This window comes from Loxodonta africana, chromosome 18 (genome assembly GCF_030014295.1).
Source record: "Loxodonta africana isolate mLoxAfr1 chromosome 18, mLoxAfr1.hap2, whole genome shotgun sequence".
Classification (NCBI taxonomy): Eukaryota; Metazoa; Chordata; class Mammalia; order Proboscidea; family Elephantidae; genus Loxodonta; species Loxodonta africana.
Genome location: NC_087359.1, coordinates 38,221,397 through 38,360,271, shown reverse-complemented (window position 1 = coordinate 38,360,271; position 138,875 = coordinate 38,221,397). Strand labels below are relative to the sequence as shown.

The 138,875-nt window shown below is 50.6% G+C and overlaps 8 protein-coding genes across 10 annotated transcripts in view; all 8 read left to right on the top strand.

Moving 5' to 3' along the window:
• Positions 1-247, top strand: part of HOXB13 (homeobox B13) — a 2,300-nt gene extending 2,053 nt beyond the window's left edge. The window contains exon 2 of the mRNA XM_003414411.4: positions 1-247. This exon is cut by the window's left edge and continues 373 nt beyond it. The gene's annotated coding sequence lies outside the window, so the exon portion shown is untranslated.
• A 61,438-nt stretch (positions 248-61,685) lies between these two features.
• HOXB9 (homeobox B9) lies at positions 61,686-65,532 on the top strand. The gene is made up of 2 exons (XM_003414661.4): positions 61,686-62,202; positions 64,802-65,532. The coding sequence occupies exons 1-2, from the start codon at positions 61,686-61,688 to the stop codon at positions 65,035-65,037; spliced, it is 753 nt and encodes a 250-aa protein (XP_003414709.1). The 3' UTR covers positions 65,038-65,532.
• Positions 65,533-73,269: 7,737 nt separating this feature from the next.
• HOXB8 (homeobox B8) lies at positions 73,270-74,780 on the top strand. Its single transcript, XM_064270384.1, has 2 exons — positions 73,270-73,693; positions 74,473-74,780. Exons 1-2 carry the CDS (start codon positions 73,270-73,272, stop codon positions 74,778-74,780), a joined length of 732 nt encoding a protein of 243 aa, XP_064126454.1.
• A 2,192-nt stretch (positions 74,781-76,972) lies between these two features.
• On the top strand, positions 76,973-80,424 carry HOXB7 (homeobox B7). Its single transcript, XM_003414662.4, has 2 exons — positions 76,973-77,453; positions 79,586-80,424. Exons 1-2 carry the CDS (start codon positions 77,054-77,056, stop codon positions 79,837-79,839), a joined length of 654 nt encoding a protein of 217 aa, XP_003414710.1. The 5' UTR covers positions 76,973-77,053; the 3' UTR covers positions 79,840-80,424.
• An 8,557-nt stretch (positions 80,425-88,981) lies between these two features.
• Positions 88,982-91,653, top strand: HOXB6 (homeobox B6). The gene is made up of 2 exons (XM_003414663.4): positions 88,982-89,821; positions 90,842-91,653. The coding sequence occupies exons 1-2, from the start codon at positions 89,407-89,409 to the stop codon at positions 91,099-91,101; spliced, it is 675 nt and encodes a 224-aa protein (XP_003414711.1). The 5' UTR covers positions 88,982-89,406; the 3' UTR covers positions 91,102-91,653.
• A 2,145-nt stretch (positions 91,654-93,798) lies between these two features.
• HOXB5 (homeobox B5) lies at positions 93,799-95,297 on the top strand. The gene is made up of 2 exons (XM_003414664.3): positions 93,799-94,383; positions 95,050-95,297. Exons 1-2 carry the CDS (start codon positions 93,822-93,824, stop codon positions 95,295-95,297), a joined length of 810 nt encoding a protein of 269 aa, XP_003414712.1. The 5' UTR covers positions 93,799-93,821.
• Positions 95,298-109,093: 13,796 nt separating this feature from the next.
• HOXB4 (homeobox B4) lies at positions 109,094-132,089 on the top strand. Of its 3 annotated transcripts, none has more exons than XR_002786856.2 (3): positions 109,094-109,754; positions 110,634-113,737; positions 131,774-132,089. XR_002786856.2 is itself a non-coding variant. In XM_003414665.3 (2 exons), exons 1-2 carry the CDS (start codon positions 109,298-109,300, stop codon positions 110,930-110,932), a joined length of 756 nt encoding a protein of 251 aa, XP_003414713.1. In that variant the 5' UTR covers positions 109,094-109,297; the 3' UTR covers positions 110,933-116,727. The 3 variants fall into 3 exon arrangements, 1 of the variants encoding a protein (XP_003414713.1); XR_010318356.1 differs by lacking the exon at positions 131,774-132,089 and having other exon boundaries at positions 110,634-111,815; positions 113,560-116,727; XM_003414665.3 differs by lacking the exon at positions 131,774-132,089 and having other exon boundaries at positions 110,634-116,727.
• Positions 132,090-132,856: 767 nt separating this feature from the next.
• On the top strand, positions 132,857-138,627 carry HOXB3 (homeobox B3). The gene is made up of 2 exons (XM_023553618.2): positions 132,857-135,360; positions 136,215-138,627. Exons 1-2 carry the CDS (start codon positions 134,913-134,915, stop codon positions 137,057-137,059), a joined length of 1,293 nt encoding a protein of 430 aa, XP_023409386.2. The 5' UTR covers positions 132,857-134,912; the 3' UTR covers positions 137,060-138,627.
• The last annotated feature ends 248 nt before the right edge of the window (positions 138,628-138,875 follow it).

Below are 138,875 nucleotides of genomic sequence, written 5' to 3'. Positions count from 1 at the left end.
GCTCCCTGGGCTATTCCTCAGGTGCAAGCTGGGTACCCTGATATGTCTGCTGAGAGTGAGTTAGGCTGACAGTTATCGCCCTTTCCTCCAGGGTCACGCCACTCCAAGGACCTGTCCCAGTCATAATCATTCATCCTGACATTGGCAATAATCACGATAACCAGGTCTAGTTGCCATGATAATTAGCCTCAAATTTTCTATCTAAACATCTGTGGAGCCCTTTGAAACCGCTTTCATGGATTGAGCTGATCATGAATAAACTTGGAAGGAGACCTGTGGCAGGGCAGCTTCCTCTTAGATACCCTTCTCCGTTCACAAAGCCTTGGCCCCCATTGCTGTGCCAGCAGGAAGGCTTCAGGGAGGAGAAAAGGCAGATTCAACTCCGCAGCTGCATTGCTGTTTAGCATTTTTCTAAGATGACAGCTGCCCAGACAGCACCACGCTTGAGGATCCCTCTTCTTCCTTCCGTATCCACCTCTCAAGTAGTACACACAGGTCTCAGAAGCCCCCAACCCCAAATCTTAGATTTTGGAAGTGCGAAGTCATCAGAGCTGCCTAATCTTTCCTCCTTTCCAGATTAATGGAGTTTGAGAAAGTGCCTGGATAGCTCACCAATCCCAAAAGGGAGGAACTGGAAAGATCTCCAAGGCTTCCCTTAACATTCCTGGTAGTTCTGACCTAAGCAGGTTATGGTTCATTGGGCATTTGGGAGCTGCTTGAAACAGATGTTTTTAGCCTTGTGGATGCGGCCCCTCCCAGGCACTCACAGTGGTGACAGCACAAGGGAGTAGTACCCTACCCTGCCCGCAGGCAGCATACCAAGCGCTGTGACCGGGCAGAAGAAGAAGCCAGGAAGCGGCCCCTTCGCCATCTGTCCCTCCTCTGCTCGCCTCCCCCGACACACACATGAGCAGTTGCAGGCGAGCCTCAGGCCTGGGAAGGAGATATCTCAGGCCCTTCTGCAGGTGAAAGAATCGCGGGCAGCAAAGACAAAGGAACCCAGGCGCCCGAAGGGAAGCTGGCCGCAGGCTTCACTTCTTTTTCACTTCCCATTGGTTCCTTCCTCCTACCCCGAATCCCTGGGTGGGTGGCACCAGCTCTGCTTTCTCGGTCCACGTAGGCAGAGACCCTCAGGGAGCAATTCCAGAAACTTGGGGGCAGACCTGCTGTTGGCAGAGCCGGGAACGCGAGAGGAACACGGGGTCTCCGGCTCTGTAGCGGCTCCCTAGTGGCATGTACCTAGGAGTGGCCCTCCTCGCCTGGGCAGCACAGCAAAGCCACAGGTTTGCGCTGGATTTTCCGCAGCCTGGGCTGGGGGACCCGCAGCCGCGCTCCCGGCGATCCGGCGCACAGGCCAGAAGGCGGGAGGACCCGCCGGACCCGCTTGCCGAACTGCCACCGAGCGGCGGGGGGCTGGAGAGCGGGTGGGCCGCTCGGAGACCGTCGCGGCCTCTCCATCTCCGGGAGCAGGCTCATAGTTCTCCAGGAAACCCACGGGCGGCTGCCGCAGCCTAGGGATTCAGGTGTTTATGCCCCCGGGCGGGTGGGATCCCAGCCTGCTTCTCTCTCGGGATGAAATGAGCTGAGAAGCGGCTCAGACTCTTCTAAATCCAGGACTGAGCGAAAAGACCAAAGGCGGGCTGTCGCCCTCCTTCCCTGAGTCTTCTTAGAGTGCATGTGTCTGCGTCGGAAGTCGATGATTTCCTCGTTTAAAAAATCCTTCCAAGTCCTGTCGTCCTGTTTAAGCTCCCCTGTAACGCGTCCAGCACAGAATAGGCCTCTTTCCGCCTTCCACGTTCTCCTTCAAACGAAGCCTCATGAGGACAGCTTTAATGTCACCGAGTCTTACTCCTCTGTTCCCATAAACTCGAGCCCTACTCAAGATAACTGTTTGCTACACCCCAGTCTCGCTGACTTCAGAAACGGCACGTTTTCAGCGCAGATGGGCATGTCGGGAGGGCCCGAGATAAATGAGGGGAAGCGTTATGATGAGGTGGATCCTCATAGGAGGGGTGAAGGCCACTAGAGGGGCAGCCACCTCCATTAACCGAGGTGGCTCAGGTAGAGCCCTGAGGCGGTCAGAGGCCTCCAGGCTTGGGACTCCCAGGCCTCTGACTCCTCCAGTCCGCTATCAGTGACTTAAAGTTTCGGGACTTCTCTATTTTTCGCTCACAAGAATTTAAAAACAAAAAAAAGTTTCGGGGTCACAGAGATTTAGTTCTCTACAGTAAGTGGGTTCGGACTATTAACAAGACAAGGGCGCCCCCTCCCGGTGGAAGCCGTCCACTTCATGGGACCCACCGGCCGCCTCGGCTTGGATCCCCCATTGAGCCTCGGGGGGTTCTCCGGCCTCTGGGCTTGCAGGCCTCAGGGCTACGTGTGAGAGCACCGGGACCCGGAGTCGCTCGGAATTCAGTCGGGGCGTCGACAGATGTAAGGGTGCAGCCGCTGAGAGGCCCGGGAGGAAGGCAAGGACGAGCGGTCTCGAACGGAGGAAGAACAGAGCGGTCAGGGATCGGGGAGCAAGGCCGCGGCGCCATCTGCCTTCGGTTCCCGTTTTCGTCCCATCGGAGTATTATATTTCTCTTCCTCGCCATAACAATTCGCGGTAGACCTCCACTTTTTTTTTTCTGTCAATGATTTACTTGTACAGAACCTGTGCAAAATATTTCGTTTTGTAGCAAACCCTTTATGGAATCCCTTTCCAAACATCCATTTTACTCCCGAAGCAAATTATACCACCTCCCAGGCCGACCGTTCTTAATTCACTCCAGTGTCTACATTACGGCGAAATCCACGCCTGCATTAACTGCTTGCAACGATTTGCTTTTTAAACAGGGCTGCTTTAAGCTACAGGACAGAGTGTTTTGCTAAAATTCTTCAAATAGAAAAGTGAACCCATCGTTCACGAATAGGTAAACTCAGACATTAAATGGACATTAAATAAATGCAAAGGTGCTCACGGACACTAGGAGAATTTTACCCGGCGCTGCGCTCCACGCCCCCCTTCCTCCCAGCCAGACACCTCTTCCGGTGGAGGGTTTCAACAAGCAACAGAACGGGTCGCATCTACGCCGGTTCCAGGACCGAAATCACTTCTAATTCCAAAGCAGATGGGGTTTATTAGGCCTCCAGAGGCCAAATTAAGGAGTCGTGGTGGAGAAGTGCGTAGACACCACCCCTTGAAGCTCTTTTCGTATCTCTGTTCCCGCAGCGGCCCAAAGGAGAGCAAACCTGAGACTCCAACTCCGGGGTCCTTTACTTCTGCTGGCAAACGCTTCCTGCAGCCCAGGACGCCCGATGCCGCGGCGGACTGAGAATCTGCACGCCCACCCCCAACCCCGTATTCAGAGTCATTTCAGGGTCCGCAGCTGCGGCAGCTGTAGGAAAAGCCCCAGATCGAGCCTCCCCCCCCCGCCCAACCACAGTTCTCCGATTGGCGCCGGTACCCCTCCCCCAACCCGGGGCAAAAGGCCCTCCCAGCCTCCAGCTCCCCTCCACCCCTTCATTAAAGTTTTATTCAACGTCCTAAGTGCTGCACTTTAATTAGGAGTCCTTCAGGGGAAACTCTCCGTGCTCTAGCCCCCGTCCGGTCTAACAGAAACCCCAGAGGTACAACCGAGAATTGAATAAATGAACTCGTTATCTTAAACTTGCAATAAAGCGCAGAGGCGGAGGGGGAGATAGGCGTTTTCTCCGTATTTGAAAGAAATGTATACCATATTTTAATCCATTTCAAAAGGCCCTCTCCTGGAAAGGCGGGAGAAAGAATTGGAGCGGCCCTCGGCCTCTCACTCGAGAGCAGGTCACCCGCCCCTCCCCAGGCGCAGGCCTGGGCCTGGAAAGAGATTTAAAACATCCAATGGGGAACCTTTCTCCCTCTCCCGTCTACCAGTTAGTTTAGTGTAAAAATGGGGGGGGGGGTGGGGAGACGGAGAGGGAAAGAGTTCCGTCACTACCTCTCCCCTCCTCTAAACTGTCCCCCAAATGGGAGGAGGGACACTAAGAGTTCGATCGCCCCCAGAATGATGCGGCCGGAAAGGCAGCGTCTGTTGAAGCCCAATCTGGGGGAAGGGTCAGGGACTTTGCCATTGAACTTGAAGTTCCAGGCTGGTGGTCTCCGCCGCCCCGCCCCCACTCTCCTGGACCTTGTATTGGAAGAGGAATGAAGGTGAAGGGAAGGAGGTAGGAGGCCACGCGGCGGGGGAAGGGAGACGACGACAGTGGTGGGGAGGCGATGAGGCCTCAGGCCGTGCAGAGGAGGAGACAGTTCAACCCTCACCTCACTCGTAGCCATGAAGTAGGAGCCAGGGGCTGTGCGCCCTCTTGCTGAGCCCTGCCCTGGACTCTGCTGGGAGGGGGCACCCGGCGCTGCGCTCCCGCCGTTGCTCCCCTAGCCGAAGGGGCGCGGGCGGAACCCTGCAACACTCCGAGGCTGAAACTTTCAGGCCGCTGCCCGCCGAGCTCAGGGCCTGAGGCAAGCTGGATTCCGGGTCCCCGCCTTGGCCGAGAGAACCAGCGTGCACGGCCGGGCCCCTGTGTTATGTTCCCATTTCTCAAAGTAGTCACCGGCCGGTTTTACTACCTCCAAGAGTGCGTTTCACTCTAATAAGGTAAACCAGCTATCAGTGGGCCAGGGGCGTTACCGTTCTCTCAACGCGGGGCGCGCCTCAGGGACTCCTGATGGAGATTCTCCCAGGAATATGGGGAAGCTCCGCCGGCTTGGCGAGCCAGGGAAGGGCGAGGCGGCAAGCTCTCGCGGAGACCACCTGGCGAAAGCTCTTCCTCGCTGGTGCCTGGGGAAATTAGCTGCCGCCTCGGAGGGAAGGGACAAAGAAAGCCCTTCGCAGCAGGCGGGAGCCCAGCGGCCTGGGGCTGGGGGCGGAGGGGGGTGAAGGCTGGGTGTGTGCGCGGGCGCGCAAGAAACTAACGCAGGAGGCAAGGCCCTCCCATATGACCATAAGTTTGTCTCCAACAGGGTGGAGTCCTGGCACAGACAAAATTAATATTTCTAATGTTATTATTATTATTATTGTTTAAAAGTATAGTATTTCACAGAAATACCTACTTTGAGAACTGAGTGAAAGTTAAGTGATGATAATGGCTTTTTACTTACTCACCTGTAAGGGAGAGGCTCTGCCTCTTAAAAAAAACCAATACACCATATTCTCCAGACTCCTGCTTTCCTTTCCCCATTCCTGCTTCCTCTCCAGACCTGTGTCCACAGGGGCTCAGAGGCCAGCACAGATGCAGACTAAGGCCATGTGCCCAAGCCCACAGCCACTGACACTGTTCGTTCTTTTTGTGAGGGGCAAGGGAACTCACAGGCACACTCAGGACCACCTAATACCCCCCTAAGACAGCTCCTTCCCTGGCCATGCCCCCTCGGAGCTGATGTCCCTACACTGACAAGACCCACAATCCAATGAGCACTTTATAAAGTGGGGACATTGAGGCTAAGAAAGAATAAGTTATTTGATCCATATCACCCCACCCCCTCCACTGCAGCCAGGGCTGGGGCCCAGGGCTTTCGAGGGCCCCAAAGCAGGAGCTCTTAAACTCTAAGCTACACCCACTTTCAGTAATGGAAAAAAATCGGAAGCCCAGCCTCTACTCTCCCAATACACCTCTCCCCACAAGGTCCCTCCAGACACTGACAAAAGGTCTGCTTCTATCTGAACTCACTCTCTGAGGTCACACAGGTGCACCAAAACTCCCTAGACTCTGCCAGTTTGGGCAGGTTTGCATATGCGGATACACAGGAATTGGAATGGAATACGGGTGGAAATTTAGTTCAACTACTCAATTATTGAATGCCTACTGCAAGCAAATTCTTCTTTTTGGGGTGGGAGACTGGAAGACAAGGGAAAGTGTCCCCTTTCACGGAACCCTACCCTTCACTTGCAGCCAGATCTTGGGTTTGCAGCTTCCCCACCTGTGGCCTGACCTCTGGCATGATGGGGGAGACATTTTCACAAATGATTACCAATGGACAAGTGGAAAGGATTCCCCACGGCATCTGGAGAGGCTGTATTGGAGGCGGACCTCGAAAGATGCTCAGAATATCAAGTCCAGGAGGGAAGATGTGAACAAAACTCAAAGAGGAGGTAGGAAAAGGCAGGTAGGGAGAACTGCCTGGATCCAGGTTCAGGATAGGAGAGAGCCGGTGGGGAGGAGGCCAGGGTCCTGGACGCTAGGACGAGCCCTGTGCTGTGATCAGACATCCCATCTTCCATTTATATTCTGATTGCCCCACCCGCACCCAAGCAGGCACGCTGCGGACGCTTGCTGGGCGCCACCGGCCCCTTACCCGCCGCGCACCACAGCCCCCAAGCGCGAAGACCGAGAGGCAGTTCTTCGGGGTCGGGGTTTGTACATCTCCCGTGGACCCTCAGTTCCCAAGCCCAGGAGGGCCCAGCCCGTCAGCCTAGCCCTGGACCTGCGCCCGCCTTTGTCTGGTTGATAGGGGAAGTTCGTCGCCCCTCCTCCTCCAGGCCGGATTTTGCCGTGGAACTTGAGTCCGGCCATAAACATTCTTTCACCCCTCGGGGAGCCGGATGGGGACGTGGCACGGATGGAGGGAATGGGGGTGAAGAAGGGGAGCTGGAAGGGCCCGGAACGTGAGAGTCCGGGTCTCTCCCACCCAGGCCTTGTGCCGCTTTATCAAGGCGCTTCTGCTACTTCCCTTCCGAGGAAAATCTGCTAGGTCTGCATTTTAAAACTCGATTATTGAGGCCGTAGGGCTAGCTGGACCAACTTTTTAATCAGAATCAACGCGATGTAACACCCACCTTTTCACTCATGTGTAATTCATGTTCTCTTACCGTGTTTTAGGCAGTAAAATCCCTTAAATCTTTTTTTAATGGTCAGGATAAACACAAATGCATAAATAACAAACGAATAATAGCTAAGCAGATTATTAGAGAACATTCCAGCAGGTCACTCTGAGGCCTTTGACTTCGTGTTTTAGAAGCACCCCTTCCTCGGTGGGGTAGTCCAGACCCGCTACTGCCGGCCACTCGGGGTTCCGGGCCGCATGGTAGTGGCTACTGAGCCCACGGGGCCCTTAGCAGTTTAAATTTCTTAAATGGGGCTGGAGGGTTCTCATCTCGGTGGCATGAGCAAGTACTGGCCTGGGACGACTCGGAACAGGGAAACTCCGATGCGTCCTTCCCTGCCGCCCGCCGACAGCGTAGGCTGCACAGAGCGGTTTGTTGAGATGGTTGTTTTTTGAGAATCCAGGATCCTGGAGCAAGGGAGGATCAAAGGCTCGATCTCAGGGTCTTTTCCTGACTCAATAAAATCCAGACTAACGGATACTGGCGCGCTGAGCGCTGCCCGGCGGGGAGGCGCGGAGAGTGGGTCTCTCTGCAGTACCTGGCTGGCTTTCCTCGCGGGGGATTCTCTTCCCGCGAGGAGCTCCCGGCTGCTCAGCGACTCCTTAAAAATGCACCAAATGCCGGCGAGCTCACGGGAAGAGCTTCAGGCCCCCTTATTTGGTGCCAGATAAAATGCCCGGAGGCAGATGCACACAGCGACTTGAAAAAGGGGCCCACAGGAATTATTCCGATAATGTCCTGCTGCCCTCCCCCCAATTTGGCTTTTACCGGCTACAGGACTTCTACCAAAGGGGGCTGGTGTCTTACCCGCCTCCCCAGCCTTCGATCCCAAAGCCTTCGGAGCCCTGGAAAGAACCTAGCCAACCTTCTCCCTTTGTCTGATCTTTGGGAAGACAGACGTGGAAGCCTGTGTCAAGTTCACGGCCGGGACCCACGTCTCTTTTAGCGCAAGCGGGGCTACCCAGTCTCATCCCGACAAGCAGGGTCCTAAGCAATCGGGAAATTGGGGGGTGGGGGTGGGGGTGGGGGTGTGGGGGTGGGGGTGGGAGAGTAAAGAGACTGAGAGAAAGGCCTTTTAAATTTAGTCCGTTGCTCCATTTTCACATCCCTGCCTCTTCCCTTCAACTCTGTAGAGAATTAATTCGATCTCAAACGAAGCCCTTTATCTGGAAAACTAAATGCGAAGGGCTCATGGAATGAGCTTCTCAAAAGTTCTTTTAAATCTTTGGTGTTTGTGTAGTTAAGTGTTAGGTCTGTGCCTGCGTTTATGAAAGTAAGGACTTACAGTATTTACTCTGTACAACCGTTTCCGAGGAATCTGAGAGCAAAAGAGACCTCTACACCGCTCCCCAAAAGCTTCAGGCGACACACATTGAAGCACTCACCCCCAACATTCCTACTCCTTAAAAAAATCTCAGAGTTTGGAAAACCTATCCAGACTGTAGAACGTAGAATATGGGGCTTAAATACACACATACTTAAATCTTTAACAAAATAAACTTTAAATTTTTCCTTTTTTTCCAATGTCCATGTTTTATAATTTGCAGCCACTGTTATTTGTTACTTTTGCATCTTCCCTTCAACGTTGTTATATGCATGCTCTCTGAGTTTTTAAGTACAGTGTACGTTTACTATGTCGTAAGCAATTTTCCATGTTTCTGCCATCTTCTAAGTGTCATGTATAAATTGCATAATATTCCATGGAATGAATTGTCACAATTAAAAAAGCCATTTTCCTAATGTTGGTCATTTAGGCTGTCCCCACATTTAAAAGGAGAACAATTATTTTCCTGATTAGCAAAGTAATGCATTCTCATTGTCAACAATTTCAAAAAAATTTTTTTAATTATAAGGAAGAAATGAAAACCACCCAATAACCTATTGCCCAAAGGTTACCAAAGCTTACCTTTTGTTGTATTTTCTTCATGTTACTTCTCCTTGCACATGTATATAGGTTCAAAATTGAGATACAGTATGAACATTTTTGTATTTTGCCTTTTTATTTAATATTAGATCGTGAACATTTCCCAGTATCATTAAATAGTCTTCAAAAACATGATTTTCATGGTTGCATAGTATCCAATCCAACAGATACTTCATCATTTAGAAAAGCGTTTCCCTAATTAGTGAACATTTATGTTGTTTCCATGCTTGCTTTCTAAGATAATTCATAAGAGAGAAAGACAACAGTGTTCTGTCCCCAGATATGCTTGGTGGAGAGCTGAGAGTTAAATCTCCCTAGAATGAAATGCTTTGACATAAATACTAAGTTTAAAAATCTCCCCTCCCCCATATTGATTGGGAGGGAAAAGAAGGCGGCCTTTTTCGGAAGCCGAGAATCTTTCATGTTTCCATCAGGGTAGTGGTTACACAGGTGCACACATATGTAAAAAATTAAGCTGAACATTTAAGATTTCTGCACTTTATTTTTGAAATTAAACCACTCCTTCCTCCCTTCCAGAAGGCTTGTATCTGCTTACACAGAAAAGGAGCAAAGCAGGAAATATGTGGAGGAAGTGAGGAAAGGGGTGGAAATCAGTCTAAACTGGATGGGTTCACCCCTTGCTACAGTGTTATCTTTGGTTCATAGAGACCAGGAGTAAATATTTGACAGTGATGCAGGAATAAATAAATAAATAAATAAGAGAGAGAGCCTGGGAGTCAAGGAGAGGCTCTCCAGTGCTAATCCTTGCTAGGTAGAGATTTTTTTCTGGTTGTGCTCACGTGGCTTTGAATTTCCCTGGTGAGTAAAGCCTGCCTATTGCTGTCCAGTCGATTCCTATAGTACAGAGTAGAACAGCCCCATAGGGTTTCCAAGGAGTGGCTGGTGGATTCCAATTGTTGACCTTTTGGTTAGCAGCCAACCTCTTAACCGCTGTGCCACAGGGCTCCCAAGTGAGTAAAAGAGGACTAAAAATACGGTAGAAGAGGTTTAAAAAGAGAGTTAAAATTAACTGATAAATAACCAACTCATTTAACATTGTTGTGTGAAATATAAGTGAGGTGCTTTATGTATAATATAAAAATAAATAATTTTCAGATATCAATTCATTTTGAATCTATTTTGTCATCTTTTTTAATATCAGGCCGGACTTCGGGGCTACACGGACAACTGCTCTCCCAGATGATGACAATGAGCAAGGGAGAGAGTGGAGTGGAGCCTGATGCCCAAGTCTAGTCTTATTGGCACTGTCCTGCGAGGTCAGTGGTGCTATGTGCTGCCCAGAACACATGCTCAATCCTTGGGATGCTGAAGGAGAGGAATGGGCTTCAGGGTGAATATGACCATAGGGGGGAAAGAAATCATCCTTCGTATTCTAGACTTGCATCTTTAGCTGTTTGGTACCACAGATACTTTGCAGTTGTGCTTCAGATAGAAGACTGCTACAACCACTTCATGATATGAAGTGGTAATTCCTTAATTTTTATTGTAATTTTATTTCTTTTTTATTTAGAATCAGGATAAAGTTAGATTTTAAATATTTCATAAATAAAGTTATCAGGGGCATTTTTCCACGTCAAAAATATACTGCAGGTATTTTACAATGGAAAAAAAAGAAAAAGCAGCTGCCGAGGCTGCTTATGTGTAACCAAACACCTTATGGGATTTGGTTCCTTGGCTTGGAGAATTAGGGTCATGGTTTCACGGGACATCCCAGTTAATTGGCCTGGTAATGTGTTTAGTGCTTCTGTTCTATCTCCTAATTCGTTGCTAGTGCGTGGGGTCTTAAAACTTTGCATGCGCAGGATACCAATGGATACAGACCCCAAATTCTCATAAAAAGACCATACCTAATGGTATGACTGCGACTAGAGGAATCCCAGAGACAATGCTCCCCAGAACTTCTGATGGCACAGGACAGGAACCATCCCCGAAGACAACTCATCAGGCATGAAAAGGACTGGTCAGTGGGGGGGAGAGAGATGCTGATAAAGAGTGAGCTAATTAAACCAGGTGGACACTGGAGAGTGTGTTGGCAACTCTTGACTGGAGGGGGGATGGGAAGATAGAGAGAGAGGGAAGATGGCAAAATTGGTACGAAAGGAGAGACTGAAAGGGCTAACTCAATAGGGGGAGAGCAAGTGGGAGAAGGGAGTAAGATGTATGTAAACCTACATGTGACAGACTGATTGGAATGGTAAATGTTCACTTGAAGCTTAATAAAAATTAATTAAAAAAAAAACTTTGCATGCAAGTGGCCATCTAAGGCACAACAATTGGTCTCCATTCACCTGAGAAACAGAGGAAGAAGAGTCAGGAATAGGAGGAGGATATGGAATGTGTGGCTAATTGCTTCCTCCATGAGACCAGAACTGGATGGTGCCTGACTACCATTGCTGAACATTTCAATCGAAGGTTCTATAGAAAAATACTGATCAAAAGAGGGAAATATAGAACATAATTTCAAATTCTCATGGACTCCAGATTTTCTGGAGCCATGGAGGGTGGATGGACTCCTGAAACTATTGCCCTGAGATAATCTTTAAACCTTAAACCAAAAATATCCCCTAAAGTCTTCTTAAAAACAGACAATAGCTTGAGGAGTAAAAAAAAAAAAAGGTTCTGCCTTGAGCATTATGCTCTTTTAAGAACTATCTGTTTGGGATCAAATTGACAACAGCAACTCAAAAGATTAGATAGGAACTTTAGGGGGTAATGGGTTTATGTTAACAAGGGAAGAATAACTCAGAAAAGCAGGTGAGAATGATTGCACAACTCAAAGAATGTAATCAATATCATTAAATTGTACGTGTAGAAGCTCTTGAAATCATGAATGTTTTGCTGTGTATATTCTCTACAGCAACAACAAAATAAACAAAATTTAGAAAAATAATACACTGAGGGTTTTTTTTTAAGTTCCATCCCCTTTTTAAGGTGTTAGTTTATTTATCTTGATGAGTATACCCATGTAACCACCATCTAGAACAAGATATAGAGCATTTACTATTCCCCTTTAGATTCCTCCTGCCCTATGCTAATCAATATTCTAGAGGTAATTGCTTTTCTGATTTCTATTGACACTGACTAGTTTTCCCTATTCTTGGACTTTATATAATTAAAATACACAATATGTACTTTTTTGGGTCTGGTTTCTTTTATTCAACAAAATGTCCATGAGATTCATTCTTGTAATTGTGTGAACCATTAGTTTATTGATTTTTTATTACTCTATGCTATTCCAGGAAACCTGCGCTCCTTGGAAACTCTATGGGGCAGTTCTACTCTGTCCTATAGGGTCAGTATGAGTCGGAATCGACTCAACAGCAGTGGGTGGGTTTTTTAATGCTATTCCATTGTATGGATATACCACAACTAGTTTGTCCATTCACCTATTAATGGACGTTTGAGTTGTTTCTATTTTCGGCTATTATGAATAAAGCTACCATGAACATTCTTGGATAGATCTTTTGGTGGACAAATGGGTTCATTTCCTTATGTATGTATTCATAAGAGTAGAATTTCTGGGTTACAGAATAGGCACGTGTCTAATGTTAGTAGCTATGTCGTGTGTGTGTGTGTTTTAATCAAATTATTCATATACCGGTCTCAGTTACCAGCAACTGTTTCAAGTGGTCAGACTTAAGAAGAAAAAAAAAAATTAACAGATTAAAAGGATATGGTTATATTTGCTTGAATTTCTATAATCAGCTTATTTTGAAGTCTCAAGGCTCCAGGTCCTTGGGACAGTGATGATTTGAGTTTGCCAACAGCAAGGCATCAAGACTCATGGTTCTGATCTTCCTTGCAGCCTCCCTCCACTGATCCAGTCCTGTGGCACAGTCATTCTGTAGGTTATGCCTATGAGAGTCTCTCCAAACTCCCCCGAATGCGAGTGCAATGAGACAAAGAACTGTGACTGAGGTCAATGGTCAGGGTCAGCAGGGACCAGGGTCCCAGGGTTAGTTCTGGAAGATGGAAGTGATTCCCCTGAGTCCTGATTTGGAAGCTGAGTTATGACTTGGGAAATTTATTGTCCCATGGCCTTTTAACAAGAAGTGATCTATCTTCTTGAGCAAAATATCCATTACTGGTGACAGGTGTCTGGAGCCAGCTTATTAAAAACCATCATTTCAACTCTCAAAGGGAAGGTGCCACGGTGTGTTGGAACAGAAAGCTAATTTCCAGCTCCACATCACAGTCTGGGATATGGAGGGAGCATTATGAGACATTTAATATTCAAGAGGAAGGAATTCTAGTGCTATTTCTGCAGCTATACCCTGAGTCCAGAAAGCACTAGAATCTGTATTTATTTCCCAGGTCATACACACCTCCCCAGGCTCTCACCTGCTGCCCTGGACTGGCCCTACCCTGCCCTACCCCAGCCCTGGCCTAACATGGAGCTTGTTTCATTGTTCAGCGTCTGTGGTGGAGTGGAACAAGCAGTAGTCTTTCAGCCAGAGGATTGGGTTCAAGTTCCAGCTATGCCACTTACTACCTGGCATAGGAAGAAAAGCCTTTTATGTTTGTATTAAAAAAAAAAAAAGTATAAACCAAACCCATTGCTGTTGAGTCAATTCTGACTCATAGTGAGGCTATAGGACAGAGCAGAACTGCCCCATAGGGTTTCCAAGGAGCAGCTGGTCGATTTGAAATGTTGACCTTTTGGTTAGCAGTAATAGCTCTTAACCACTATGCCAACAGGGTTTCCTATGTTTGTATGGGGCTTTTAAATTTTCAAAGTACCTTTGCTTATGCATATCTTTTATCTCAAGTGGTTTAGTGAGGTACAAGGAAAGGGAAAGAATCTGCCCATTTTACAGAGAGGGTAAATGAATACCCAGGAGGCAGCTCCTTGTTTTTTTGTTTGTTTGTTTGTTTTATTTTGGAGGTGAGAGGAGCCTCCAGTCATTGGTTTTTGTCTCTGGCTCTTTACTGTACTGTGTGAGACTAGCCTTGAGAAGTTTGAATTTGGTGTAGGAGGGAAATGCAAGGGAGATATCTCATGGAAATCTTCCAGGGATGAGCCAGTTTTTATGCCCCTACAGAGTTTCTCTACTCCCAGCCAGTCTCGCAGGTGATCCTTCTGGCTGAATTATCCAAATTATCAATGAAGTTTATGAGTCAAGCAAGGCTGGGTGTGCCCAGGCCAAGTAAAAGGGAAAATTAAGGAAACTGTCTGGATGGTCAGGTCAAGAATTAACCACATAATTGAACACAAGTGCATTTTGTAGCTTGAACAGTCCAGCCTGTTGGTAGATGTATCTCATCTAAAATGTTTGGAGTGGCGGCATGGGGACTGGGGAACTAGATTACGTAGACAGGATAATGGCTGGGATCTTCCCTAGAGGTAAAATTGAAGGGTCTTTTCAGCTGCAACATCATAGCAAGACATTTTTGGTTTTCTGAGTTTTGGTTTCTATCTTAACGAACAGTATGAGTTTTGCATAGTTGCCATAGAATGTCATATGTTTCAGGATGTATGTGACTGATTGAATATACTTTGACAGTTGATGTCCATCATATAAAACTGCCCTAGAAAGCTTTATTTCTAGGGAATATGGTAGGTACCTGCTATGTTCTTTCTGTTCCTTTCTACCCGGACACTACACCTGAAGACTCAAGACTTATTTTCTTCAGTCTCCCCTTCCCTTTAAAAAATATTTGGATAAACAACAAAAACTCTTCTAAATTTCCAGTTGTTCTAACACTTCAATGGCCTTAGGAAAATGATGCCTGTGTACCAAACAGAATTTTTCATTTGGATATTTGGTGCCATGTGGTCTGAGGTTTGGGAGGTCTGAAAACTTTGTTCTAGGACCCTTGCAGAGTATGCATGCAGGTGACAATTAAAATCAATGTTGCATCTTTCACATCTTGGCCCAAGGTAGGTATTATTTGGAGCTATAGGCAGAACTATTCCCTGGGACTTGAGCCTAATACGCAGTTGTCTCCCTTCCTGATGCCTCTTGCCTCAACTATAAACCATGGTTCCAAAACAAAAGATTCCCCATTCACATGTAAAGCAAAGTGTTTCCTCCAACCCAGGTGTGAGTAACCAGAGACCGAGTTAGTTGTTGTTTCATTTCAGAGATGATCTCGATGATAGATGCAAGCGCTTTTCCAATAAAAAATATATTCTTTGTCCCTGCAAAGGTTTACCTGGAAGCATCTTAACATACCCCACATACTATTTTTACTCTGAATGTTTCCACGGCCCAGAATAATTTTTGGCACGCTTCTTCGGTGAAAATGTGACTCTGGGCTGAGAAGTCTGCCTCCAAGTTGTCAAGGGGCTTTCTAGTGTCTGGGCTGAGAGACCCATCTCTGCCATCTTGGTTCACTAAAGGGACTGATGAAGTTTGCCCTATAGCTTGCCCTCAATCCATATCCTCTGCCCATTAAAAACAGGAAGCTTCAAAGTTGCAGGAGAATCTGGGGAGAAAAATAAATGGGAATGAGGCATTTTTTCCTGTCTTGAACCTCCAAAGGGAGAAATGAACCAAGTAATGATATACTACAAATTCCCAAATGCTTGTAAGAGGGTTTTATGCCTGGGGGCTTCTCTTGGCTAATCTTTTTTTTTTTTTTTCCTGTTTTAATAATTTATTTTCTTTTTGTTGTTGTTGTTAAGAGTATACACAGCAGAACATAGACCAATTCAACAATTTCCACATGTACAATTCGGTGGCATTGATTGCATTCTTCAAGTTGCACAACCATTCTCACCCTCCATTTCTGAATTGTTCCTCCCCAATTAACTTAAAATCACTGCCTGCTAAGTTTCTTACCTAATCTTTCAAGTTGCCATTGTTAATTTGATCTCATATAGATAGTTCTTTAAAAGAGTACAATGCTCAAGGCAGACATTCATTCTCTTGGTTTATCTTATGATCTACACTATTGATATTGTCAATTCACCCTCTCTACCTGACTCTTCTGTCATCTTCAGCCCTGCTATGGTTGATTCCTCCCAAATGCAGGAAGCTAGAAGGGCATTTTCTTACATTCAATTCCTAGGAAAGGTCTGGAACCTGATAGTTACTTAATAAACACTGTTAATAAAATCATAATTTTATTAGTAAGCAAACAAAAAGTTGCAGAACAGGGCAATAGTAGTCTACTTCTTGTATAAAAAGGAAGGAAATAAGAATTTTTATTATGGCAATTTTCATAAAGGAACCCTGGACAGACATACAAGAAATATGAACGCAATACAACTTCACACCCATTAGGAATTCTAGATGGTCACATCACAATGGTTTCCTTAAAGGAATAGGATGATGGTGAGAACAAGATAGGAGACAAATGTGGGAGGGTGATTTTTCACTTTATACATTTTTATAGCTTTTTAAAACCATATGAATATATTCCTTTCAAAACAAAAAAGATAGCCGAAGTGGTTTAGTCACCAGGGGCCATTCCTGATGCTATTCCTGCCTGCATGTCCCTATGGCAGGTGGCAGGGCCGCCCCTGCAAAGAGTGATAAAACTCTACTTGATATATGGCAGGCCAGGGGGTGGGGAGGGAGGGAAAAAAGGAAGAGGGAGAGAGAGGGGGAGAGGAAAAATGAGAATAGAGTGAAAGATAGGGAAAAATAAAGACCCAAGAAAAAAGATATGGGAAAAAAGAAAGGAAAAAGGAGAAAAATCAGGAGTAAAAAGAAAGGAAAAAGGAGACATGGAAGTCGACAGTGAGAATGAGAGAGAAAAAAACAGAAACAGAGAGAGAGATGGAAGCAGATACAATATGTGCCTGAGAAAGACTTGAAGGATAACTCCAAATTAGGCCACTTCCCAAAGGACCCACACACCAGGCAAGACAAACTCATCCCATCAGGGGCCTCCTAGCCTCTGAAGAGAGAAGGCTCCATATTCCTGGAGCACAGAGTTTCATCAAAGGCTTGGTCCCAGTTGCCCCTCTGGAGTGTGAGCAGGCCCTCACTGATACTACCTCTACAGCATGAAGCAATAGGGAAGGGAGTGGCCCTCTCGGGTTCCTTGGATCTTTTGGGGGCTCGTTACGCATTACCTCCAGGAGCTGAATTCCAAGGACAGGTACTCTAAGCAGCTCGAGTTATGCAGCCCCCTGGGATCATGTAGTCCAGCAGGAACACATCTGTCCTGGCCTTGGTAGTGAGCACATTTGCCATTTGCGGGGACAGCCTAGCTTCCAGCATCAAGTTTCTCCTTAACAACTTTGGGCGGTATGCCTAGTATAGACTTGGCTCTAGGTTCCTTTCTTCTGGGTGAGAAGGGCGTCTGAGAAAGGAGGGAGAGAGCTGCAGTAGGAGTTGAGGTTGGTGTGGAAGAACTTTGGCCATGAGTTTAGCTGTGTCCCCACAAACTCAGAGATGAGGAATTAGGTATCCAATTCCAGGGCAGTATGAGGCTCTCACTTCCCCACTCTGGACTGCTTCCATTCAATTGGTAGAATACCTACAAAAGAGAGAAATTCAACAATATCTTGTAAAAGGGGGGAAAAAAATTTGCATTCTGATTTTCTTCCAGAACATTTTCCCTAATCAAAACCAGCTGAATGTGGAGATTCTATTCTGTCACCTACTACCTAGGTGAACCACTCACTCCTCTTGCACTTAATTTCTATCCTCTTCTTTTGCATACCTCTCTCATTTAAAGTTCTGTCCTCAGGCTCCAGCTCTTCTCTGTTTCCATCCTTGCCTTTGGTGAGATCATGACTTCTGAGATCATCGACACTCTAGACCTCTAGGATGCTGATCGGATGAATGTCTCCTCTGATCTCTCCCTTGACTTCACAGTTCTTCCTGCCCTGACCTTGCTCTCATTTGGGGTCTTCTGGGGAGATACTCTACCCCAATGAAAGCAGGGTTCTGAATGGTTAAGATAAGTTTACCCTGGAGGTATACCTGATCTACTTGTGTAAACCCAACCACTAAGGGCAGCATTGTTTCTGGATATGATCCTTGTTTGCCATGGTGCAGGGTGAAGGAGAGGTGGCAGTAGGGTGGAGAGCAGTGAAAAGGAAGCCGGAATGGAGGAGCAGGGGAGGCTGGGGAAGGGATACCTTGAGTGAAGTTCCTATCTCTGTCCTTGGCCTCTGATCATTTAGACCCAACATCTGGATGTAAATTGAAACAAACAAACAAAAAAAAACAGCTCAAAATCCAGACATTTTGTTTGCATGCCACTGACCATCTGGACACTGGAAAATATCTGATTTGGGAACTATGATTTTTAGTTTCCTTTCAAATTTGGAAGCCTGTGGTCACATTTGATTGCCAGAAGACCTTAAACACATCTTTAACTCTTGCACATCTTTAGTAGATCTTTGTGTATATGACATAATTATCTAGATAATTCAAACTTCTAAAAACTTCATACAGGTAAAGGAAAGAATACATGGAGAGTCCAAGAGATCCAGATAGCTGAGTGTGGTTGGGGAGACCGGTGTAGATGTGGCCTCTATTTGCAGCAGAGGATACAGATAAATCTCTGAAGAGTACTATTCCCATTCTCCTCCACTCCCACCACTCAGGATATGTGCTGATCATCCCCTCCTTTGTCCTTCAGTAAATGAAATCCCAGACTGACTGGTGCTTGGAGACCATGGCAGTGACAAAGCCCAAGCCTATCAATTTTTATAAGCTCTGCTTTATTGGCCATTCGATAACCAGCTAAGGAGCTGGTCCAGGAAATGAGGCAGGATTCAAGCCATGCTGAGCTCAGTCCAGCCTTGTTTTTCCAAGAAACTGCTTGTCTTGGCTTTGGAGTAGCTTTCCTAGCCCATCTCTGAGCTGAAGCAGAACACAATCATGAACTCTCTTGCCAAAATCTCTAGTTCTGCCTTATTACCATGATTCTTTTCTCCCTCTGGGAAGGGGCCACGCTGGAAGGGAGAAAACTATGGCTCTGGGAGATCCAAAGAAGGAACAAATGGAAATTTTAGAACTGAAAAATAGAATAACCAAAAATTTTAAAACTCAGTGAAGGGGCTCAACATCAGAATGGAGGGGACAGATGAAATAATCAATGAACTTGAAGATAGAGTAATAAAAATTACCCACCTGAACGAAGGAGAGAAAATAGGCTGGGGGAAAAAATGAATAAAGGAAGCCTCAGGAACCCATGGAATTACAAGAAAATATCTAACGTTTGTGTCATCGGAGTCCTGGAAGAGAGGAAAAAGAGGACAGGGCTCAAAACCTACTCAAAGAAGTACCGGTAAACATTCCCCAAATTTGGGAAAAGACATAAACAGATTTAAGAAGTTGAGTGAACCCCAAAAAGGAAAAACTCAAAGGAATCCACACCCAGACACATCACAGCCAAACTTCTGACAATTAAAGTCAAAGAACAGACCTTGAAAGCAGCAAGACAGAAATGACACCTTACCTACAGAGGAAAATAATTCAAATTGCAGTGGACTTCTCTTCGGACACCATGAGGGTTAGACAACACTATCTGATGTAGTTCCAAACGTATGTAAAGGAAATATTTAAGACAACCATATTATAAATGAAGGAGAGTGAAGGGGTATAAAGGGATGTAAGGTTTCTATAATTCTCTTGAACTGGCAAAATAACTACACAAGTAGACATATAATGTAATACCTAAAAAAATACTAAAAAAGTTATACAAAGAGATGTTCTCAAAAACACTACAGATAAATCAAAATGAACTCTCAAAAATGTTTAAAGAACCTATGTCGTTGTTGTTGTTAGATGCTGTCATTTTGGTTCCAACTCATAGCAACCCTACGTGCAACAGAACGAAACACACAAGCCCCCATAGTATGACAAACTGACAGACGTGTGGGGGCAAATAACCTATAGGAATGCAGAAAAAAGAAAACAGAGAAGTGAAAAGTGGGGAGAACAGACATAAACCAAAAAAATTAAATGCCAGATTTAAGCCCTAAAGTGTAAATGGCCTAAACGCACTAATTAAAAGACAGATATTGGCAGAATGAACTAAAAAACACAATCCAACTAGATACTGTCTACAAGAAACTCATCTTAAATATAATAATATAGGCAGGTTGATAGTGAAAAGATGAAAAATATATATCATGCAAATATTAATAAAAATAGCAGGTATGGCTATTTTACTACCAGATAGACTTATGAATAAAGAAACTTACAAGAGATAGAGACATTATATGATAAAAGTCCAATCCACTAAGAAGACATAGGTATCCTAAATGTTTATGCACCAAAAAACAGAGCTGTAAAACACGTGATGCAAAAACTGGTAAAACTGAAAGGGGAAATATACAAACCAAAGATTACAGTTGGACACTTTAATACTGCTCTCTTAAAAATTGGTAAAACAGCTAGACAAAATCAACAAGGATATAGAAGAACTCAACACTATTAGCCAACAGGATATAATGGGTATTTACTCCATCCAATAACAGTACGTTATTTTCAAGTGCCCATAAAACATATACTAAGATAGACCATAAAACAATTTTAAATGAATTGAAATCATACAGAGTGTTTACTTCAACCACAATGGAATCAAGTCAGAAATCAATAACGAAAAAATAACAGAAAAATCTCCAAACACTTGGAAACTGGCAGCACGCTCCTAAATAATCCATGGGTGAAAAGGGAAGTCTCAAGAGGAATAATAAAATATATTGAACTAAATGAAAATACATCATATCAAAATTTGTGGGACACAGCTAAAGCAGTGATGAGAGAGAAATTCATAATACTAAATGAGCTATGAGGGCAAGTCTCAAATCAATAGTCTAAGCTCCCACCTCAAGAACCTAGAAGAAGAAAAGCAAAGTAAATTGAAGGCAAGCAGAAGGAAGGAAATAACAAAAATCGGAGATGAAATCCATAAAATTGATAACAGAAAAAAATCATGAAGCAAAGAGCTTTTTCTTTGAGAAGACCAATAAAATTGTCAAACCTCTAGCAAGACTGACAAATCTAAAAAGAGAGAAAAAACAAATTACCAATATTAGGAATGAAACAGGGGAAATCACTACAGACCTGGGAGCATCAAAAGAATAATAAGGTAATACTCCTTTTACTTCTCAAAGGCTGCCATTGATAATAATTTATCATATGCCTTTCTAGATATTTTCTCTGAATTTACAACCACATTCACTGAAAAATTTCTTTAACTCTAGATCATATTGCATCTGCCGTTCTGTAAATTGTTTTTACATTTAGTAACATGTTGAGGATACCTTTCTACAATAGTACATAGAGACCTACCTCTTTCTTTTAGCTGCTACGTAGATTTCTTGGTGTAGATGTGCCATGTTGTTGTTGTTAGGTGCTGACTAGTCAGTTCCCACCCTATGTACAACAGAGCAAAACACCACCGTGTCCTGTACCATCCTCTAAATTGTTGCTATGTTTGAGCCCATTGTTGTAGCCACTATGTCAATCCACCTCTTCAAAGGTCTTCCTCTTTTTTGCCGACCCATTATCTTACCAACCACGATGTCCTTCTCCAGGGACTGGTCCTTCTGATAACATGTCCAAAGTACATGAGATGAAGTTTCTCCATCCTTGCTTCCAAGGAGCATTCTATTTTTTTGTGGTGTCTTTTCCTGGCTTTGGTATCAGGGTTATGCTGGCTTCATAGAATGAGTTCTGGAGTATTTCATCCTTTCTAGGCTCTGGAATACCCTTAGTAGTACTGGTGTTAACTCTTCTCTGAAAGTTTTGTAGAATTCCCAAGGAGCATTCTAGCTGTACTTCTTCCAAGACAGACTTGTTAGTTCTTCTGGCAGTCCGTGGTATATTCCATATTCTTTGCCAACACCGTAATTTAAGGCATCGATTCTTCTTTGGTCTTCTACTTATTTAATTTTTTTTGTCAGTTTTTTTTTCCTCATAGAAGTACTACATATACATAACCAAAAATGATAAGAAGTAAAATTCCTTATTCCTTCCCCCACTGAAAAAAATGGAAGGGTGCAGAGGTGGGCAAAGAGCCCTGGCCTAGACAATCAGAATGCTCCATCTGCCTGAAAGGAAAGATGTTCTTTTTATCTGATATTGGGACCAATAAGGACGATGTGAGCCTGGAGCTGTCTGAGACCAAAGGAAAGCAGAACTGAGAAATGGAGGGAGGGAGCGAGGGAGGGAAGAAGGAAGAGGGAGAGAAAAGAAGGGAAGGAAAGAGAGAAGGAGGAAGGGACATAGAACCATCATGAGCAAGATAATGACATCTTAGAGTCACTAAATCCCATAGCACCTAAAGCTCCCTGGATATTCCAGTTAGGTCAGAAAATAAACTCTATCATTATTTCCCTTAAACTAGCTAGAGTTACAACTCAGAACCCTGCCTGTATATAACAATAAAGAAAAAACAATATACATCACATATTCATGTATACAGTCAAATATATACACATATAGAGGAATATATTCTGTTCCATCTATTTATCTATCTAATCCATCTCTAACAGGGTATTAAAATTAAAATTCTCACTAAGCACCAATATACATTAGTTGTAAAATAACAAGGTGGGAAGCAAAATCACTACAAGGAGATTTTCAGAAGTGGTTAAGAATCTGTTACATGATTCTCAAATTCCCTCACTTTTTTGGGGATCACGAAAGGGTCAAGAACGCGTTGTGGAGGGCCTTTGTGAGAAGGTGTTCTTTGGAAAGAGTTATTCTTGAGGTGTAAGCACCTCCCCCTCTCCAAATTTTTGGGGCGCTATAGACAAGGATCTACCATCGAGTCGATTCTGACTCATAGCGAAGACAAGGATCTAACTCCCAGAAAATCTCAGGCAGAGGCCCCTTTTGTATGTCTGGGAGCAAGTGTGTTGTAGGGTGGGAAGCCAACAGGTCGGTTATAGTGGGATCCCTGATCACATCACAATGACTGTCCCTTTTAACTGTTCTCTTCACCGCAGGTTACTACCTTTGAATAGGTTGTTCAACCCATTTGAACAGCTGGGCCCCGTTCCTCTGGTCTCAGTTGAATTAACTGAGACAGAACTCCTTTCTCTACAATTTATAATAGAGACAAAGACAAAAAAATTCTCTTTGTGTGACTGAATCTGGAAAATCACATTTCTCTGTTCAAACTGAGAAGCAGAAGCTGGTCTGTAGAGACAGAAAAAAATGTATCAGACCTAAATGAAAAAGGAGCAGAGATGAGAAGCAAAGAGAAAATACTACCTGAGTTCCCAATGGGAAGTTGTAACTTTTCCTGCTTGAGGAGGTCTGGATGTGTTTCTCTTCTCTTTTGATCAGTCTCTCCTTTTTGTTTAAGCTATCTTGAGTTGATTTCTGGTATTTCAACAAGATTCCTAACTAATGCAGCTACTAACATTCCTTAATTTTTTTATTGTCAAAAAATTTTTACATCTTCCCTAACTCATCTACTCTAGATCTACTCTTGGATTACCCTGATCCATACTCCACTCCCAAAATGCACTCAGTCTAGCATATTCATTATCATCCATATTTGTTGAGTCTTTCATAATTTATATATTGTATTCTTTGATCTTTGCAAAGAATACGATATATAAATTATGAAACAACCCTGTGAGCTAGTCGTTATCCCTATTTCAGTTCAATAATCCTTTACTGAATAACTGCTAAGTACAAGAATGGAACTGTTGTATCCATTTTCCTTTTTTTCCCATAGTACTGGTCCCCAATCCCTTCTCCAAAACTTTACCGTGGGTTTTGTATAGACTCACCCTGGGGCAAGATTACAAACAAAGGTCCACATACATATGTCTAATATATTTACTTTTATAAATCAAGCTAACAATCTGTTAAACAAAATATGTTCTGCCTACCTTGACAAATACTATCAGGTTCAAGTTTACAATTTTGGACATCTTTGCCTATCCTCTTTCTTTTTGTACTCTCAGCTCTTTCTTTACCTTGAGGGCCTCAGGAGCACATATGTAGCTACCTCAGTCTGCACAATAAATCTCTCTTCCTACCTGTTTCAAACAGCTGCCCTTTGGCCATGTTCTGGGCTTACGAGTACACAGGTCAGTGGCACATAGGCCCATTAACAAGGCCTACACAGACTTTAGTGCCAGGAAAGAGGCCTACATAGGCTTGGAAGCATTTGGGCAATAAATTTTATGCCCCAAGTACCTGGGACATGGTCTACAATCTAAAGTGCTCATGCTCTGGGTGGAACCATTCTTTTGCCTCATAGATCCCTCACCTAGTGGAAAAGGGCCAGCCAGAGGAAGGCCAAACCAGGGCCCTCAAAATGTGGGGCCCCCTTGCTTAGGCCTAATATCAATACTGTAGATGAGTTTTGAAATTCAGAATTGTTCAACTTTCAGAAAGGAGATATGTTGCATACACTGTATATTATTAATTCCCCCAGTAGAACAAAACACATGAATATTTACCCTAAGTGGTTAAAGGCTACAGTGTTTATAGATGCCTCTACACATTCCTCATGTCATTTCCAGTCATGTCATTTCAAGCATTTCAAGTCAGACTTTGCCACCACATGATTTTGTGCCAAATGTTAAAAAAAAAAACAACTTATGGTTTTCAGACCTTTCAAGATTTCAGAAATTGCAAATAAGGGAACTATAATAGAGGTGTTAGAAACCCTGGTGGCATGGTAGTTAAATGCTACAGCCGCTAACCAAAAGGTTGGCTGTTTGAATCCACCAGGCTCTCCTTGGCAACTCTAATCTGCCCTATAGGGTCACTATGAGTCGCAATGGACTCCAAGGCAACAGGTTTGGTTTTTTCCTTTTTTTACAATAAAGGTGTAGCATAGCTCATGGATACTCAACAGGAGGCTACATTTCCCAGCCTCCCTTTTAACAAAGTATGGCCTTCTGACTAAGTTCTCACCAATAGAATGTGAGCAGAAGCGATGAAGCTCACTTGGGTCTTGAGCTTTAAGACGCTGGGCTTATGCTTTTCCACAGTCTCTTCTTTCTTCCTGAAGCTGGAGCCCAGATGTGTCTACAGATTCCATCAAGCAGATAAGGACAAAGCCTTAGCAAATGGTAACGCAACAACATGGAAGGAGCCAGGGTCCTCAGTTGGCCATGTGGGGCAGAATCCAGTACCAACTGGAACTGTTCAGCTCAGGACTGCCATGTAGGAGACAAATAAACTTCTATTTTTATTCGAGACGCTGTATTTTTGAGTCTCCTTTTTACAGCCAGTTAGCCTTCAACTAATTAAAGTAATACAAGAGATAAAGGCTGGGGATATTAAAGATGGCTAAGATACAGTTCCTATCCAAAAGGGGTTTATAGTCTAAGTAAGAGAAACTAACCTATATACAGATAAAATGTGCCATGTGCTAATATCGCTGCTATGGAAGAACACAGGTATACTTAGGGGCTTCAGGGAAAACTTCCTTGAAGAGATGACGCCACAGCTGAAGTATGAAGGTTAAAGAGGGGTTGCTCAGGTGAAGAATATACAAAAAGGTGTTTCAGGTGCAAGCAAAGGCAAAGTGAGAAACAAATAACGTGGTATGTGCAAGGAAATTATAAGCAATTCTATACTCATAGAGCATAATGTTCAAGGTAGGGTGTGACCTGTAATAAATCTGAAGATAAGAAAAAAAAAACACATTTGTAAAAATAAAGAGATAGGAAAAAGAATTGTCACTAAAATGTCAACTCATCGTGGTAAATTTAAAATCTTCCTTATTCTGTTTCTGTATTAATTGATATTTTAAATGATCTCAAGTTTTTAACATGATTAGAAAAATACATACATATTTCATCCAGGAAAACAAAGGCAGGCTACAGTCAGTGGAGAGGAGGATGGATTAGGAGGAATGAGACTAGGAGCAGAGAAAGCAACTAAGAAACTACTGCAGTATTCCAGATGATTGCCAGAGAGGGCCTGAACTCAGAAAACAGTAGTAGGAATTGCTGCTGTTGTTGTTGGGTGCCGTAGAGTAAGTTCCAACTCAGAGCAACCCTGCGTACAACAGAACGAAACACCCAGCACTGCACCGTCCACACAATCATTGTGCTTGAGCCCATTGTTGTAGCCACTGTGTCAATCCATCTCTTCAAGGGTCTTCCTCATTTTCACTGACCCTCTACTGTACCAAAAATGATGTCCTTCTCCAGGGACTAGTCACTCCTGATAACATGTCAAAAGTATATGAGAAAAAGTCTCACCATCCTTGCTTCTAATGAACATTCTGGCTGTACTTCTTCCAAGAGAGATTTGTTCGCTCTCTGGCAGGCCATGGTATATTCCACACTCTTTGCCAAATCTGTAATCCAGAGACATCAATTCTTCTTCAGTCTTCCTTATCCATCGTCCAGCTTTCACATGCATATAAGGCAATTAAAAACACCATGGCTTGGATCAGGCGCACCTTAGTCCTTAAAGTGACATCTTTGCTTGTTAACCCTTTAAAGAGACCTTTTGCAGCAGATTTGCCCAATGCAATGTGTCTTTTTATTTCTAACTACTGCTTCCAGGGGCATTGATTGTGGTCCCAAGTAAAATAAAACCCTTGACAACTTCAATGTTTTCTCCGTTTATCACGACATGATGTTGCTTTTTGGTCCAGTTGTGAGATTTTTTGTTTTCTTTATGTTGAGGTGCTATCGGTACTGAAGGTTGTAGACTTTGATCTTAATCAGTAAGTGCTTCAAGTCCTCTTCACTTTCAGCAAGCAAGGCTCTGTCATCTGCATATTGCAGGTTGTTAATGAGTCTTCCTCCAATCCTGATATAGTGTTCTTCTTCATATATTCCAGCTTCTTGGATTATTTGTTCAGCATACAGACTGAGTAAGCATGGTGAAAGGCTACAACCCTGACACACACCTTTCTTGACTTTAAACTACCCAGTATCCCCTTGTTCTGTTCAAATAACTGCATCTTGGTCTATATACAGGTTCTTCATGAGCACAATTAAGTGTTCTGGAATTCCTATTCTTTGCAATGTTATCCATAATTTGTTATGATCCACACAGTCAAAGGCATAGTTATTGAAACACAGGCAAACATCTTCCTGGTATTCTCTGGTTTCAGCCATGATCCATCTGACATCAGCAATGATATCCCTTGTTCTATATCCTCTTTTGATTTTGGCTTGAATTTCTGGCAGTTTCCTGTTGATATACTGCTGCAGCTGCTTTTCAGTGATCTTCAGCAACGTTTTACTTGTGTGTGATATTAATGATATTTGATAATTTCAGCATTCTGTTGAATCACCTTTTTTTGGAACCGGTACAAATATGGATCTCTTTCTGTTGGTTGGCCAGGGAGCTGTCTTCCAAATTTCTTGGCATAGTTGTATTTTTGTTGTTATTGTTGTTGTTTTATTTTTCATTTAGTGTGAAGAGTAGTAAAGAAGACAGGTCTAGAGATATGAATCTGGGAATCACCCCTATATAGGTGGCAGTGAGAACCACGAATGGGTGAGACTTTCCAGTGAAAGGGTATAAGGGTGAGAAAAATAGAATTCTGAAGATGGAATCTGCCAAGGGTTAAGGAGAGAGTAGAAGAGGAAGAATTCACAATGGGAATAAAAGGAATATTCAGAGAAGAGGAATCCAGGAGAGAATATTGTCTCCAATTAGTAAGGAAACTAGAGCTGAGAGAATAAGCTAAGAAGTTGGCTGATTCAGGACTCCAATCCAGGCCTTTGCCCTTCCCACTGCCAAAAAAAAAAAAACCCACGGATTTTGATTGTTCTTTTTTTTAATGAACCTAGAGGGAGTATTAAAAAAAAAAATTTCTTTTTAATAGGGAGTGAGCCAGAAAAGATGACCTGTTTTTATTTTCCAATTTACTTCTCAGAAACTATGACTGGTTTGAATCGAAAGCTGCCTTTACTCTGTCTGCCTATTGTTGCCATCCTATTGATCAATATTCACACGTCTGTCTAGGATTTAAGGAGCCCTGGTGCACAGTGGTTAAAGTGCTCAGCTGCTAACAGAAGGGTTGGCAGTGTGAACCCACTGGCTGCTCCGTGACAGAAAGATGTGGCAGTTTGCTTCCATAAAGATTACAGCCTTGGAAACCCTATGGAGCAGTTCTACTGTGTCCTATAGGGTCACTATGAGTTGGAATCAACTTGGTGGCAGCAGATTTTGGTTTGATCTAGGATTTTGTCTAGGTCTAGGGGTCTAGAAAGGTGAGAATCCAGGTCACGGCCAGTGAACAAGGCCAGACAGATTGGAAATTTAGGCCTATGAGCCTGATCAACACCAAAAACATCGAGGTCCTCAAAAATGCTTTGGACAAGGGACAAATAGATTATTGAAGCAGAGTGAGGATGGAGATAAGGCTGAGGGTTGCTGAAGCCCCTGGAGCCACATATGAAAACATTCCTGAGACATTTGGACCCAGGCCTACAGGCATCTGCCCACAGCATCTTTTCAGAAACTTCAGCTTATCACATTTGGCATTTCCACACACCTTATTCTCAATGCCACAAGTCACAAGGATGAGTCATTAATCTAGTTTGCTCAATTTATTTATCTTTTAAACATACAGATTAGACTGCTATTGAATCTCCATGATTTAGGTAGTGGAAGGGTGGTAGGAGTTTCAGGGGATTCAATAATCTCTTTTAATTAAACTAGACAATGGCCATTAGAGCTAGTAATTAGTGTCACCTGCCTGCTAATCGAATGGTCAGTATGAAAGATGGCTCTGTGTTAGGATCTGTTTTGGAAGGAAAATAGAAAGTATAAGAATTTATATACACCTTCATACTTATTTATCATCTACTATGCATAAAAAAAAATCGGGTGCTATGTTGAGCAACAAGCTCAGAGCAGTGAGCAAGATAGATGAGGTCTCTGCTCTCCTGGAGCTTATATTCTAATGGGCTGGTTTTACAAGTCCATTGACTAGGGACCTTCTAACAATTGAAAAACTGACCTCTTCTATTTCCTCTCTTAGCCGGAGAGAGCACCAACCAGGATTCAGGCCGAACTGTCAGAATGATAACATAATTTTCACGCTTCAATTCTCACTATATTGTTTCAAGTCAGAGTATCATAGTAGAAAGGGACAGATCCAGGTCCAGATATTGACCCTGATACTCACCTGCTGCTGTTTATTTCTCAGAGAGTTCCCTCATCTGAAGCATTGAGGTGATAATACAGAGTACAAGGCATATAAATACTTGGCACATGGTATAACAGCTATTCTTACTATCATTAAAAAAATTCTTACTATCATTAGCTTATTTTTAAAGATGAGAAACTTGACACAGAGAGATAAAGTGACTTGCCCAAGGTCACACAGCTGGTAATTGGCAGAGCAGGACCTTGGACTCAACTCTCTTGACTCCAAGCCTTGTCCTCTTTCCAATTTGGCAACACTGTCTGGCATGAGGCCAAGAAATAATTATCCATACGTCCAGTTATATATACTTATGGAGGGTTGCAGGCATCATTACTTGGAAGAGGTAAGCTGGGGAGCTAAGAAAGGTATGGGGTCCAGGTAAGCAATAACTCAGCTCATGGCCGGTGAATCCAGTTAGATTGGTATGGGCGAGAACCAGCCGGAGGAACCAGACTGAGCCTCCAAGGGTCCTACAGGAGGGTGAAGCCCCAATGGAATATACACACATACACACACCCCTAGGGCCCTGTGACAGTGACTCTCTACATCCCTTCTTGGAGTCAGAGCATAAGTACTTATTATCCCAGGACTGCTCATGGACTCTGGGCAAAGAAGTATGGCAAGTGAAGTGAAACTTTGGGTCCTCCCTCTTTGGTCACCAGCCCCTCCTCTGGTGCCTCCTCCAGGGGTTAGAGGCTTGTCAATTTGGCTGTCACTTTATGGCAGTTAAGCCTCCCTAAGGTGTTAGTCCTGAATATTGTGCTTGCTTCTTAATTTGGGACATTTTGGACCCTAAATTGTCAAGGTCCAAAGGAATTCATGCATCTTGATTGAGTTTAACTCAACAGACAGCAGAGAAACTCGTCTTAGAATGAATTTTCCCAGTTTCCATCCAGGTCACATGTCAACACATCGCACTGAAAAGCTTGCATTCAGTATTATTAAGTATTAGACTCAATGCATATGGTCGCTAGGAGTCGGAATTGACTCAACAGCAAATGGTTTTGGTTTAAGCTCTATGAGCCATGCTCATACTAGGCACCCAAATGAATAAGACTCAGTTGCCTAAAGAACTTGGGACCTTTTGAGACCGCTCAAGGGGCACCTCCTCCAGGAAGCCTTCCCTCACCCCAGGTAAAGTTAGGCACTTTGGGAGCAGGTTTGGGAATTCCTTTATCAGAAATCATGCATGGGGTGATAATAGTTTGTGCCCAGCACTAGACTATGGGCTTCCTCTCAACAGGGACCATGTAGAATTATTATTATTTTTTTTAATAATTTTTATTGTGCTTTAAGTGAAAGTTTACAAATCAAGTCAGTCTCTCACATATAAACTTATATACACCTTACTACATACTCCCATTTACTCTCCCCCAAATGAGTCAGCCCACTCCCACCTTCCAGTCTCTCCTTTCATGACCATTTTGCCAGTTTCTAACCCCCTCTACCCTCCCTTCTCCCCTCCAGACAGGAGATGCCAACATAGTCTCAGGTGTCCACCTGGTGCAAGTTGCTCACTCCTCATCAGCATCTCTCTCCAACCCATTGTCCAGTCCAATCCATGTCTGATGAGTTGGCTTCAGGAATGGTTCCTGTCCTGGGCCAACAGAAGATTTGGGGACCCTGACTGCCAGGGTCTTTCTAGTCTCAGTCAGACCATTAAGTCTGGTCTTTTCATGAGAATTTGGGGTCTGCATCCCACTGCTCTCCTCCTCCCTCAGGGCTTCTCTGTTGTGTTCTCTGTCAGGGCAGTCATCAGTTGTGGCTGGGCACCATCTAGTTCTTCTGGTCTCAGGATGATGTAGTCTCTAGTTCATGTAGCCCTTTCTGTCCTTTGGGCTTATAATTACCTTGTAAGCTTGGTGTTCTTCATTCTCCTTTGATCCAGGTGGGTTGAGACTCATTGATGCATCTTAGATGGCTACTTGCTAGTGTTTAAGACCCCAAACCCCACACTTCAAAGCAGGATGCAGAATGTTTTCTTAATAGATTTTATTTTGCCAATTGACTTAGATGTCCCCTGAAGCCATAGTCCCCAAACCCCTGCCCCTGCTTTGCTGACCTTTGAAGCATTCAGTTTATTCAGGAAACTTCTTTGCTTTTGGTTTAGTCCAGTTGTGTTGACCTCCCCGGTATTGAGTGTTGTCCTTCCCTTCACCTACAGTAGGTCTTATCTACTATCTAATCAATAAATAAACCCTCTCCCACCCTCCCCTCCCCTCCTCGTAACCACAAAAGAATGTGTTCTCAGTTTAAACTATTTCTCCAGATCTTGTAATAGTGGTCTTATACAATATTTGTTCTTTTGCAACTGACTAATTTCACTCAGCATAATGCCTTCCAGGTGGAATTATTCTTTGTACTCCATAACTTTGCTTCTTAATTTGGGACACTTTAAGCGCTGATTTGACATAATTGTCAAGGTCCAAAGGAATTCATATATTTTGGTTGAGTTTGAACTCAACAGACAGCAAAGAAGCTTTGTGTAACAAGTTTTGAAAGAAGGAGCTCATTGGGTAAATGCAACCAGGAACAATTAGAACTAGGCTAGAAGTCTGACCCAATCCCAGGGAAAAGAGAGGTGGGGCTGTACAAGGTCAAGTTCTGGAGGAAAGCCTTAGCGAGGAGGACATGGTCGCACACAGTGACAGATCGGAGCAGCACACACTGGGTGGCGCTCCAGGTACCCTTGTACGCGCGCCTCCTCGCTTTTACACGGTCCCACGTGTACTCCTCTCCTCACCAAATTTCATCGAGTAGAGGGGCCAGGCAGGCAGTCCCGACCTGCCTGTTCACCTGCGGCCAAACACTGACCCCTGCCGGCCGCCCGAGGAAATATGAAACCCGGAGTGGGACAGTTGTCCACAGCTGAGTCTACCCGCAGGGCGCTCATCGTTCAGACACAATCCCTGAGAAAGGACAGAGAGGACCAGAGAAGTGGCGAGCACCTCGCGTCCTCGTGACCACCTGGGACACCCAGAGTGACGTCACATCGCCCCCCTCCTTCGCTCACCTGAAGTCAGCTTTTGATCACTGGGAGGCCAGAGCTGAGGGTTTTCCCTGCCGTGGGCCACCGCCCCGAGCATCTTCTGCGCCAAGCCTTGCAACGCAGCCCCCACCCTGTCTTGGGGGCCAGAGGCGGCTGGACGGGCCCCTCTAAGGCCGGAACCGAACTTTGTGTGGAGCAGATTAACCAATTCAGCACCAAACACCACTTGCTCTCTGGCTGAGGAAACACTTTGTGGCAGCTGCTACTAAAGGCAGCCGCTTCTTGTTTCCCAGCCTGGCACCGCTCCTCCTCCTCATGCCCCCGCGCTGCTCCGGATACAGTCCTGAGAGGTTAACCCCGGGAGCCAGCGCACTAAGGCCTCTTTAGGGTGCACTGCACCCAGGTGTGAGGAGTGGGCTTCTCACGGCTTCAACCCACCTTTCCACCTGCTCTCTCTCCACTTTCCTTCCATAACTGCTAATAAACGAGTTGAAAGCCAGTATTCACTGCTTTTGCTCCCCTGTGGCTCTGCACCTCCATTTGCTTTCTGCAAAACGAAGTCTTAAAACACTCTGAGAACAGAAGCAAACAGAGCAATGTTTTCTTTCTTTTTTTTTTAATTATGATAAACTATATATAACAAAATTTGCCATTTTAAGTGTACAATTAAGTGGCATTACACTCACAAAGTTGTGCAACCATACCAGCCACTATTTATCCCCAAACCTTTTCATCACCCCAAACAGAAATCTTGCACCCATTAAGCAATAACTCCCAATTTCCCCTCTCCCAGTCCCTGACAACTACCCAGAATCTCAACAGAAAGTTTCTTAATATAACCATAGCATTTCTTAATATAAAAGAAACACAGGAGCAACCTGCAAAAGACCTTGTCTTCAATTCCTCTAAACACCAGACATGGCTTCTTTGGACATCCAGGGAACAAGTTGGAGATATACACGTGGCCCATGATAATGTGAAGTTGGTAAAGCAACAGAGACCAGAGACCAACCAAAAGCAATCCAGAGGAGCACGTGTGTGTGAGAGGGTGTCCAGTGCATCCTTAGATCATCTGAACACCATTCTGACTCTGCGAGGTGGGCTGGGCAGCTATTACCATTCTCATTTTCATAGAAGGAACTTGAAGCTCAAGGAGATGAAGAGGTTCATTGATTGCCATATGAGATCAGAACAACCCTTTCCCGTTCCGAGCGTTGTCTTTTCACACTCTTGGTAGTGTTTTTTGATGTACCAAACTCTTTGCCCTCAAGCTGATTCTTACTCATATCGACCTTATGGGACAGAGTAAGAACTGCCCCCAGAGGGTTTCCAAGGAGTAGCTGGTGGATTTAAACTGCCCACCTTTTGGTTAGCAGTCAAGCTCTTAACCATTGCACTACCAGGGCTCTTCTTTGACGTACACATGTTTTTAATTTGATAAAGTCCGATTTACCTATTTTTTCTTTGATGGGCTGTGCTTTTGGCTTCATATCTAAAAAAACATTGCTTAATTCAAGGTCACAAAAGATTCACACCAGTGTTTTTTTCTAAGAGTTTAATAGTTTTAGCTCTTACATTGACATCTGTGATCCATTTTGAGTTAATTTTTGTATATGATGGGAGGTAGAGGTCCAAATTTACTCTTTTGCATGTGGATATCCAGTTGTCCCAGCGCCATTTGTTGAAAATATTCTTATGCCAGTACCACACTGTTTTGATTACTGTAGCTTTGTAGTAAGTTTTGAAATAGGGAAGTGTGACTCCTCCAACTTTGTTCTTCTTTTCCAAGATTGTTTTGGCTTTACTGTGAATAATTTTTTCACTTTGGGTGATAAGCACATGGTTGTTTGTTGTTATTCTGTTTATTTTTCTGAATTAAAATTTTTTTACTAATAAAAGGGGTGACCCTTAAATGATATAAATGAGTTAATAAATGTAAAACACTTAGCAGAATATCTGGCACCCTCTCTACTGTTCATTGCTGTGGCTTTTATTATTCTAAATGAAACAGAAAATATGTTGTGAAGCTAGACTATTTGGGTTCGAATTCTGGTCCTGCCATTTCCCAAGTGTAGGACTTTGGGCAGTTAACAAATTGGCTGTATCCAAATCTGTAGAATATGGGTAATAAACTCAGCCCCATAGTATTGTTATGAGGATTAAATGAAAATCAAAAGTTAATTAAATGAGATAATGGGAGCTGCTTAAGCCCAGTAGTTACCCATCTCTTATTTGCCTTCCTAAAATTCTGAAGGGAGTGATCAACTTAATGAAAAGCCTGGAAATCATTTCACATGAGAGACATGAAGTGGAGCATGAAGCTGTTTTTAAATACCCGAAAGCCAGATGTGGACAAAAAGACCTTTTCTGTGTATTCCAGAGAGGAACAACCAAAAAACAAACAAAAACCAAATCAGTCGTCCACAAGTCCATTCCTATTCATGGCGACCCCATGCGTTGCAGAGTAGAACTGCACTCCATATGGTTTCCAAGGCTGTGAACTTTCAGCAGCCTTTCGGTTAGTAGAGTGCTCAACCGGTTGCACCACCCAGGAACTCTTCAGAGAGGACCAGGACCCCTGAATTTAGGGAAGCCATTCTAGCCAGCCCTCCCCAGCTCCTATCCCCCGTGAGCTCCCATAATGTTTAATGGTCATCCATGCCAGCACTTGTCAATACGTAATTATGTTTATTTAGGTCTCAGATGCTCCCATTGGATCTATGTGTTAGACCAAGGTAACAACAGTCCAGAGGAAAACCAAATGGTGAAAGTTTGAGAAAGCCAGTTTTTTGCTCTATAAAGCCATTTGCTGCTTCCTCCTAACCGCCCTCTCCCGCTCACCGCCCCCCCCGCCACCAAAGTTCTTCGTTTCGGAAACAACACTGGAGCTACTTCACTGTAAATCACCAGACTGGATAGGAAAGTTCCAGGGCTTTCAGCTCTAACTCTCGCTTGTACAGCTGTTCCTGAGCAAGGAAGCATGCGGCTTTCTGAGCGCGGAGCACCCTCTAGTGTCTGTCCATGGTAAGGCAGGTCCAACACGAAACCTTCCAAAGATCCCCAATTTATTGCCTAGAGTTTTCCTTCCTTAGTTTAACGCTGCTTATGGATAAACCGACTTTTCAGGACTCCCTTTGACCGCTGACCGAATGATCTGTGGTTCGAAACCACCAGAGGCTCCCCAGGAGAAAGATGTGATAGTCTGCTTCCGTAGAGATTTACAGCCTCGGAAACCCTATGAGGTCGCTATGAGTTCGAATCCACTTAACGGCAGTGGTTTTGGGTTTTGGTTTTGGCTGCAAGAAAACAACGTTGACAGTTTTAAAAAATAATAACTAATTTCTAACATTTTTTACACTTAGTATATGCCAGGCCCTGTGTTAATTGCTTTACATGGCTTATCCAGAAGCAGATACTACTATTATTATCGTTTGGGTTTTACAGATGAAGAAACTGAAGTAGGTGAGAGAGCCAGCTAAAGGCAGAATAAGAATTTGAACCCAAATAATCAGCCTGCATAACCATGCTCTTAATTTTTTTGGTTTACTCTCAAAGAGAAGCAACAACCACGGGCAATACCGAGATAATTCTAGCCAAACTTCTGGTTACTTGGGAGAATTGTAATTTATGTAAATCCAGAAGATTTATGCTGACAATATCAAGTATGGAATGAGAATGAGCCTTTCTCAAATTCGTGCTGAAATGAAAGAAAGAATCTACATTAAGGTGTTTCAGACTGGGGTTGTAACTCATTGATAAGTTATGTGAACAATTTAGTGGATTGTGGCAATCACTTTAAAAATTGAAATATAATAGATCAGAAAAGTATTAGAGTGCATAGTGACCCAGTACATGTACTCTCTCACACAGATATTAAGAAAGACACACCCCTTTCTCTCTCTCTTTCCACACATATATTTCTATGAGATTGACCAAAAAAGTCTGAAAACCACTGATCTAGCTATCTTCCTGCCCATACAGGACTATGACCAAGCCATCTCATCCAGATGAAGCTGCCTTCTATGTTCTGAGATCCTAATAAAGTGGCTTTTGCAACCTTCGCGCCCCCCAGTCATTACTTTTCTGTTAAGTTACTTATGCTACAAAAAATATCATCTTGGGTCTAAATTAAATTCTTCATGCCATATACTACAGCCACCCATATTCCTTTTTGGAGAAGAAGAATAGAGGTCTCTTTGTGATAGGACCTCTAGTTAAAAACAAAAACTTTATTTTTTTTTTAGTCTGGTTAGTCTATTCAATACTTTTCTTTCTCTCCAAACTGTAGGGGTTGGAGTTAGCCTTCTCTATGAAGATACATTGAAAGATAGACATTAATTAGTTCCAGTTTGTATTTGAGGCTCAAAGAGGTTAAGTAATTTGTCTCTATTCACACAGCTAGTTAGAGGAAGACTTGGGATTTGAACACAGTACAGCATGACTCTCTCTGACTTCCCCTCTGTTGCATCTCTCTGACTGACTCTTCTGCCTTCCTCTTCTGCTTTCATAGACTGATGGGTATTCTCCTTGGACACACCTGCATAATCCAGGATAATTTCTGTACTTTAAAGTCAACTGATTAGTAACCTTAATTACATCTACAAAATTCCTCCACAGCAGGACCAAATTGCTGGACTGAGGGCTATGGGAACCATGGTCTCGGGGAACATCTAACTCAATTGGCATAAAATAGTATATAAAGAAAATGTCCTACATTCTACTTTGGTGAGTAGCATCTGAGGTCTTAAAAGCCTGTGAGCGGCCATCTAGGATACTCCACTGTTCTCTCCCCTCTGGAAGCAATGAAGAATGAAGAAAACTATAGATACAAGGGAAACATTAGTTCAAAGGACTGATGGACCACATCTACCATGGCCTCCAACACACTGAGTCCAGTACAAACAGATGGTGCCTAGCTATCGCCACTGACTGCTCTGACAGGGATCACAACAGAGGGTCCCAGACAGAGCTGGAGAAAAATGTAGAACAAAATTCTAACTCAAAAACAAAGACCAGGCTTGCTGGCCTGACAGAGACTGGAGAAACACTGAGTATGGCCCCCAGACACCCTTTCAGCTCAGTAATGAAGTCACTCCTGAGGTTCACCCTTCAGCCTAAGATTGCACAGGCCCATAAAACAAAATGAGACTAAAGGGCACACCAGCCCAGGGTCAAGGACTAGAAGGCAGGAGAGGACAGGAAAGCTGGTAATAGGGAACCCAAGGTTGAGAAAGGAGAGTGTTGACATGTCGTGGGGTTGTTAACCAATGTCATAGAACAATATGTGTACTCACTGTTCAATGAGAAACTAGTTTGTCCTGTAAACCTTCATCTAAAGTACAATTTAAAAAAATTCCTTCACAGCAGTACCTCGATTAGTGTTGACTGAATGACCAGAGGACAGGAATCTTGGGGCATGGGATTTTTAGAATTCTGCCTACCACAGGCAGTTTCTTAAGGAGGTAAATACACACCCAGAAATATACCCAGCAATCTCACTGCTAGGTACTCTCTGAGAGAAATGAAAACATCTGTCCACACAAAGACTTGTAATGAATGTTTATGACAGCTTTATTTGTACTAGTTCCAACCTGAAAAAACCCCAAAGCCTACCAATTACCAAATGGATAAATAAATTGTGGTGTGTCCATACAATGAATACTACCCAGTGATAAAAAGCAAATCAACTACTGAAACATACAGCAACATGAATAAACCTCAAATTTATTATGCTCAGTAAGAGAAGCCAGACACAAAATACTACATTCTGAGTGATTCCATTTAAAGCAGCCCTTCCAACAGCTTGATTTTAGCTTGGTGAGACCTTTGTCAGACTTCTAAACCCACAAATCTGTAAGATAATACATTTATGTTGTAAAAGCTACTAAGCTTATGGTAATTTGTAATGGCAGCAGTAGAAAAGTAATACGGGTGTGTATATGAACAACCCATGGGTTGGAGAGAAATTTGTAAATAAAACCAGATGCCCAAATTTTCTAAAAGGAAATGCAAGCATCTTTGCTCTTTCTAAAAGAAAAGATAATCATCTTTGATCTTATTTTTAAAACATATGAAAAAATACTTTAAACAAAATGAATAGTGATCGATTAATCGGTAGAAATATTTGCAACGCAGGTGACCAACAAAGGGTTGGTAACTAGAATTCACAAAGGTATTTTGAGATTTTCTAAGAGAATTGCAAACAAGTCAGTACGAAACAGGGGAGTTTTAGTGATACTGGGGAGGAGGGAACGTCTTGGATCAAGTAAACACATGAGACTATGTGGGCAGCTCCTGTCTGGAGGGGAGATGAGAAGGCAGAGGGGGACAGGAGCTGGCTGAATGGACACGGAAATAGAGGGTGGAGAGAAGGAGTGTGCTGTCTCATTAGGGGGAGAGCAACTAGGAGTACATAGTAAGGTGTTTGTAAGTTTTTGTATGAGAGACTGGCTTGATTTGTAAACTTTCACTTAAAGCACAATAAAAATTTAAAAAGGGGGATTTTGAAAGAAATTACATAATGATCATATGCAAATGGTCAGTAAATATACAGAAACATGCGCAGCTTTCTCAATATTCAAGTAAAAGCAACGGAAATAAACAAAAGAGATAACTTTTCTCTGTCACACTGGTACATATGGTAAAGAATAATAACATTGTTGGTGGAAATGAGAATTACTGCAGCCTTTTAAGAAAGTTACCTGGCAAGAGCTATTTAAGTTTAAAACATACGTACTCTTTGATCAACTCCTAAGAACAACCTGGCTGAAAAGTAAAATACAGATGATATTGCTGTCTCTAAAAAAGCAGAAAAACAAAACTTCTCTGTGTGTGTGTTTTTACTTTTGTAAGAGCAAGGGAGAAAGGTATGAAAAAAAAAAAAAAACACCAGGCTACAAACATTGGTTATCTCCAAGGAGTGGAGAGGATTAGCTTAATTTTTATTCATCTTTTTTTTAATCCTATTTTTACTTGCCACAACATTAATAATGTAATTTGGAGAAAAAAACAAATAATGGACATTTTAAAACACACACAAACTTTAAAATGCACAATAAAAATGTTCACTCCTGTGTGGAAAGAATAAACATATTTTGAATGAATGAAAGATTCCGCTCTTCTGTCGCCAACCCCACCCCCCAGGTAAGGTGCTCCCCAGGGTCTCAGGACCTATTTCCTTGCATTTTCCACAGTGACTTCTGGCTTCCTTCCAGTCTTCCCTCTAAAGTGTGGGCTGTATGATGGTGAGCCCTGCTGAAGTCTTACCACCATACACCCAATGTCTAGCAGTTAATGATTTCTGGATGAATCAATTCCTTAATGAAAAAAGACTCTCACAGAATAGGGTATTTGAACAGCCAATAAATGCATGAAAAGATGCTCAACTAGTCATCAAAAATGCAAATTAAAACTACATTGCAAAATCATTACATACCCACCAGAATGGCTAAAATAAAAAGGCAGGCAACATCAGGGGTTGGAAGAGCTATGGAGCAACTGGATCTCTCATACATTGCTGATGGGAGTGTAAATTGGTCAATCACTTTGGAAATTGTTTGTCTAAAAAAAAAAGAAAAATACATCCCTACCCCACGACCCAGAGTTTCCACACCTAGGTCTGTAAGTGCAGGTATCCACCAAAAGACATGTGCAAGAATGTTCATAGCAGCTTTTTTTGTATGATAGTCCCAAACTGGAAACAACCCAAATGCTCACCAACAGCAGAATATATAAATACATTGTGATACTTTCATACAATGGAATATTGCACAACAATAAAATAGCATATATTATTGCTACACACGACAATGTGGACAAAACCCACACATATAATATTGAGCAGATGAAGCCAAACACGACAGAACACATACTCTGACTTTATTTATATGAAATTCAAGGACAGACAAAACTAATGTAGGGTGATAACTCGTTGCCATTGAGTGGATTCCAACTCATAGCAACCCTATAGGATAGAGTAGAACTGCCCCCCTCATAGGATTTCCGAGGCTGTTAATCTTTATGAAAGCAGACTGCCACAACTTTCTCCCAGGTGATGGGTTCAAACTGCTGACCTTTCAGTTAGCAGCCAAGCGAGTGCTTTAATCACTGCACCACCAGGGCTCTTTTCTAGGGTGATAGAAGACAGAACAATGGTTACTTCTGGGGTGGGGATTGACCAGGGAGGTAATTGATTGGAAGGAATTACAAGGCAGTCTTCTGGTACGCTGGAAATATCTTGATCTAAGAGGTGATTACACCAGTACCAGAGGCTGTCAAGTGGGTTCTAACTCGGGGAGACCCCACGTGTGTCAGAGTAGAACTGTGCTCCCACATGGTTTTCAGTGGCTGGTTTTTCAGAAGTAAATCGCCATGCCTTTCTTCCAAGGTGCCTCTGGGTATATATGAGCCTCCAACCTTTCACTAGCAGCCAAGGGTGTTAACCATTTGCACCAGCCAGAAGGTGGTTATACACATGTGCAAAAATACATTGAGCCACACTTAATATGAGTCCCTTGATTGCAGGTATGTTATATGTCAATAAAAAGTACAGAAAAGAAAAATAGAAAAAAGGACTCATTCATGGAAACAAAATTCAATTTTGTCATATTTCTATATTTGTGGTTGACAGGATGTAGAAGAGAATCGGCATTCGGAGATTTTTTCTCAGCAAAGCAGTGCTGGCTGGCCTAGATCTCTGTCGTTTAAGAGGCCGCAGAGGGGAAATATAAATCACCAAGCCTGTTCCACCCATTTTACAGAGGAAAAAACTGAGATGTGGAGAGAATGGCAGCCTCCAAGTCCCTCAGTAAGTTAGTGGCAGAGCCAGGCCTAGAACTCAGATCTCAGGCACACCCCATCCCTGTTTCAGACAAGGACTTGCAGGAAGGGGTTGGATTAGGAGTCTGGCCGGTCCCCAGACCAGTGTTGGCTGAGATGGAAGGTGTTAGGTGTCAGACCAGGCGGGCAACTCCTGGACACCAGCCCTACCGAAATAAGTTTGAAAATCTATTTGAGTTTCCGCGGGAAAGAGAAGACATTCTACTAACCTGGGGGCCCAAAACGCAAAGGGGTCCTGAGGGCTACGTTAGAAAGCGAAGTTTCCAAGCCCTTCCATTGACCTTGACCAAGGTCATTCTCTCTGGTCTCACTTGTTCTGTTCATTCAATGGGGGAGAATTCCATTTAAGGAGAATAGAAGAAAGGAGGCGGACGGAAGGGCAGCCTTCAGCCTTGGTGCCGTCCCCCAGGAAGGACTGAGCCCCTTCAGTGGGGCAGCAGGAAGGGAGCGGTTCCGCCGTGGGTGGAGGGCGGGTAGGAGCCCAGTTGCTGCTTGGAGCTGGAGAGCTACAGGGCTGGGGGGCGGGGGCAGGGGAGGGTCCCGTGATCTTCTCCTCCCTGGTCTGCGTCCTAAACGCGGGTCGGTCGCTTCCAGCGGAGGGTCTGCGCAACCCCTCCGCTTCTCAACGCCTCCTGGCTCGCCCCTCCCCCTCACATTCCCAACTTCCAAGGACAACTTGTCGCTCGCTTCAGAGGCCCGGGGCTCCTTTCTGCCCCCGGACTCCACTTCCTCCTCCGCTTCTTTTGTCTGTTTCTGCATTGGACGGCTTCTCCGCGAGGGCTCCTCGGACTGTTCTTTCTGTCTCACACACACACACACCCACACGCACGCGCGCGCGCGCACACACGCACACACACCCCTCCTTGTCTCGGCGCCTTTCCTCCGCTGCTCTGCTTTTCAGGGGCGCGAAAGGCCAGTTCTGGGACCCGCTGCGCCCGGATCCGACGGCGCCCCGGGCTGGGGCAGGCGAAGTCGGCGGGAGCTCCTCCCGGTGATGCCGCAGAAGGAGGCCCCCACGCCGATCCGTCCGGGCCTTGTCCTTCTCCCCCACCCGCCAACCGCCAGGAGGACGGAGGACACGTGAGCCCCTTTGCGCCCCCGAGACCGTAGGCGCCTCCGCCCCAGACACAGACGTTGTGCGGAGAGGCCGCAAAGTGAGGAGTGGGTGGCGGCCACCCGGGGCCTCCTCGCCCCTCACTCCCTGAGCCGTCACCGCCGTCCCTAGGCCCTATCGCGGCCGACGCCCCGGGTTCCTGTAGCAGATGAGGACTCGAGGAGGAGAGCGAGGTTCAAAGAGGTAGGTAAGGCCGTTTTTCTTGCTGCTCGTGGCCACGACCATGCAGGAACGAACTGCAGTGTGAAAGACCCCTTCCGGGGCCCGCAGACCCTGGACCTACATTTTCAGGACAGACTGGGCAGTGAAGAGTGTGTGCTACCCGAACCACCGGTTTAACCTTGAGCTCGAACGGATCCAGGTTCCTTAGTGAGGCCCAGGGTGGAGGTGGGGGAGCAACACCTTGGCCTCTCTGTTCGCTCAGGTTGGACCCTCCCAGAAAGGTCGTGTGTATGGGAGCTGGGGCTTGCCTCTCCTCGTTCCACTTGGAACTCTGGCCCAGCTCAGGCCCTCTCTATGCAGTGTGTCCACTCAGAAGCCCGAATTCCAAGTGGATATAGCCAGAGAGACAGGGTTCCGCTGCCCTGAGAGGCCTGGGGGAGGGGGACACTTTGAAAGGGACTAACACCTGTTCTTTCCAATGGAAATTCGAAATTGACTTGGAATTCTGGGTCCAAATGGAATCCCCCAGGTCCCCAAAGTGCAGAATCAGCTCTCTCTAACTGGCCACTGGAGGGGATGAGAAGAGAATGCACGGGGCAGCCTCTTGCATCAGACCCCCTCTCGGTGCAGCAAGGGGACCTAGGTTTCCTTGCCCTCCAGACTGTGCTTGGGCTTGGGACAGCCTCCTTGTTCAGGAGAGCCGGCATCTGAATCTGAAGAGTTGCCAGGCACCGCCATCTTAACTTGAAACTCACACTGGCAAGAACACTGTGTGTGCCTATTTTGAAGAGAGGGTGTTGTTTATGAGATGCGGCAGAAGGCAGGGAGAGGATCTGGATTTGTATGGACTGCCTCATGGGTCAATACAAAAATTACCCATTTTTGAAGTCACATGTAGGAAGAGGCAGGCATAAAGGCACGTGCATCGTGAATGGTGCATATTGTGGAGTCTCCAAGGAATTAGTGAGCTCGAAGGAGCCAGTGAGGAATCATATCTGAGGACAGTGGTGCCTTGCAGAGTATTTAAGCACTGTGTCAAGATTGAGGATTCATACAAACTTGCAAAAGAGACGTAAAATTACGTGCTCCCAGTTGTGCTCTATAATAAAGGTAGCCGTTGGGAAATTCGTATTTGCACATATGTTTTTTCTCTCTCCCCACCAAAGCAGAACAGTGCACAAGGGTATTTCACATATTCCACATATGCTCAGTGTGGCAATGTACTGCACAGGACTGCACTTTCCAGTAGAAAGAGAAGCACAAAGACCCATAATAGAGAAGAAGGTGTGTTACTTGAGTAAAGTTGGAATTTCTCAACACACTTCCCTGAGCCTTGGAGGAAAAGTCAGGGGCTACTCCTGATATTATCTTCCTTCCACATCCCCCTTTGGAACTGCAGCTCACCCCCCCTGCCCCAGAGTCTGGGTCACTGGGCTGCAAGTCCAGAGAGGCTTCCTCAAGCCCCTAGCCCAAAAGGGATAAAGTATCCCTCCACTCCCAACCATCCTTCCACTCCCAACCACATTGCCTTTGGCTCCCCAGGAGGCGAGTTTACCCTCTGCCTTGGTTTACACCCCCTCCCCCAGACAAACAGGAACATACACACACACACACACACACACACACACACACACACACACTGAACCAGCAGAAATGCAAGCAAAATGCTGTGGGGAGACCCTGAGGAAGAGCTCCCACCCTTCATACTGCAATTAGAAAGACAGTTCTACCACTTCACCACCTCCGAAAGGACTGACCTGGTGATGGGAGTGGTTGGTGCTCCATTGGACTGGGACCTTAATCTCCCACCCACCCTGCCTCCAACTTCTCTTCCTGGATGGATTAAAACAAATATCAGGCTTCAAATGCTGTTGGGTTAGAAAGACAGTGCAATTGCTTTAGTCTACTGGAATTCTCTTCTTCATTTTCTCCACTCTCATTGCTCTCTCTCAGGTATTGTGCTCTCTCTTTCTTTCTCTTCCCAAACATAGAAAGACAGAAAATCGGTGATTTTTCTGGGTTTGAAGGGAAAAGATGGAGAGGGAAACGAGGGAAAATTTTGACCCATCCAGTCGACACTCAGAACTGTAACTGGAAACATCTAGTTTTGTAATCTGCTGAGACACCCAGGCCTGTCCTAAAAGCAGTAGAAAATGTCTCCTTCATGGGCTTTCCAGTTCCCACTCCTCCATTTGGCCAAGTGTGGCCCGGTCAGCTTAAGGCTTCACATCTCAGGCTTCAGAGATCAGTGTCTAGGGAGCCAGACAGCAGGGTTTGGGGGATCTTACCTCCTTTCCCTGAATCTCTCTTTGTTTCTTTCCCCTCCCAGGGCTTCTTATAAGCCTTGGGTTTTCTTGTGGAATTGTGAAATACCACAAAAATCCCACAATCGCAGAGAGTTTCAGATCCTTTGAGCCCCAGGTTAAGGGCACCTATTGGGAATGATCAAAGAAGTTTGTATTTGGAAAATGCTGAGACCAAATCGGCCAGTTAATGTGCTTACCAGGCCAACCTTCACCTTTAAAAACACCCAGGCAATAGTGTTCCTCTCCCCACCACTGCCTGAAAGGGCAAATACTACTCTGGCCGCATAAATTGCAAGATGTCCTTTCTTTTGCAAGATGTCCAAGTGGCTACCTTCATGCCACCTTCTGTTCTTAGCCCCGTCCTCTCCCTCCAACTCTAATAATGGGAATAATAGCCTTTACTTTGCAAGGATAATTGGGGCCAAAGTCCCCTGCCCCCACCCCATCGCCCATCTTGGGGCCAATCTGAGGCACCTCCTTCCCAGCTACTGTTCCAGGATGAAACTTTACTGGGGTGGATTTGAGGGCTTAGTCCAAAACAACCTGAATAGTAAGTAATACTAGTGAGAAAAATAACCATGCACTCCCAAGCCTCGACAATGCTCCCTTAAACCATCTCCAGGGCTGCTGCCGGCTGAGACCCCACAATGATTGGCCAGAACGCCAGAAACTCCTTTATGGAGAGAGAAGTCAATGTCTCAGGCCTCACCCTTAAAGACAAACAACAAACAGACAGAACAAAAGAGGACAGGGTCCAAATTTCTGCTCCTTAAACCTTTTCCGGCACTAGGTTTTTGTTTTTTTTTTTTTTAACTTTTCTTACCTCTTTGCGTGTCTGCGTGTTGGCTGGAGACTCAGGCTCCTGGGCTCCAAGGGAAACCAGAGGGAAAGGGGCTCCCCGCAGCAACCTTCTATCTCCAGGGCTCCTTCTGGAGCTTGAGAGGTCCCTGCACGTGTTCCGGGGGAGATCGCGCCAGCACCATGCGACCAGGTCCTGAGGGGCGGGGAAGTGGGATCCGGGAAGACGTGAGGAGGTGTTGGAGCGGCTGTGTCCTTGGAGACTCCGAGAACAGACCTGTTTGGGGCTGCGCAGAACGTACCCAAGTTCTCAGTCTGGGATGCCCTTGCGCTGGCTCCCGACGGCGCGCCCGCAGTGAGCATCTTCGGGTCGGGGCTGGGCGCAAAGTGCAGATCTCCCAACAAGCCTCTGGCCAGGGGTGCCACTGCACCCCCCCCCCCACACTGCGGTTGGAAGGCCGGGGCTGTCAGGGCAGGGCAGCGACCCAGATGGAGCCGCAGAGTCGGCCACTGGAGGGTCAGGGGCATCTTCGTGCTCAGCGTGCCTGCATGTCCAGCCGCGACGGCCCAGCACCAGTTGGCGTCGAAGGGTGGAATTTGGAAGCCTGAGCCCTAGCTCGGAGCCCCGGCAGACTGGAGGCGGGAGACTGACAGAGGGATTAGAAAAAAGACCTTCAAATCCGGCCTCCGCATCCGGAAGCGGTAATTAAGAGGCAAAAGGAGGTCGCTGTTACACTCGCAAGTGCTTCCTCAGACGCTGCAACGCCAAGGCCCTCTGGCCTCACACGTCCGCCGTCACCTCTGACTAGCCACCCGCTCAGGGAACGGGTGTAAAGTGCACCCAGTGCCTCGCCCCCTCGGAATCTCGGCGCGAGCAGAGAGGGAGCCCAGCAGTCTCTGGGATCTATGGAGCCCAAGGCGGGCGCCACGCGGGCCCTCCCGCCCTTTCCGAGTGAGCATCTTCTTCTCCCTTTCCAGATCAAAGTGGGCCTTAGTGTCTGGGTCTCAGCTTCCCCGACTCCCTTAGCTGCTCCTAAGAACAGTTCATTTACCCCCCACCCCAATCTGGGCCGCCGGCGCCAGCACAGCTCACCCCATTCCCGGGCCCCGGATCTCCTCCCCGATGCAACCCTCCTCCTCCCAATTAGCAAAAAAAAATTAGCAAAAGGTCTAGAGAAACCCCGCCAGGTCCCCGGCAGAGGGGCACCTCCAAATGCCCCGAGCCGGCGAATTAATCAGAGAGCATTAAGGAGCCCGAGGAGTTGTAATGGGGCGGTTTAAAACGAAGAAGTCCTTAACCTCCGTGTAAAGATGGGAAAGAGAAGCGTTCCCCACCTACCCACCCCCGCCTCCGCGGCCCCTCTGGGCCCTTCTCAGCACAGGGGTTTTGACCGCTCCACCTGCCCCCGGTGCCCCACGTCTTGCCTCCCCTCTGGCTCTTTCGTTGTTCTCTTTGTCTTCCTCTACCTTCTCTCTGGCCACCGTCAAATACCCGTTTCTCTGTGTCTGCCTTTACCTGTCCAGCTGTCTCTCACGCCCTTTTCCGCAACCACAGGGGCCAAGAGAGTTTTAAGGTCATAGTGCAATGCCGGGCTGGAGGCCTGGGCTGCCAGGTCTTTTCTCAGACTCAGTTTCCACAGGCCTGGCTGGAGCTGAGGGAGCTGGAAACCCTGAAACACTCTGCCCTCCTCCCCCCGCCCCCAACACACACGCAAGTGAAGTGGTGGGGCATTTGCCTGGGGAAAACGGTTCTCAAAACTTGGTTCTCCTTGGATATAGACAACTCAGGGCCAGGTGGCAAACTGCAGAAGGTCCAGGCCTCGGTGGAGCAAAGCCCTATATCATTTTGATTAGAGGAACCGAGGCCTTGCACACTTGCCCTCCTCATGGGTAGTGTGCAGAGGTGGGGACTGGGCTCCTGGGCTCCCTTGTCTTAGCCCTGGAGTCCTCAGTACCTCTGATCTCCTATGCTGTTGGGGGAAGACGAGGTGATTATATCCACCCATTCTTGTGATACATACAATTGCTTGTAATCCCTTTGAATTTGTCTTGTGGGATACTAAGCCCACTTCACTGCTTCCCTCAGTGTCATATTTGAGGTGTTTGGATGTGAATGGTGAATAAGGGGTTGTTAACATTTTGGGGATCACTCACTGATGCTTTAAAATCTGGTGAAAGCTATTGATTGCCCCCTCCCAGAAAAAAATGCACTTGTAGTACTCACCAAATCCCACAATTTTGGAGAGTCTCAGACCCCTTGAACCTCAGGTTAAAAACTCCTTTTGGGATTGATAGAGAAGTTTGTCTGGAAAAATGCTGAGACCAAATGTGGCTGGTTAGTATAGGTCTTTTTTCCTGGGGCTAATATCTCTGTGCATGCCAGTCCAAGCTTCGCTTTTAAAAACCCAGGCGACAGTGTTCCTCTCTTCCACCACTACCTGTGGACTCTGAGCGCCCAGTGGGAGATAGGCCTTCCTTCCCAGGACCAGGGTGCTGGAGAAAGCGGGAAAAGCTTTGCTGGGGAAAGTTGATCTTGGACTGACAGGAGGTGGGACCAGCCGCAGGAAGGAGGTCAGGCTTCGGCAGCCTTCTGGGGAATTAAAACCCTTACTGGAAACTCCTGGGAAGGGAGAGCTATGGGGAACAACTCCCAGCTAATGCCATCTGTGAGCCAAGCAAACCTGGATCCGGAAATCAAATGCTCCTTTGTGCCTCGCTGGCTCTTACAGAGTCACCTATTTGGTTTCTTTGGAACGCTAACACTGCACGGGACCGAGGGCTCAGCCAAGATTGCAGGCTGGGGGATACTGAATTCTGAGCTAAAAGGGGGAGGATTACTCCCAAACATTTTTGTAATTTTGTTTGTAGGAGTCAAACAGCAGGTAGCCCCTGACAACCTGAGGGCCTCCTAGTTTTACCCAGCCTCTGTGTTCTGGCTTGTTTAGACACAAAGTTAAGAAGGACTTGATCTCAGGATGTAACTCCCCCTCCTCCACCCAGTAAAACTTTCCTAGCCTTCTCCCTAGCTGGTCTGGCGACCTTGGTCTTCCAGAAGAAAATTCAGGCTTTTTAGGGTCTTTCCTTTTTCTAGGACTATGTTCAGATGGCAGTGGGTTATGCGTTTATGTTCAGACAAGTTAGGGGAACTGGAAATTATCTGACTTAATTGTGCCCCCATCACACCTCATTTATGTAGGAAACACTCCGAACTCAACCCCTACTGTCTGTTCCTCAACTGCCTACACATTTCAAGCGAATGTGATGGGACAGCAAAAATCCCAACTCCTTCTTGTTTGCCCCTCTATGAGCTGGCACAGCTACCATCTACCAGCCCCAGCAGTTCTGGACTGTGACAAGAAGCCAATGGTGGGCTAATAGGATTCAGACCCCTGCCTGAAAATAAAAAGAAAAAAAATAAACATTTTTCTGCTTGGGACAGCTTAAACAGAATAATTCTGGCTGTGAACACCTGACCTAAATGTCTTTAATCAGAGCAGAAGAAATATATGCCCATTTGCTCCTTACTATACTAATTAAGGAGAGCTAATTGGTGTTCTCAGGAACTTCCGACTGAGGGTCATAAGCCTCCAGTCATCTCTTTGCCCCTCCTCTCTCCCTCACACACTCCCCTTCCCTCCCCAGGGCCATCCCCACCGTGGAGTTGGCCTCTTTCTGATAGACAATGGGGGAGGGGTGCCTGCACACCCTCTGGCTCCACCTCTACACTGGGACTTTGGCCCTGGAAAGGCAACGCTGTGATTGGCCAGAAGTTCTTGCCCAGCAGGATTGTCCCCCATCCCGGGTGCCTGGACTTGTTTCTGTGAGCAGAGACCTCTCACTGGCTGCCAAGTCAGAGCTGACAACCTGTGGGGTACATCTCCCGCTGGAGCCCCAGAGCTCAGCCCAGTGCGTAGGTGCCTACAAAATGTTTGTGGAATAAAAGCCTCCACCAAGCAAAGGCCTGTGACTTGTTTGGGGAGCTTTCTGGGACGAGCATGCAGAGAGCACCAAGGCCTTCTCTCTGCCCAAGGAAACAGGCAAGACCTGGTTTTTCTCAAGCGTTTCTCAAATGTTCTGGAATCCCAGTGTTCTGGCTTCCACTTCCTTTCTACCTATTCTCTAAGGCAGGACCTTGCTCAGGGTAGCAAAGAGAAAGGGCTCATTGAGAAGCCAAGTAAGAATGTGGCACCACTCTCCAGACCTTTCCCCCTCAAGATTCAGAGACTTCAGGCTTAAGGGAGTTTGAACCTGAAATGAGCCAGATAATTGCCCCAATTCTCTGTGTCTTATTGAAGAGGTAATTACAGGCCAAGGGGTTCAAGAGGCCTCATTTTTATGGACATTGGTCTGAGTCAAAAGAATACATTATACATATACCGGCTGAGACACACACGCCCATCTAGACTAGTTCTGTGAGAACAAAGCGGGCCTCCTCCTCCTCCCCCCCCCTTCTCTTCCTCCTCCTCTTATTTCTCCTCCTTCTGCTTGTTATTAACAGCTGTTACTATTTACTAAATGCTCCGTATGCCCCAGGCATTGTGCCGAATTCTGGCCACATAGTATGTCAATTAAAACTTACAACAACCCTAAGAGTTAAGACCTACCCAGATTTTGTAAAGGCGAAACCTAAGAGTTACTTTCTGAGCATGAAGCCTGTATGTGTGTGTGTGTTCAATACGATTGCTGTTATGTGATACTGGGGGAGCTGAATGCTCAAATAGTATAACTGGTGTAGAAATAAAGAGAATTGATAATGAAAAGATCTTGAACTTTTAAAATATAGAATGTTCTAATAGAACGCAGATAGTTTCTCCTGCCCTAAACTGAACAAAGAAGTGATGCAATTAACAGGCTAATTTGAAGCCCCAAATGCTTTCCCTTGAAATGCGGGCATAATGAGGCCGACAGTATGTTCGCAGTTGAATTTGCCTGATGCTGCTCCCCTCCCCCCCAACTTTCGCGAATCCATTGGGCAATCACAGAGAGACGCACAGACGCCCTTCCTCCAGGACGCGCGCGCGCGCGCACGCACGCACGCATGCACGCACACACACACACACGCACACAGGAATGCTGACACACACAGACCCGGCTTTCCACTGCTTCCAGAGTCCTTTTTGACTCAGCCTCGGGAATGAAGATAGGGTTTGCAGCGGAATGATTCTCCCGAGGCCGGGTAGGGGCAGCTGCTCCAGATGTGCGCTTGGTAATTAGGCGTCCTCGAGAGCCGGTGCCCGGCTGGGAAACGCGTGTCTCGCGGGGCTCTGACCCGGGCAAGCGCCGCGCCGGGTTCCGCCCCATCGTAGGCTCGGGCCCTTTGCTGCCCCTATCCCAGCCGCTCCTCTGCCCCTCTTAGTCCGTTTCTCCCCGCAGGGGATTCTCTGGAACCTCGGTCCTAGGAGTAACTTTGGAGAAACGTCTCGCAGAGGGTTCCACAGTATAAAATGGGTTCTCTCCCATGGGGGAAAAAGAAGAGGAACCCCAGTTTCTTGTATCTGGCGCCTCCCAGGTCCTAGACGTCTCTGCGCTCAGACTCCGAGCGGCTAGGTCCCAAACAAGGAGTCTTTTTCTTTGCCCCACCTCCATTCAGGCCAAGAAGGACTGCTGAGCCCTAACTGCCCCTCCCTTTTGCGTTTATGAAACAGTCGTATATGCGATACTTTCTCTTAGTCATTGGGACATCTTTCACAAAATGTCCAAAGCTCACGTATCGCAGTCCAGCGGGTCTTTTTCATCCCGGCCTTTGAGGGCCTAGCGAACTTGCCCACCATCAGACAGCTAGGAAGGTGATAAGCAATAGCTTGCGATGTACAGAAAGGGAGGGGGGTATACTCGTCTTGGCTCCCAATCCTGGCTGAGCTTCCCCTATACCTTGGTCTGGTAATCGACCTAACAGGCTACATATATATATATATATATATATATATATATATATATATATATATATATATATATATATATATATATGTAGCCTGTTAGGTCGATTAGAACTGCCCCATAGGGTTTCCAAGGAGCATCTGGTGGATTCCAACTGCTGACCTTTTTGTTCGCAGCTGTAGCACTTAACTATACTACCAGGGTTTCTGGTCTAGGAATATGTTCCCCCAAATCCTGAATCCAGAAAGCCCTAAACTTCCAATAGACAAAACTCCCAAAGCCTACCTTTCCGGAAATAAATCTGGCTAACAAGAAAGACACTTTCGCTGGGGGGCGGGGGGGGGGGGAATGGTCATAATGATTTGGGGTAAGAGCGTTCAATCGGAGTAGAAGACTCATCTTCCAGTCCTGCTCTACCCCCTTTAATAGCTGCTCTGGTCTTGGGCTAATTTCTTCTGGCCTCTTGTCTTTTGCCAGTTGCGGGAGGGGGCTTAGGATGCTGGCGCTGCCCTCAAGCCGGCCGCTGTGGAGATCAAAGGAAATTTGGACTGTGGAAGGCTCTCTTCACTCAGGATGGGGAGGAGGTGGGGCGGAGGGGGGCGATGGTTAGCTGCTGATTCCTTTCCCAGCCCGCACTCGTTTAACCGTGTTCTTTTGCTTGGCAGAGGGCGCCAAAGGCGACGCGCCGGCGGCCAGCTCCTTGCCAAGCCCAGTGTGTCAGCAAGAACCGGCCCATTCACCCGGCGCGGGGCCCAGAGCTGTGCAGGGATCTTTTTGGTCAGCGCGGACTCAACTCCAGGGCGCCGCCTAGAGGTCCGCCGCTGCCTCATCCTCCCCCGCCAGAGATCACCGAGCCTCTCCCCCAACCCAAGCCAGAAATTGCAAAAAATCCGGCTTGGGTCTCAGGGATGCCGCTCCTGGCACCTCTGACTTCTCCCCCAACCCGTAATGAATCCCTGGAAGGGAGAGGGACCAGGAGGACACCAGAAATATTTGTTCTTGTGACTCTCCCGAAATGGAAGGCAGTCTCAATTTCGGTTTTTTTGAGAATTTTGTCTTTTGCGTCTGTGCCTATCCTACCTCCTCACCATCCAATTATCCGGCCCCCTCTGATGATGCGAGAATGCTGCTTTATCTTCAAGGAGAAAAAGGAGTAGGGAGAAGTTGCCCCCAAGTCTTACAGCTTGGTCATCCACATGGTCCCATTTTCTGAATAATTGGAGATCAACGTTCTTTGGAAAAGCATTTGAAAAACGTTTGTGGTTGAAGAGAAACATCGCCTGCATGGTCATTAACTCACTGAGGGACCATAGGCTTAACTAGTGTACGGTTTGGAAGGGGTGCTTACTGCACCAGCGTCTCTGTTGGTGGGTGTCTGCTGAGCATTTGAAAGTTGACTTCTTTAGGGCCAGGTGATTTGGAAATGAGGGAACCGGTTTGAGGGCCAGGACTGAGGTATCATTCAGCCCTTTGCTTTGTGCCCAAAGAGAGTTTTATTTTTTAAGCTAGGATCCATGGCCTGGGTTGAGGGGGGCACAAACCTCCCAAACGTGTCTTCAAAGCGTATGTGTGCACTGGTGTGTTGTTCTAAGGCTGTGTGTGGCCTCTTCAGTTTTTCCAAGGAGCCTAAGATGCTCCAAATGATTCGAGCCCCTTTCCTCAGCTGAGGGAATCACAAGACACAGACAGCAGTAGGCTAGGAGCCAGCACCTGGATCTGCTCCCTAATACCAGCCTGGAGCAGACCCCCAAGGGTGGGTGGGGGTGAGGAATAACAGTCTGCAATGGTCTGGAAACTGTTGGCCCTTCAGTCCTGCCCTCCACCCAACGTCAACAGCTCCCAAAGGCAAGTCCTGATAGAAGGGGTGAGTGCCAGAAGGGATGCCATCCCAGATTTTTAATAAAAATATAACATGATAAAGAGGAAAATGACAGAGTTCCAGGACCACAAAGAAGAGGGGAGCTGGAATGGCCTCCCCAGGCATATTCTGCAAGAGGAATGTTGGGGAGGAACAAAGCCTTCCTGTTCTCCAGCTGTTAATGAGCCCTCCCTTCTTCCCTCTTGGAACCAAGGAAGGGGCCACAGGGCTCCCCCCAGGAGCTGGGATAGGGTGGGACTGCCTGGAGCATCCGTAGCTCCTCTGAAATCTCCCGAACTGCAGAGCACAGCTTAGTGTTTCCCTGCCTGTTCAGTTGTTTATCCCCAGCAGTGTTTGGGCGCCTTTTCCTGGAAGGAGGGGTGGAGTTGGACGGGTCAGAGCTGCACCTGTGTATGTCTAGAGTGGGGTGCCATCAGTGCCCCAAACCCCTTCCGGGGCTTGCAGCTGGGACTCAATACTTTATGGAGTCCTGCCTCCGCCTGAGCTAAGCCTAGTCCTCCAGGCCAGTGCCGGTATTTTTTTGTGAATTGTGAGGCAGGATGGAATACTCTCCTACCCAGGCCCCTGGAGCGGACAAAGAGAACAGGAAACCAATCATTTTGCTCCCCGTTATCCGGAACTTAAGGGGAAAAAAGTTCTTTTTCCCCTAGTTTTGGTTCACATTGGTCTAAATTCCAAATCCGGTTTTCACAAAGTTTTTAAAAAAGGAAACAGTCCAGGGTATAAAGAACTATGGAAAGGAAAGTGGAGGCCTAGGACGCGGATGGTTTTGATTTTGAAATTTTTAAGGAGACCGTGGCGGAGCTCAGCAGAGGCGGATTTGGCCACCCCTCAGCGCTGGTCGGCATTACATGCCGGCGAAGGCGGGCTCCTCTGCTCTCCGGTTTCTTCTCTGGTAGCCCCGGCGCTTTACCCCCATTCGGGCCTTGGGCGTTTTCCTGAGTCTGACCCCCTCTCGCCTTCTGGAAAGTACCTGGCAATAAACGGGTGGGGTAAGGCAAAGGTCTGGCCGCTTGATTGGTGAAAAAAACAAAGAACCCGCTTTCTGCGGAAAAGTTTGGAGAATGGAGGCCACAGGGCGCGGTTGGCAGAGCCGGGGTGTCAGCCAGGAAGGACTAGGGCGCCCGGCTCTGCCTTCGCGAGGAGCTGGGAGCCTGGGCCCGGCCGGCCGAGCGCGCCCGCGGGTGTCGCCGGGGTTTGTGAGGTTGCGGTGTGGCCGGCGGCTCCTCTCCTGCCATCAGGGCACCTGGCTGCGGCGCGGCCGGGTCGGCGAGGGTCCTCCGAGCGGAGAGGGCGCCTGGCGGCCGGGGGACAGGCGAGGTCGCTTCTCTCCACGCGGACAAAGTCTGTCTTCGCAAAAGAAAAGGACCGAGGCGGGGGCTTCTGTGGCTCGTAAATTTGTTTCCCCTTCCTTTTAACCCGCCCCCGGCCATCTTTCTTTTCAGGACGTGAGGGGATGTAAACCGTTTAAAGTTCATCAACACGGTGAAGTTTTATTGTATTTCCGGTCCCCAAGATTTATACGTCGGTCCCACCCGGGAGGGGGAGAGACGGCGGCCGACTCCCTGGCTACCTCCGACTTCCCCGCCGCACACGTGGCCACTGGGACGCTTGTCCCCCGGCCAGGGACGGAGGGAACCGGGCCTACCGGCCTGGAACGCTGGCTCCGCACCTTCCGACGGCCAGCACCGCCGCCCGCCAGGTGAGTCCGAGCCCGCGTGCGGGGACAGGTGTAGAAACCTGGGTGTCTGGAGGGATGGGGTGGAATGGGAGGGGGTGGGATAGGGCCGGGGCAAAGGGCCTAGACCGAAGGTCTGGAAGGAAGAAGCAAATTTGTTCTTGGAACTTCGTCTCCATTCAAGTCATCACCCTCCAGGTTCCAGATGTGAATTCGGAATGGATTGTCTCACCTGGGGCAGATCAACCTTTTGCGGATCCAACGTCCCCCGGACATTTGGGACAGGGTGGCTTCACAGCGACTCTTCAGGCCAGCGCCACTTTCCCCTCAGAACCTTCCTGAGTTGGCTGCTCTAATCTGCCTGACACTTCTGACCCTCTGCTTTTCTGTCTTGTCTCTCTCTGTGGCTTTCTTCTCCTCTCCCTGCACTCCTCCCACTCTCCTGTCTACACCCTAGCCTCAAAGCTGGCTTGGTGGAGGGCTTAAAGATTTGGCCTTACAGAGCTATATGGGAGGCTTAAGATTTGGCCTTACAGAGCTATATGGGAGGCTTAAGATTTGGCCTTACAGAGCTATATGGGAGGCTTAAGATTTGGCCTTACAGAGCTATATGGGAGGCTGGGTGACCCTGAATATAGATGGTGAATGTAGACGCACCTTGATAACAGAAGTGAAAACTCCTTTTACCTGTGGAGACCCTCAGCTGTGGGGACAGAGGCTGAGGAGGTGGTGATCAAGCAGGAACATCAAGGAAGCCCTGACCAGGCCTGAGGCTGGGCCTCAATATTCTCTGCCAAGGCTTCTGAAAGGGATCCGAAGTTCTTGGGATCCGAGCTGCCGAGGCCAGTTTCAGAATGGTTTTGCTTGGGAGTTCCAGCTGCAATTCTTCAGATAATGTTTTCTAGCAACTGAGTTCTGTTGCGGAAGAGGTGGAGAAAATGAAGTTAGCTGGCCCTTTGAGCCCACAAATAGCCGCAGGGGCCTGCCCCCATGAGTCCTTGACCTGGAGTATGAACTGGAACTGCTGAGTGAATTAGGTAGTTTCATGTTGTTGGGCCTGGGTTTCTGAACACAACGACATCAAACCACCCGATTCACGGCAGTTACTGCTCCTCACTTAGCTGGAGGAGTGGGGGAGGGGTGTGAATAGGAGTCAGGATTGGTGTCTTAACCTTGCAAAACTGTGGAAAGAAGTTTGAGGTCTCTCGCCCAGGAGCTGCAAGGATGAAAAAGAGATCTGGGAAGGTCTGGGGTGTTCTTCCACTTCTATTTTTTTTTTTAGTGTGTATGTTTGCGGGGGCGGGGGGCAGAGCATTCGGCTCTCCAAAGGTATCTTCCTGGGCAGCTGTTGAGCTGCTTTGCAGAACCCAAGGATGGCAGCTGAGGCTTCAAGCTTCCTACCTTAGGGCCTTGGGCTCCTGTCTACATTGCTGAGAAAGTCTTCTCAACTTTGCAAATTCTTGGTTCCAACAGGGATAGGGAGGTCTTTGTAACCCTTTGGGGAATGGAGCTCCAGCTCAGCAGGAAGCTCCAGGTCCATGGAGAGAGCTCAATAGACCCCATTCTGAGAGGCAAACATCAAGGTCCTTTGCAGTCTCAGCCTACAGGCCACCAGGGACCATTCCAGGGCCCTCTAGTGGGGCAGGACCTTCTGAGGGAGATCATAGAGTCCTCCCCTTTTCCAGTTCCCTAGTTGATTCCTTCCCCCACTGAATGACCGAGGGCTTCCCCCATAGACCCCTGAACCAGGCTTCAGGCTCCTCCTCAAATGGGTTCTTAGACTTAGTGGGGAGCCCAGGCTGTTGAGCATTTCAGCCTGGGCTGATAGAGTAGCAGGTGATGGAGCAGGGGGCTGAGGCAGGAACAAAGCCCATGATACCCTCTCTGACCACAGTCCTCTTGAGGCTTCTGGCTTTCTGCCCAGGAAAGGAATAACTAGAAACATTAGTAAAAATAAGGGGAAGTTCAGAAGCATAAGCTAACTTTTGTTCCCAAACTCCCTGCTAGCTTAAGGCAGAGGAAATGTGGAAAGGGGCCTGAGCAGATGGGGATCCGGGCCAGGCTGACTTGGAGAGCAAGAGAGGTCTCTCAACAAGGAACTCTGCTAGAGCAGAGAGGCACTCAGGAGACCCACCCCCAGCCCGGGGAAAATGCAATCTTCAACCCAATGTCCTGATGAGCAAAAGCCAACAGTGCAGTCCTTTGAGTTCTCTTGCCCTGGGTCTGGGTGAAGATGGCCTGGAGTAGCCCTGCTGCCTTACCTTGCTTCTCCCTGGGCCTCTCACAAACCTGCCCAGCCACTCAGAAAAGCCTGACTGTCTTCCATACTTGGCATCCCATGACCACCACCCCCTCCCAGGAAAAGTGCTGTAAAAAGAAAAAAGGGGGATGTGAGAGAGAAAAGAGGAAATAAAGTCTTTGGAAAGCAGAGAGTTTTACAACATCCACAGGTTTTATGGAAGCAATTCTGTAATAACCTTCTACCTGCTTGGCTCCTTTCTGCCCCGCCTGCCACCCACCCCGTTTGGCCTCCTGGATACCCTCTCCAAAGGAGTCAGTCACCACCACTGCCTTCAAAATCCCTGATGGCTGCGAGTTGGTAAGAAGATCCCAAGGTCTGCTTGGGCCACCGACCTCTCCACCCTTCCTTTCACCTCTGACATCCTGGGAGGGTGGTTTGGCAGAAAATTTCGTTACTTTACAATTAAGATCCCTACTCAGGGGGCGTGGAAGCACCAAGGGTTGAACCCATGTGTGCAAATTCGATGTGATTCCTGTTTTGGGGGCCATTTTGGGTAACGGGAGAGAGTTCTGGGGACCTTGGTTTCCTCCTCCTGGAACAAGTGTTGCCATACCTCACTTTTTTCTCAGAGTAGGTCTGCACTCTGATTCTGGGTCAGAAGAAATACCTCTAGGTGCTTGGGGATTTAGATTTGGGGACTTTCTAATTTCATCATACACAGCGGTACTTTTACATGACCTCCACAGTTAGCGGAGGGCTTTCACACTCAGCTTTTCTCTGTCCACTTCCGCTCCACAATTGTGCAGGACACACACATGGACAGGTAATGCCCCCCCTTCCTCCTGTGCCTGTCACCACCATGAAATAAGCATCATATGCCACACACTGTCCCTGCAGTTTAGGTAAAGGTCTGCAATAATGGAATTCATTGTTGGACAAAAAAGTCACAAAATTTCATAACCTCTCCTGAGCCAGTTGAAAACATTTGCTTCACCTTCCAGAGAAAGATTTTGGAAGGAAGTTGTAATCAAATCCGGATTTAAGACATGCATTTGTTTGAGGATACAGTATATATTCCACTTGATTATCGAGAGGCGGATTTTCAAGTGAGGCTCCCAAATCAGCTAATATTTTGTAGCCACAATTCAAGTACACAAGTTTTTGTCCTCTCCATAAGTGTATGATGGTTATAAAAACGTACACTCAAGCCTCTGGGTTTTAGATCTTCTTATAGGAGCAGAACCGTAAACCCATATCACACAAGAGTTATACACACATCCACATCCGCATGATTAGATCTTATATATGAACACTCAAACACATCCAGTATTATTGTTGGGCAGGTTTATTTATTACATATCCTATACATAGTATAGATTACATCACCTTTGCACACGGGATTCTCCATAAAGAAATATTGATTTAAAATATACACACAGGATACACACATCTATTCAAATTTATTTGTTAGTTTATTAATTAAAAAAAAACAAATACTCCCTTTTCCCATTTATTGTTTTTCTTTCTTTTTATCTTTTTTATTTCTTTCCCTCCCTTCTAGATTTTCTCTCTTCTTCCTGAGTATTGACAAGAACCTTTCCAAAAGCCACCCCCAAGGCACAAGCACTCACCGGCTGGTTTCGGTCAGAGTCAGCCTCTGCTCTCCCCACCTCGGCCTTGCTTGTGGCTGCTCAGGGCTCCAGTGTGGCCAGGGGCTGCCGCTTTTCCCTACTGCCTGCCCTTTTCCGTGCTACCGTCCCCAGCTGTGCTCAGAAGCCGCTCCTGCTCAGGAAATGGCAAGAGGCTGTGAGGGACGGCAGGGTTTTCCTTCTCTCCTCTTTAGTATTGGGGGTGGGGTGGGGAGCAGTTTTGCTCTCTCAGGACAAAGTGACCCCCACTGAAGTGGCCCCTCCATTACGCATCTTTAGAAACTGGGCTCCAGGAGCCACAACCCTGTTTGCTCCCCTCCTCAATGATGGGTACCATTGTCTGGGAAGAAAACAAGGTCTTTGGGGGGGGGCCCACAGGCCCTCAGAGCACACAAGCAAGCAGCCCCCTCTTAGCTGACCCTTTAATTATTTGAGCTGGAGCTGAGCCTCAATTTGGGGCAGCAACACTTTCTAGAAAGCCTGGCTGGGCTGAGACTCATTGCCTGGTGTATCCGTATCCCCACCTGAGGGAGATTAGCTGAGGTGCAGACTCCAGGGCTTGGGAGCTAGTCAATTTCCTTCCCTTCAGAATCACCTCTTCCCAGAAGACAGACTTCCAAACCTATCATTTTGACATAGTTCCCACTCTCTAGCATCTCTGTGAGCAAAGTCTAAACTCTAATCTCAGAAAAGAGGCCTGAGTCCCTCACCCAGCACCCAGAGGCCACCAGGGGCTAGGAGCAACTCCCCAGAGAGTCAACAGCCCACAACCCTGAACTCTGACTGCTGTGACATTTCACCCTGGTAGGGCACAAGCTATGATCCCAAATATTCCTCCTGTAACCTTTTCCCTAAATGAAGTGGCCCTCTTGACTTGCCTGTTGCAGAGAGAGGAGCAGCCAGGGAAGCCAAGAGCAGGGGATAGGAACCAGGAGGTGGCTGTCAGAGTCCATTGCCTGCACAGCCCTGGCCTTCAAAGCCCAGTGCTGTGACTTTTTCATGAATAAAAATAGCCCCAGCCCACAGTCCACACATCCTTTTGGGCCCTAATTTATATACTACACAAAATCATATTCTCAGCCCACCAAGCTTCATAACGCCATTATTTATGGCACGGGTGGAGATTTTTTTTTCCTAAAGAATATATTTATTACAGGTAAAGCCGACAGCAGACTCCATACGTCTGGCAAATCGAGAACAGGTGCTTTGCCTAACTGTGATTCCTTTGCTCTGCGCCCTGCTTTTTCGCTGGTGAGGCCGGGGAGCTCTCCCGACTTTCCCAAGCGTCCAACTGCTACTTAGAAGAATTGCATCGGATTCTTGTTTCCCCACTTGGGTCCCATGGAAAAAGCAGCTCTTCACGCTGTTTGGTTCCGGATCTGCCGGGCTGTCGCCCTTGGAGAGCGGGGGCGGAGAAGGAGGGGGCCGGCTGGGCGCCGGCATTGATCTTTAAAAAATCATTTTGAAATCGCCATAATGTGAAGAAATATGGCGCTTCACCCTCGTATTTCACACGTAATGACACGAGATGGCTTCATTTGGAAAGAAAAGTGGGCGGGAGTGTGTGCGTGTGCAGAGGTGATCCGCAGTCTTCCACATGGCCGAGGGGTATGGCCCAAAAGATGAAACCCCAAGTTACAATGGCCCCTCCTTTGTTAAAAGGACTGAACTGGGGGCGATGTTGGGACTCTGAGGGCAGTCTGCTTTGTACCGGCCCAGCATTTGAGAACCACGAGAAAATCAGCCCCAATCCACCCCTAAACCCAGCTGAACCCAGGCGGAACCGAGTCTCTCCAGGGACGTGCCTCACCCTGTGCCCCACACCAGGGATGTGGCTGCACTCAGGAAAGGGGCTGGAGGAGCAACACTGGGAGAGGAGCCAGGAAACCAGCATTGGCCCCGGGAGAGTCTCAGCGCAGGGCCGCATAGTACACACCAGTAAAGCAGGCTATTTGGAAGCTCTAGTGATGGGGTCCTTGGGAGAGAAGACAGAGGAAGGTCGAGAGACTGTGACCCGGCTGTGCTCCTCGTCCACAGCCCCTATTCTTGTATTTGGAAGTCAGTTCTTGGAAATTGGTTTGGAAAGCAGCAATCCCCAATGAGAGGAGAGGACAGGTGAGATGAAGACTCGGCCTTAAGCTGGGGGGGGGCGGTGCGGAGGTGGAGATAACTCCGGACCCCTTCCCATGCCTCTGCTCTGCAGACATCTCAGAGAGGCTCTTTTAAGCCTTTCTTATGGTCAGCTTCACCATCTGGGCAATTTTAGGGGCCAGGCAGTTACTCAATTGAGGAAGGAAGAAATGGTTTTGCCCCCACCCCAATCCCTCTGACCAAGGCCAGAGAGAGGCCCAAGAAATTGAAAGGAGCCCTTGGTTAGTTGTCTTAAACTCTTTTAGAGGCTCAGGTTTCCAGGACCTGATGAATCCCCTTAACCTCAAACAGGTTCCAATTTCAGGACAGAGGTGGATTCTCAGACCCCCATTCCCTGCCGGGGGCTCAGGGGACCCGCTGAGAGCCTAGGCCTGTAAAATTCCCAAAATAGTGCGCAGAGAGCCCTTGCAAAGCTGATAACATTCCATAAAATCCCAACTTGTCCCTATCCCCTTTACTTCCTCTCCAGTGGATTGTTGCTGGTGTGGTTGTTTAATAAACATCTTCTGTCAAGGGGACAGAGGAGAGGAAACGAGGGCCTGTGGGGTGGGGGGGCAGGACCACCTCCTCCTTAATTATCCTGTCGGGCCTCTCGGGCTGTCCCCGGGCTGGGGCTCCCTCCCTCCCTCTCGCCCTTGCTCTCCCTCCCTCTCTCCCTTCCTCCCTCCCTCCCCACCCGCCTGGGGAGAGGGCTCCACAGCCTGCGTCCCTCCAGAGGCAGCCCGCTGCTTTCCCTCCGCCTCCCCTCCGCCCCCGCCGCCCCATGTCGAGAACCCCCCCTTACTGCAAAGGGGGGGGCCGGGCGGCCGGCAGCTCGGGCTGAGGTTACGTGTCTGCCGGAGCCCTGACGTGATAGCACATTGCATCAGCATAAAACAATCCATCCTCGATATGGAATGCGGTGAGGACGGATGACAGCGAGAGCGCAGCCCCCTCGCCCGATTGATTTATGTCGGAGCTGACGCTTTATCAGGCAGTCGGAAAAACTTTGACCAATCATTTTGCAAGGAGCGCTGAGCCGGGCTGCTCCACTGTACTTTGTTGGCTGAGAAGTTGAGCAGGGGGTGGGGGTGGGAGGGTGGGGGGCCGGGGGGGTCGCGTCCGAAAGCCCTCACCCTGGTCCGGGTGCCACCTCTCCCTGCTTGGGCGCCGCCGCGCGAGCGCTTCCCTTCCCCCTGCGAGCGCCCGGATAATGTCTGAGAATGTCCATTTCTGGGACGCTTAGCAGCTATTATGTCGACTCCATCATAAGTCACGAGAGTGAGGACGCGCCTCCAGCCAAGTTTCCTTCCGGCCAGTACGCGAGCCCCAGGCAGCCGGGCCACGCGGAGCACCTGGAGTTCCCCTCGTGCAGCTTCCAGCCCAAAGCGCCAGTGTTCGGCGCCTCCTGGGCGCCGCTGAGCCCGCACGCGTCCGGAAGCCTGCCGTCGGTCTACCACCCCTACATCCAGCCCCAGGGCGTCCCGCCGGCTGAAAGCAGGTACCTCCGCACCTGGCTGGAGCCGGCGCCGCGCGGCGAGGCTGCCCCGGGGCAGGGCCAGGCGGCGGTGAAGGCGGAGCCGCTGCTGGGCGCGCCTGGGGAGCTGCTCAAACAGGGCACACCCGAGTACAGTTTGGAAACTTCGGCTGGCAGGGAGGCCGTCCTGTCTAATCAAAGACCCGGCTTCGGGGACAATAAAATTTGCGAAGGAAGCGAGGACAAAGAGAGGCCGGATCAAAGTAAGTTATAAAAAGTGAGGAAATACCCAGGCCGAAGGCCAGGCAGGGGGAGGGGAGGGGAGAGGCAATAAACCGCGGACAATGTGAAGGGAAACCGCGGCGGTCACCGGAGAGCGAGTAGGGGAGGAGGGACGAGGAAGGAAGGAAGGAAGCTAGCTAGCTAGCTGGGACCCCCGGAGGGGAGATCGAGGCCGCATGAGGAGGGCCGCCCTCAGGACTCCAAATCCCGGAGGCAACTGGGGCACAGGGACCAACTCGGTACTCTCGCCCTCCCGTCCCTCTCTCTCCGAGGCCCGGGCTGAAAGCCCGGGAAGAGGCCAGCGAGGGCCAGCGGGGAGAGGAGCTGGCGGGGCCTGAGGCCGTCTGCCGGCGAGGTCGAGAGCCCGCGCGGGCCAGGGATGGAGCGCGCGGGGCTGCCCGGGACTGCGCGCCTGGCAGCTCTCCCCGCGCCACGCGCAGACCGTAAAAGCCGGCCAAGGGGGAGGGGGCTCATTAGGATTTTATTTGCGAGGCAACAGCTCGGCGGAGAATCGTTCTGAGCAGATCTCTCGCAGTAGCCGCGCGGGGTCCGGAGCGGGCGCCGGCAGGGGCGGGGGAAACCCAGGACACAGTGGCTGAGCCCGCTCCCAGATGCGCCGGCCCCTCCCCGGGAGTCTTCCCCTCCGGTGGTCCCCTCCCCTCCCGCCCTGGGTTGACGCTGCCTTTTCTGCGGCCTCTGCTCCTCTCTGCGGCGCTCCCTAGCCCCAGCCGGAGCTGTCCGCCACGCGGAGACTCGGGAATCGCTTCTGAACTTCGGGGCGGACCGCCTGAATGGAGAAGACGAGATCCCGAAGGGACCCTGGGGAGAGGAGTGGTGGGGGAAAGCAAGGCTTTGCGGAGAGGCGGAGAACTTTACCCTCAGTCGGTAGTTTCTCCTCACTTCGCATTCCGGCAAAAGCACCCCTGGCTAGGACCCCCGGTTTGGCTAATGTCCAGGAGGTGGTACTCCTTGGGGGGGGGGTGCGGTTCCTCAGAGTTTTTTTTTTTTTTTAAAGTTGACAAGGGCAAATCGGTGAGGGGGCTCTTAGCCCCAAATAATAACCCACAGGCTGTCGGGGACAAGTCCTCCCTCCTTTCTCTTCTTGGGGAGTGGGAGTCAGATATTTTAGCCTCTGCTTACCCTGACAGATTTTTCACCAACACAGTGGCCCATGGGCCCTTTGGGCTGTCCTTGCCTGCTAGAGGGTGCGAGAACTGACCCTCTCCCCTGAGGCCCCTGAGGGTTGCGCTACCTCCAAACTGCCAGGTTGAATCACAAGGGTTGGTGTTTGGGGAACAGGGCTCTTCCAAATCCTTCTCAGACACACTGGAACAGACTCGCACCCCAAACCCCAAACTCTGCCTGGAAAGCCCATTATTGCAAGGCAACCATTTGGCCAGGATCAATTATTAACAGTTTTTTCCCTCTTTCATAATTAATGCGGCCCCAGGTCCTATCCCAAGCAATCACATTAAGGAAATAGCTCTGCAAATTGGTAAGACATGGTACTTAGGGTAGGATGAGCCAGATTATTGTTTTTTTACTATTCAATGCTTTTCATTTGGGAAGAAGGAAGCTAGCAGAGGGTGGATGTTGTTATAAATTGGCTTGGCTTTTAATTGAAGAATTTTCTGAGTTCCAGGGAGGGGGAGAAGGTAAGGAGAAGAGACGCTGATATAGATTTCTGCTTCCTCTTTTTTTTTTTTTTTCCATTCCTCTACTCGGTTATCCCCTTCTCTGCTCTCCCACTTGGGGCCAGTTTTCCCCACATCATCTGTGGCACCTCACCTTGGGACTGGAGCACTCTCGGTCCCCAATTTCCCTGAACTGGCGTTAACCAAACTGCGAGCTGGGCAGGAGCGGAAAAGAAAGACTATTGCAACCATAAGTTATCTGTGAGCCCCCCGGAGCTCCCCTGTCCATGGGCTGGAGTTGATAAATGGTTGCAATTGGCTTGCATGTGAATTGGAGTGTGCTGGATGTTTGCGTCTCTAAGTGTAGGCCCATATATGCAGGGTGTGTGTGGTGGTGGGGAGGGTATCTACACGGACACACATGCCTGCTGCCATGTGGCCAAGGGAAGCAAGTTTGTGCTCAAGACAGGGTTGTATTCAGACTGGAGGGTTGAGAGGTCTCTTGGTTGTGGCTTAACAGAAGCACCCCCCAGCCCCTCCTCTCGCCTCCCAGACCTGGAGGCAGGACTCTTTAGGTCAGCCATCCCTGGCCAGTTCGGTGGTGCTGATTGTGGGGCTTCATGCTGGCTCTGATCTGAGTCCTAATCAGCTTGAATCCAAGCAAAGAGAATGATCGATCGAGAGGCAAGCAAGACTTTGACAGTGCCCAGGAATACTGGACACACATTTGGCTCCATCCTCTCCAAAGGGCCTCTCACCTGAAGATGTCTATGGCAACTGCTGCCCCATGTCTGGGACAGTTTCTGGGAGCCTGAAGGCCCAGGCACCCATTTCTCCAATGTGTGATGGGGAGTGTAGACCAGAGGTGCACCCTCCTGGAAATACAGCACTGGGGACCCTTCATACCCCCTGCCTTTCTTTGATTCTATCGCTGCTTCTCTTTCAGCCAACCCCTCTGCCAACTGGCTGCACGCTCGCTCTTCCCGGAAAAAGCGCTGCCCCTACACCAAATACCAGACGCTGGAGCTAGAGAAGGAGTTTCTGTTCAATATGTACCTCACCAGGGACCGTAGGCATGAAGTGGCCAGACTCCTCAATCTGAGTGAGAGACAAGTCAAAATCTGGTTTCAGAACCGACGGATGAAAATGAAGAAAATGAATAAGGAACAGGGCAAAGAGTAAAGATTACCACCAGCCCTCCCACCCCTTCCCCATCTCACTCTTATTTATAAGTGATAGCTGCAAAGCCAGTGCTGTCTGGGATGTATTCCAGTGAACGGGGAAGAGGGTCTTTCTTGTCAAAGTCCTCTTCTGCACCCAGGGTCTCTCTTGTTTCCTTTGCCCTCACCTGTTTCTCTCTTCTCCCCTGGCCTCAGGAGGAAGTTTTGTTGAGTTAGAAAGTAGAAGTAGTTGGTTACTAAGAAGGTGGTGGGCCACAAGGAAAGAGAAGCCCTAGTCAAGCCCTTAGCACGTCCTTAATTTTTCTAGAGAGCCCCAGCCCCTCACTTCCTGCCTGCCTGTTCCCTCCCTGGACCTATCCAAAAGTCACCCAGGGATGCTCTGACTGCACCCAGCCTAACAGACACCTGCATACACAAAGCTTGGACTCCACAGTAATAACAGGGAATGCACACAGGCAACACTTCACTCAAATGAAGTAACACCCCAAATGTAGACCATCACACCCCCCAAGCCTGGTGCATCCCAAGCCTGACAGAACAGCGCACAGACCATGGGGCAAGCCAGGGTGTTACCCCTGGTGCTAATGTACCCCAGGGAGATGACTACAGATGCCCTTCTGAATGGGGTGGTGCAGCCCAAAGGGCTCAGCATTGCAAAACCACCTCCACAGAACTCCCAACTACCCCCAGGGGCACAGGCCCACAGGCAGGTGGGGCAAACCCAGCTCTCAAGCCAGGTAGACAAGGAAGGGCAAGGAAAGGGTGGGGGCTTTACCCCCAACACACATTGTTGCAGGAAATGTTTAATTCTGCATGATGCTTCCCTCTCCTTCCAACAAAAAGAACTCACACAGTGGGTCCTAGACCCTTGGTGGTGTTGTCTTCTCCCTCATCCATGCCCTAGTTGACAGAGACTGTAGCTTCTCCTGCTATCCACCGGCCCTGCTTCCTTCAACATCCTCCCCAGCTCCAAATTCACTCCGTGCGGCCAAACCCACCTAGCACCAGCCAGTCAAGCCACCCCTTGTAGAAAAACCTCTTCACCCTTTACCCCCGCTAGCTCGATCCAGCTGTAGGTAGGAAGGCCAAGCCAGGAGAGTCCAATTGAGAATTTATTGTGAATAGATTCAAGTGCTTTATTCCTGGGGAAGTTGTTGGGAAGAGGCAGGAGCAGCGGCGCTAGCGTGTGGAGCACGGCGCATTCCTCCCCATCGCGCCCGCATCCTGACCCACGCAGAGGACCCCCGGGCCCGGCAGCCGCCAGCACCAGCGCAGAACGGGACCGGCCTCAGTGCTGGACTTTGCCCCCGGTGACTCCGGCTTGGATGGCGATTTGCGAGACTAGCGCGCGCGCTCCCTTTCGGGAACAGTCCCGCGTGCAAAGTAAAGAGACATAATGGAACCTAAGCCTCAGGCTGAAACTTACTCCGCTTCCCTTTCTCCCCCGGCTACCCCACCTCGTCAGTCCCCTCCAATTCCATGGACTCTTGCTCCCGCTCCTCCAGGCATTTCAGTAGAAGTTTTTGCTTTGTCGGTGGCTGTCGTGAAATTGTGCTTGTGTTTTGTGGTTTCCTTGGGGGTGATTGTCTCGCCTGTTTTCAGTTGTCGCTTATTTGGGAGGGTTGTGGGTGGGGGTGGGTAGGGTGAGGGACTTAGAGCTCTGATTGTTCGTTTTGGAAGAAAAAACCAAGAAAAATAACAAAAAATATATATCACTCTAGAAAAAAAAAATCTCTCCTCGTGTCTTATTCTGTGTTGGCTCTCCCCACCTGCCCTAGGTTGAGATCTTGGTTGCCAGGAGAATAGCTTGGAAAAAAGGGAAATGCCTGTGCCCAAGAGGTTCCTCCTTAGATCTGGCAGAGCAGACTTCCCTGTGGAACAGACTGCTGATTCTGAGACCCTCTGTCCCAGACCCAAGGTCCCGAGATTATTGCTTACACTACCAGTCTTCCAAAAGGACAACTGGGAGACTGGAAGGGCAAGGACAGGAAACTATGCAGTTTGGAAAGGGTTTGGGTCTCTGGGTGAACAATGGCGTTTTCCCCCAAGGTTGTGCTGGCAGCTTCCCCACCAGCTCCTGGAAGCAATTTCTCTCTCAGCCGCCTGAGAACATCACCCTGGCTTGGCCACTTGAAATGCCAGGCAAGCCAGGAAGGCAGAGACTTTCTTCTGCTCTTCCAGGCAGTGGGGAGGCTGTCTGTAGAAGGAGGCCTGGGGAGGGCAGGGCTCTCTCTTCTGCTCAGAGGGAGTGAGCTCCTAGGGTTTTCAGCCCCCATTTGGGGCTGGAGGCTCCAATTTGAGCCTTGGTCTGAGGTGGGTTGGTTTAGCGGGGGCTGAGGCCTGGGGAGGCAGTTGGCAAAGGCCGGGAGAGGGGATTGGGTGAGGAACAGAAGTGTTCCAGGGGAAAAAGTCCCTTTGCAGTCGGACCCCAGAGGCACTTTTCTGTCCCTTCAAGCCTGCGTGTCCCCGGCAGAGCCCCTTAGGAGGACTGCGGCTTCTCGGCAGCCCTGCTTTTCTCCCCCAGGCGTTGGGATTCCGCCTCTGCCGGGCTGGCTCTCCTGAGCTGCCCCCGCCCCCAGCCGTCTACCCGACCCACCTCAGCGACGCGGCAGCAGGCCGAGACCCTGCGGGTTGGTTAGAGGTGAGGACAAAGCCTGACTCCAGAGACAGAACCTTAGAAATGAAAAACCAAGGCCTACCCCCCTCGAACGAAAGGACGCACCGATCAGAGAGGTGCCAGGAGAAAGCGCAGCTCGCGGGCAAGACCGAACCTCGGACTCGCAGGCTCCAGGAGAGTTCCGTAAGGGACATCAAATGAATCCGCATTAGCGGTTGTGTAGCCTAGTCTCTCCCCATCCTGGGCTCCTGGGGCCCAGCCGGTGCTGAGAGTGTGTGGAGAAGGCCGGATTCCGCCAAAGGGAAACGCAAAAAGCAAGGCTGCAGCCGGACGCAGCGCTGCGGGGTAGCGGGTGAGGGCGCCCGCAGGGGCCTCTGGCGGCGGCGGCGTCTGGGTCCCGAGCCCGGGATGGCTTCTTTAAAGACAAACAAAGGCGAAGTTGCGGAGGCTCGGAAGCCGGAGATGGGGAAATCAGTTGTCATAAAGGAGAGATTCACAGAGAGACCGCAAGAGTGCGAGGCAGAGAAACCGGGAGAGGAATTCAATGCCGTGTGCGCAGCAATAAAAGAATATGACCGCTATAAAACTTTATCGCGTATAAATTTCTGAAGGTTAAGAAACTAAACAGCAGCAAAGCAAACTGAGAGGGGAAACTTTCCGGATCTGAGAGCTACAGCTGGGCCTGTGCTCCGCTGGGCCTGGCTGGGACTGGGTGGACCCGGCAGCCCCCACCCTCACCCGCCCAGGATGCGGGGCTTGGGGCTTCCGGGAGCCCCAGGAGGCAAAGAATGGAGAAGAGGGAAGGAGGAAGGAAGACACTTTTTTTGTCGCAAATCCTTTGGAGACCGCAACTGGGACTCCTGTCTTTGTTCTTCACACCCCCTCCAGAACCGAGCGTCATAAACGAGACGCCCCCCCTCTTCCCGGGGCTTACACACACACACACACACACACACACACACACACACGTCTGGCGGAGCCAGACGTCTGGGCAAGGGCAGCCCCTTCACCCTTTTACAGACCCTTCCCACCCTCTCAGGCCTCCTCTCCCCCCTACAAAAAGCCCAATTGTTTCTCTTCGAAATTTGAAACAATTGTGTAAGGCTTGCAAAGTGCTCGTTTCCCCTTTTTATGGGCCATAAAAGGCGCACTGCTTGGCGGTCTCAGCCAGAAATTAGGGGATTGGGAGGTGGGGGAGTTAAGTACCAAAGAAAAAAGCTTATGGCTTCTTTTTTCTCCCCACCCCCTTTTGCTTATTTTAGCTTATCTTCAAAATTTCATGAACGGTTTCTTGATTTCGATGCCTTTTCTCTCGCCCGCTTTGGTTTCCCTCCCCTCTTTTCTGCCAATAATGAAAGTTTCTCTCGCTTGTGGCCTCGGCCGATCGCTCTCGGAGAACCTGGCCGAGCCGTTGGCGGTGGCGCCTTTTCGCAGAGCGGCCGCTAGATGGCACTCTTGCTCCACGTGAAAATCCCCAGTGCGGCGGCTGCCTGCGCCTGCGGCTCCGCGCAGCACTTGGGTCAGCCGGGAATCTATGAACTATCGCTACCAAAACTGATGAGTAATTTGTCCGTAATAAAAATATAGGGTTCATTATGGCCGCTTCCCCCGTTTTATAGGTTTCAGATATAGCAGTGTTTCCCTCCTCTCCTCAAACCGTCAATTTTCTGAAATTTCCCCACGAGGAGGGCTCAGCGCTCATCCAGTTGCTGTGTTCGGTGGGCCAATAAATGCAGGAAAAAAGGAGAATTATAATAATAATGGGAATAATAGGCCCAAATAAAAAGAATTGGGTCATAAAGAATAAGATTTTCCTGGGAGGGGACAAGAGGAAAGCCTCCGGCTGCCGGCTTGCGGGTCAGGTGAGCCGGGCGAGCAGCCAGAGGGTCAGAGGGAGAGGAAGCTCCCGGACCTGGCTGCCCGGACCTGCCGGAGAAGGCAACCGGGAGAGCCAGCCCCGCTTTCCCCCCACCCCACGCCACCCCACCCCCCCACCCACTCCACCCCCCACCCCCCAGTTTTAGGGCTTTTTTGCAGATTCAGAGTTGCCCAAAACTGGCGGGGCGCTCCGCGCGGGCGGAGGATGCAGAGGCTTTGTACGTGTCGGGGAGCTAGGCTGGGCGCGCGCCTGGCAAACCCTGCGCCGGACAGGGCGTCCCAGAGCGGCGAGGTGCGGAAAGGCTCAGACGTCGCCTCCTCGGGATGCTCTGGGCGCCCTAAGCCGGGCCGCCAAAAAAAAAAAAAAACGTTTTCCGGCTGAGTGCGGGAGCAGGCACCGCAGCAGGAAGCGGGAACTTGGTTCTCCTCTCCCCGCGTCCCGCGGCTTCCAGGTGAGAGCTCCAGCTCCGCGCGTCCCGGGGCCCGATTCTGGGCCCCAGGCAGACCTGGGCGGGGGGCGCGGGTCGTTTGGTAACTTGGCAGTGGAGGTCTGGACTGGGGCATGCTTGGCTGTGAGACTCACGCGCTGCCTGCCCACCTTCTTCGCGATTCTAAGTCCCCCATTTCTTCCTGGTCCGGCCCGATTCGTGCCCTCCATCCGGACAAACCTGTGCGAAAAATAGATACCCACCTACACACACACACACACACTGTCAAGACCACCCCAGCGGCAGCCTCTTTCTTCCCCCAAGACCGAATGCAAACAGGCAAGCGGGGTTCCTCCTCAACTTGAGTTTCTCTAATAAATCTGCACTCCGTTGGGTGTTTATAAATTATCTCCTCGTTCTTTCTTGTTTTTTCTTATAATAGAAACATTTTCCTTCCATCAGGAATTTCTGGCACGGTGTAGGGATGATTTAGAACAAACCATTGAATTTCTACTTCGCCGCTGAGTCCTCAAATCATGACCATAAAATCCCCCGCACTTGATAAAAAGGTTCGCTTCGCCAACAACTTAACTCTGCCTTCTGACGCCGCACCGCTCCCTCAGCCACGCGCTGAAAATTCAAGCCCCTGCCTTCTCTCCTCCTTTTTGCCTTTCTCTTGCTCACTTTCAGCCCCTCTCCCATTCTCCAGATTCACTTTTGAAGGACCAGGTGGCCCCACTGGTGCGGGTGAGGGCTTCCCTTTGGAGAAGGTGATAGTTTTATTTTTATAAAGGTTAGGGTGCAGTGGGATCCCCAAAAGTCACCCCTCCAAAAGCAAACCACCCTCCCTTGTATAAACACTGGGTTGAATGTATTTGTAAAGCCTCCACTTTTGTTACCAGAAAATTTTCTTTCATTTCTTCCTTCCTTCCCTTGGTTGATCAATTGCTGTAGGAGGCCTTTGCTTCTGGCGGTCAGATGGGCCTTCCATAGCCTAGCCACCACAGTGGCTAGGCCCACTAGACAGATAGGGCAGCAGACCCAAGAGCGTGGCACCCAGCCAGCTTGCTCCCACCTTCAGTCTTTCAGGTCCCAGGTCCCCAGGCCTGGAGGGAGAGCCGGGTTTAACTAGCTGCTGCCCAAGGGAAAAGGAGAGAAAAAGGGAGTTCATCGACTTGCTCCGTCTGAATTCTCTCCACCCCAAGGTCAGCTTAGGCAGTGCCAACGGCTCAAAAGGGTCTTGAGGACGCTGAGGACTAAAAGACAACCCTCAATACACACCTTGCAGCCACACAAGGGAGGGCACAGGTCATGGGCACCTAAGCCAGGTGCCTGGGCTGAGGTGCCCAGCTGGGCCTGGACTGCCCTTCCCTTGCTTTGATATGCTGATGGAGTTGGCTGCCTCCTCTTGCCGGAGGGCAGTGTGGAGGACTGGCCAGGGAAGGTTGGGAGCCAGTTGGACCTGGTTACTGGGCCCCAAGGCCTGGGCTCTGAAGTGGGGCAGCCCAGCTGGATGTCATCCCACTGATGGCATCAGTCCCCTCTTCCCCCACACAAAGTCGGGTCCCCAAAGCACCGACTGGGCTCCAGCACCTTCTGGAGACCCCCTCCCCCTTTCCTGCTCCCCCCTCAGTGAACGAAGATTGTGCAAAACTGCAAAATTTGGCAGTTGTGAGGGGAACTTTGAGCCAAGCTTCACCACTGCCCATTAAACAAAAAAGTTTCTTCTCCCCCACCTGGCCCCCTCCGCAGGCCCTTCCAACCCCTTTTCAACAGAAAATCCTCAAATATTTGTTTAATAAGAGAAAGTTGAGTAGCTTGGGTGGGGCAGAGAGGGCTGGTTTGGGGGCTCCAGAGAGGAAGGTGGGGGCAGGTGCTTGCCACAGCCAAAGGAGGTGAAAATCTCTAAAAAGTCACCTTTTTGTGCCGGAAAAAAACCCATAATCATTGTCATTTCGGCTTCGTCACCCCCACGGTGCTGCAGTCGGGCGGCGGGGGCGATGGAAGCTGCAGTTTTATAGCTGTAGAGGAAAGAACTCGTAAAATGCTAACAGCTTTTATGCGCTGCGGCATAAACAACAACAGACTCCGGCTTTATTGCGTTTTATAGTTTGTTAAAGAGTTTACAGCCGTTTTTGGGGGCCGGTTACCCAGTCAATTCCCTCTGCACGATAGTTAAACCTTTATCAATAATAAGGAAATTGATCATTAAAGCTTTAAATACGACTACCTCGTTTGTTTGAAAATATGTTTAGGAGAGGAAGCTGTATGATTTGATAACTTGTATTAAAATACCAATTACATTTATAGGACCTTTTAAAACTCTGTGCAATTAAACCGTGTTCTTTTACATTTTTCCGAAGCGACCCTGACATTTAGAAAGACTCCAACTGCCTCGTTAAAATCGCGAAATTAACAGCGTGCCTACGCCTGGCGCGTTGTGTATGTGTGTGCGCGCGCCTGTTTTTTTCCATGACTCCCCCACATCAGTCTTTGGGGGTGGTCTGCGAAGGTATTTGATTTGTTGTGAGGCGAGAGATCTCATTAATGTAGGTAGTTAAACAGATTTAATCCGTATTCATTCTCGCTCACCCCCTCTTCCTCTCCCCCTTTTTCTCCCCCTCTCCCCCGCTCTCTCTCCCTGGGTGTTTTTTTCTTCCCCTCCTTTTTTTTTTTTTTCCGCTCTCTCCTCATTCCCTGGCGCTCTCTCGCTCTAGCTCTCTCTCTCGCTCGCTCTCTCAGCTCTCTCTCGCTCTAGCTCTCTCTCTCGCTCGCCCTCGCCTGCTCTGCGTTCTGTCCGGGAGGAGTACGAAGAAGCCAATAGGATGCTGGGTCTCTAATGGATGGAAATGATCATGAAAAGACAGTGCGAAATATGAAACAACTCATTTGCAGGGAAGTAAATCACCGAAAACTGTTTATGAACTGGCATCCCTTCTTCGAAATGTAAAGCGAAGACCTCTTTAAGTGGCGGTATATTTTTGTTTGGGGGGTGGGGGGTGGGGGGAGGGCAAGCGAGCCTCGGCTGCCATGCAAGCCTAGTCTTTTGGAGGCTTCTCTGTCCTTTTCTATTCCTGGAAATCACAAAAAGTGTGGTGGCTTCGAGATCTTCTTCGCCTTTTCTTTCTTTCGTCCTTTTTTTTTTTTTTTTTCCTCCTCCCTTTCCCTCTCCTTTCCTGGCGAGGGTGACTAGGAGCCGGCGAATCCGCGTTTTTTTTCTCTCGCTCCCTCCCTTTCCCCCTCCCCACCCCCTCCCCAATAGCCCCCAACTACAGCCGCCGCCGCCGCCGCCGCCTCAAAATTCAATAAAATGAGCTCTTATTTCGTCAACTCACTGTTCTCCAAATACAAAACCGGGGAGTCCCTGCGCCCCAATTATTATGACTGCGGCTTCGCCCAGGATCTGGGCGGCCGACCCACCGTGGTGTACGGTCCCAGCAGCGGCGGCAGCTTCCAGCACCCATCGCAAATCCAGGAGTTCTACCACGGGCCGTCGTCGCTGTCCACGGCTCCCTACCAGCAGAACCCGTGCGCCGTGGCGTGTCACGGGGACCCGGGCAACTTCTACGGCTACGACCCGCTGCAGCGCCAGAGCCTGTTCGGTGCGCAGGACCCAGACCTGGTGCAGTACGCAGACTGCAAGCTCGCCGCCGCAAGCGGCCTGGGAGAGGAGGCCGAGGGCTCAGAGCAGAGCCCATCGCCCACACAGCTCTTCCCCTGGATGCGTCCGCAAGGTGAGCTCGCGGCGGGGTCGGCCGAGGAGGGAGGGCCCGAGGTCGGGCAGGGGGCCCAGGCAGGCCAGGGCGCATTTCCTCCAGCTACCCGGAGACCGACTGTCTCCAGGACCGATCGCCTCCTGCTTCCTCCTTTTCTTTCTTTCGTTCTTTCTCTTTCTTTTTTTGTTTCACTTGAAGGGGAGTCGCTAAGCGACATTTCCTGAATCCATAAACCCCTCACCCTGCCTTACTTTTCTTCTCCTTCCCCTCCTTTTTTCCCCTTTTACTGTTTTATGGGGGCTTGTGGAGATAGGGTGGTGAGAGTGGGGGCGCTCAACTTTTGCACTTCTCAATTGCTTTATAGTTTAATTACCCTGAAGAAACTTTTCTTCTGGGGCAGAGGCTCTGGGGGCTTTTCAAGGTGGGTCCATCCCTCCCCACCCGTCTTTTTTACTCCTCCTCCCCCCCCCCACCTCCTTCACATCCTTCCTTCTAAAGTTTATGGCACTTTTAATAGATTTGAACCACCACCCCTAACTCTCTGGTGTTGGTTAGCAGGGGAGGGGTCTCCCCCTTTTCAGTCTACCTTAGATTCGGTGGTGTATGATCCCCCCACCCCCCCCTCCGCTAACCGCGGCCTCCCCGAGCCCCCGCCCCCGCGCTAGGTAGAAGGTCCCCTGCCCTTATTACACTGGTCTCCTAGACTGGTTCACGAATCTTCCAACCTTCTCCGTCTCTGCTCCCTCCCCCACCTTCCCCTCCCCTCCCCTCTGTCTCGCCCTTTCCCCCATTCCCAGCAGCCGCCGGACGCAGGCGAGGCCGGCAGACCTACAGCCGCTACCAGACCCTGGAGCTGGAGAAGGAGTTTCTATTTAATCCCTATCTGACTCGCAAGAGGAGGATCGAGGTATCGCATGCGCTGGGACTGACAGAGAGACAGGTCAAAATCTGGTTTCAGAACCGGAGGATGAAGTGGAAAAAAGAGAACAACAAAGACAAGTTCCCCAGCAGCAAATGTGAGCAGGAGGAGCTGGAGAAACAGAAGCTGGAGCGGGCCCCGGAGGCAGCGGACGAGGGCGACGCGCAGAAGGGCGACAAGAAGTAGGCTCCAGCCTGGGACTGCCAGGGCCGCGGCCGCCCGCCGGTTGGCGGGTCCCCGCGCCGCGCCGCCGCCGCCCGCCCCCCGCCCCCCGCCCCAGAGCGCTCTGGCCCTGCGAGCGGGGCCGGGAGCCGGGCCTCCCACCGCAGCGTCCCCCGCCGCGCCAGTCCCCGCTAGTGGTAGTATCTCGTAATAGCTTCTGTGTGTGAGCTACCGTGGATCTCCTTCCCTTCTTTTGGGGGCCGGGGGAAAAGAAAAGGATTTGAAGCAAGGACTCCCTCGCCCAGCGAGGATGAGCGGCCGCGGCCCGGCTGACTCCCCTCCCCCCAGGCCCCCGCCCGTGTAAAAAGCCTTCCTAGTGCAATGGTCTTTTTTTCCTTTGAACGTGCTTCTTTGTAATGACCGAGGTACCGATTTCTGCTAAGTTCTCCCAACAACATGAAACTGCCTATTCACGCCATAATTCTTTCTGTCTCCCTCTCCCTCTCTTTCTCTGTCTTTCTCTTTCTCGCTGCATCTTCATTTCCCCTCCCAACCCTTCTCCCCGCGCTGCACTCCCCGGCTCGCTGGCTTTCTCTCTGGCTTCTCTCTCTTCCTCCCCGCTCCCCCCCCCCTTTGGTTTGACAATTTCGTCTTAAGTGTTTCTCAAAAGAGGTTACTTTAGTTAGCATGCGCGCTGTGGGCAATTGTTAAAAGTGTTTAGGTTTACTGTGAAGAGAATGTATCTTGTATCCGTGAATTGCTTTATGGGGGGGAGGGGGGCTAATTATATATTTTGTTGTTCCTCTATACTTTGTTCTGTTGTCTGCGCCTGAAAAGGGCGGAAGAGTTACAATAAAGTTTACAAGCAAGAACCCGAGACTGGCCCGGCCTGCGCTGCCTCATTTGCTCCCGGGCGCCTTGCAGAGCTGGGGGGAGCCGGTTCCCGGGCTCCCTGCACCCGCCGCCGGCCGAGGCCAGGCCGCAGAGAGGAGGAGGCGGGGGCTGGAGGCAGGTGGTGCGAGTCCCTCGGCCCAGGGGCTCGGAGGGTGAGGGAGGCGGCTGCACGTGATTGGAGGAGAGGGGAACGAGGGAGGGGAGCTAAGAGAAACCCCCTCCCCTCGTGTTCCGAGGCCTCCTAGCCCTGGAGACCTCAGCGCCCAGGCAGCGCTGGAGAGATGGGCCTGGGTTAGTGGCTATACCGCGCCACCTCCCCCTTTGTTTCTGTGTATGTCCTCTCGTGTGTGCTTGGGGTGGGGGCTAAAGGTGGAGCGCAGGGCCGTTGAACACGCTTATGTTTTTATTTTTCTCGGACTCTGGTGGGGGGAACAGGAGGAGGGGGTGATGCTGTTCGCCTCTCCCCTGGGACTTGGCCTTCTTCGCCCAGCTCCGAAGCCAACCAGGACTCGCCGCCTTCCTTCCTTTGCTGCTTTTGCTTCTCAGGCAGCCCTGCTTGGCAGAGGCATCCGCCTCCCGGAACCAGGAGAGCAGCGTGCCCTGAGCCGCCTTCCTCCCTTCCTTTCTCTCCCCACCCACCCCACCCCACCCCCTTCCTTTTTTATTTTCAAACCTCTTTTTTTTTTTTTTTTTTAGCCAGCAGATACTGCAGCGTTGCCGCCGGTGGGCTGGATCCCAGGCCTCTAGGAGTACCGAAGTCAGCGTGGATCACGAAGCCTCGGTCCATTCCCGCCTGTGTGTCTGGGGCATCAAGACACTGAGAGGCGAGGCTCACTTGTCCCTCACCTTGGGGGAACCGGACCAAGTTTTCCCAAAGGCCCAGCCGGGATGATTTGGCCCGGACTAATAAAGACCCACCTTGCCCTCCCCCCAGTTGCGCGCATTCAATTCCTGCGTTTGTATTTCGCTCAGTAACAGGCTGGGGAGGATGGCTGGGGCGGGGGGTGGGGGGCAGTGATAACACCAATCGCTCTGAGGTTTATTTTCCCTTCCACTCGATTCTTTCCTTCCCAAATCTCTCCTGCAAGCTGCCTCCAGCCCGCAGGGGTCGACAGCGACCCTTGAGCCCCCAGCCCCAATCCACAGAGCTCGGCTTCGCCATTCATTATTGATCATATTTTATAAATCCAACGCCACACAATTTTTTCCACGTTACCGGGAGCCGCGGGGAGGCTGCCCGGTCATTGGCGGAGGGGAGGTCACGTGGGCGGAGGTCACGTGGTCCGGAGAGGAAAAAGGGGGTCCTTTTTGGTGTAAATCTGGACTCTAATTCTGTAATATATCAAGGAATCTCGTAAAACCGACACTAAAACGTCCCTGCCTACAAATCATCCGGCCAAATTATGAGTTCATTGTATTATGCGAATGCTTTATTTTCTAAATATCCAGCCGCAAGTTCGGTTTTCGCTACTGGAGCCTTCCCCGAACAAACTTCTTGTGCGTTTGCTTCCAACCCCCAGCGCCCGGGCTATGGAGCGGCTTCGGGCGCTTCCTTCGCCGCCTCGATGCAGGGCTTGTACCCTGGCGGGGGGGGCATGGCGGGCCAGAGCGCGGCCGGCGTCTACGCGGCCGGCTACGGGCTCGAACCGAGTTCCTTCAACATGCACTGCGCGCCTTTTGAGCAGAACCTCTCCGGGGTGTGTCCCGGAGACTCCGCCAAGGCGGCGGGCGCCAAGGAGCAGAGGGACTCGGACTTGGCGGCCGAGAGTAACTTCCGGATCTACCCCTGGATGCGAAGCTCAGGTAACGCCGCGCGCCGAGCCGTCTCGAGCCGCAGCGGCCGGGAACATTTCCCGGAAGGCTGCCCCTGGCCCGCCGGACGCCCCTTTCCGCGTCCAGAGTGCTCCGGACCGGAGACGGGCCCTGGGGACGCGGCACTCCTCGGCCGGCGGCCGGGCGCGCCGCCCCCACCCCGGTTTTGCTCGGCGCTCTCAGGCTCGCTCTGCTCCCCGGCGATCTCTCTCCGCCGACGCCGCGGCTCTCTTAGCCCCCGGCCCGCCCCCCACCCTTCCTCCCGGCCTTTTAGCTTTAAATATTTATCAGCCGCGCGGGCACGGGCTGGAGACGAGGCCGTTTGTCTTTCGGAGGAAGGCTCGGGTTTGCAGAGAATAGCCATTAGGGTCTCCCCCTCCCTCCCCACGTCCCCGCCAGGGATCTCAGCTCTGGGTGTGTCCCCCAGCCCCAGCTTGGAGAAGGTCTGGGGGAGGGGGCCGCAGCGCTGAGCAACACTCCCCTCCCCCTTCCTTGCCAACCAACCCCACTCCCCCATTATTCCCATCAGGACAATTAGAGGTGCGTCCTAGAGGCCCAGTGAGAGGGGGTGTGAGAGATGAGGACCCAGCCGGGGACACTGAGCACAGAGAGGCAGGTAGAGGGAGGGGGGCTGAGGATGAAAAAGACTAGTCCTCTAACCCCCCCAGTGAACTTGGGGTGCTGGCAGGAGAACTAGAGAAAGGGTCAGAGGCCTGTGGGAGTACAGCTGGCTTCCTCAGGTGCTGGTCCTGCCAGGACTCCTAGGTGTGCCCCTGGAGTTCTGGCCAACAAGTTTGAAGGTGCCGTTCTAGAAGTGTGAAGCTCCTGCTTGGGGGGATGGGCCAGGAATCCATGGAGCCAAATCAGGAGTTAGAGGGTCCAGCTGCTGCAGGAACCCTAAGAGTCTAGGGGCTCCACGGGGGTTTCCTGCCAAGCCTGGCCCAGACATCCTTCTTAGCACTGCCTTAGCTGGACTCGGGGGCCAGTCTCAGGGTCCAGAAGGCCCAAGACCAGTGGCCAGGGGCTCCCACCCAGCCAGCCAGAGTTGGGGGCCTGGAGGAGCCAGCTCCTGCACCATCGGTATTGGTGATCACAGTCCCCATTACCCGCTCTGTAATTCAACTACCTTTCCGGTTGATTTATCAAAGTGCAAATTTTTCTGCTCCTAAACATTTCAGCCTGGCTTTTATCTGACTTGAAATTAGGGCCCCTTGCCTAATTTCTCCTCTCCCCTGTCTCCTTCCCAGGAGGGCTGGCACCAGCACCTCCCCCAGCACAACCCTCCCCCTAGCCTCCTCAGGGTCTGGTCCTAACCTGGGCAGCTCCCCTCTGCCCTTCAGTTCCTGCTACCCAGATTCTTCAAGTGTCACCAGACCCAGGCTGCTGTTTCTCTTCTCACCCTGTCCTTCCTGGAGGACCAAAGATTGCTTTGGAAAGCTGGGCTGTCTGGTAGGCGAACTGGCAGGACAGCCTGGCTCTGTCTGAGCCTCATCCACTTACTGGAAAAGAATCATCAGAGGGCAGCTGCTCCCAGAACAACTCCAAGCTCCAAGGAAATCTGCAAACTCTGACCTCCTCCTCTTTCCACAACAGGCTGAGGTGGGGAGTGTGTGAGGCTGGGCCTGTGATGTTCCTTTGTCTTCTTTTCTTCTTTGGAAATGTACCTAGGAAAAGCCTGGAGCCCCACTTCAGGGTCGCTTGCATGGTGCTCATTGCCCACTACCCCAAGGATCATGACAGCCAGCATCCAAAGGGGGGAGGCTTGGGATCCCTGGTTCCAGAGAGTGACAAGAGGATTACCCTTCCCTCATCCCACATACATCCTTTCAGATAAGAATCTTCAAGAACCAGCAGGTTCCATTTTCCTGGGTTCAGAAGCCCAGGCTGGAAGAGACTTCTGGATGGAAAATGGGAATGTTTATCTTGGGAAACCTGTAGAAAAGCCTGCAGCATTAAGGGAAAAGGTCTATATAGGCTGGAGTATGGAAAGCAAGAATTTGGTTTCAGTGGGAGAATGGGCTTCTTCCACTCCAGAAAATCGCACACAAGGTTTAAGGTGGAGATGGGCACCCTCTTGGCATTTCCGTACTCATTTATTTTTCTCCTCTAACTACCGTGCGCAGGGACCGACCGCAAGAGAGGCCGCCAGACCTACACCCGCTATCAGACCCTGGAGCTGGAGAAGGAGTTCCACTACAACCGCTACCTGACGCGACGGCGGCGCATCGAGATCGCGCACGCGCTCTGCCTCACCGAAAGACAGATCAAGATTTGGTTCCAGAACCGGCGAATGAAGTGGAAAAAGGAGAACAAGGCCGCCAGTCCCGGAGCCACCGGCCAAGACAAGGCTGAGGCGGAGGAGGAAGAGGAAGAGTGAGGGACAGAGAAAGGGCAGGTGAAGGGAGAAAGTCGAGAGAGGGAGAAACCCAGCTCTGGGAACTGAACCAGGAAACTCTAATGAGAGGGGAAAACCCTATTTAAGAGGAAAGCAGTTAAAAAAAAAAAAAAAACAGAGGACAGGGAAAGAGGAAATTTTGGTTTCTTAACACTGAAAAAAAAATACTACCTATAGGAAAGTCCCGTTGGGTTTGTTTTTGTACAACATGCAAAGGACATTATCTACCTGTTCTGTAGCTTTTTGGAATTTGCCTCCCTTTTCTATGTGTCTATTGTAAGGTCTTTGTAAAATCTTGCTGTTTTTGTAAGCCCCCTTTGACACTGTATTTGTGGATTGTGGCTCTGGACTAACGTGTGTGGTTCTTTGCCTTCCCAGTAGCAGCCGAAGGGCCTTAGCGAGCCCCAAGGACAGAACGAGTAGCTCGCACGTCCCCGCTGTGTGCCTGCCCAGTGTTCCTGCTCTTGGCAGCCCCTGTGCTCCTCTTTATGTTCTCTGTGTATCTGAAGGATAGAAAAATAAAACATAATTAAAAATAAACAGGCGCCTTATTTTGTGTCTCTCTAAGGCTGGGGAGGGTTGTCAGGGTTAGCGATGGGTGGTGCAGTTCCAGTACCCCTCTGCTCCCACTTCAGGCACAAGGCATTTCTTTTTGTGCTGAGGTCTGGTCTCTTTTCCCGATGCTCTTTGCCCTGGGAGCTGCTAACTAGCGAACCTCACTATCACACGCATTCCATTTACACATTTTTACACACCTTGACAATACAAATGCATACAATCATACATATTTATTTAGAGCCTGACATCACATACGAATAAATATTCACAGGGTCACATAAGATCCCGAATAAATACCAATATTCATATGTTCAAAATAAACACACAGGCATTCACACAATCCCACCTCCACTCCCAGGAACACATACATTCACATTCACACACACAAGTAAACACACATTCACACTCACTCACAAACAGGCACGTTTATACATACTCACAAATGTACATTCACACATTGGCTTCTAAACACACAGATTCACATCTGCCCCCAAGTAAACACATCCATGAGCCCACATGCTCAGTCACGCACACTCGCAAAACAAAACAAAACAAAAAGCCCCACACTTCCACAAATCATCTCCCCCACCCAGGCCTTCAAACCGGGCTGCGGGCCCTTGAGAAGTCTGGGCCCCTGCAGCCACCACCGGTGGCACAAATAAGAGCTGAAATCCGAAATGCTAGGCTCCATGCGAAGGAAGGGTGTAAGAAAGATAAGGCGAAGACCCAAATCCATTTCCCCTTCCTGGCAGCGTATGGCAGAGGCAGGCCCATGAGCAGAGACCAAGCGGCCTCCAAAACCAGGGCGCTCTCAGCTTCCCGCTTGCTTGGCAAACATTTTCCGCAATCGCTATGTTCCGTTATTTTATTTCAATTTTTCTCATTCTAAATCAACACAACTGACTAAGATAACATTTTTATATGAGTAAAATAAAATAAATAACCCCAAAACCTACTCCCAGGTGTGAGAGGCTGAACAGTGCAAGTTTACCAGGGTGATGTGGCCGGATTCTGGCCGCTCTGAGCTCGGGCTCTGCCGGCTTCCTCTGTATCTTTCTGCCGGCTCTTCATGCCGCCAGGAACCTGGAACCTTCTCCGGAGCATAGAGAGAGAGAGAGAGAAAGAAAAACTTTTTTTTGGATTTATTTCGTTTTCTATAATCGGGCCGTGGCTGGTCAACTCAAAATATGGGGTATTTCAGGGAACCTCGGAAACAAAGGGTGAATTTTTTACTTCCAAACACCCCCTAATTGCGGGACAAAAAAACCTGGAAAACAGCGTGAACACAGTTAAACCTACAGAGCTGATTTTTAGTATTTATTCGATTATAAACCCTGGATTATTTAAACTTGAAGAACAGGCATCGGGACAGAAAGGGGGAGGAGAGTTGGGAGGGAAGTGCGTTTTACGAGAATCTGTCTGATTAGAATTTGCAAGTAAAAGGCAGTAAAACCTGCAGTTTCCCCTATTCAGGACTGCTCTTCTCCAGGAGAGCTCGCCAAGTTGTCTTGGGGAACCTGGACAGGTTTGGGCAGAGAGGCCGGGATCTGGCTTTACCCTCCTCCAATCTTGGGTGTGGAGGCGGGAATAGGGTTGCTGTACTGTCCACTTTGGCCTCGGCCCAGGCAACCTTCCCTCCTGGGACAATGGCTAGGCCTAAGAGGATGTGGGGCGCTCACACCTCCAATGCTGCAAGCCTTACAGGTGGGGGTTCCACCAGCTATAGGGCTGAGAAGGAGGGGGCCGTTCAGAGGGGGAGAGGAAACACTGAAGCTTTCATTTTGCTTTGGTGCAAATGGCAACTCTGAATCTGGACTGCTGCTTCTGCCTCACCCACAAATTGCCTGAGAACAGTCCCTATGTGGAGCAATTGGGGGTGAAATTTTACTAGCAGAGGTAGACAGAGCTCCTGCGGGAAATAGGAGGCTTCAAAAAGAACCCCCTTCCCAGCTGGCCCCTGGTGGCTCCTTCGGCCTGATTCCCAGCGCCCCAAATCTCACCCCTTCTCAGCTCGGGGTTTCCTCAAAAAGCCAGAAGGAGAAGAAAAGAAGATGGCGACTGAGAAAAGGGCTGCTGGTGGAGCAGCCATGAAGAAATGCAATAAATTCCTTGTTGTTTTATGAAAATTTACAACTTTGTGATAGAAGTTTATGAGTGGTTGAATCCAGCGATTGGCCGGCGCCGGTCATGTGGCCGGGCGATCGTGAACATGAACTTTTTATCATTTCCCTGGTGGTTATAATGCAGCATTCTTTTGGACACCACACCTAGGTCGGAGCACTGTCGTCCTTCAGGGCTCCAGCCTCTTGATATTTTTATACTTCAGTATCAGCTCGACAGAGTGAAAGAAAGAGAGAGGAAGCGAGAGGGGGGAGAGGAGAAGAGAAAGAGAGAGGGAAGGAAGGGTGGGAATTACACAAAAGAGAGAACCAAAAATAATTTTAATTCCTAAATTAATTTGCTTGCTGATGGGGGATTTTAGTCATCATGGAGGGTAGATGGAAGAGCTGCCCAGGACAGCAGACCAATACCATTTTTCAAAGCCAGAACTTACTCCATTTTCTATGCAAATGTCAGAAAAGCGAAAACACCCTCTCTCTCAAGTCAGAGAAGGGGAAGCAACGGCTCTCAGGTTGGGACAATATTATCTGGAAGCTGAAGAAGAAACCGAACGCTCTTTTTTCTCCTTCCCCACCCCTTTCAATCCGGAGGGGGGGAAAAAAATCCCAAGGTCTGCAAAGGTAAGGGAGCTTCTACAATTCTCCTCTTGTTCTTTTACATCGATTTTGTAGGGGGTGGGGCTTGGGCTTGACTCCTTCCTCCCCCCAAGACAGCGCTGAACCCCCACCTCTGGGCGCTGCAGGGAGAGGCTTCCCAGGAAATTCGGTGGCAGAGAGAGGGGTGGCTGCTTCCTGGAGGGGGAGCCAAGGCAGGGAAGACAGGAGGAGGAACAGAAAGGGGCCACGGAGGCAAGTTCTAAATCGCCTTTTTAAGCTGCGAGAAGAGGTTCAGGCTAGGGGGCTGCGATACAGCGGATGGGGGTGTCTGGGCTTCAGCAGAAGACGGTGGCTATGGCCTCCCTGAGTTTGCGGCCCCCTCCCCCTCCCCCTCCCACCATCCCTTCCTTGTCCTGGCCTTTCCCAATTACCCCCGCGCAGTTCTCTTGCCCCGTGCGGGTCCCGGCGGTTTCCCCTGCATCATGGGCATGAGGGGCGGTGGCGCTCAGGGGCGTCCTGGTCTCTGGAGGGCCCGGAATCTCCGCAGAGGCTGGCGACAGGAGGCAGCGGCTAGAGAAACACAGAAAGGACAATTCACAGAAAAATGCTCACCATCTCCCTTCCAAGACATTTCTGAAATTGAAGGGCTGTGGGTGGAGGCACCCAAAGCTAGGGCGACCCTCCAGGAAGGCTGCCAGAGAATGCCCAGGTCCCTCGCCACTCCCGGAGGAGGGAGCCTCGCTCTGCAGGGAGACAATTTTGTGGTTTTAAGGCGGTAGGTTACAGCGTGTTGGTTTCGGTGCGATATTGCTTCTATTACTTCTGTTTTCTTGATACGGTGGTGTGTTGATTTCAGTGGAGGAGAAAAATGCTATGTGTGTGTATGTCTGATGTAGAAACATTGTTCTTTTGCAAACTTTCCTGGATCCAAACGTGGTCATCGTGAAGAAGCTGTTTAACATGTTGTTATTTTGGGCTTGTAAACATAAAAAGAAAACCCAGTTCAGGGTCCTGAGGGCGTCCGGGCTGGAAAGCCGCCTATGCTGGGCTCAGGCAACTTAGTCCTGTCCCTCAGGCGCCTGATTTCATCCCCCAGCTAGGCCTCCTGGGAGGCGGGGAGGAGAGGAAGCGTTGGGCGGGGGACAGAGGTAGCTGGTGGGGTGGTGATGGGATGGAAGGAGGTGGAAGCCTGAGCTGTGGACTAAAAACTGGGGTGAAAGGGCTCCTGCGGAAGCTGCTAGCGGAGAGATAAGCGACGTTGGGCGCTGAGGGCAGGAGAGACTGCGGTTTAGTTCGGTTTGCACAAATAGGTGATTGCTTTTTTTCTTTCTTAAAACCAGGTACAGGGCATTCAGTCTCGGGATTCCGGTTTCGCCAGGATTGCGGGGTGCCGGGTGTGTGTACAGGGTTATTGGTCTTTCATTGCAGAGGTGGGCGGAGAGGGACGCAGCCACTTGTAGCGCGGGAGGGGGACCTGGGGGCCCAGGTGGATGCCTTCCTCGCTGGCTGGGACTGGGCGCCTCGAGGGATCCCTTGGCTGCGTAGCGAGAGAAGTTCTCGGCTAGCACCCACGGCTCTCAGGCCTATTCTCAAAGGACAAATTTCCCAAACCCACCCAGACTAAAGGTCTTTTTCTCCTGTAGTCTTGGTGGGTTATAAATCGTCTCTTAGACAGTTTGCTCTCTGACCCAAATTATGCGGTTTGCTGCCATCTACTGTCCGTGCCGAGACACGCGGCTTCGGCGCTGCAAACCCGCGACGCTGCGCGAGTGGCGCCCGCCGCCTGGAGCCGGTGCCGGGCAGGTTTGGCGGATTACGGGGATTTCGGGGCCAGAGCGATGCTTTCCGCTGCATCTTGCTTCCTGGCCGACTGGGTGCGCATTGGAGTACAGGCACCCCCACCTCCATCCCAGCTCCAAACCTGGCAGGGGAAGCGGCTTTTTCTGGGACACATTTAAAAAGGTCTAATACAACATCCAGCGGGCGCGGGGTCCTGAACCAAAGCGTTGGGGATAAGAGTGGCAAGTCCCCCCACCTCCACTCCCATGGGCGCGAGAGGGGGTCAGGCCGCTGGGGAGATCCGAGGCCAAGGCTGTTCAAGGTTTATTTGGTTTTCTTCTCGGCCAAGGGAAGGGGCCGGCAGGGGAGGCGCCGGCCCGGCAGTTCCACTTGGTTGTCAAAAGACAAACCAGGTCTGTGTTCTCCCTGTTGGCTGGCGGGTCTTGCCAGTTACTTGGCTGGTGGGTCCTTGGTGAAGGAATTGAACCGAGTGTTCTGGAAACTGTTGGTATCTGCGAGTGAGTGTCCGGCCCCTCCCCCATTCTAGATCGTTTCCAGCGAAATCGACACAAATACACTTATGGGAAAAAATTGGGAGTGAGAGTGAGGAGAAATTATTCAGGAACCAAACCATTGTAATTTCCGTTCCTGCCGGACCCCTCACACTCACTTAACCTGACTGCTTTCGCAGAGGGGGTGGTGAGCGCGGGAATACCCGCCTGTGTGCCGCGTTTGAATATTGGCCCCTGTCTCACGGGTTACTGATTAGCTCGGGCTTTCAAGCCGCAAGACCAAGCTCTGGCTGCTCCTTTCAAGGTGCAGTGGCCCAGGTCCCGGGCGGGGGCTTCAGGAGATTGCCTGCGGTGCCAGGCAGGCTAAGGTGTTACAAGGGTCTGGCCGGAGCTAGAGATACTCCCAAGACCCAGGAGCTGACAGTGCTGGGGGCAAGAGCAGCGGCTTCGGCCCTCCGCCCGCGGCCGCTCCTTGAGTCTGGGCCGCAGGAGCAGCCCTTTCAGCTTTTCCGTGGTGGGAATGACTTTATAGCAGTTAGAAGACCGGCCCAGGGAGGCGCCCTGCGGGTGGCCCCGAGGGAGCCTGCCAGAAAGGACTTGGGCCCCTCTGAGGTGATTTCTTGTGGACAATCAGCAGGACGGTGGGGAGGGGTAACCCAGCTGGTACAGAGGTTTGAAACACTTCAGGGCTTTTAAGGTGCCCATGGACCTAGGGGGAGAGGACAGGGTGAGTGGGCCTACAGCCACCGCCAGCTCCTCCCTGAAGATCTGAGATGCTGCCGCCTATTTGCATAATGGAAATAGGATCTTTGTACAGCTCTTTCCATGGGCCTTTTTTAAGGCGAAGTATCCCATCCAAAGAGCATCCTAACCTTTAAGAGAGGCACACTGTTCCCCCCTGGGAACATTTATGTTCCCCAAACCAGAGAATCAGAATTCGGGGAGGATTGGGTTGATGGGTTTTAATCTCCCCACCCCAGCCGGAGTTGGGGTGGGGTGGAGAAGGGACCACAACCCAAAGAGCTTGGGGGGGGGGGGCTTTGTAGGCCAGAGAAAATGGGAAGGCTGGAAATGTCTCTACCCACCCCCCCCCAACTACTTACAGGCAAATATACCTCCCTGTGGTTACCCGGACAGGAGAATTTTACTCCTGAGCCGAACACAACTAAAGAGACATTTCCCTGGGAGCTGGAATGTGTATGGGCCACACAGGACTTGCAGCACAGAAAATTACAATTATAAATCCTGCCTGTGGGCTATCTATACAATCCTTCTGTTGTGTACTCAAGAATTGGTATGCATTTATATTCACTTCTCCATTCACACACTTCCTAGTCAAGGCAGGGAGAGGCTTCCCAGCGGGGCAGACGGCAGTGGCCACTGTGTATTTACATATTCCTCTGCGGAGACAGACTGACTGCGGTGGACCGAACCACAGGCAGATTCGTAGAGATCTGGCTCCAGAAGCCAGGCGGCCTCTGGCTGGGCCCTGCCCGCCTGCTCTTTCTCCCAAACAAACGGATCAGACGAATAAACGCTCATAAATACCTCTGGGCTTAGATAAGAGCGATGAGGCGCTATTTCCTTTCATGCCCGACTCCAGGCGCCTTAGCCCTGCCTACGCGGCTCCATCTCGCGACAGGCAACCTGCAGAGGTGAGGTTAATTTGGGGGCTGCGACTCTTAGGATAAGGCTATTATTTTTGTGCTTATACCACAAGGGAAGGCCCCCTCCCGCAAATATATATTATATTACTTTGCCCAGAGCCCACAGGGAAGCCCATAACTTCTAGTCCTAGGATGGGGGCATTGTGGCCAGGGAGGAGGCAGGCAGGACTGAGGCTCAGAGCCCAGTTTCAGTGGCAGAGAGGGGTGGGGGGCCGTGGGGGAGGGGGGACATACACCGAGGCACTTGCTCCCCCGGCCCAAATGGCCCCTATTCCTCCCTAGGAGTGGGCCCAAGCACAGCTAGATTGGAGCAGTTATGCTTCTCCATCGTTAGAGGGTTTGGGTTTCTTTTCTTAAATCCTCATCAAAACCCCAAAAGCCAGTATTAAGGAGTGGTGGAGGGCCACCCAGGGATGGCCACTTGGCCATGAAGTTGCAGCCTAGAAGTTGCCCTGAGTTCAGGGAGCCCTGGAAACCGCTTTGCAGTCAACCGAGTCCCCATTCTTGGTCTCCCCAACCTCAGTCCTCTACCACCTTCCCTAGTGTCTTGTGCCATCTTTGGCGGGCAGAGTTGGCCCACAAAAAGGAGCCCAAAGAACTAGGCAGCGGAGGGGCAGTCTAGCCCAGCAGTGGACTTTGCCCCACACCTTGCCACTTTCCTGTCCCCAGGTCATAAGCCTGTCACCCTTCACTGCCAGGTTTCTGCATTCATATTAGAATGTTGAGAGTGCATCATGGCCCAGACCCCCCACCTGGCCTCAATGCCCATTTTCCTTGGGTGAGAGAGAGAGCCAGGGACACACACTCTCTCTCACCTCTAAGCTTGTAGAGCAGCAAATCTGGTGATACAAACTTGGTGATACAAACAGGGTGTGGGAGGGAATTGTAGAGATGCTGAGAGGCAGACAGAAGGATTGTAAATGTCTGGAGAGGGGATTCAGGCTGATAGTTGGTGGCTGCCTGCCGAGTCCCCCGGGAGAAATATGACTCCTCCCTCCTTATAAAACTAAACCAAAACTAAGTCTTAGGAAAGAATTGATTTTAAAAAGAACTTCCAGCTTCTAGAGAGACCTGGAAAAGGGGTGAGGGCTACTTTCCTCCCAGTGGTGTCTGATTGCCTGAGATATTGGGAGGATTTGAAGACCTGGAATTGAAGGAGCAGCAATTTCTTTCCTGTACCCAGACTTGTGGGGACAGTCTTGATTCCTAAGACTCTGTAGCCCAGAATATTCCCATGTCATTTGGGGTAAGGAGTGAGGGGTGGAGTGAGGGTAGAAGGCAGGATAGAGATCAAATAAATAAAGGCATCTCACTCCTCCTCTCCATAGCCCCAAGTGGGGAGAATGCCTAGTCCCTTTCCCCAGTACCCTTGCCCCTGATGACAGCAGCGGGATGTCTTGGGCAGCGACAGCCCCATTTGAAGGCATCCAAAAGGCTCCTAGTCTTGCAGCAGACCCAGAGAGGGCAGCTTGGGCTCAGACCCTCCTTCCATTTCCCAGTCTTCTGGGCAGGGGGCTCTGGCCTGTCTCCCTCAAATCATAAGAGTTATGGAAGCAGGAATGATAATAAATCTGGGCTTGGAGAAGAGAGAGCAGATCTGATAAACAAGGCGGGGGGGGGGGGGAGGGGACAAGATTTCCAAAACCTGAAACGGAGCGTATTTCTTCTTCTCTCTCTTTCCGAAAGCGATGCTAATTAGACAGCGGAGAACTCTTCTGCCTTTTACCAACACTAAACCCTAGAAACAAACCTGTATCTCGCTCTGGAGGAGACTGGGGACATTTACCCAATCCTACTTGGAGGGAACGGCCCCAAGCAACGCAGGGGTTAACTTTTCTGAAAACACAATGAACTTTTTCCTATCCTGCGTGTGTGTGTGTGTGGGGGGGCATATATTTATTTAATCACTGGGGGATGGGGTGGTCTCGATCCAAATGCTTCCTCCTCCCTCAAACGCACAGACGCCTCTTTCGCACATCCTACGTAGGTGGAACAGGACGCGTTGTGTTGTTGAGGGAGAGAGAGAGAAAAGAGAAGGAGAAGAAGGAAGAAAAAAAGGTTGATAGGTTTGTGCGCGGGTCCCTCGTGCTGGCTGCGCTCCTCCTGGGTGCTATTTGACAATTCCTGCCTCTGCCATTGGTCAGTGTTGGATCAGATGGTTGTATTTCCTTCTGGCCCTCACTGGCACCTCGCCATCCCCCCTCAGCTAAAACCCAATCTCGGATATACTACTAATAGGCGCGGCGCTCGGACTATAAAACACAACAAATCATAAACCCGGCGGAGCAGCAGCGGCCGCGCGCGCCTCCCCTCCCAATGAGTTCCTATTTCGTGAACTCCACCTTCCCAGTCACTCTGGCCAGCGGGCAGGAGTCCTTCCTGGGCCAGCTACCGCTCTACTCGTCTGGCTATGCAGATCCGCTGAGGCACTACCCCACGCCCTATGGGCCGGGGCCGGGCCAGGACAAGGGCTTTGCGGCTTCCTCCTACTACCCGCCGGCCGGAGGCGGCTATGGCCGCGCGGCGCCCTGCGACTACGGGCCGGCGCCGGCCTTCTACCGCGAGAAGGAGTCGGCCTGCGCGCTCTCGGGCGCCGACGAGCAGCCCCCGTTCCACCCTGAGCCGCGGAAGTCGGACTGCGCGCAGGACAAGAGCGTGTTCGGCGAGACAGAGGAGCAGAAGTGCTCCGCTCCGGTCTACCCCTGGATGCAGCGGATGAATTCGTGCAATAGTGAGTGAGACTGCCCGCCGCCGCCCGGACCCGCGGGCCCTCACCCCCGGGACAGTACTAGCCAGGTCCCTTTCACTTCCCCACAGGCTGCCGGTGGGCATCTCAGTTAGGATAGGGGAAGGTGGGCGCCTGCACTGGGTTTTGCACTCTGTCTTCTCGCCCCTCAGGAGTTAAAAAGTTTGCAAAGTCCCAGCTGGACTCAGAGCCAGGAGGAGCAGTGGGCTCTCCCAGAGCGCCAGGCCAGAACGGGGATGCCGGGTCAGCAAAGGGGGCCCGGGCCACAGCCATTGGATTTGCTTTCCTTTGCGCCCCCAGACCCTAGTCGAGTCCCCCACCCAAGGACCGCTCCATTAGAAACGGAGTGCGTCATGGGAGGGGGGGCGGCGTGACGCCGGCAAGGGAGAGTGGAGTCTGTCCCAGACTGTTTCCCTGGGGGTGGGAGGCTGGGGAAAGATGAGGCACCAGGAGAGGGGGGTAACTAGAGGAAGGAGGGAGAAGAGGAGGAAGGACGAGAGCGGGCGGTGGGGGAGAGAGGGGGAAACAGGCGCCTGGGTTTCAGGTTGGATTATTTGTTCGCCTTAAGTCCCAAATTGATGTCCATTAGCGCGACACCAAAGTGAGGAGCCGTTAATGCTGCCTATGGATCGATCCACGTCATTACGGATTAAGGGCCGGAATCTATCACAGCGCGGGCGGGGGAGAGCTAGACAGATGGAAAGGGAAGGAAAGGAAAGATGGGGCTAGGAAGACACACACCTGGCCAGCGTCTTCCCAGCCCCTCCCCCTAGGCTCAGGTGGGAGTTCAAACCGCTCCTCCACCGAAAGTCTAGACAGGGAGGGCGTAGGCCTGGGACACCCCCAGGGAACCTGGAGGAGGCGCTGGAGGATTGGGGGAGGGGGCAGGGACCAGGAGCGTGGAGGGCATGCCGGGACAGGCTGGAGTCCACGTTTGAGGGTCCATGCGGGAGGGGGTTCCGGCCCGGTGATCCCAGGCCTCAGCATCTCCTCTTTGCGTAACAGGTTCCTCCTTTGGGCCCAGCGGCCGGCGAGGCCGCCAGACCTACACGCGGTACCAGACGCTGGAGCTGGAGAAGGAATTTCACTACAATCGCTACCTGACGCGGCGGCGGCGCATCGAGATCGCGCACGCCCTGTGCCTGACAGAGAGGCAGATTAAGATCTGGTTCCAGAATCGGCGCATGAAGTGGAAAAAGGAGAGCAAACTGCTCAGCGCGTCTCAGCTCAGTGCCGAGGAGGAAGAAGAAAAACCCGCCGAGTGAAGGCACTGGATATGGAGGGGTGACGCGAAGGGAGAGGCACTTAGGGAGCCCACGGCGTCGGAGAGTCCCGAGGACGCTCTGCAGGCGGGGGAGCCCGGGGGTTTGCTTCCCCGCGCCACAACCGGCGGGCCCAGAGCTCTCCCGGACGCCCCCGCCCACAGAAGTCCCGCCCAGGCGCTCGGAGGTCGCGCTTCCCCAGCACACCCCGCACCCGGCGCCCCCTGCCTCCCCGCGGAGACCGCCGCGGCCGAATCTGGCACCCCTCGTGAGAACCAAGGACCTGATTCACTTGATGTTTCCTGGAAGCAGAGCAAAATGCTCTTGTCCATGTCGCGTCTCCTCATGTCGTCTATGTCCCCCGTGCACGGTTCAATGGTAGATTCGCTGTCCCCTCAGCGGGGCCTCGAAGACTCCCTGACCCCAGACCTGTTGTTTCTCCCACCCCCTCCCCAAAGCCACTGGAAGGAGCACATACTACCTAGAAGTAAGAAGAGGAGCCTCAGAAGAAAACAAAGTTCTATTTTATTAATTTTCTATGTGTTGTGTTTGTAGTCTTGTCTTAGCTCTGGACGTGAAATACTTCGGTAATAATATTAATATTATTAATAATGATAATAATAATAATAAAGACATGAAAACTCGCCGTTCAGTCATCTCCGCTCCTCCCCTGCCACTTTTTTCTCCCTCCTCCCCCCCGCCCAGCCACCCTATCTGCCCTGTGCCGGAAACTCCGTAGCAAAGGCGGGAGCCCTGGTCAGCCCCTAGGCCTCCCTAGCGGGCCGGCTGGACAAGACTCGGAAGTTACAGCTGAGATAAAGGCAGGAGCGGTCCCGCTCCGGCCCCATCGCCGCGCCTCGGCGGTGCGCAGGCTAGGAACGGCCTCTCCCGGTGCAGACTTGGGGGACGACGGAGGCCGTTTCCCTCGTATTCTCTAGCTTTTCCTCGTTTGCCCGCAGCACGAGGGACGCCACTGAGGTCCTGTACCCCGAGCTCCTGCAGAAACCGAGTCGGTGGGTCTCTGCGCCTCTGCAGCGCTTTTCTATCCTCATTCACGCTTGCGGAGGCCCCTGGTCTTTGGCCCGCCCACATGGCCTGGCCTCCGGAGGCCTTGGCCCTCGGCTCCCGGCCTGTGGCTCTGCAGACTGAGTCAGAGCCACCGTGTATCCCCGGGCCCTCAGGTGAAGGCTCCAGGCGCCCCAAGTAGGAGCTCAGCGACAAGTAGGGAAATCTAAAGCCGCCGGCTGGCGTGGAGCGGAGGGCACGGTTTTCCCTTGTCCTGCCTAGGCCTAAAGGCAGGGGGCCAGGTGATGGGGGCGTTGGTCTCATCCCCTCAATCCAAACTGCCCCTTTTCTCCCACCCCGATCCTCACCCTCACCCAAGCAGCGAGCAGCCGATACTGTTTTCCTTTCTTCCTCCTCCCTTTCTCTCCTTTTTTTTTATTTTTAAAGAAAATAGCGGCCCCAGCAGAAGGGGCCCAGCTGTGGCGGTCTCTGGCCGCCCAATGTGCTCAGCAAGGCGCCGCCTGTCCTCGGAACCCCTTCCGGCGAAGGCGGTGGGACGCCTGGCAAACTCTGAAACTGCCCAGTCACCGAGCAAGGGGCCTCGAGTGAGGCCTCCGACAGCAAGAGCAGGCATCTGGCCAGGAGGTGAAGGGGCCCGCCTTGACCCCAAACTCTCAGACACGTGGTTTTCCCTAAATCCCAGCTGTCGCCGCCGTTGCCACCTCCGTCTTCCTTCACTAGTCCACTTAGCACCCCTCGGCGCTCGACCTCCTGGGTCCCTGTCCTGCTCTGTCACTCCGAGGGCCTGGGCTAAGGACAGGGAGGTCAGGAAGAGGATTCCAAACTTCCAAAGGGCCCAGAGGAGGTGAATGCTCCTTCGGAGCCTCTGGTCCAGTCACTCCGGCTCGGCTTGGGCTCTGGGGATGGCCACCGCAGCCCCTCCAGGAAGCGCGCAGGCCCGAGCTCGCGCGGACAACCCGTTGCAATAATTGGTTTTCACACACACCTTCCAGTCCTGTTGCCCACCACTACCAGCTTTCACCCCCCAACTTGGAGACTCGGAACGTCCGAGTAAGGGAAAAGCTACTCAGTCTTTGATGATCTCATCCAGAGTGGTGTTGTTTTTCGTTTTTTTAATAATAAGAACAGGAGGAAGGACACCAAATAGAAAGACCAACCCCCATCCCCAAGAATTTGAGTAAAAGTTTCAGCCGGGGACCTTCTCTAAAACGCTCAACCCTGCGGGTCAACCTCGGCCAGGGGTTTCTTTCTCTAGGCGATTGCAGGGAGCCAGGAGGGAGGCGGCCTCCGCCGCCATGGTGGTTTGCGGCCCGCGCTCCCGCCGATCGCCGGGAGGTGGCGCGCTCTGCTCAGAGGCCACTGCCAGCCTTCTCCTGGTTTCTCCCCCTTCTCTTTCTGCCTCTCTCGGAGGCTCGCATTGAATCGGCCCTAACGATTCTCAGATCGTCATTATTTGTAACCATAGAGCATGAATTACCTCTTGAGGTCATCAGCGAGAATTTACGACTGGTCAACAAAAGCACGTGATTCCCTAACGCCCCCCCATCCCCCTTCCAGGCCCCCCCCCCCATATTTGGCCGCATACATAGCAAAACGAAGTACAGTGCATCGCTATAATTCATTAATACATCATAAATCGTGAAGCACAGGGTTATAACGACCACGATCCACAAATCAAGCCCTCCAAAATCACCCAAATGAGCTCGTACTTTGTAAACTCCTTCTCGGGGCGTTATCCAAATGGCCCGGACTATCAGTTGCTAAATTATGGCAGTGGCAGCTCTCTGAGCGGCTCTTACAGGGATCCCGCTGCCATGCACACCGGCTCTTACGGCTACAATTACAATGGGATGGACCTCAGCGTCAACCGCTCCTCGGCCTCCTCCAGCCACTTTGGGGCGGTGGGCGAGAGCTCGCGCGCCTTCCCTTCGCCCGCCCAGGAGCCCCGCTTCAGGCAAGCGGCGTCGAGCTGTTCCCTGTCCTCGCCCGAGTCCCTGCCCTGCTCCAACGGCGACAGCCACGGCGCCAAGCCCTCTGCTTCGTCCCCGTCCGACCAGGCGACCCCGGCCAGCTCCAGCGCCAATTTCACCGAAATAGACGAGGCCAGCGCGTCCTCGGAGCCTGAGGAAGCGGCGAGCCAGCTAAGCAGCCCGAGCTTAGCTCGGGCACAGCCGGAGCCCATGGCCCCCGCCACAGCCGCGCCCGAGGGGCAGACTCCGCAGATATTCCCTTGGATGAGGAAGCTTCACATCAGCCATGGTAATTCTCGCTCTCTCTTTTTTTGTCTTCTCGGCTTTCCTTCCCTGCCTTTGGAGAGGGGGAGGTGAGGACAGCTTGGCTTTTCCTCAAATACAGATTTGTTTTTTCCAGAGGGGAGAGGTCCTTACGTGGGTCCTCACAGCTCCGAGGAGAGAGCCAGAGGAGGTCTTTAGCTGCAAGAATGGTGTATTTTTACTAATTTGTTCCAGCTTCGGCTTGGATTTTATTCGCCCAGCCGTACTAGCTTTAGGCTGAAAGATGGGATTTATGTCATTTGGGGAAGGGTCCTCCTTATCCCCAAAATTTTGAGAGTGCCGCTAACAACGGAGGGGTGAACAGGCAAACGAGCGTTCCAGGGCAGAAGTGCAGCCGCTCGCCACCCTCCCGGGGCGGTGAGCGGCCGCCTAAGCCCAGTGAAGGGTGAGGCACAGGGAGGGAGCAAGAGACAAAGCCGGGCGCCTCCGCTGCTGGCAGAAGTGGGGGCTGCAAGAGAAGGGGGTGCAGAAAGCGAGTCTGGATGCGGGGCATCTGGGCTGGGGAGGATTGGAGCTGCAGTGATCTGGGTGCCCCGGACTCCTGGGTCCTGCTCCCCGCCCCCCTCCCACCCAGTGTCCCCTCCCTTAACCGGAATAACATTGCCTCGCGGCTCTACTCTGTCTGCTCTAGATATGACCGGGCCGGACGGGAAAAGGGCCCGGACTGCGTACACCCGCTACCAGACCCTGGAGCTGGAGAAAGAGTTCCACTTCAATCGCTACCTGACCCGGCGGCGGCGTATCGAGATCGCCCACGCGCTCTGCCTGTCCGAGCGCCAGATTAAGATTTGGTTCCAGAACCGACGCATGAAGTGGAAGAAAGACAACAAACTGAAAAGTATGAGCCTAGCGACGGCCGGCAGCGCCTTCCAGCCCTGAGGAGCCCCCGGGCGGCCGAAGAGTCGCGCTGCCCCCGCCCCGGCCCCTCGAGCTTCCCCGCGCTGCTGCCGCTGGCTGGGGACCGGTTCCAAGGAGCCTGCTGCCCCAGCTCTGCGTTACGAGTTTTCGTTTGGTCTTAGGTCTTCCTGTGTCTCCCTCTCTCCTGGACTGGTTAATCTTGTTATTATTGTTAATAATAATGATAATAATAATTATTTTCCCTCCATGCTCCTTACACCTCCCCGCTCACCCCAAATGCGCCAGTGTTTCTCAATGTTCGTGTCTGTGGTTGCACTCCTTCCCCCAGGAAAAAAGAACTCGCATGTTTAATGTGAACTTTCCCCTCCCCATCTGTGTTCTAACTTATTTATAAAGGAATGGTGGCTGTATTTTGAGTTTCAGCTGGAAACTTCTCAAAGGGGAAGCAGTCGAGGCGGGGTAGTGCCGCAATGCCGGGCCCAGCTGAGCTGGCCTCGGAGTAGATGGAGTCCATGATTGTGTGATGGTTGTGTGTCTTTTCTCCCTCCTCTTCCTCCTCTCTCCCCACTTCCCAGGCCCAAGTCTCACAGTGGCTTGGTCCTGGAGTGGGAAGGGGTCAGGGAGGACCAAAAGGGTGATGCTGAGAAAAGAAAAGGAAAATAGCAACATTTAAGTTCCTGCTGCCTGAGTAGGCCCCACCAGGCCTCATCTGGGAGTGAACGGAAACAAAAATAACCCTCAGTGTAAAATGTCTTGTGTGTTTCTGTGTATCTACGGGTCTGGCTTACAGGGCCCAAAGCTTGTAAATAGGGGGATAGACTGGGTCAGACCCATCCCCTCCCCCCTACCCATTTCGCTTCCAAGACCATTTGTAGAGAGTGAGTGGATGCTGTGCTATGTGTGAAATCTGTCTTTGCCGGGCCTGTCTCAGTGATTCGCTTTTGGTATTTGTTTGTAGCTTTCCCTGAAGTCAAATAAATGTTTCCCCCACTCTACTGCCCTTCCACTCGTCTTTTCTCTGGGGGCCTGCCTGCCTCTGCCATTGCCAGGCACACCCTGGACCATTCTCGGTAGATCTGGAGTGTAGGGAAGGGAAAGCAGGGTGCTCACCAGCAGCCCCTCTCAGCCACCTAAGTCCCTGTCTTGGTCAGCAGTGCTTGGGCCAGGGGACAGGTTTCCAGGTCTGGGAGAAACCCCACCTGGGGCTGGGGCAGAGGAGAGGCTGCCTCTGGGCCCCATCTGGGCCTTCCACCAGCCGACAAGGAAAGCCTCTGGAAACCTCTTTAGGGGAAGTAGTTTGGGCCTAAGCCCTGAGCAGGAGGCTCCTGGCCTTTTGGGAGTGGTAGAGGCCTGCCCAGCCCCCCTGTTCCCTGCTCCAAATCCACCCCCCTCAGCTCTGCCATCCACTAAGGCAAAACAAGAACAACAAAATCTGCTTGATTTCAAAGGCTTTCTCTCATCCTCAGACTTTTCGACATTTCTCAAGGGCTCCCTCTTTCCAGAGGCCCAACTGACCTTCCCTCTTGATTAGGAGTTGGGTCCCTCCTGGAAGACCCTTGGTCCCCACTCCAGTTGGACTGGCCCAGGATGACGGCCCAGTCCTTCTCTGTCCAAGTCAGCCTCCACCCTGAGCACAAGAGTCAAGTCTGGACACTTACCCGGTGGTCAATCCCCTCCAGCTTGGCCCAACTTCTTACAGGACCTGGGGGGAGGGGGAGCTGGTCAGGAGGCCGTGGAGGGTTGTGGAGGCTCCACTGGGCCCTCCTTCCCCCTCACCCCTTGACTTTGTCCCCCTTTGTCGATAGCAAACTATCCCAAAAGTCGCTATGACATTTAGATGTCAAATGGATAGGGGTTTTATCTCGAAGTTAGATCGTAAAAATCGCCGAGAAGTCAGACAGATACCCCTCACTGGCTCGAGAAAGTCACGTGAGGTCCATAAAGTTAGTTTTATGGTTTTGGGGAGTTGACACCGTGCGGTATATTTCACATTCTCCAGAATGTTAAGTGACACTTTAACTGCTAGCTGTGGTGGGGAAGGGGGCAGAGGTAGGTGAGCGCTCTCCCTGCCTACAGCAGCCCGAGAGGCGGCAGCAGCCAGGCCCAGCACTCCCCGAAGTAAGTCGCTTCCAGCTTTCGCTTTCTCCCTTTGCAGTTTGGGGCTTGGGGCTAGGGAAAGGAAATCTTGCTTCTGGCAGGGCTATGGGGTGATAGTAGATGCGGAGAGGGAGGAATTTCACCTTTTTTCCGTACCCAGTTCTGAGAAGCTGGGTGTTTGAAGTGCGGTGACTCAGTTGAACAAGGTTCTAGTGATCCGTCGGGGGTACCTGGTTTTATTTGCAAGAATGTTTGACTCTGTGTGCAGAAAAGGGGGCCGCGTGAGAGCCTTATTTCTTCAGTATCTTGGAAATTTAGGGTGGCAAGAAGGAGGGGTGTGTGCTGCTGAGAGCAGGGCCCCTTGTGGGGGGGGGCCACTTCGCTGCTGGATATCTTCAGACAGACATCTCCCCACCCCCAGGAAAGAAACTTTATGACATTCATTTGTCAGGGGTGTGTGGGGCGCGCCGCTGGGCACTTTTATGTGGATACATCTGAGCTGAGAAAACGCACTGGGAAGGGAGACTGCTGTGGTCTGCCTTGCACTGAAGGCACCTTCAGGCTTTCAGATGCTCACATCCCATGAAAGGGTCCCTTCCAGTTCTCTATGGCCTTATCTGAGTCTCCCAGGATGGGGAGCACAGCGCTTGTGCACACAACTTAAGCCTGTTGATTCCAAGCTGACCCTTCGGCTTGGCTATAAATAGGGTCCCAAGGTCAGAGTGCCGGGCGGACACAGGGGGCAATCCCCTCCAGTCTAAAACCTGATTTCTGGCTAGGAGTGGAGGGAAGGGGAGAGCTTCTTCCCTTGCCTAGCGGAGTTAGGATTTAGGTAGACCCCTGGCAACCCCTTTATAAATAAAAATTGCTCAGGAACATAGATGATGACTGTTGGGAGGAAAAAAGAAACATAGGAGCTGGGAGACAAAATTGGAAAGATGCTCCTTTTCCCTCTCCTCTTCTCTCCCCATCAGAATCTCAAAGGTTCTTTGTTTTGTGGCACCACCAACCAGAGGGACTTCAGGATTTGATTCTGAAGGAGCCTGCTATTTTCTAAGTAAAAGTCACTCTTCTAAAAGCCAGAGGCCTCTTCCTCATTGAGTCGATGTCCCAATTTTAAGACCCATGGAGTCGACCATCCCCGTTACTCTTGCTCCCGCCAGTCTGCCATCTTTCCATTCCGCTCACCAGCTTCCACAGATAATCCCTGGGATTGCACGTGTAGTATCTTGAGGGGCATCTGACCTTTGGGACAAAGGGGAGGACTCCCCCTATTTGCCGTTAAGGGGCATTCGGACTCTGTCCCTCGTTTCTCTCCCTGGCCTCTCTCTCCTCCAGCTGCTTTCTAGTCTCTGCTCAAATCTGTTTTACAGAAACATTTCACAGGCTCTGAGAGCATAAGGAGAGGGCAGAGAGCTTGGGGTCCTAGCTCTACTCTTAAGACACATCTCCTCACTCGTGAATGGTGGGGATCCATTGGGAGACTGCTGTCAGCTCCCAGTGGACCCCAACCACCATTTAAGATACTAATAAACCTTTCAAAGACATCCACTCTGGACGAGGAAAAGGAGTGGAGTGAGGGGCAGACTGAAAGTCACAGGGGCAGGACACAATCTGGGACCTCCAGAGGAACCCCATTCCTACTGTGCCCCAGGCCTTGCTTTAATGCTCCTCCCTCTCAGAGCCTTCCCAGGGGCCCAAAATCTCAGACCACCAGGCCTGTCCCTGAAGTTCTTTCTTTCTTTTTTTTGCCTCCTGCCATGTCAGTTCTGCAAACTTTGATAAACAGTGTGTGGCCGGACGGCCCAGGGACATCTGCTGGGCATATCTGGACAGATTTCCCGGAATATCCAAGAGAAGCTAGGGCGGGGGTGCCCGTTTCCGCCAGGGAGGCACCAGAGAGGCCAAACAAACCCTTGGACGATCTCCTCCCGCCGCTCCAAGCAGATCCCAGGGAAGATGCCCCAGCTGGGCTTTCTTCTTCCACTCTCTCAGGGCAACTATTCTCCTTGAATCCCAACAAGGAAGCATTGAGGGAGGGGATAAGTGGTGTGAAGAGGTCTACGGTGCAATCACATTCTTTCCTGTACCCCAGATCCCAGCCCTCTCCTCCCACCATCTCCGAGACTTTCTCTCTCCAGAAAGCTGCTCTATGCTCTGGAGGACTCTGCTCCCAACATCAGGGATGCCCCTCTACTTATCCCTACACCCTCTGGCCAAATTCTTACGCTGATCCTGGGTGTACCCTCAACCTGGGGCAGGGCTGAGGAGGCGGTAGAGGGAGATTTAGGCTGCAGTTTCTCATTTCTTTCCAAGGCCAGCCTGACCGTCACTTGGTAGACAATTTGATTTTGATTTTTTTTGGTTTTGTTTTATTTGGTTATGTTTTGTTTCTCCACGGCAGCGGGGTGGGAGGAAGTATAAAGAAGTGTAAACAGGAAAGCCAGCCGGGCCTGGAGTTCCGAGTGCCCATATTTCATCAGCTTCCTCTCCGTAACTGCTGCGGGGACACTTAACCCTTCCTTGGCTGCAAGAACCTATTCACTACAGGCTGGTGGGGCAGGATACGGGGATCCAAGAGAAAGTGCCTCTCCTCGCCTGGTTTCTTTATCTCTGGGGTCTGGATGATTCCCCAAACTCTGTCCCTTCTGAGGCAGAGAAGGAGAGGCTCCTGCCTGCATGGACTCCCCAGCTTGGGGGTCAACCCGGCCAGCTTAGGACAACAGGGCTACAAGAACACACTTCCCTCTTTTTGGGAAGGATCCCCTCATTACCTCACCCCATTTTTGGAGTGTATCAGAGCAATCAGATTTGGAGGTTAGGATCTGCCCACAGCAGGAAATATCGATTACTGCAGTGCTGGTACCCATCCGTATTAATTAACCAAGACACCCGCCTGGAAACTGAGCTGTTTGGAAAGGGGGGAGGGGAGAAATAGGGACCCCTTAAGGAGAATGGACATTTCTCCATAAGGGCCCCTGGGGCCCAGATTGGAGAGTCGCTCCCTACAAGAAACCTGTGACCTTCCCCAAGCTCGAAGTCCCTGGACTTCTCAGCAGGGGTAGGTGTGACTTCCTCTCCACAGTGGACATCACACACAAGTCTCAGGGTGGAATGAAACACCTGCCCACCCAGTTCCTGGAGGCCGCTGCCGACTCCGGCCTGCCAGAGTTGGGTTTCCCCAGCCCTCTGATGATCTGTCTCTGGTGGGTGTTACCAGAAGACTTTTCTAGAGGGGTTAACCTCCCTAGCCACGTTCCTTCCAACTTCACAAAGGTAGATGCTCTTGATAATTTTCGGGTTTGTTTTATTTTAGTGTCCCATTTGTTGGTGGCGATAGTGATGGTATTATGGCCTTCCTCTTCCTCCTACCCCTCCCTCCAAAAAGTGATTAAAATCTGTTAAAGGATTTAATTAAGAGAGTTAAATGAAAAGGAAGGAGGCTCAAATGAGTTGGGGGAAAACACCCACACCAAAGCTATTCTCAACGATTAAATCGCCATTTTAACAATATAATGGAGTTTGCATCCTGAAAGGGGAAATCAACGCTCATATCTCATCAATAATTCATAGAGTCCGGGATCACGCAGAGGTCAGCAGACGGGGCCGGAGCGTTGGCCTACGTGGGGCTCTCCGAGCCGCTGCCGCATACATTACGCGCCGCTGGCCGCACCGCCGCCGCTCCAGGGGAGGGGGCGTGAAGATAGGTTTAAGTGGATTTTTCGTTTTTTCCTTTTGTCGAATTCACTTGAGACCTGAATTGCGGGCTGTAAGCAGAAGTGGGGGATTCGAGAACTGCAGTGGACTGGACTTCGGGAAATTCAGGACCCGGTGGACCCCGACTCTCACCTCCTTCCCAAGTTTTAATCCTTCTTTTCCTCCTTGCACCTTTTCTGTATGGTTTAGGCGTCTTCTGTAGTGTCTCTTCTCTCCGTAAATTTCCTACTGGAAAGGAAACTGCTTTCCCTCTTTCTCTCTCATTCTCCCTCTGCAGCATCCTCTAGCTTCCGCCCTATGGAAACAGCTCCCAGGCTGCCCAACCGGCCGTGCTCCGGCCTTGCTCTCCGAGTGCATTCAGGCTGAGTGCTGCAGCTCCTGCCCTGGCTGCGGCCTCAGAGAGCAGCGGCTGTGTTGGTTGCGGCTATACCTGACCTTGGAGCTATTTGGGGTAGGGATGAATGCGTCTAGGGAGGAAAGGTACCTCACAGGCCCCAGGCCTGCTTGCCTAGCCAAGATAGGACTCAGATCAGATGGAAGAGGGGCAAGGGAGGGTAACGTCCCGAAGAAACATTTAGGGGAGACGTGGAGGAAAAGTCCAAGGGTATGGGGGCCTTTCCCCTTGAGGGTTTGGAGGCATGACGGAGGATAATCCCTATGTACCGGACTTCTGCAGTCTTGTTCCCTTCTCTCTACTTCGCTCTTTTCTGTTTCTTGACTCCCAAAGCCCCCTAGGGAAGGAGAAATGAAACCTTCCCAGTGAGAGGTGGGGGGCCTGGGAAGCGACATTTGGGCGGAAGGGAAACCGAAAGCGCAGCGGGTCGCCAGTGCAGTCGCCGCGCTGGCCAAGGCAGAGGCTGTAACGCCCTCGAGCTGCCAGTAGAGTCCGCCTTAGACCAAGTTCACAGCCAGGCTGGGGCCTCCGAGGCGCCAGCGAGTGGCCACGCAAGGTGGTCCCGGGCCCCGCTCGGCCTCAAGCTGCCTGGGCTCTGCGCTCTCCCATTCCCCCAGTCCCATGGAGACAGTGGGCTTCGCTCTCCCAAAGAACCCCTGGTCCAAACTCTCCCCACTCTTCACCCCAAAATACCCTTCTTCAAGTTTAGCCCATTCTATTGCTCCCATAGGTCCCCTCGCCCAGTAACCTCAGTCCCACTCAAGGGGACAAGAATGGAGGAGGACAAGTCTTTAAAAGCCCTTCCAGGCACTCCAGCGAAAGAGACCGGTGAAAATACGGGAAGTGGCGTAGGAGTCTTTTTCCAAGGAGTTATTTAATAATCAAAGATTTCTCTTCCCCAGGCTTGAGAGCCGGAGTGGGAATGTTGGTGAGGGGGAGGGGCAGGGGATGCGTTTTGTGCTTGCGTTTTTGCTGCAGGCGCTGCAGAATGAGACCCTGGGCGGTGAGGCCAGTGTTATTGCCAGAGGGGTCGCAAAGTTGGAGGGTCAAAAGTTTACAGCGTGCGTGAGCCGGCCGCGGAGGCGGGTGGCGTCGAGGGGGAGTGGGAGAGGGAGAGGGGGCTTTGTGTGTGGAGAGAGAAGAGAGAGCGAGGGATGTGCGAGGTAAGGAAGGCTTAAGGGCTGGGAGAAGTTGGAGCAGAACTAGGGACGGGAAGAGGCAGACATCTCAGGGAGGAGAAACTGAGGAAGAAACCCTTCTCCAAAAACAGCGCTGCTGGTGGTGGTGAGGTGCACAAAAGAGAGCTCCTGGGCGTGGTGAAGGCTCCATGCAATGTTTTCTCCCGAAGATAATCTTTGAGTCACCATATAAAATTTCATTAAAACCTAAACCCAGCTGCACACGTTTAAGAACGTCAATTACCCACACGTCCTGCAGGACATTGGCTGGGCCCAGAGAAGGCTTCCAAGGTAAAGGCCTGATTCTCACCATCAGCCCCTCCCTTCTTGCCCTAAAGGGGCTAAACAGCTGCCCCCCCCCCAATTCCAAAGTCAGGCTTATTGTTCAGGGAACCCTAACCCCCAAGCTGGGTCCAGGCAGCTGGAGTCTACAGCCCTGCACAAGGACTGGAGACTTCCTAAACTTCCATCCCTCTCTTGAAATCCTTCGGGTTTAAGAACTTGGATATTGAAAGAAGGTTAGCAAAAAGAAAGAAAGAAGGTTAGCAGAAAGAAAGAAGGTTAGCAAAAAGAAAGAAAGAAGGTTAGCTAGTTAATTCTCTCCCAAACCTCCGCTTCTATATTCATCCTGAGAGCTCCTTGCTTCCTATTTGGAGGTGGGAGGAGAAATGCAAAGGAAAAATACTGAATGGCCTCATGGAGATCTTTTTACCTCGAGTTGAAACAGCGACCTGAAATGAACCTTGAATCCATGCATTAATCTTAGCTCATAAGCAAAATGCTTAGAGAGACTCTGTAATTGTAACACCAGGGCATATGCCTATTTTGGGTCTTTAAATGACTGTTACATTATGAGATGTCATCATATTCTCTTCCAAGCATTTAATGTAGGAGGTGCACTGTGGGTGTTTGTCCTGCCTGAAAACACATAACCTGAGAGTTTTCATAAAGATGGTTTTTGAAATATGACCAGAAGAGACAAAGGTTTAATGCCAAATTTCAAATCAGATTTGATCCCAGTTTTTGACCAAACCAATTGGTCCCCATTTTTACTCAGTCCTCAGGTGAGTTCCTCTGGGGAGTCAGACCAGGGAGGAATTCCTGGGTTCCAGAAGAGGTGGAGGCCAAAGCCTAAGCTGGAAAATCTATCTCCTTCCGTTCCCCCTTGGTCTCGTTTTCCTCCATTCCAGGACAGAATGTTACCAAATTCACATGGACTCAATTTAGGGCTGTGTGGGAAAGACTGGAGCAGCCCAAGGTCCTGGACTGGAGGGGTCTCAAGATAAGGAAGAAGAGGCCTCTGTGATCCCAAACCAAGCTGGGTGCCCTGTGGTGCTCCCTCCAGACTTTCCCATACAAGGGGATACCACCTCTGAGCTTGAGCACTGAATCTCCAGATTTGAACTAGGCGGAAGGAAAGTTGCCTCATCTGCCTCTGCTCGTCCCTTGGAAGGTGGAAAAAGGCAGAATTGCATTGTAGGCAATCCACCCACTTCTAATTCTAGAGAGACCAATGCAAAGAAGATCTCTGGGTATATTTAATGCCTCTTTGATTAGCTCTTGTCTTCCATGTGGTGATGATGGGGCAGGAAAAGAAGTTAATGTACAGATGAGAACTGTTTTTTTTTTTTTTTGTGGAGAGGGGGAGAAGAAGGATATTGTTTTGTTTTTAAATGAAGATTAAAATCTCTGAAAACCAAGTTCCCAGTTTTGACCACCGCAGTCTAGCCCCTCTCTCAAGGTTTTCTCCATCTTCTCCAAACATGCTGGGTTGTGCACAAAACTTCCCATCCGATGAAGCAGAGGGGTCATTCCTGGGGTCCTGGAGCCTCCAAAGTTTCCGCAGAAATGGGGGTATCTCTGGCACTTGGGGGATAGAGTGAGCAGTGAGGCCTTGCCAGTGTGACCATTTAGGGGGAAGGAGTGAAGGAGAGGGGCTCTCTCTCTGGCCTGCTGTCTGGGAGCCAGATCTGCGAGGACGCATTTCCATTTCTCCCCCTGCCAGCCTCCTTCTTAGGCCGCAAAAGACCCCCCCACACATGGAATCCCACCCTCTCCCTTTTTGCCCCAACCAGAACTGACAAAAATATAGGAATGATGGAAAATCAAAGCAGGGGCGGGGCCGGCAAAATCCTATCCGAATGGGACTTTTTTAGGATGGGGATTGGGTGAAGCGAAGAAGAGGGTTCTGGGGAAAAGTTTAGCTGGAGAGGATGAGCTGAACCAAATTCCTGGTCTGCCATTTTGCTCCCAAATAATGACCTGCGCAAAATTCAATATGACCAAGCGAACCGCGCGAGCGTATTATAGTAACTGCCTGCTCGTGGAGGAGGGGGGGGGCCCGGAGAGGGGTGAACCGCAGGTCACGGCGTCTAAAAATTATTAAAATGGTCAAGAGCCTCGTGACGCGCCTAGCTGTTTAACAAAGACTGCCAAAGTATGAGATTAATACGAAAACTTGCGCTTCAAAAACAACCCCCCCCCAAAAGTCTTGTTTGGGCCTCCGAGAGGGCTGGTGGCTCCTCCGCCCGCAGCTGCGGTTTGGTTTTCCGGACACACAATAGTGGACAAGAGCGAGCTCCACTGCTGCGGAGCGGGGCCGCGGGCGGGCCGGCAGCCGGGAGGGCGCGGGGAGCGGCCGGGTGAGTACTCTTGTCCGCTGTGCGTCGGGGCCTTCCTGTCGTCCGCCGGGCTGCCGGGTCTCTGGGCCGGCTGGGGACTCGCCTCGGCTCCGCCTTTCGGTTGGCCTCCCTCGCTCCATCCCTCGCTCCCCGCCGACAAAAGGTGGATGATTTCGCGCAGGCAGGGCACGTCCGGGGCGGCCGCGGGGGCTGGGCAGCAAGAGGTCACGCTAGCAACCTGTAGCTGCCAGGAGAAGGCGGCCTGGGGAGCCGCTGAACGACCTAGGATCGCAGGGGAGGTGGCTCGAAACGCGCGCCTGCGCGCGGAGCCCTTGATTGCTTTTATTTTTGTCGTTATGCGCTTGATATTAGTATTCCTGGGGGGGGGGGCTTCTGCTCTCGTGAAACCTGACTTGGGAGTCGCTGATAAACCCTGTCCTACATCCCTAGCGACTGGACTCGGCTAGGGTAGAGGGTGCGGCGCCTCGGTGGGATGGGCAGGTGGTGGCTTCCAACGCGCAGAGGAGAAAATCTCCGCTCTGTCCCAAGGATCAGCCATCCCCAGCCCTGCAGCGGCTTTCCTCTCTCTTGGGGTGCTCCAGGCACCTAGGCCGCATCCCTTGTGCAGTGTAGAGCCGCAGAGAGGCCCGGCAGCCAGCCCAGCGGCCCTCCCAAACTTCCGAAACGCCAACGGGTTTGACGGGTTTCCGAGAGCGGGCGAGTAGAGAAAAACGGGAGGTATGGAGTGGGGGAGGGGCCTGGTCGGTTGGAGTGGGTCGTGGAGGCCCTGGCTAAGTGGTCTTTAGCAAGTAAAGTCCCTGTTTGACGCTGGGGAACTGGGGTTGGGACGTGGGTGGATCCTACCAGGGCCTTTTGTCTGTGGGCCCAGGGCCAAATTCCGGTTTGCCTGGGTGCCCAGATGAGGTCTGATGTTACCTAGTGAACGCTCTCCTGGCAATGATAACTACAATATGATAGTTTTTTTTTTTTTTAAATATGTTTCAGTCCAGCCTGGCTGAGAGAGTGTTGGTATTAGAAACCAGGCTGGGAGGCCAAATTTGGCAGTGCCTGAATTTGGGATAGAAAATCAGAGGGGCTTTGGACCTTATTGCACCAGCAGGTGGGATCTCCTCCTACCCACCTGCACGGGTTCCAGGACTTGGGATATGGGCAGAGACCTCTGAAGACCCTTAAGGCCTGGAGTGTGGTGGTTGGAGGTTTGTTTTCTGTGCTATTGCTGTATTTGTTATTGCTATTTGCAATTGTTATTATTCTGACTTGTTTACTAAGGGATGCAAGTGTTTCTCAGACTTAGGAAGCTGGGTAGGGAGTCTCAGTGGGAAGGAGGCTGCTTCTGAGCACTCTCCCTCTGACCCCGTGGAGACCCTCAGCTTTCACAGTCTAGGACTCAGGTCCCTCCAGCCCAACCCCCAGTCTCCCAGCTTAGTCAATTTTGCGTTAAGGGGAGCCCCAGGAAGTTCGGACCCCCCCATCCGTTTTAGCCCCATGGACAGCAACCCAGGCAGGTGGCTAGGCCGGGCCGGTGTGTACATTTAGACAGAGAGGACCCGCCTGGGGCTAGGGAGGTGGGAGGTGCAGAACCGCGGGGTCCCTCCCTATACCTTCCCGGGGTAGTCTCCCTCTTCTGGCTCCCAGGAGGTGTGGGAGGATGGGAGGGGCCAGCATATCGTCTGGCTGGATCTTTTATGGTTCCTCATTGCCCTTCATTCGGAAATGAAACGCCTTTGATCTGTTTCTCAGGTTGTAAACGGAATTGCCCGTCATTAAATATCCGGGGCCCCATCTGCTTGGTCTCCCAGCATTTTTCTTTACAGCTGTTTCTCTCTTTTTACCACTGAATTTTTACAAAAGGACTTTTATGACACCCCCTTCACACTCAGCCACCTCTCCCTCCTCCATTCCCTGAGAGGCGCCGTGGAAAATATTTAGATATTCGTTTGATCGAAAACTAAAGGCTTCGTCGAGGGGCACTGAGGAGCCGATTGGGGTTTTGTTTTTCTTTAAAAAAAATAAATAAAAGTCCTGGGGGAGGGGAGGGGCACGAGGGCACCCAGAAGGGCCTGATGCTGACTTCGTGGCAGCCTCAGAATGACCCTTCCTCCTTTTGTGCTCAATGTTTACATCTCATAATTCATGCACCACCGCCACCGAGCGTTGTGCGGCGGCCCAGAGGTTCGCATCCCTTCACAGACCGGCTGCTTCTGTTTCTTTCTATTAGAAAGGAGAATTGAAAACCTTGTAATCCCAAGAATGAATCCTCAGTGCAGCGCTTTTTCCTGCTCCCAGAGTTCAAACTAGAACAAAACGAAATAAAAGCAAGGCACTCAAACAACACTCCAAACGAAGAATGCGCGAAAAGTAGGAGAACTGGAGAATTTCTGGGCCAAGAAGATCTGTCTGTCTTCTGTATATACCCTGTAGATCCGAATTTGTGTAAGGAATTTTGTGATCACAAATTCGTATCTAGGGGAATATGTAGTTGACATAAACACTCCGCTCATTTTTTTTTTCCAGAAGAAAAAAAAATATTTTCTTCTAAATAAGGACGATCCGGTGACTGACTCCGCGAAGACTCCTTCCTCTTTCTTTCTTCCTTTTCTTTTCCTGACTTAACTGGTTAGAGACAGAGGAATCCTCCACCTGCAATCTCCCGACGCTCGCCCCGGGGAGCCTTCGTCCTTTTTCCGTTCTCTTAAGAGGAATGTTGTTGATGATGATATTTTTAATTTACTCTCTTGCCCCAAGTCTGCCTTTTCTCTGTTCTCGGCTCAAGGAGGCTTTATTGAAAATTCCGAATACATGTTTTCAGTGTGCGAGGCCAAAGGAAATTCGCTTTTCAAACGGATGCTGAGGTTGCCGTTCTGTTTGGGCTCACAACGAAATGCCCTGGGAATACGCGATTATCAAGGGGTGTTTTTGTGTGTGGGGGTCATGTCTAGGGCGCCTTTCCCCAGCATCACTAGGATGCGAGGTTTCTATTCGCTCCAGAAGCGGCGACATTAGCAGCAATTAGAATGTCTAGCCGCCTACGGTTAGTATTGCTCGGGTGGTTCTGGAATTAGCAAATTGCTATTAAATTTGCTCTCAAAAGTTGCAGGGTTTTTAACTTCAACGCTCATCTTAAATGTGCGAAACCGAGTCGCTTCTCCCGGTTTGGGCCATGTGGGGTACGGGGAGGAGTGGATAGGAGAGAGGGACTGACGGGCTGAATGACACAGCCAAGCTAATAGCGCAGCTAAATGCGATTTGGAAGGCGAGGTCTCCCCGAATTAGTGCATGAATTTCCTATCGATCCGCCCGGAGTTCCATTCATCTCTGACAAGTCCCTCCGCGCACCCGCCCGCTTGCTCCCAACGCGTCTTCTCTCACCCCCTGCCCCTCCCCATCCAGCTACAGAGAAAAGCCCCACGCTCAATGCCCCTGCCTCATATGGGTTCCCCTCTCGAGGCGGTGCCCCTAGTCCTCGCATTACTCAACTTCTCATACAGATGCACGGTGCGTGGGCTCCCTCCAGCCATGGGGAAGGGTGGGGGACTGTGGGAACCAGAGAATTCTGGGTGGAGGTAAAGCAGGACAGGAGGGGCTACACCGGGAGTCTCAACTTCTGAGGGGAGCCAGGCGTTGGGCTTTGCCCAGAGCCCCAACAGGCCCTCCAGTTGAAACCTGCTTTCTCTCTGTTGTATCTCAGAGATCAAGAAGAAGAGTCGGTCGCCGCCCCCCCCCAGCACTATGTAAATCCTGGTGTTGGGTGGGTGGGTGGGTGGGTGGGTGGAAGAGAAGAAGGGGAAATAAACCTCTTTGGCTGGAGTAGGGTTCGGGTGAGCAGATTTCCTTATCCGGGAATCACAGGCGGGGCGGCCATTGGCTCCGAAGATCACGTGGGTCCCTAACTTTGTTCACTTGACAGTAAGTAGGAGGGCTTTCGGAAACAGGAAAACGAGTCAGGGGTCGGAATAAATTTTAGTATATTTTGTGGGCAATTCCCAGAAATTAATGGCTATGAGTTCTTTTTTGATCAACTCAAACTATGTCGACCCCAAGTTCCCTCCCTGCGAGGAATATTCACAGAGCGATTACCTACCCAGCGACCATTCGCCCGGGTACTACGCCGGCGGCCAGAGGCGAGAGAGCAGCTTCCAGCCGGAGGCGGGCTTCGGGAGGCGCGCGGCGTGCACCGTGCAACGCTACGCGGCCTGCCGAGACCCTGGGCCCCCGCCGCCTCCGCCACTACCCCCGCCGCCCCCGCCACCGCCTGGGCTGTCCCCTCGGGCTCCTGCGCCGCCGCCCTCCGGGGCCCTCCTTCAGGAGCCCGGCCAGCGCTGTGAGGCGATCAGCAGCAGCCCCCCGCCGCCTCCCTGCGCCCAGAACCCCTTGCACCCCAGCCCGTCCCACTCCGCTTGCAAAGAACCCGTCGTCTACCCCTGGATGCGCAAAGTTCACGTGAGCACGGGTGAGTGCGTGGGCACCCCTTCCCCCTCCCGCCCCGGGCGCTTTACACCCAGGGACCTCCGAGGCATGGGGGTGGGTAGGGTAGAGCTGGGGGAAGCCAATTGTCCCCGCAGTAAACTCGCCATTGCGGGAGATTTACGGTCGCCTGTTTTCAGAGCCACGTAATTACATCCCCCATAAATTTTTATGGCCTGGTGGGCCCTGCGCCTTTGAAGTCGGTTCCCCATCCTCTTCACCATTCTCACCAGCGACTTTTTCGTCAGGGAGATGCAGTCTTAGTGAAGTTTAAAGTTGGGGAGGGGTGTGGGACGTAGGGGAGTGGAGGAGGAGAAGGAGGAGGAGGGAATTTGTATTTAAGCGGAGAGTTGAGTCAACTCCCAGTATTTATTTTTTCCTTTCTTTCCTCTAGTCAGGCTCCTTGGCCCGGGAAGTAGGCAAAAGTTTTTTTTACTGGGGACAGAGACTGCTTGGAATCGGAGCAGGGAGGGTGGGAACTAAACAGAAGAGGAAAGGTTTAGGGAAGCCCCCTCCCTCTTCCACCCTCCACTCTCTATTCTTCCATCCTGGGACCCCAGACCAAAGGGAGAGAGAGGGAGGTTAAAACCTGATGAAGAATCGTCACCCCCCCACTCCACTCCTCCCCATGACATCCAAACAACAAACACCACCACTCTCCAAAACTTTGAGCTCTTTCTCTTCCTTGGGTCCCTCTTTCTTCCTTTTTTTTTTTTTTTTAAATCTTGGGGAAGAAGAGGTGGCGGGAGGAGGGAGGGCGGGAAGGAGGGAGACACTGTGTTGTTAGCTGGAAGAAAGGGCTTTCCCTCCTCCCTTTCGGGGGCAATAAAACTTTCTCTTTCTCCGTCTCTCTGTGTGTGTCCAGTAAATCCCAATTACGCCGGCGGGGAGCCCAAGCGCTCTCGGACCGCCTACACTCGCCAGCAGGTCTTGGAGCTGGAGAAGGAGTTTCACTACAACCGCTACCTGACGCGGCGCCGGAGGGTGGAGATCGCCCACGCGCTCTGCCTCTCCGAGCGCCAGATCAAGATCTGGTTCCAGAACCGACGCATGAAGTGGAAAAAAGACCACAAGCTGCCCAACACCAAGATCCGCTCGGGTGGCGCAGCAGGCGCAGCCGGAGGGCCCCCTGGCCGGCCCAACGGAGGCCCCCCCGCGCTCTAGCGCCCCCCATGCGGGAGCCTAGAACCTCGGGGCGGGGGTGGGCGGCAAGCGCGAGGGGGGCGGGAGGGGCCGGGGCTTGGGCCCGGAGAAACCTATCTGCCCTCCCCCCACTTTATCTATATATGAATAAACGCAGAGAAGGAGGGGGAGGGGAAGCTTTATTTATAGAAATGACCGTGGGGAGCCGGGCGAGGCCCCCCCAGAAGCAAGGTTCAAGTCTCCTGCTTTCTTCCTTAAAAAAAAAAAGAAAGAGACAGAAAGAGAAATAAGAGGCTCCAGCTCCTCGTTTTCAGCTTTGGCGAAGATGGATCCACGTTTCATCTTTAATCACTCCAGGCCCAGGCCCATCTGTCTTGTTTACTACGCCGAGGAGAGGACGGGCCTCGGTGGCGACCATTACCTCGACACCCAGCTAACAAATGAGGCCCGGCTCAGCCACCGCCGCCTCTGCTGCTGGAAGAAGGCCTGGATTCTCTTTCTTTGTCCCCCACTCCAGACACCCTACTACGAAAGCACCCTCTGACTGCCAGATAGCTCAGTGTTGTGGCCACGGTAACAAACACACACACAACTTCTTCCCGCTCCGTGCCGGTGCCCCTTCACCGGGACACTGACTGCTCGCCCCCTTCTACCTTGGGGCTGGTGGGGGCAGAAAGGGGGCAAGTGAGGTAGGGGGGCAGGCAGCCTTGGCAACGCAGGAGCCTGCAGGGAAATTGAGGCAGAGCAAAAAAAAAAAAGAGACTCAGGCCGGGGCGAGGGCCTTCCTCTGGAAGGCCAAGCAGGGCCTGACAGAGTGAGGGGCCGGTTGAGTTCTTGGAGCCGGGCACAACCCTCTCGCCAATCCGGAGTGCTACAGCGAGGCCTGCTCTCCTAGACTGAAAACGTATGTGAAACTGGGAAATAAAGAGTTGTGCCCCTCCTGGTCTGGGAGGACCATGTTGCAGCAGAGCCCTCTGCCATAGTTGATCCTTGTTGCGTCGTTTATTATTATTATTATTACTATTATTTTATGTCATGTTCGTCCTCTCTTGTTCTCTTTCTGACATTCCAAACCAGGCCCCTTCCTATCTCTGGGGCTGTCTGAGTCTAGAATTTTTTGCAGGCGTGAAAATGTGTTTCCTGTACGGAGTGACAATAGAGAAATAAATGTTTGGTTTCTTGCGACCAACACAGCGTGTTTTTGTTGAAACCTTGATGTAAAGATAGGGACAAATGCCACCTAGTTTGTAATTGAAGCACCCCAGTGGGTTCTGCCTCACATTGTATGTAGTCGAAGATTTTTTCAAAGGGTCCAGCGGGAATTTCTATCTCAGTGGACTCCAAATTGTGGAAGGTGGTTTGTTTTCCTTTCGGGGTGGATGTGTTTTGTCTGGTGCTTTCATTTTTTTTTCTTCCAGTCCAAAAATGGATTGAAAGGACTGGGAGGGCTGACTCCAGTCCCTAATGGGGGAAAAATGTTTCATTGTAGCACACAAGAGGCTTAAGTATGGCAAAGCCTTTCATATCGTGATTTATTTGTCATAAGCAAATAAAATGAGGTTAAGCTGTCTCTTTCTAGACAGACTGCTCTTTGGTTATTAAAGTTCCGAGAGAGGATTCCATGAGGCCGGCCTCTTTCCTTCCCGAATAAGAAGGTACCGCTTTCCTCTGAGGTGTTTAAGGCTTTAATGAGTCTAATTTTTTGCACAGATGTTTCTGGGTGTTTGCAGGTTTTCAGAGTATTTTTATATTACAAAGGAGCTAGCTGGTGCCATAGCTCAAGCTCTGACAAGCAAATAGATAATCAAGAAGACAAATGGCCTCTTTTGTGAAGCCCTGCTCCTGTATTAATTTTCATTTTCTTTTTCATAGAAAGTATCGAAAGTGCGACTGGGGACCAAATAGCTTTCTGTCTCTGAGGTCCCAGTCACCCCTAGAATAGGGTAGGGGAAGGGAAAAGGGGTGTGGATGAGCCTCAGAAGCGCTCGGGGCTGGGGCCACTTTGTGCAGCACCATTAGATGTTCTAAGTTCTGGGGGCTCCAGCCTCAGGGTCTCCAGCCCTGTGGTGGTCCAGGGTCCAGCCACCCTGCCTCCCAAAAGCCCGGGGCTTGGAAAAGTGTATGCAATTCAAAGTTGTTTTTCGGTCTCATCTCCCCTCAGAAAATAAAAATAGCCAAATCCACCGGCACTTTTATTTTGATTTACTTTTTATGCCTCTGGCTAGAAGCGCCGGTGTTTGAGGCTGGGGAACCAGCGGGGGCCGTGTCCACAGCGGGAAAGGGAGTTTGAACTGCCCATTTCCATGCTGCGCTGGACCTGGGGGACCTGAGGGATGAGCGGGTGAGCTTTGTTTCTGTGGAATCTCAACGTGATGTTTAGCTGCAAGTGGATGCGGATGGAGGCCCTTAATAGAGGGGAAAAATAGTTCTTAAAAAGCATATGCCCCCCCCCATGTCTCTATAGAACCAAATCAAAGCTGTTCCTTGGAAGGTATGAATAGAAAAAAAAAAAGATTTCTATGGAGCTTAAAGTTCACAGCCATTCTGTGTAGACAAGAGCTAAGAAAAATGTGAGAATTATACAGAAAACCATTAATCACTTCTTTTCTTTAAATACGTATCCTCTCTCCTTTGTTATTATTCAACAGCAAATCTCTGCAGACCGGCTGTTGGGGGAAAAAAGTGTTAGCCATCTCTCCGGGATCTGCCAGGGGGCAAAAATTTGGAGCCATAAAGTTGAAAACTTTTTTCTCTCAGTTTGGAAGAAGCCGTTCGTCATGAATGGGATCAGCGGAGCTCGGTGGAGAGGAGGCGAGAGACGCAAAGGTAACAAAGCCGAGCTTGGGCTGGCATTTTTTTGATCCTTTTATGAGCCCTTTTCACAAGCTAAAGCAGAAACACTCTCTCGCCTCCTCCTTTTCTTTTTCAACTATCTTCTTGGGAGTTTTTATGGTGGACACTTGGTCAGGTTTGCCGCCTTTTATGATGACTGATGCTTGGGTCAGGGGGAGAGAGGGGCCTCGGCACCTGGAGAGCGTTTGAACTAGTTGGGACGGAGGTGTCAGGGGCCCTGAAAAATCCCAGACAAGAAGGTTGTTTGCCAGGCAGCTCAGAAGTGCTTTTCTGGTTTGGGGAAATGCAGGTGGGCCTGGGAGCCTCCGCCTGTGTGTGTATATACAAGTGCGTATACATGCGTGCATACAGCAAGGTACACGTGTGACCAAGGTGTTCCTGTGACTCTCTTGTCTGCTCTGGGAGTTTGTGTCCCATGTGCTAGTTTACCAGTGAGATGTCTCTGCTGCATCCTTGAAAAATCCAGCTAGTTCTTGGTTAGACTCTGCCAGCCTTGGAGCTGGGATATAGGTGGCTGTGTTCGTTTTTTCTTTTTGTGTCTTCTTTGGGATTCTAGACAAATATTGGCTACTCTCTGGAGCAGGCAACTACTCGGTTCAGAAGTGAGCTTGGAGGTTCCGTTGACGTGGCTCTGCTGACACTGGGATATTCCTCTTTTCTGCTCTGTTTCCCTCATCTTCCTCTTGGAGGCTGAGCATTCCCGTTGGTTTTCTTTTGCCCTCTATCACTGGGGGCTCTGCTCCCTCCTCTTATTAGGGTGAGGGAGCCAGTGGGCTCTGCCTCAGACCTGAAAGCGCTGGCCCTTTTTCCCTGGGGCTCACTGAGGGTTTGGAGGCAGGAGGCTGGCAGGAGAGAGAGTTCATGGAGAGGCCACGTTTTCTAGGCGATTAGCTCGGTATTAGAACCACAAAATGACCTCGGAAGCCCCTTGACCTCTCTGAGACTGGACATTGTGCTGACTCTTGCCTCCTGCCCAGGAGGGAAAGTCACACCTCCGCAGGGAGGGGTCCTTGGGCTGTGGTGTGTCCATCTTCTCCATCCCCCACTTGCTCACAACCTCTGCTTTGCTATCTTGGAATTTCTAAATCATTTTTCTATTACTGTCCATTAGAGAGAAAAAGGAATAAAAGTTTTAGCCAGGGGGTCCAGTGGGGGGGAAGAAAGTAGGGCACTGGTCTATTTCTCTGTTTGGCGTCCCTTCCCTAGGTCAGGCTCCAACCCTACCCCCTTCCATTCTCTCCTCCTTGCCTGTTTTGCTTGGAAGGAGCTGAGGGAAGAAGGACAAAGGGAGGCGAGAGGAGAGGTTAGAGAGGCTGGATTCACAGGGCTAGAGGAATAAACCCCTTGGTCCTAAGGAGGAGAAGGCTCCCATCAAGAACATACCATCTCTCCGAGGTCCAGTATTCAAATCCACAGCCTCTTCACCCATTTTCTGAAGCCTCATATAATCGCCTTCACCCCCTTTTCTAAATCCCCAATCCCACCCCAGCTATTCACAGGGCTTAGAGACTACCTTGCCCAGCAGAAGAGCAAGAGAAATGGAAGGAAGGTTGATATAGGCTGTTCTGACCACCTCCTTTGTGGGGCCAGTTCTGTTGTGCTAACCAAAGTTTTCAGCAACTTTTTATTTTAACAGATGAGTGGAGAGTTTGCTAGAAAGAAGTGAACCCCAAACATAGAGCCTTTCCAAATCTGTATTCTATTTGCTGTATCTTAAAAATCCACGCCAGCAGCTATCCACTTAGAGGTGAGACAGAGCGAGATACAGACAAACAGATGGACTGGACAAAGGAAAAGCTGTCCTCTGGTGAAGACTAGGGAAGCTAGAACCTTGCTGGGATATATATGAAGTGCTGGTTTGCATTTCATAAATTGTTCCCTATAAATTGAGGGACTCTGTGTCAGGCAAGAAATAACTGGAGTTGGCTTTTATCCTCTCGTTTGGTGTAAATAAATATGCCAGAGATCAAAAAAGAAAAGATAGAGGAGCATAAATAGAAGGCTGGAGGCCTCAAGAAGAAAAGAGGGTGAGCAGGAAGGGAAACTAAACAACTCCTGAGCTGTAAATATTTGGAGTTCAGGGGAGATGTACAATCATCACAACCAATTGTGGACCCCTGTATAGACCCGGGTGACAAAGACCTAGTCACCTGAGACTTTACAAGCAGTTCCATGCATTGTAGGAGTTAGGGGTCCACCAAAGAGAAAGAAGAGGGGCCCAATAGAAAGGGAAGGTTGGGGTTCACTAAAGGGTTTTAGCCCCACAGGCTGAAACTATGAGATCTTCCCCTTCTCTTGCTCCCTGACCTCAACCTTTCAGAGTTGAGTGCTGCCAGTAGCCTCCTCACAGGGCGGCAGTGACCTCAGCCCAGTGGCCCCTGTGAGCTCACCTTGTACAATTCTGGCAGTTCTGGCAGCCACCTGAGGCCTCCCCATCTTTAGATCTCTTTCCCTTTCTTCCCTCCAGTTTCCTCAGCCCTCCCCACGCTCTCTCCTTACTGCCACCAGTCTGCCAACCTCTCAAGCCAGACTGGGACTGCCTGGGGCTGCCCCAGTGCCGATGGTGTGTCTCGCTGGGAAGAGGCGGCTGGGGAGGGGATTCTGGTTGGAAAACGAAGTTGGGAAGTTTCCCAGCGTGAATTGAGCGCTGACGGATTTGTGATCGGCCGTAAAACCGGCGCGTTCGGATTCGTAAATCAATCTCGCCTTTCTCACAGTATAAACGTTCGCTTTATCGGCCGCGAGAAAGCGCGGAGCCCGAGCTCAGGCGCTTGTTTATTTGAACATGGACATTCCCAGGATCCGAACAGAGTGTGGGCATTTTAACAGACCCTGCCCTGTGTGCTTTCCCTGTCATTTTATTATTCTTTTTCTTGTTCTTGAAGAATTTCTCTGTTTCAGAGATTGCTGTTTTCTCATACTCGTCTCTCTCTCATATTTTTCTTTAGTGGAGTGGAGTTTTTTTGGGGGGGGGTGGGGGGCATTTTTAATGGATTTGTGGCCCGAACCTTGCACGGGGTTGTCCTCGCTGCAGCACGGAGCCAGGACCCACACCGACAGCAGGCTGAATTCAATACCAGTCTGGGTTTTGTATCTGGACAATTAAAGCCAACTCACCCCGACCCCCCTACAGAGTCTGGGCCACAGTGGCGCCCCAGCCCCATGCCGCAGGAGCAGGATTTAGGGGAGGCCAGGCGGGCTCAGTGCCTTTGGCACTGGCGGCGCCGCTGCCACCGCTGGAAAGTTGTGAGGCCACTCGGTGCTGGCTGTTTCTTTGGGGTTTGTTTAGGCATCTGGATCCTGAACCTTCTCCCCATTGATCTGCTTTTGGTCCAGATCCCACCAAACTACAAACCAGTGGTGGCCCCTCGGCTGGCCCTGTGCTCCTCTACCCCAAACCGCATTTGTTCTTCCCGATTGCCCGCCTGCCTCGGTGTCTGTGGTCCCTGGCGACCGGAGAACTGCTGAAGATAAGACCGGGAATGTGCGGCCAGGAGCTTCTTTAGGAATGTCTTTTCTGCCTCCCTTTGCACCCCCACCCACGTGTTGTGGCCACGGACTCCCATGCTGGTTGTAACTGGTCTGCCCATTCTGTGGCTAAGCTCTGTGTGATGATTTGGGGCTTATGTTTTATTGATTTTTGAGGTGAAGGCATCTGTGTACCTTCCTGTCTCTGGGCTTAGGGAATGAATTTCTCCCATCCCTGGTGTTTGACTGTAATATGGGACCCCCCCCACCTCCATCTTTTTCCCATTGATCAGGTTCCATTGTCTGCTAATTGGAAGCTCAGGGGTACTAACACCTGGGAAATAGGGACTGGGCTGCCAGGCTAACTTCAAAGCCTCTTTCTTCCCTTTCACTCCCCTTGAGTTCACATTTGCAGCTGTTTTCACTGGCACGTTATGGGGAGGGGAGGCTGAGATAGGGTATGACATAGGTAGAAAGAGGCTGAGTATCCATGTCTTTTGTGTAGAAACCTTCCTCCTGGTCTTTGTCTTTAGAGCATATTCTCAAATGGTCAGTAGGCTCTGCTTCCCTGTAGTGCTCACAAGGAAACGAGAGAAAAAGTCCCCCTTGCGGCTATTCTCAACTCTGGAAGCTCCAGAGTCATCTCTTCACCCTGTCTCTTTTCTGCTCCTTCAAAAGGTACCGCAAAGGACTAGAGAGAGAATTAAAGCCAGAAGCCCCCATTCCGTATATATATATATAGTCTTATAAAGTGTTTCTTTTCAAGCTGGTCCCCTTAGAAATTCTATTTATGTTGGAGGCGGGGGAGTGGGTCCTACTAAAATAAATATGCCAGGAGCTGGGGGGAGAATTGAGTTGGGGGATCTTAATCCTAAAAGATGCAGAGAGAAGAATTGGAAGCTGAGAATCTAGGGGCTTGGAGAAGGGCTCTGTGCCCACCCCACCCCCACCCCAGCCGCCCCTGCAGACTATTTCTGCACCTCCATGAACTAAGCAGAAGCAGGAGGAGAAGGGAGAGAGGAGAGGTGGGCTGTGGGTAAGTGTCTATCTGGGGGGGTGCTTAGAGAGCTGTAGATACAGTAAATATGGGTGTGAGTGTGGGAGAGAGAAGAAGACCTTGCTACTGTTCCATTGGTGGGTTGGGGGGAACCTATTTTGCAGAAAAATTTCTCCTCCTGAAGGGGAAGGTCATAGTGGTCCTTTGAGCCTGAGATCGAAAGACCCCCTTCCCCCTCCCGGTCACGTGATTCATTAAATAATTAATGCCGAGGTTGCAGAATAGATATGTATTCGTCAGGAAAATTGCAGGCTTGGTCTCCCTGTTTCTGACGTGCAATTCAACTGTCCTTTGAAAAACAAGCCTGTACCCCGAGAAAAAAAAAAAGAGAGAGGGGGAGAGAGAGAGGGAGAGAGAGAAAAAGAGAGGGAGGCAGCAATAAAACCGCCCGCAGCCGGAGCCACATCGCGGGCTGGGGTATTGTAAGTAGAAGGGATTTCTCACTACCTACCGCGTCTTATATGTCCATGTAAATTTATTGTTTGTTATTAATGTTATTGTCGTAAAATGTGACAAATAGCCATCTTCATTTCCTGCCATTTCTCTTCACACGGTGCTCTGTGTGTTTATATCCATTGAGGCATTGCATAGAGATTTTAGGAATATTCCTCTTCTCTCTCTCTCTCCCTCTCACTCTCCTCCAACCTTTTTCTTGATTTATAGCAATATGGGTGTCAGCTTCTTGGGCCGGCATGCCAGCCATTGTGTGTGTGTGTGTGTGTGAGCGCGTGCTTGTGCGTCTGCGTGTGTTTGTGAGCGAGTTGTGTTGTTTATGGCCATGTCTCCGATAAATCATTTCTCATGGAAAATGATGTGGAAGCTGGGCTGTTTCTGCGGCCGGGAGAGAGTCGCTCTCAGAGGCACTTCCTCCCTCTCCGCTCTGCTCCCGGGAGTTGGTTATTTCAGACAATTTACAGTAATATATCAGCAGTTAATATGAAAGCTCTATAGCTGGAGGTCTTAAATTACAGCATCTGTGATTATCAATTAAGTCGAGATTTGTATAAATTTGGTAAACCAGAAATGCCTCATTGGCATATAAACCCAGTCAAAGACCACGACCTAATATAAAAATTATATTTGTGAGCTTGATAGAGCCAACATTCCTGCAGCAGCAGACAGAGCTTCATTTTTCAGCAGCTTCCCTCCAGGAGTTTGACTCCAGCCCTGGGTGACCGAACCCAACTCTGGAGGCAGAAGGAACCTGTGGATAAGAGAGGTGGAGGCAGAGGAAGAAATTACTGGAGTTGAAAGCAAAGATTTTTGTAATGGATCGAGACCAAATCGAAGTCCTCTGCAATAGGGAGAGGTGGGAGGGATTCAGTTATAGTATTAAAGCTTAATTTATAGGACTGGTGTGTATGGGGGGGGGCAGTGTTGAGAGTGGAGAAGGAGCTACCCAAATTGGCGGAGGCAATGGAGGCAGAGGGTGAAGGGCAGGGAGAGAAGCTGGAAGCCTTGGCTCCCCATCTCCTGGCTAACAAAACAAGGAAATGAATTCACACCCCAGCAGTCTTCCTGTGACATCCTGAAACAAAGAAAAGTTTCCTCAGGAGTGAGGGAATGTGTGTGTCTGGATCTAAAAAGGGGAGAAGTTCCCTAAGTTTTCCTAGAAGAGAAATTTTTAGGAGCCAGATGGTCCCTGGAACTTGGTGTGTTTGAGAACATGGGGTGTGTTTCTCTCCCTAAGTCCCAGTCCCAGGAGGGAGCAGATGGGGTGCGGACTGGGAAGGGGAGAGCTGATAATTGTCACCTCCAGTTTCATGTGGAGATCGCCGTCTCTCCTCTTTAGGGAAGATTGTGCTGGTCAAGAGTGAGGCTAGAGGTGACTTCTGGGGACATCCTGCTCTGTGCCCCAAAGTTGTGATGGCTGAGGACTAGAGGGCCAGCGCCTTCGCCAAGTCTGGTCCAGTCTCGGGCTGCTCATTCCCTGGCTGGAGCCCAGCCAACTGACTTTATAGCCACTATTAGCTGTGATATTTAACTCTGCCTGCTAGTGTAAACCTTTGAGCAGGGAAATTAGAGTGACGCCGCGCGGGGTGTTAATTATTCATGGCATCAGCCGTCTGAAGTGGCGGCTTGGGTCCCAGTCTTCGTAGCAACTAGGAGCTTGCTCCCATGCTTTGCTCCAAGTGGGCGCTGATCCCCTTCTTTTTGGCAGGCAGATTTGTGGGTGGATGGTGGGCAAAGCCTCCCAATTTGAGAGTCTGGGTGATAAGGATTTAGGGAGAAGGCCGAGATCCTAGGCTAGGATAGGTGGGGGCACAGGCTGACCCGGATAAAAGGGACTGGGAAGATCCTGGATTCAGGGGCAGCTTTGACAGGGCTAGAGATGGTGGAGAGGTGGGGTAGACTGGGGGAGGAAGCAAAGAGGCCTGAAGGGTAGTGGGCTCCAAACCTTTCAGTCTATTTCCTTGTCTACCCCCCCATCTCCTTGAATGTTGGAGAATCACATACACACTCTTAGGGTGAAAGGTGAGCATTTCCTCTTCTACCTCTTCTGGCAAGTGGCTGCGGGTGGTGAGGGGTAGCTTAATGTGCAGAGGGTAAGTTCACCCCCAAACTGGTGATCCAGAATTTAGGCCAAAATCTGGTTTGGAATTCCAGGGAGAGGGAGGAAGGATCACCTCTTCCTTGGAGAGTAGGAGGAAGGTGAAGACAAGGAAGAGGGTTGAATGGATTTTTTAGCTTCTGAGTTCACCCTGTTTGGGAGAATGGGGAACAAAGGGGGTGCTGAAGGATTTGCTCTTTGGACCTGACCATAGCTAGTAGGACAGAGCTGGGAACCGGTCCCAGAGGCCCCTACCCACTGTGTCCAACTCCTCCCGCTCTCACCCCTTCCCCATCTCCCCTCCCCCAGCTGCCTTTGCCTGTGATGTAGAGGTCTGATTCTCCCCCCTTTTCCTCTTAACCCCCTTCAGGCCTTTGTCTCCTCTGGCCCTGGGGAGGGGAGGTGGCAATGATACTCTCTTCCCCTCCCTTTCCCCAACTCAAACACAGACTTCCCCAGGAGACAAAAGCAGAAGACTGTCCCTTTCCACCATTATCTTTTAGTCAGGGGCCCCTGGGCCCTTCGTTAATTCCCTCATGTGAGATCTGATGCTTTCCATCTAGGCAACCAGGCCTGCCTCTCAAATCAGCAAGTTTGAAAAGACTTTGTTGTTGTTTTTATGTATACATTTGGCTCATTTAGCTATGAAGCACTTCTGCTTTTTACCATCCTGCACCCTCCAACTTGATTTGCTTTTGTGCTGTCCAGGTAGAATGCATTTGATGGAAGGGGTCTAGGAAAGCTGCTGGCTCTGTCTTCTCCCCACACCTCCTGCTGGTGTCTTCTTTTTCTATATAATGTTAGTGTTTATCCTTGTGCCAATAAGAGGCCAGGCAGGCAATGCTTTAATGACTTGAGGAGTTGGATACAAAAAAGAGGAACGAGAGGATGAAGGAAAAGGAGAGGGCACAGAGATAGAACAGGCAGCAGGATTCCTTTCTGGAATAAGAAGTCAAGGCTGAGCCCAAGGAGGGGATGACAGGGAGAGTGAAGATAAAGACCAGTCAGGTGAAAGGGAGGCTGTCCTGGAAGAAGGAGACCCACAATTTGGAACAACACACACACTCACTCAGGGTTCAGTGAGTAGAAGGGAAGTGGAAAGGAAATTACTCAGAGAGAGCTGGAGTCTCTTCTTTACCCTCTTCTCTCTAGAAGAGAGTGTCTCCATAATAGAAGAGTAGGTTTCCCCTCAGATGAAAGGGTCCTGAAGCCAAGGGCTCCATGTCACCCCAAGGAGAGAGGAAGGAGGGGAAAGAGAGGCAGTCTAATGATCAAGCCCAGAAATGATTTCTGGAGACACTCCTAAGTCCTTCAAAAGGCTCAATTCAAAATCACTTAAGACACTGAGGGAGGCAGAGTGTGAGAAGACAAAGGGGCTGTGAGAAATGGACAGAGATAACAGAGACGGTTACAAAAAGCAAAGGGAGAGAGAGATCAAAAGAGACAGAAAAGAGCAAACACAAATAAAGACCGAAACAAGACGGTGTCCAAACCCTTTGCTGGGCAGGCACAGAGGGGAGAGGGCTGCAGGGCCTTGGAAGCTCATCTCACCTTTCCAGCTTTCTTTACAGGCAGCTGCCCACAGCAGAAGCCATCTCAGAAGCGACTGCCTCTAGAATAGGCCCTTGAGGATGCTAACTCCGGTGTGAGGCAGTAGGGGTAGGAACTGAAGTGTCAGGGAATGGCCAAGATGTCTTGGACACTACTTCCATCTCCTTTCCACCATCGGGAAATCAGTCAAGCTGGAACCTTGCCAAACAGAGTTCCACCATGGGGAAGAGGGCAGTGGAAGGTGGTGTTGGGGTCTGTCTCTCACGCCTGGACCCTGGAAGCCTCCCTTGGCCTCCATTTCCCCTTTGTAGATTCGGCTATCTTTCCCTCTTTAGGGTTAGGGAGAAGGAGTTGGTCTTCCAGCGCTTAGGAACTTTCCCTTTCACTTCCTCCTGGAACTCCCCAGCCTTAGCAAACGGCTGCCTGCCGCTCACACTGATTTCCTTCCTCCCCCATCTTTCAGGAAAGAAAAGGAAGAAGAAAAAGGGGAAGGAAAGTTCCTACCAGACCGAGCAGCTTTAGAAAATGCAAACCTTCTCAGTTCTTCAATCTTTGGCGTACTCTTCCGCCATTGCCCTGCTCCCTCCATCGTCCCCCTTACGCGCTCCCCTCAGTCCTGTTGTGCCCAGAACTCCTCATCTCCTTTCTTCGCCCAGCCGGACATATGGAACCCATTTCGCTGGTGACATTGAAGAGCCGCCCGCGCGCCCGCCTTCCTCCATGGCGCCCCCGGCACTCCCCGTGCCTCGCTGTGCCCCCTGTCAGTCGCTTCTCCCCTCTCCTGGCAATTTGGCCTGCTCTCAAAGCCCCGACCTCAGCTCGCGGCTGGACCCGCCCGGCCTCCCGCAGCCCCACGAGGGCCCTCCGGGAGTGGAAGGCGGGCTTCTCAGGAAAGGGGGCGCCGGCGTCGCCCCGAGGGCAGAAACCGCGCGTTGCGGGCCGGGCGGCCGTCCAGGCCGAACAAAGCCGGGGGCGGGGGCGGGGGCGGGGGTGGGGTGGGGGCGAGCGCATCCGGGCTTCTCCCCGTGCTCGGCGGGACCTTCCGGGGCTGCTGGGGTTTGGCTGACCAGGATGAGGCTCGCCGCGGCGGCGGAGCCCCAGCTGGGGCCCAGGGATCCGGGCCTGGCAGTTGGCTCGCTCGCGCCTCCTGCGCCCCCCGCGCCCGGCCGCCCTCAGCTGCCCGCGCCCTAGCGGAAGACTGCACAGGTAAGTGTTGGGTGCGGAGTTGGGCGCTCGGGGCTTGACTTGGGATAGAGGGGATAACTGAATCTCCCACGCCCCCCCCCCCCCGTCTTCTGTACTAGGAAAGTGGTTGGGATCTGAATCGTGGAGGACAAAGATGAGAGCAATTTAGAGAGGGGAGATGAGGGGTTGAGAGGGGTTAGAGGGATCCAGGGGTCCTGGGCGAGTGTGGAGGAATGTGGGGCTGTGTGCGTGGATGGAGGGACAGAGATGTTGTTAGGGTATAGGGAGCTCGCTCGCTTAGAAAAGCTGTTGGAGGCCCCAGAGGCTTTACCCGGGAGTTGGAAGTTGTGGGTTTTGAGGGACGTCTGCTGTGGGGAGGGTCCACAGGCCCTGCTCCCACCGCCCAGCTGCCACTCTGGCCCAGTGCTTTAGCACCTAGCGGGTTATTTGAAGCTTGAACTACAAGGGGTTGCGCTGAGGCTGGGTGTTAAGCCCAGAAGGTAGGAGAGGGGGTGATTTATGGCTTTGGAGAAGCTGTGTTTACTCCCTGCCTGCTCTGGAAACCAAAAACCAAACAGAGGAGAGGCGGGAGAAGCCCCTCTCCTTGGAGTGGGAGGCAATGCCAGGTTGAAGCGCTGGAATTTATTTTTCCAGATGTGGGGAGATGGTGGGAATGGTCCCTTTGCAGGCACGGGGTGTGGTATGTCTGTGTGAGGTGTATGGAGAGTGTGCAGGCATGCTTACTTGTAGGTGTGCATTGTGTGAGTGTGTCTGCACATTGGGGCAGGGGGCATGTGTGTGCATGGGTTGGGGTTTGCCTGGTGGTTTGCAGCATCCCCCTGTGAGTGGGCACGTTGAGAGGCCAGGAGGGAGACTTTGTGTTCTTAGGTGCCGGCACTCTGGGAGGTGGTGAATCTGGACACACTTCGCTGCCCTGCGCCGTCTCCTTGGGGGTAGTGTTCCTTCTGCTTGTGCTTTCTTTCCTCCCATGGCCGTATGCAGCAGGGCCCACTTGGCCTGGCCCCTGGGTTCTCTGCCCTTTCCTTGTGTGCTGTCTGTCCCCGCTGCCTGGTCCTCACTTTGAAGTTTTAACCCTGTCTTGGGAGACTTAAGGATTACTGAGCCTGCCTGGGTGGGGCGTAGAGGGGAGGATAGGATAAAAAGGGTGAAGGGGGAGATCACTGGCTTGAGGCTGGGTCTTGGCAGTCTGGGCTCCTCCATTACTGCTCGAATTCCCCTGAAACCTCTGCTGGGGAGGGGGGGCAAGTGAACACAAAGGCAAACAGAGCAAGGGAGTCGTGCAGGATGATGGGGGGGGTGAGTGCTGAGAGAAAAACGTTGGGACTCTCAGATACGTATTTCCTCAGGCCAACTGGTGGCTCTTGCCTTTCTGCCCAGACGCCCAGCTTTGCCTGGAAATTGTTTTGCATTAAATTTTCTCAGCCGCAGAATTATCTTTCCTCGCCTCCAGCTAAACTTGCATTTTCCACCAGACACTTGGGCCCCGCACCAATGAAATCTGAGAGGAAGCGGCTGGGCCCTAAGTGGCCGTAATTTAATTGATTTTATCATAAATCATCAACTTGATGAAGAACCCAAGGTTTCAGTGAAGTAAATTGATATTAATGGGAGTTTCTTGAAATGCAAACTCACTGCATAGCTGGGGCATCTTGGGCTGGGGAGGTGAATTACATGTGTCCCAAGAGCTGAGTGGGGACCCTGAGCGCAGCACAGATTTGGGGGTAGGGAGAGCAAGCTGCAGGTGCAGCTGCAGGCAGACCACTTTCTGTGGGGAGCAAGGCAGAGAATTAAACTTTATTGGGGAGGGAGCTGACCTGCCTCCCTCAACTCTGCTGACCATCTTGGGAATGCTGGTCTCCAACTGGGGGGAGGTAATTGGGGAGGCTGGTAGGTGTGTGGGCAGAGGTGGGGGTGGGGTGAGAAGGCCAGGCTGGTACAATGGAAGCATTGACTCTTGGTTAAACATTGCCAGGTTGAAGGCTTCCTCATTTAATTATACAAATTAATTATTTACTGCTCAGGTTGGTACATCCAAAAATAGCACTTTTGACTTGGTGACAAGGGTAGAGAACAATTCATCCCATACAGAGAAGAGCATTAAAAATCAGTGAGTTACAGGGAGCCTCTGTGTGTGGGTATGACTGTGAATGAACCAGAAGTGGGGTTTGAGCTCAGTGGTGGCAGTTAAGCATTTAAATCTCAAGAAATAGTTTGTGTTTGGGCATAATGGTGCCTGTTATTGTCTGAACTCTGTTTATTACTGTTTATTGTCATTCACTTTTACGTCAGCACATAGATGACCATAAACTGTTAGTCCAGGAAGAGATCTTGGAGATCACTGAGTCCATCCGCTCCCTTCAACACACATACCCTGGCTTTTCAGAAGGGGACACTGAGACCCAAAGAGTACCCTGCCTCAGATCACACAGCCAGGCCTAGAGTCTAAGCCCTCTGATTCCCAAGTATGACTGGACAAATAACTTCCCCACTTTGGGTCTTAGTTTCCCTGTCCGTAACAATGGCAAGGTTGGACTGGACACTCCCTGGGTTCTCCCCAGATCTGACCTTGGGTACCTCTCTAACACCCCCATACTGTATATCCATCCTCGGTGAGACAGTGTGTCCTGGGGTTCTGTGGGCATCTGGTCATAGAAGTTACTGCATATGTATTTGCAATATACATAGAGTTTGTTAACACCCAGAGTGGTTGATTAATCAGACTGGCTCTAGGAAATCCACGGGAAACTGGACTATTCCTCCTTCCAAAGGCTTCCTCCTTCTCAGCAGATGAGCCCAGGCCTAGATCAATGGAGATAGAAGGCAACGGAGAGGGCCAAGCTGGCTGGGCTGGGGTGGGATTGACATTTGGGGGTGGGGCTAAGGGAGAAGTAGCTCAGCCTCACTGAGCAAGGCTCTTTCCTTGCCAGGCATTGACTGGGCCAAGGCTGGAGTTCTTCAGAATGCAGAACTATGCCAGCTCAGGGGCTGAATTATGGTTTCAGAGTTTAGATTCTGTGACAGCAGGTGGCCCCTCACCCCCCACCCTGACTCCTAGGCTTTTGGGCCCTTTACTTCTAGGAAGGGGCACCCTCACTGCTGCACTAGCTCTCCTCCCAGGGCAGCCAGGACATAAATCCTGCAAGGTGGATGAATATCTCCGAACTCCAGCCTTGTTCTTATTTTCCATTTCTCCCCCACTTTAGGGAAAGGTAAAATTCAAAAGGGTGGGGACTTCTTAATTACATGGGACTGTTTGTGGGAAGGAGGATTTGCTGTAGGATCAGGGTTATGAGGAGGCCAGGAGAGGATGGGAGGTTTCCAGACTGCCTTGGAAAGTGTGGTGTGGAATGTGGGTTCTGTTGGAAGAAGTGGGAAGAAATGAGAAAGAACCTTGTTTGGGGGTTCTGGAAATCAGAGGCTCTGGCCAGAGAATCCACTTCCTAAAGCTTCACTCCAAACTCTATTTTGAGAAAGAGAAAAAACAAAAGAGCTGGCAGGCCCAGTCTCTGGCTCTATCCCAGCCTGACTTTGGAGTTTTATGTTTGGAGGCAATTCCAAAGGCCTTCCACTGATTGGTCATTAATCCGGTGAGTTATTGTCTGCTAAACAGAGGTCACTTTTAGAGAGACATCCAATCTGTCAGAAGAGACCTGCACAGCTACTGGGCCCTGTTCCTCTCTTGCTTGCTTCTTCCCTCCCTTTCCCCCAAAGCTGTCCAGGAGTCCTCCCTGGCCCTCAGGACTTCTCAACTTTGCCCACCTTTGTCTCAGTACCCACCACCCATGGGGCAAGATTTGCTAGACCAGGGCTTCAGCTTCTAGATCAGGCTGGACTGGATTCAGAATGGGTTCATTCGCCAACAGGGCGCTCCAGCACCCGCCTGCTGGTGGCTACCATCTTCTTGGCACAGCACCACCATCCCATCTTGAGCGCGTTCAGGTGGCCTCCACGATCACCGGAGCAAACTTTGCAAACCCTTCTGGCTGCCGTATTTTTTTTCTATCTCCCCCCAATCCGAATCGGCGCAGGAAGGGGTCAGCGCCCACACACCCGGGGTGGGGGGAGAGTACAGCTGGAATTTTTTTCTTTTTTCTTCTACTATAGCGGCCTTTTTCTTCTTTGGATCCCCACTTCTGCTGAGCCGGTCTATGCGGGCCTTCGCTGAGGCGCGATCTTCTCCTTCCCTGGCCCCTTTGTTCCCTACCCGCTCCAGCACATCAGAGAGGTGGGGGTTGGGGATCCAAACGCCAAGAGCTGTCCTCATTAGCAATTCCCACTTTACAACCTCTAGCTTTGAAATCTTTATTAATATTTAAGAGGAAATGGAGATTCCGGTGCCTGTGTGAACTTACAGGGCTCCGCCGCAGCCACAGAGTTGGGCAGCGAAACCGGAAAGGAGTGTGAGGCCGGGAACACAGACAAGATCAGAAAGGGGGGAAAAAAAATCACTAAACACTTCGCCCCAAGCCTCCAAGTCCCAGTTCGTCCCGTGGGCCAGGCGGATTTTACGCTAGAGGAACGGCTGCAGGATCCCAAAGCTGGGGTATGGGGTCAGAAATCGTTTTAAAGGAGCCAGTTGTTTTGCCCTTATCAAGAGGAGAATTTTCGTTTGCTCTTTGATGGATTCTTTTGGGGGGAAGGGGAGGGAAACATGCATGATCCCACCAAGGCCCCGAAGAGTGGACGTTCAGGGATTACTCAAGGGAGTTTAGAGCGCTCCTTGTTCCTGGGGTTCTGGCTAGGAGTGGGGGAAGGGAGAAGAGCAAGTGCCCCAGCTCTGTGGGGACTGAGTCCGAGAGGAAGGGACATCTGTGGAAGGGGTTGTTTTCTCTAATCTTTATCTTTACTATTAATTTTTCCCTTTATTGTTTTACACTAATGTCTCTGTCTCTTGATCTTTCTCTTTTTCAGTCTCTCTCTCTCACGCACACGCACGCACAAACAGCACATTGTCCAAGTTTCCTTCCTTGGACCCAGGAAGAAATTGTTACCTCTTCTTGTCTAAGTATGCCCCTAAATCATGACTTCACTCTAAGGGGTGATAAACTTTCCTCTTCCTGTCTCTCCTGGGACCCCAGAGTCGGGACCCCAGAGTCATCCCTCAGACACCTTTGGTGCGTGCCAGCTGCTCATTAGCCCACCTTGTCCCGTGAAGGACCCTAACCCTCAGCAGGACCTCAAACGAAACGGGCACCTTCCGGGCTGCACCATTCAGCTCTCAGCTTTCCAGCCCCAATTAGGGGCAACTGGCCAGCCTGAAATCTCTGAGAAAGGAAGAAGGAAGGAAAGACAGAAATCAAACTGGGATCTAGTTGCCTCCCAAGTGTTTCAAATAGGCTCTGTTCTCCAGAATTAACTAAGAAACCCCACTCCATCTCCTACCGCATTTGGGGAGTGCATGTCCTCTGAAAATTTTCTCCGGGTTAGTTTTCTTGCTTCCCAGTCCTCCTTTTCACTCCCACCCCACCACCTTGTGTAACCAGAAAGGACCACATGGGGTTGAGGCGGCTCCGGGAGGGATGGAGTCTGCTGTTGCCTCTGGAAAACTCCTCTATCCTCTGCTCAGCTACAGGCCAGCTCCACCCGAGGCCCCCATCTCACAGGCCTACAGCTCGCTGGGTGCCTTCCAGGCTTTTATTATTCCTCAAGGCAAAGCTGTATGTCCTCTGGAAGCAACCAGGTTCTCTTCTCTCAATTTTACTGTGACCTTTTTTAGCCAGTGGTATCAACAGCCAGGAGAGCTGGAGGGTTAGAAGTGCATTCTTGACTTTTTTTCTGGGGGGGAGGGAGGAGTGAGAGAAGAAACCCAAAAGTGCTGGTTCCCCCAAGCCACTGGAAGCTTCCCTGGCCTGAGTCCCCTACCCGACCTGGTCCAAATCTACATGGTTTAACTAACTCTGTATGTCTCCAACCCGGGTCTGGAGATCTCAGGACAGACTTCTTGCAGCCACATACTCTGGCAGCCGTAAAAGCTCTCTCTGGGTTTCCTGCTTAAGCCCTAGTACTGGGGCTGGCCTGGGCATTTTTTTTTTTTTTTGTACTGCTAATAAATACAGAAAAAATGGCTCCCATCCTCCAACCCCATCTCTTCTCCCCCCTTCCCCTCAGCTACCAACTCTCTGGGCAGACGGTAAGATCCTCTTCAGTTCTGCGTGCAGCTCCTGTTGCTGGAGGGTACGGAGGCCAAAGAGTACCTCTCTTCGGCAGGGCCCCAGGAAACTGGCTGCTCCAGCCCATCCAGCCTGGCCCAGGAGCCCTGGAAGACATGGGGGTGGGGCACAAGGACCACTCTTCATGAGAGTAGGACCCTTTCTCAGACCAAAGCAGAACCTGTGAGCGGGGATCAAGAGGGTGTGAGGGAAGCTTTGCCAGACACAGCCAGCCTCTCCTAGAGGGGAACAATAGCTGGAAACCATCTCACCTTTGTTCTCCCAAGCCCCATCTCTCCTGATGCATCCAGATGGCAGAAGGCAAAAGCCAGGCAAGTATCCTAATCCAGAAATCACAGGGTAGTGGCTGGCTCTGTCTACACCAGGTTAACAGAACCAGTTTCCCAAGCTGTCTTTGTAAAAAGAAAGACTGCTTTCTATTTCATCCCCTAAGCCTGGAGTCGGCAGTTAGGCAGAGTTGCAAGCACTCTTGCTTTTGGATGTGTCCTGTGATTTTTTTTTTTTTTTTTGTCTTTTTCTTCCTTTGGGAATGGCTCTTCCCCACCCCCGCCCCAGATCTGCAGACACGAACATTCTTGGCTCCTGTCTTCCGCCTACAGGCCTCCTCTTTGCCTTTTCCTGCCCTTCTCAAACACACCCTTAAAAAAGTTTAGCTTTCTTGGCCTTCCACACTTGTGCCAAGAGTCATAAATCTTGCAGAGCTGAGAGAAACAAACAGGCTTGTTCTGAATCATAACTATCCTCTGCCTCTTCTGCTAGTACAGTGTCTTCTAAGTCATTTCACTAGCTCTTCTCATCTTCTTAGAAGTACAAATGGCCTTATCACCCCTTAGCCCCTTCTGCCTCCGGAGGTGAGAATCTCAAACTTCTCCGTGAAGTTCCTCTAGCCCTCTACTGCCAGCCACGTCTGGAGTTCTACCTAAACACAAGGTCCTCTTTTTGTCACCCTCTCCTCAATCTCCCCTCCCCTGCAAAATGTGTTGGGTTTTTAAAATCATCACTCACCGCCTGTTGTCTGCTCTGGGGGTGGGGGGTGGAGGGAAGAGGGGTTGGTGTGGTGTTAAAAAAAAAAAGTCTGGCCTCCCGCCCTCCTGAAGTTGGAGAGTCAGCCTGGAGATTTGGGAGGAGAGGGGAGGAATAGAGATGGTGTGGGGGAGACAAGAAGGGGAGACTCAGGAGGGATCCACAGCCAGAGGGCGGGAGACCCAGCCACAAGTCCCGGAGGAGCGAAACTACTTTAGAAAAAGAAAAAGAAAAGAAATCCTGGTGTTCCACTAGCAATGAACAGAGAGGGGCACCCAGCACCCCCACCCCAAGGCAGGCCAGCACCTTTGACAAGGCCTCCCAATGCCACTTCTCGAATTAGCATAATGGTTTACTAGTATGCCTGGGGGGAGCTGTGAACTCCTTCAGCTTTGCCTTGCCTTTGCTCTTCCCCCCAATCTTAATTTAAACATTTACTTTTGTTTTTGTTTTTTTAAGAAATAACAAACCCTCTACTTTCCTTTCTTGCTCTGTTTTTTTGGGAGGGGGAATATTTTAAAATCCCCCCCTTCCATCACCACTATCACCTCCTTTCCTTATCAGACATCTAAGCTTGCTAAAGGGGGAGAGGTGGGGGTGTGTGTAAGCTTGTGTGTGAGTGAGTGTGTGTGTGTGGTTTTTTTTTTTTTTCCCTGTGCAAAAGCAGAGGCCATTGTTACGGAGAGTAGGGCGTACCAGTCTTATAGGGCAACCACACTGTGGCGGCTTGGCCGATCGGGAGCCTGGAGCTGGATTCTCGGCAAGCTGAGCCGCTGGAGCACCTTTCCGCTCTTCTTCTATTTTTTTCCCGCTCCCCCACCCCCTCCCTCCTGCGCACCCCCGCTCCTAAGCCGAGTGAATTGAAGCGGACGCCGCGCGGCTCCTCCGGCCGCTCTGCCCCTCAGGCTCCCCAGCCGGGGTGGCTATTGGGTGGGGGGGCGTCGCAACATTAAACAGTGGTCTTTTTTTCCTTTGCCTTCAAGGAGGGGAGATTTCTCGCCTGCCGCTCGCGCTGGGGCTCGATGTGAATATATATTATGTCTGCCTGTTCTCCCCTCGTCGGTGGCTAAGGTAAGCTGGACTGAAATAGGCTATCAGTTTGTGAATGGCGGAGAGTATGTCTCAATGATTTATGGCCCATATGACTCCAATCTCGGTTCAAGAAGAGTTCACAAGCTTTAAGCTTCCTTCCACGCAGCGACTCTCTCTCTCCCTCCCTCCCTCCCTCCCTCTCTCTCTCTCTCTCTCCCTCTCTTCCTGCTTCTCTCCTTTTCCCCCTCTTTTCTTTCAGCAGCCAGATCCAGCGTTAAATTCCACCCCCCCCCCCCCGGCTGCTAAGAAGAGCCTAACCTTTCACTGTCTTCCTTTCTTCTTTTATTTTTCTTACTTCCATGAATATTTTTAGATCCTGGAAGGTGGCCTGTCCTTCTCCTGGGGTTTCCCCAGCTATTGTTATCCTCCCCGGTTCTCATGGGTTTGTGTGCCTGGCGAGGTGGGGTTCTTGGGGGGAGCTCACCTCTCTTCACCAGCAAGACCCTGGGGGGAAGCCGGGAGCCACCGTCTCCCTCCCTTTCTCCCGAGGAGCCATATGGAGCCTGAATTTTTCCAACATGGAGGCAAGGAAAATAGACATGTTTGGCTTGGTAGAGCTGCTCCCCACCCCCTCTTCTCCTGGATCCCCAGATCTCCGACCCCCTCAGCACCTTTTCCTTTTCTCACTGTCCCATCAGCCAGGTCCTGGCACCTACCGGCCGAGACTGCGGCCGGGCAAAGTCCCGGAGCGGAGTTGCTAAGGCGCCTTTTAATTCGGTTACCTTCGGCGCCCAAACTTGCTGCCGCCTGGGGGATCGGTCCTCTGCCGGCCTGGTGCGCTTGGAACCGGCCGCCGCTAAGCGTCTCGGCGCCGGGATCGTTTTCTCTTCGCCTCCTGGAGCCAGCGTCGGCGGCTGGCAGCTCGTTGCCAGCCACCGCGGCAGCAGCGGCCAAGACAGCCCGGCGGCTGCAGCCAGGGGCGAACCCTGTCCGCAAACCTTCTGGCTCTGTCTGGCCGCCAGAGGAGTCTCGGTTCTTTCCTATCATGTCTCTGGCTCCTTTGGTTCCTACACTCCCCTGGCCTCGGTCTTGGGATGGTTTGGGGTTTATTGCAGGGGGGAGCGACAGGGATTTCAGCCCCAGGCGTCTAGTCAAATGATTGTTTTATTATCATCATCATCATCATTATTGGTGTAACAATCATCTAGACTAAATAAAGCTAGGGCCCAGCCAGCCAACCCCCTCCAACGTTTTTATTTCATTCTCTTCTCTATCTATTAATAACAAACTCAACTGATGCCTGTTAATTAATTCCCCCTTCAGCCAGGGCTGCTTGGAAGCTAATTTTGGTTAAATCATCAGAGGCTAATGGTAATAATAATAAAAGGATTGGGTCAGCCTGGTCAATTGAACTCCAGTTCTCCCTGGAAGGACCTGCTGCTTTGCAGACTCTTGTGTATTTCCCAGAAACAAATTCTTCCCAGAAACCAATAGGAACTCAGGGCTACCCGGCTCCCTTTTGAGTATAAATCTGTGCCTGTTAAGAAAGGGATTTATGTGTGGGAGGGACTTCCTTCACCTGTACTTCTTTCATTTTATTTTTCTATTTTTAGTTTTCTTTGAAGTTGACCAGCTGGGCTGAATGAGATTTAAGTATTCCAAACACACATGTCAGAAAAGAGGGTCAGTCCGGTGGTGAGGAGTTGGGGAAGACCGGGGGAAAAAATGATGTCAGAAGTTTCAGAACAATACACAGAATCCTACAGTAGCGTGAATCTTTATTTTCCTGGCACATTAAAAAAAAGCTGCATTAAAATAGTGATTGTATTATTATTATTTTTTTTTTGCCTTGGAGGACTTCAGTAAGCAGGAGTATCCTCTGTTTTCAGCCCAGGGAATAACATTGCTCAAGTTGTTTTGTTAACTTTTTTTTTCCCCCCTAGGGAATAATATTGTCTTAAAAAGCACTTTCCCCAACTCTTGGTAGAAAAGTCCAGCAATTATGCATACAATTCATTCATCCTTTCTTCTTTTGGAGAATCCTAAGAAAACACATTGTCAAGGAGAGGGTGGGAAAAAATGAAGTCTGCTGGAAAAAAAAGGGGAGGGGGTTAGGGAGAGACTTGGGCCAAATGGTCAAAGCACCAACCGGGCCAGGTCAGGGAAAGTGAAACAATCCAGCTCCATTTGGGAGCCCCACAGGGGCCTCTGGCTGCCGGGAGCCCAGACTTGGCTAAGCAGACTCCAACTGGAGGTGGTGGTACCTGTGGTAGGGCCATGGAGACTTGGTTCCGCCGGCTCTGGAGGTTAAAAATCGTCAGGAAGTTTCTAGGTCAGGCTGCTGTTGTCTTTGTGGGGGGGGCGGGAGGAGAGGATCCCTCACAGAAGGTCCCCTGCTGAACTTGCTGCTCCCTCCTCTTTCAGAAGTGGTCCTCTGGTTGTCTTCTAGGCTAGACTCTGCTTGGGTGAGAGAGCTAGATGGACATGGAGAGAAGCAAAGAGGCCAGAGGCAGAGAGGCCTCTCAGCTTGGAGGAGACTGTTGATGGCGCTTTTATTTTGGAGTCTCTTAGTCCCCCCCCTTTAAACCACCCTATCCCAGAGTTGGGGGGAGGGAGGGAGGAGAGGTCAGGGGCTAGTGTGCAGGCAGGAGAGAAGCAGTGGACCTTTTGATAATAAGATTTTACACCTAGGCAGTGCTCAAAGGAGTATCATCCTTATTTTGTAAGTGGAAATGAAAACTGGTGGGCTTTTTTGTTTAAAATTAAAGCATTGAAATAAGCAAAACCCATTTCAGGGCAGAAAAGTAGCCTCAGTATTGGCTTTGGAGGTGTTGGGGTGGGGGAGAAAAAAAACTATTGATGTCAGTTCCCTTTTCAGTTCCTAAGATGGATTCCCCCCAGTCCTCTTCTCCCCCTTGTCTCTTCTCTTACCCCGCAGGTCAGCCGCTTGGAACAGACCCTGGGAGGAGGGGGGCAGAGAAGGGGGGGGGGTGTCCGGCCTGTCACATGATCCCCAGGGGTGCCAATGTCCGGTCGTGAGGGTGTCAGGCCCTTGCAAATTGCCACCCACTGCCCGGGCCTCGCCCAGCGATGCAGAAAACCACCTACTACGACAACACCGCAGCTGCGCTCTTCGGAGGCTACTCCTCGTACCCAGGCAGCAATGGCTTCGGCTACGACGGGCCCCCCCAGCCCCCCTTTCAGGCGCCCACGCACCTGGAGGGCGACTATCAGCGCTCGGCGTGCTCGCTGCAGTCCCTGGGCAACGCCACCCCGCATGCCAAGAGCAAGGAGCTCAACGGCAGCTGCATGAGGCCCGGTCTGGCCTCTGAGCCCCTGCCCGCCCCGCCCGGCTCACCCCCGCCCAGCGCCGCACCTACCAGTACCACTAGCAACAGCAATAATGCGGGCGGGCCCAGCAAAAGCGGCCCCCCCAAGTGCGGCCCCGGCTCCAACTCCACCCTCACCAAACAGATATTTCCCTGGATGAAAGAGTCGAGGCAAACGTCCAAGCTGAAAAACAGCTCTCCCGGCACAGGTACCAGCTCTCTGACTTCCTCTTCGTCAGCTTTTGTTGGGCCAGGAATGTCACTGTTATTCTAGCATCCAGCCCCTCGGCGCCCACATGGCGGCCTGGGGTGCAGGGCTGGGAGCAATATCAGGTCGTGGCGTCAGCAACACATTTCCCTTACCTCCACCACCTGATGACCCCTGACCGCACCAACACCCTCTCCTCCCAGCCACCTCCCACCCATCTTCTGAGGGGTCCAGGAGGCCTGGCATTGGGCCTCAGAGCCTTTTGCGAGGCCACAGATTCAAGAGGTGCTGCCGGGAGGACGCAGCCCGTCAACGACTGATTATTATTAAGTACGATTACTATGAATGTTAATTATAATTGTCTGGGCGGCCCTGGGGTCCCGGCCTCTAGGCACGGTGTCCCCTTTGCGCCATACCTCGGACCCTGCCCACGAGTGTCCAGATGCCCCCAAGGGTTCTCCTTAGCCACCTATCTACCCCCCAAGGATGGGGGGCCAGTGTGTCTTCCCAGACCTGGAATTGGGGATAAGGGGGAGAAAGCGCGCGAGAAAATACAGCCCTCAATAAATGGCCTCGCAGCTCTGTCTGCGTGACATGATCAAATTTTCATAAGCTGGGGCAGCGAGAGGAGAACAGGTCTCTTAATAAATGCCACTATTATAGAGTGTCCGCTAATACGACGGGCGGGGGGGGGTGTGATAGGCTGAGAGGAGGCGGGGACGGGAAGGGGAGGGCGGCGGGCGCTCAAAGTCCAGGCCTGGATTTATTAAGAAACGATGCATTCAATTTCAGCGTGTTCAGTAATTATCTTTTATTTCATTTTCTCCCCTTCCCACCCCTCCCCCACGGATCCAGCAGAGGGCTGCGGCGGTGGTGGCGGCGGCGGTGGAGGAGGAGGTAGTGGCAGCGGGGGTGGCGGCGGCGGCGGCGGGGGAGGGGACAAGAGCCCCCCAGGGTCGGCGGCGTCCAAGCGGGCGCGGACGGCGTACACGAGCGCGCAGCTGGTGGAGCTGGAGAAGGAGTTCCACTTCAACCGCTACCTGTGCCGGCCGCGCCGCGTGGAGATGGCCAACCTGCTGAACCTCAGCGAGCGCCAAATCAAGATCTGGTTCCAGAACCGCCGCATGAAGTACAAGAAGGACCAGAAGGCCAAGGGGCTGGCCTCGTCGTCTGGGGGCCCGTCCCCCGCCGGCAGCCCCCCGCAGCCCATGCAGTCCACGACCGGCTTCATGAACGCCTTACACCCCATGACTCCCAGCTACGAGAGCCCCTCCCCGCCCGCCTTCGGCAAAGCCCACCAGAATGCCTACGCGCTGCCCTCCAATTACCAGCCCCCTCTTAAAGGATGCGGCGCCCCGCAGAAGTACCCCCCGACCCCGGCACCCGACTATGAGCCCCACGTCCTCCAAGCCAACGGGGGTGCGTACGGCACGCCCACCATGCAGGGCAGCCCGGTGTACGTGGGCGGGGGCGGCTACGCAGATCCGCTGCCGCCCCCTGCCGGCCCCTCCCTCTACGGCCTCAACCACCTTTCCCACCACCCCTCGGGGAACCTGGACTACAACGGGGCGCCCCCTATGGCCCCCAGCCAGCACCACGGACCCTGCGACCCCCACCCCACCTACACAGACCTCTCCTCTCACCACGCGCCTCCTCCTCAGGGTAGAATCCAAGAAGCGCCCAAATTAACACACCTGTGAAGGGAGAGGGAGGACGAAGGGGCGAGGTGATGGGGCGAAGCGGGGAAAGCCGGTTGGGCTGAGATGCTCTGGAGGGCAACCCGGGAGGTGTGAAGGAGAAGGCAGGGAGGCGATAGTGAGACTCCTTAGGAAGAAGGAGCCTGAGCCCCATCTCCTCCCCCTGGTCTGAGAAGTTGCTTTTCAGTCCTCCGGTCCCCCCTGTTCCATCTGCCTGCCAACCCATCAGAAAGGAATCCACAGCAGATTGGAGATGACCCCATCAACCCCAGGACTCCAGCACTACCAGTTGGAATTCCACGATGAGGCGTGGGGTAGAGCAAGAGGGGTTAGGAAAACAAGGCAGAGAAGCACATTTTAAACAACAGAGGAGATGGCTAGGCCATCACTCACCAACCAACTTACCTTCCATCTCTGTGGGCAGTTCCCCCAAACCTTGACTTTTTTCCTCTTAATTCTATTTAAAAAACAAAACAAAACACATTTCAAACCCAAGGGCACAAAACACACTCCCCTCCTGCTTCCCAGAAGCCTCAAAGTTTGCTCCCAACTATTTGAGGCTTATTGGGGCACCCCCTCCATTTCTAGCACCAGATTTTCTGCTTCAGAACATTATTACCTACACCCCACCCCACTGATTACAGTTTTCAGAGGGCTCAGGGATGGTGAGAGATCCTGAAAGTCAGAGCTGCCTATATTATAAATATATATATTTTTTCTTTTACATGGAAGTTGGGAGGCAGGCAAGTGGTGGAGACTAAAGGCTTGCCCCTTCTGCCACCTCCTATCTCAGCTCCGGGTCCATCCCCCTCTCTCCACAGAAAACAATCGGCGACACGAGGTTCTACATTCTTTTCTTTTCTTCTGTTACTCTCTTGACTTAACGTGAAAACAGGGTATATTTGAACAAACTGTCTGTCCCTGGCAGGGGCTACAGCTTGGCCTGTGAGCCTTGCTCAACCTCCTGACAGGACACTTTTGTTGCACTTAGAGTTTACATTTTAATGGCTATAAAAACAACTGTGAGAGGTGCCTGGGCCTGCAGGAGCCCAGCATCGCTCAAAAAGCGTGTGTTCTAGTGAACATTTTCATATATATTTATTGGTTATAGCCAGTTAAAATATTTTCTTTTTGTATTATTTATCCCCCCTACATTACGTATTTATGAGGGAAAAAAGAAAAAAATTGTACTTTTTTAGTATTTACTTGTTATAAAGGACGTTGTGTTTCCTGTCATGTAAAACCAGCTATTTTAGTTATTGTACTCTAGAAAAGAGCTGTAGCTTTATGTTAATCTTGTACTTATGAGCAATTGTAATTAGTTTAAAAGGCATGAACTCAGCTCCTAATTGTCACTGTATAGTCCTGAATTTGTAGAATTAGAGTTATTCCCTCTCGGAACTTTCTTTGTTCTTCGTGGTTACTTTTTTTCCTCACTCAAAAGGGTTGTCTGTCTAACAATTCTTGAATAAACTTTCTGTTACCAATTTTATCTTGTCCTAGTGGTCCAATTTAGCTAGCAGATCAAGGCTGCTCACCGTCAAACTTCCACCTGAGGAAAGAAGGACATTGAAAGACCCTACTCTGGTCTTTTTACGCACCACTCAGGTCCTACCTCCCCCTTTCTGTCTCAGGTTTAAATCCAGTTTTTCTCGCTCACACGTCTGGAACACTCTGCCAACTTCTTTAGCTAAGGTTTAAGTAACAAGTTGGGAGGGAGGCTCTTGGGCGCGCTCTGCAGGTATTTCTGTTCTGCCTCTTTGCCTCTCAGTTTCTCTCATTGACCTTTTGTCTGTTCCTCCTTTGGCCACTAACTCCG

Excerpts from the sequence above, each read along its gene's own strand:
- HOXB9 (XM_003414661.4), top strand. The coding sequence starts at position 61,686 with ATGTCCATTTCTGGGACGCTTAGCAGCTATTATGTCGACTCCATCATA. Across the intron at positions 62,203-64,801 it reads CAAAGAGAGGCCGGATCAAA|CCAACCCCTCTGCCAACTGG; the intron begins GTAAGTTATAAA and ends CTTCTCTTTCAG.
- HOXB8 (XM_064270384.1), top strand. The coding sequence starts at position 73,270 with ATGAGCTCTTATTTCGTCAACTCACTGTTCTCCAAATACAAAACCGGG. Across the intron at positions 73,694-74,472 it reads CCCCTGGATGCGTCCGCAAG|CAGCCGCCGGACGCAGGCGA; the intron begins GTGAGCTCGCGG and ends CCCCATTCCCAG.
- HOXB7 (XM_003414662.4), top strand. The coding sequence starts at position 77,054 with ATGAGTTCATTGTATTATGCGAATGCTTTATTTTCTAAATATCCAGCC. Across the intron at positions 77,454-79,585 it reads CCCCTGGATGCGAAGCTCAG|GGACCGACCGCAAGAGAGGC; the intron begins GTAACGCCGCGC and ends TACCGTGCGCAG.
- HOXB6 (XM_003414663.4), top strand. The coding sequence starts at position 89,407 with ATGAGTTCCTATTTCGTGAACTCCACCTTCCCAGTCACTCTGGCCAGC. Across the intron at positions 89,822-90,841 it reads GCGGATGAATTCGTGCAATA|GTTCCTCCTTTGGGCCCAGC; the intron begins GTGAGTGAGACT and ends TTTGCGTAACAG.
- HOXB5 (XM_003414664.3), top strand. The coding sequence starts at position 93,822 with ATGAGCTCGTACTTTGTAAACTCCTTCTCGGGGCGTTATCCAAATGGC. Across the intron at positions 94,384-95,049 it reads GAAGCTTCACATCAGCCATG|ATATGACCGGGCCGGACGGG; the intron begins GTAATTCTCGCT and ends TGTCTGCTCTAG.
- HOXB4 (XM_003414665.3), top strand. The coding sequence starts at position 109,298 with ATGGCTATGAGTTCTTTTTTGATCAACTCAAACTATGTCGACCCCAAG. Across the intron at positions 109,755-110,633 it reads CAAAGTTCACGTGAGCACGG|TAAATCCCAATTACGCCGGC; the intron begins GTGAGTGCGTGG and ends GTGTGTGTCCAG.
- HOXB3 (XM_023553618.2), top strand. The coding sequence starts at position 134,913 with ATGCAGAAAACCACCTACTACGACAACACCGCAGCTGCGCTCTTCGGA. Across the intron at positions 135,361-136,214 it reads AAACAGCTCTCCCGGCACAG|CAGAGGGCTGCGGCGGTGGT; the intron begins GTACCAGCTCTC and ends CCACGGATCCAG.